This window comes from Pollachius pollachius (assembly GCF_949987615.1).
Source record: "Pollachius pollachius genome assembly, chromosome: 1".
NCBI lineage: Eukaryota > Metazoa > Chordata > Actinopteri > Gadiformes > Gadidae > Pollachius > Pollachius pollachius.
In genome coordinates, this window is record NC_136934.1 from 24,368,733 (window position 1) to 24,512,911 (window position 144,179).

Consider the following 144,179-nt stretch of genomic DNA (forward strand, 5'->3'; position numbering starts at 1 on the left):
ATCACATCTCTCGTCGCATCTCTAATCACAGCTCCCCTCACATCTTACTCATCTTTAATCACATCCACCTCATTTTTCTTATCAAATCCCTCATCACATCTCTCATTGGATCTTTCATTAAAACTCTCATAACATCCCTAATCAAATCGCTCATCACATTTCTCATTTAATTTCTCATAAAATCCCTAAACACATCCCTCATTACATCTCTCTCACCGCATCTCATCACGTCTCTCATTGAATCCCTTATAAAATCTCTCATCACATCTCTCATACCTCTCATTGGATCTCTCATTGTATCTCTCACAACATCTCTCTTCACATCGCTCATCACATCTCTTGTCACATCTTAACAAATCTACTGCCAAGTACTGCCTCATAGGTTCATTGTCAAAAATCACAGCCTGCACGTATCACCTCTGTTTCCGCTGAATTAATGCTGCAAAATTTGACTCTTGACACCATTGGTCCGTGATTTGCGTTCTCTGAGATTTTTTGCAGTACTCAGTCCTATTAGATAGAAGGGGCGTGTGATGTATCCCCTTCAACACAATCCTTACAGTATCAGATTGATGGAATGAATACTATTTTCTACGCACACACCTGTGCCTTTGTCTGGGGGGGATGTGGTGACACAGCACCTGTTCTCTATGTCTTGTTCACCAGAGTAAACAGACATCAGCCCATTAGAGGGCAACCACACCAAAACACACAACTAGGGCTGCATGTGCATGTAGCTACATACAATAACTAGTATAAATGCTTGTTTACCATCTAATTCACCTTTTTGCACCTTATTTTTAGGTTTATACCTGGCCATTAATAATGTTATGTCTAAATAGTCTTATTGATTTGAAATAGGTTTGTTTTATTTAACCAGAATTCAAATATAATGTATATATTTTTTTAATACAATCCAAGGCGAGCCTTTTTTTCATTCTCCTCAGCAAAAAATTGTTTTCCAGTTGCTGGTGTAGCGTTCTTTGCTAATACATGCATCAAGCAGCTGAGAAATGGTCCTCTGGTTTTCAGAGATACTGTTGTAAAGACGCATGGTCTCTTTGAACACAAAGCTAATAGTTGTGTTCCTCTTGGTTGTTTTTTGGTAGAGTTGGGACGATCAAGCCATCTCTAAACATTTTGAGAGAAAATGAAGTCCCACCCTGTGGCCTTTCAAGTCCTTATCTGAGATGTTATCAGGAAAAATAAATAAGAAGATTAAGTTCAGATATGGGAGCAGTTTGGCTGCTTGTGTTTTCAAATAGTCTGTAGCTTCATCCCCGCAAACCAATTCTACTTGATCCTTTTAGTTCCTATATCAGAACTAATTCATGTGAAGAAAACAACTAATTAGACCAATTAACAAAAATATAGACCACAGACCAACTAAACCTCATAGACTAACTAACCCTCAAAGACCAGACCAGCTAACCCGCCGTGTCCAATTTACCGCCTAGACCAACTAACCCTCCAAGACCAAATAACCCTCCCATACCAACTGAACCTCCTAGACCAACTAACCCTCCCTAACCAATTTAACCCCCTAAACCAACTGAGCCCTCTAGACCAACTAACTCTCCCAGACCAACTAACCATCCCAGACCAACTTAACACCCCAGAACAACTTATATGCCGAGACCAACTAAACCCCCTCAAAACAATAACTCTCCCAGACCAACAAACCCCCCTAGAACAACTGATACGCCCAGACCAACTTAATCCCCTGGTCCAACTAACCATCCAAGTCCAACTAAACACCCTAAAACTACTATCAAGCCCAGAACAACTAAAACACCACAGACCAACTTATCCTCCAGAACAATTAAACCCCCTAATTACCGTCTAAACCCCTGAGACCTACTAACCCCTTAGATCATCTAACCCTCCTAGACCCACTAATCCCCTGAGACAAACTAACCCTCCCAGATTATTTAACCCTCCCAGACCCACTAATCTCCTTGGACCAACTAACCCTCTCACACCAACTAACCCCCCACACCAACTAACCCTCCCAAAATGACTCAACCCTCACAGACCAACTTAACCCCCCAGACAAACTAAATGTCATCTACATCCTGGTAGAAGGTGGGCCTACGAGTGTTTTCTGAAGATAGTGAAGGATTGTGTGTGTGTGTGTGTGTGTGTGTGTGTGTGTGTGTGTGTGTGTGTGTGTGTGTGTGTGTTTGTGTGTGTGTGTGTGTGTGTGAGAGAGATATATATTATATATAAACGTCTCCTCCCAACTGGTAATTTAGAAACCAGTGGAATGTGGGAAGTGGCTCTAGAATGAGTCTGGTTTGCTTGGTCACTTTGGTGTCCTGAGCTTGTAGCGGAGACGTCTTTAACCACACGCTGCTATTCTCAACCCGTAATTCCTGCCTGAATTAGAACTCAGCACTGATTTCCCTCTTTCTCTACACTAGCCTAGTCTGGTTCTGTGGGTAGAACCTTTAGCCTGGTCTGGTTCAGTATGTAGAACCTCTAGCTTGTTTGGGTTCAGTGTTTAAAACACTAGCCTAGTTTGATTCGGTGTGAGAAACCTTCAGCCTTGTTTATGTCAGTGTGTAGAACGTAAGCCTGGTTTGGTTCAGTGTGTAGAACACTAGCCTGTGTTTGGTTCAGTGTGTAGAACTCTAGCATCGGTTTGGTTCAACGTGTAGAACAGTAGCTTGGTTTGGGTCAGTGTGGGGAACACTAGCTTGGTTTGGGTCAGTGTGTAGAACACTAGCTTGGTTTGGGTCAGTGTGTAGAACGCTAGCCTGGGTTCGGTTCAGTGCGGAGAACACTAGCTTGGTTTGGGTCAGTGAGTAGAACACTAGCTTGGTTTGGGTCATTGTGTAGAACACTAGCTTGGTTTGGGTCAGTGTGTAGAACACTAGCTTGGTTTGGGTCAGTGTGTAGAACACTTGCCTGTGTTTGGTTCACTGTTCTGGTTTTGGTCCAGTCTGTAGTATCAGCTACTGCTGTGGGAGGAGATGCTATCCACCAGCCAGACATTTTAAACCCAGACGGTAAAACACCTTTTGTCTGCTCTACACTCACCCGAGGGAAACTTTTCTTCTGCATTTCTTCATTTTTTAAGTTTGGTAACAGCACCATGGCTATATGTAGTACCCAACTAAAGAGGTTTTAATATAATTTCTAAAACGCCAATTGCGAAAAGCAGGATAGCATTTTTTTGATCGGTGGTGCTCTGTAATTTAAAGTGTGTGGGCTCAAGCCACTTATTTTGTGGGAATGGCTTTACTGGCAGCGTCTCAGAAAATTCCAGAGGTTAAGTTGACCGGCTCCGCCCCCTGGGGCTTAGCTGCTCACCTATTGGCTGAGCAGTGTGTCCAATAGGGTGGCACCTGTTCCTGGGTTTGTTAAATCTATGTTGACAAAAATAAACCTTGGTACGAATTTCGGTCCATATTTGTAGCACAACCGAAAAAAGAATAAAATGGAGCGCCAACATAACAATAAATCATATATCACACCAGTATAATAATGAATTCTCCCACTAAACCACCGGGCTCCAACCTTCCTCTCGCAACTGGAAATGGGAAGCTGGGAAATGATCAAAAGATGCAGTTTGAGTTTCTAATTATAGGGTGTGTCAGTCCTGGCACACGGAGAAAACCAGTTAAAGGGACAGTGGTTAGAACCATATTTTGTTGAGGCCCTACACTGAAAACACCATGCCTTTCACAGACAGACAGACACACACACACACACACACACACACACACACACACACACACACACACACACACACACACACACACACAGACACATACCTTCTCCCTCCCCAGCTGCACCTGACAATGCATTTTCAAGATGGCCCCTGAGACAGAGACGGAGAGGGGTCCATTTCTTGAAGTTCTGGTTCTCTAGTTTTGGTCTTAAACCTTCAGAGTTCATTTCTGTTGAGTGTAGAGCTGTATATTTCTTAGTAGATAGGTTTGCCATCCTTCCCTGACATGTTGCTGTTATCATGATAGGACACCCTCCTCTCGGGCCAGTGCTGGTATTACTATTCACCGATTAGTATTTCATCATCATATAACATTATGATAGTATTAATATCTTCCCTGCTTTTTTCACAGTCCATTATTTTCATAAGGGACCGAAACGCTGGCGTGCAGGAAGTCTCGGGCTATATAGACTACGCCCACAGACTGCAGACCGAGGACTTTGAAGCGTACTTCAGCGGAAAGAAGAGACTGATGCCAAGACGGTCCGACTTGAGGTGAGCCTCACCGAGCGCACTCCGCTCGGGAGCCTGTGAGTTGAGTGGGATCTGACAAGATGTGAGGGGTAAGGAAATCTGATTATCAGGATTATAGATTCAGCCTGACTTGAGAGAGCAAGGGGCTCCACAGAGACCAACAATGATCGTATCCATCGGCCAGCGATGGTTTCTACAGGCGTAGTAGGATATTTAGGATACCAAAGATACATACATATATCTGGGAAATGTGCACGAAAACCAAAGATGTTGCTCACAGTCACTTAGAATGGCACAGGTCCTGCACATAGAGCAGGCAGCAGGAGATTTAAACAAGCATATGATTGATCGGCTGAGCGTTTAGAGTCGGACCGTTGGTATTCAGTGTTGTTTAACAGATTTATGCCATTGCTCACTGAACTTTCTACAGTTTATATCACATCGGCATTAAATGCAGACACACAAGTGAATGGAACATTTAGGGGTTTGAGAGGAGTTCAGAACAGGGACAGTGGGGATTGAACCCTGAACCTTTTGGCTTTCCCCCTCCCCCAGGGGAGAAGAGCCAAAAGGGCTGATGGTGTAACATCTAGTCCCCCTGAGTGTGCAGAAAGCAGCAGTAGATAGTTGACTGCTATCCCCCCCCCCACTGCTTCCCAGTACTGTGTTCCTGCCAGGAGAACATGTTCACCTGCCACGCCGCACCACACCTGACCTGCTGAACTCCTCATCGTACACAGACAGCCAAACGTGTTCTTGCATTCCACATGCTCCTGTATAGTAACACACCCGCTACAGACCTGACCAGAGCAAACACACCTGGGAACACATCCACCTCGGCCCGTAGCCATGCACCACAGTCCCAGAGAGGCAGAGTACTTAGAGTAAATAACACCTACGTACATGACACACACAATACATGCCAAAAAAACCCCAGGGTTCATAGGACAAAGATATGTGCACCTGCCTACTCCTCCTCCCTCTGAACTTTCTTCCCATACTGCTCCTCCTTGGTCCCATCTTCACCTCGTACTTTCCTTTTCTCTGCCATCAAACATGTGGCTCCATCAGGGCTAATGATTTCGACAAATTGCAAATACATACTGCTTCTCTTTGGGCAAACGCTTTCTACTTCTTTCGCCACCCCTCTGCTCCTCCTCCTCCTCCTCCTCCTCCTCCTCCTCCACCTCCACTCTCTCAGAAACAATAACAGCCGCTGTGGTTTGGTGGCTAAGAGGGAGCAGATGGTGGGGCTGCTGCCCAATCCCTGCTCCGACGCACCAGATCCCCGGTCACCGCGAGGCCTGGAATCCTGCCCCCCAACCCACACCCCCCTCCGCCTCCAGACCACAGAAAACGCCTTCCCCCACCTCCTGCAGGGGTGGCTAAGTTTACACTCGGCCTGGCCTTAGGCTGCATGGAGGCAGTGCAGGGCAGATAAGGAGGCCAGTGTATCAGTGTATATCATGGACCTTCACATCAGCCACTAAATGCTGGAGCCACAGTGCATGGTGTAGCTCACTTCTATACATGCTCCTCACCTCTGTACTCACTGGGATCGTTGGTGGAGTCTTTATACCCCATGCCTTGTGGCTACCTCTGAGTTAGAATGACCAGATGCTAGGGCACAAGATGCTAACATCCAAGAGGCTACAAGCTTGATGCCCACATCCATCTATGTGTTTACTATGGAGATTGTAATTGAGTATAGTTAGTACTATGGAGATAAAAAACAAGGCCCAATAGCTATGGCGATAACAATACGGTATGGCCCATCGCTATGGAATGTGGGAATGGCAGATGAACGTCCGTGGTTCCACTACATCTCCTTCTCGTTCAGTGGTCTCCAGTGGTCTCCAGTTGCTCCAGTGGTCTCCAGTGGTCTCCTGTTGTCTCCAGTGGTCCATGTATCTGGAGGGATGATGGTGCCAAGGTCTTCCTAACCCAACAAACGCAACAGCTCCGGGTCCTGTCAGCATTCCCAAATCACCCGTAAACATTGAGTTTCCTTTGAGTTTGGGGTTCCTCTCTTTTTATGTTCAGTGTTCAAATGTCCTGCATGTGGCCGCTTCCTTTACGCAGAGAATAATTTATTGTTTCCTGGCATTTTGATAAAATATACAGTTAAAATGAGGTTGAACACAGTGTGGAAGACCAGATTGACATGACTTGGTGACTGAGTTAGACTCAAGCGCTGACTTGGATGTCGGAAATTAGCAACAATTAATTGTGGGTTAACTGGTGTTTATTTTTAGTCTTGTAAAGCCGGCCGAAATATCAACATTTTACCTCCGGTTTTGCCTCAGGATATTAGTCTGGGACAAACCCAACACAGGCAGCTTTTCTGCGGCCAAAATTCAGTTGGCCAATCAGTTAATCTCATTGAATGATATAGAATTTGGGAAATTTCTACATGGCTTAATTAGAAAATTAAAAATATTTATGCTGCTTTGTTATTAGCTTAATTAGCTGAATTTGAACACAATACTAACTAACTAATTAACTATTTGTTAAACAGTTAACAAATGCTGCTGTTGGTAGACCTAATGAGCAAAGAGAATATGGTGTGGCTGTGTGAAGCTAACGCCTATCGGGATCATGGAATATCACAGAGCTGACCAACCATCAGGTTGCACCTGGTTTTGACCTCTCAGCTCTTCCATCATTGGGTCCACAGGCAAAGAATCTAAAGAAAACAAAAGGATACAAAAGATAACATTGAACATGCATTCAAACACCGGGAAAATACTCCCTCTACCAAGCATCCTGCTGGCAAATGTACAGTTACAACAAAGCTGGTGAACTGAGAGCCTGACTAACCACTTGCAAGACATCAGGAACTGCTGCGTTTTCTGCTTCATAGAGTCTTTTCTAACAACTCAAATTCCATACTCTGCAGTTCGGCCCAACAGATTGAATTTGTTTTGAAATGGTCGGAAGGTTTAGATATCGGATGAGAAGAGAGGGAGGCGGGAAAGTGCCTCACGATCAACAATGTATTGTGCTCCGACTTAGAATTATAAATTATAATGATAATATATGTTCATGTTCACCATCATCACCAACCCTTCCACCTGCCTCAGGCTTTCTCCTCACAGCTGTTGACATTCCACCACAGGCTAACACCACCACGGCAGTAGATGATCTGTATTATGTTAACAACCACAAAACAACTGATCCTGATGCTGTCTTCATCGCTGCTGGAAGTTTAAATCTCAGAAACCAAAGTTCCCTCCACATGTTGCCCGCCCGCCCAGAGGTTACACACACCGGATCCCTGCCCCAACACTGTCAACAGATAATTTGTCCAAACCTTAGCTTCCTGCTTACAAACAGAAACCTAAACAATCTTAAAACTTGAAAGTGCTGGTCTGAGGAATCAGATGCTGTTCTAAATAATTTATTCAGTTATGTCGGCTGGGATTATTCGAGCACTAATACACTACATACTTCCAACCAAACGCGTCTTTACAGTTCCAAATAAAAAGTTACAGGTGAAGGATAGCGGAAAAGCCCTAATAGAGACGAGAACATTAGAGAGGCATATCAAATAGCCAGTAGAACTTTAAAAAATTGCCATCAGAGGCGCTAAAGTTCAACCCTGATCATCAACATCAACACTGCCTGCTGAGCCAGCCTATAGGAAGTAGGTATGAAGCCAGGTGTGTGGCTTCATGAGGGTGAAGACAACAACCTTTCCCTAAATATCAACAATCCAAAGGAGATGGTTGTTTATTTCATGAGGTAGCGGGGCAGACTTACCCCTAACCATACGTAGAGATGCTCAGGAGCTTCATGGTCTGGGATCCACCTCAGTAATGACCTCAAGTGGAGTACCACTACAACTGCAGTAGCAAGGAAAGCACAACAACGCCTTTCTGCTACTCATGATGAGACTGAGGATCTCCAAGGCGTACACACCTGTTCTCAACAGCCTGTACAGCTGCACCATTGACAGCCATTGACCGGTTGCTTCATGGCCGGTATGGGAACTGCTCTGCTGAGGACCAGGAGAATCTTAAGAGGGTGGTCGAGTCAGCCCTCTACATCATTGGCTAAGTTGTACCACCCATGGAGTCCATCTCAATGAAGCGGTCTGTAAGAAAGGATCTCTACATAACCATGGACCCATCTCCCCTGTTCAGCAACAATGGGGAGTTTTGATGCATCACATCGTGTTAACTGCGCCATCTTTAGCAGATTGTGGCCTCTGTTGGTGTGTTGGAGCAATGAATTCTGGGAAACATTGCCATTGTAGGTCATTGTTGGTGCATCAAGACATTCCACGGTACGTCAAACCATCGTTGATGGAGAAAACTGGAAAATATCAAATGTTTTCCAGCCTTTAATACACAGAAAAAACACTGTGTGGTAAGAATTGACGTCGCTCACAAGATGACCCCCCAAAGAAAGAACAGCAGGATCCAATCGGATGTCGTCAGTTAATTGGTCGTTTATGTTGGAACTTGACTTGCGGTGTGTTTCCAGCGACTTTATTAGTCTCAGCTTTATCTTAATGCCTGACCTTGGCAAACATGACTCTGACCCCCTGAGGCTCAGATGAGAAACAGACTGACTTCACCTCTCACTTGCCTCTAGAATTCTCTTTACCCCACGGCTTCTCCCGATTTTTCAAACATTACATTAGTGTCTTTCCACCTGCTGAACTAGATATTATGGGTGTGTTTGGCTTTAGGGTTACGAATAAAGACTATATATATATAGAATAGAATAGTTTTTCTATGTTATCAAACGGTATTATTTGGAGCTTAAGTAAGCTTTAAGCTGCTTCATTGTTTTGGTTTTGTTTCAAAGCGTTCATCAAAGCGTAATGTCATTTGTATAGCTATACTGATGTACAGTATAATTGCATTGTAGTATAGAGTTAAACCTGTCTTATATTGAAGTATATAGGTAAACCTCAATAGTTATACAAGATAAACTGATGTGTACTTCATTACGTCGAGTTATACTGAGGTATACTAGCTTAATACTGAATACTGAGGTGCAAAAGAGTATCACTGAGCTATAGTACTGGAGTATTACTGAGGGATAGAGCTACATTTAGGTATTCAAGTGTTGCACTGAAGTAATAGATTCATATTGAATACTGAGGTATAATTTAGTAATACTGAGGTGTTGTTGAGTAATACGGTGGGATATGACGTAGAGTTACACTGAGATATAATAGAGTTACACTGAGCTATAGTATAGTTATACTGAGCAATAGAGAGATAATCCGAATACTGAGGTGTAGTCTAGTAATTCTGAGGGATAAAGTTCTATTGAGGTATAGTTCAACTAAGGTATAGTAAAGTAATACTGTGGGATATAGTTATACTGATGTATAGTAGAGTTATAATAAGGCATAGAAGAGTTATACTGAGCTAAAGTAGTTATACTGAGGTAAAGTACAGTTATTCTGGGCTATAATAGACAGAGGTAAAGTAGAGTTAGACTAAGCTATTATAGACTTATACTGCGGTAAAGTAGAGTTACCCTGAGGTATAATAGAGTTCTAGCAAGAAATAGTAGAGTTATACTGAGATATAGAATAATTTATTGAAGTTCAGTACAGTTAACTGTGGTAGTATAGTAATACTGAGGGACAGTTGTACTGAGGTATATTAGTTATACTTAGTTGGACTGGAATAAACATTTGTTACATCTAACAGGCTACTGTGTTTTTTTAAAGCTTCTACAACTGGAGGACCCAAATGTCCACATCTCAAAGCAGTCCAAACTATGAAGTGATCACAGACCAGCCCTCAGGCCTGGTCTTCCAGAACAAGACGGACCGCAAGGTCCTGGAGCTCAACCCATGGGTAGGACCAATAATGAGGAATCATGATGCTGATCTACCGATAGGACTTGTAAAGGTTATCTGTGGACAGTGATGTAATTATGTGATGTTTAACTGAGGGTAGGAAGAATGATGTTTATCTGTTTGTAGGAATAATGACGATCTGTGGTGGGTAAGACTAATGATGAACTTTGTGTTTGAATAATAACGATCTGTGGTGGGTAGGACTAATGATGTAACTGTGTATATTTAATGATGTTAATCGGTGGGTAGAAGTAATGACATTGATCTGTGTTGGCTAGGACTAACTATTTTGATCTGTTGGTAGGACAAATTATGTTGCTCCTTTGGTAGGACTAAGGATGTTAATCTGTGAGCAGTACTAATTATGTTATTCTGGGGGTAGGATTTAAGATGTTGATACGGGCATAGAACAAATGACTAATGATTCTGATTTGTTGGTAGGACAAAGGATGTTGATTAGGACCAGGTTCTTTTAATCAGGTACTATGGACCAGGGTTTTCAAGACAAGTTGAAGGGTTTTTATCTTAGATGCATTATTAGCTGAGCTCTATATCTATAACAGTAATTACAGACGTTTGAGACACAATCCAAAATGAGAAACTTGGATAACACTAACAAATCAAATTTGATTAATTTTCATCTGTTATTCTCAAGTTTGAAAGTGTATTTCAAGTATGTTCTAAGTATTTTAAGTGTGTTCTATCCATGTTCTAAAGATTGAGTTATAATTCTACAATGAATAGCCACTCTGGGACGTAGTTGGTCTCCGCTCAGTTGCTTGCATGTTGATTTTGCATCATGATTTTTCATTGCGTTTCAGGAGAAGGCCATTTAAGCTACACTGGCGGCAGCTTTTGGCAGTGCGAGTCACGTAGAGGCCCGGGCAGTGATCTGATGCAGATGTTTAATTCAACCGTTGATGGGTTCTTAGGTTGTTCTACGTGTGTTTGTGTTTGTAGGCGGCGTCAGGTGACAACTGGTCCAGGAGTGAGGTGAAGAGTGATCTCTATGTCCAGGTCGTCATTTACGACCACAAAACACGGAGCATCACTCTGACCCCTTACCCCGCACAGTAACCCTACCCTAGCCTATCACCACTGTGATCAGCCACATGTGATCACAGCCGAGGTGCTTCTCTCATTGAAAACAAATAAAAGTAATTTTGGTTTAAATTTTTGCCTTCTTTTATTTGTCTGCATTCCATTTCCCAACCCAAGTAGCATTTAGGATTCATTTCAGTTGATGTGTCATGGTCTCAAGATTGAACAAGGTTTCCCCGCCCAATGAAACATTTGGGCCACTAGGTGATTAAAGTCTATTGCCCTCTATGGGAGTAAAGTCTGGGGCTCCCTCACCGACCAAGACATTGTAAAATGGGACAGACCTTAAATAGAAACTGCATGCAGAATTCGGTAGATCCATTCTCCCAACCTACATCACCAAACAACGCGTGGAGAGCACATTAAGGAGTATCCCCCCTACTAGCCAAAATCCATAAAAGAGCATTGATATTCTGAAAGATAGCGGTCCAGATATGAGAGGGTCAGAGAGGGTTAATATCCTCCTGTGCTCAAGGGTGACATTAAGTTGTCAATATACGTGACGTGTTTTTCTCTGTGGTCTGTAGGCGAAGATATATGACTGAGTGGGTGGGGGTCCTCATCATTTCCTGCTCGCTGCGGCTGAAAGGGACCCCGCACGGGTGTGTGCGTGTGGTTGTGTGTGTGTGTGTGTGTGTGTGTGTGTGTGTCCGGAGTTGCAGGAAGTGAGCGCTCAGCTCTATTGAAGTGAACTAAGTAGCGGACAGAGCGGCTAACCCCGCAGTAAGCCGCGCTATTCAGCCGCGCGGCGCAGACGCACCGCTGCGCTGTGATACATAACATGACGCACATGTCGCGCGCACGAGGAACTCCAAAAACCCGCCGCAGTCAGGTGGTCGTGTAGAGGTGTTTATTTCCTTCAGATCACACACATCTTTATCCTTCTGTTAACATCTTTATGAAGACGTCCCGGCCTCATTTGAGCATAAGTCACTGTTCTAATTAATTATATAACTAATAAACGTATACATAAATCATATTCATTTGAGATGTAATAATGAGCTATACAAATACAATTTAAAGGTCTTACCTTAATTTAATATAAACAAATACATACGAGAAAATCACTATGCTTTCGTGACTGCAAACTGTAGTTCTTCAACATTACTCTCTCTCTCTCCCCCCTCCCTCCTCACCCTCCTGTGTCTCGCCCTCTCACTCACTCCCCCCTCCTCACCCTCCCGTGTCCGTGTGTTTTCCTATAGAGGAGTAGCCGGTCTCCTCTATCACCACAACCCGCTTCTCCTTCACCGAGAGAGGAGAGGAGCAGAGCTGATTGTGAAACTATTTTTCTCATCTCATCAGTCGCGCTGAGGCCGAGTCCAGTTATTTTCTACTTGTGATATTCCAGTTTGTGAACAGTCTGTTCAAAAATATTTTTGAACACATCTACTTGAACTATTGAAGCTGCAGAAGAATGGCAGTCTCTTTTGGCCTCGCGGTCCTCTGGCTGTACGGATGGAGTTATCTTTGCGTTGGAGACTGCGCGATGCTGAAAGACCACCTCGCCTCGGAAAGACTATCGGAGTTCACACAAAAGTCGAATAAACTCCACGGCAGAGATGTGCTCTCACAACAGGACACGATGACAGAGCACATGCAGATGCTGTACGCAAAGTACAACCAGGCTGGCTTCCCGTTCAAAGACGGGAACACGGTCCGCAGCTTCAAAGCGCGCTGGGGTACGTCCGCTTCGCTGCCTTTTACGCACGCGTTTAAAATGTATTGTCGAAAAATAAGCACGTATTTTTTCCTTATAGGATACGGAATTGATTAGTTTGATCAGGTTATACGGGTTGTGTTGCTGCTAGAACTGCAGTAATACACCTGCAGTACTGCAGTACTCGTGGTGAGACGGTGGTCAAAGTAGGCTATGATCCAAACCTGCGAAGTACAGAATATCTAGATTGATTATGGCTATAGACCAAACAGTGTACATCGGCTTATGAAAGTTTTTCGTTTTACTTACGCATCCCATTCGTTGATTTAGTTCTGTTGGACCTTTCGTTTAAGTGATTGGCTGCTCATCCTCCCCATTTAAAACTTCCTCCGCTGGGAGTGTAGTGTCCCCTAGTGGCATGAAGCTGTATAGGTCTGGGTTTATCCACAATGAAGTAAGACACATCATTTCACGATTTACTTTATAAAGCCAACTGTGAGTCACATTTTAACATGTATGTAATAATCCACACAGGAACCGTGAAGCAGAAAGAGCTTCAGCTCTTCAACCTCACGTCCCTGACCAAGTCCGAGGCCGTCCTGTCAGCCACGCTGCACTACTACATTGGAGACCTCCAGGACCCTGCCCCCCAGGGAGCCCCCCAGGGCTGTGCCCGTCCCCGGAGCTGCAGCCGCCCGCGGGCCCGCACACAGAACCTCGTCCAGATGGTAGTCTGGACCTTTGCCTCGGTCAACAACCACACCAGGACACTGGGCCACTTCTTGGTCAACGTGTCAACGCTGAACCGGGACATCATCTCGTGGCAGTGGAAGGATGTGACGCGCGTGGTCAACCAGGCCAAGCACCACGACGAGCTGCTCATCGGCATCCAGGTGACCTCACGGGGCCAGGGGCCCTGGAAAACGCTCCTCCCCGAGCGGCCGCCCTACATCCTGGTGTATGCCAACGACTCGGCCATCTCGGAGCCAGAGAGCGTGGTGAGCACGCTGCAGCGGCACCATGCTGTGGTAGGCGAGGCATCACTGGCGCCCGGCTTCCACAAACTGGGATTAAACGTTCTTAATAACACCGCCTGGCAGCGGGTGGAGAGGAGACGTAGGCGCTCGGTGAACGCGCTGCTACCCCTGCAGAACAACGAGCTGCCCGGACCCGAGTACCCATTCAAGACCCCCACCTGGGACGACCCCGGCCCCTACGACCCCCTGGATGCCAAGCCGGACCGCCGGCCGCGGAAGAAGTCTCGTAAGAACCAGAGGAACAAGATGCCCTTGCTGCAGTTTGATGAGCACACCATCAAGAAGGCCCGGAAGAAGCAGTGGGTGGAGCCCAGGAACTGCGCACGCAGGTACCTGAAGGTGGACTTTGCTGACATCGGCTGGAGTGAATGGATTATTTCTCCCAAATCCTTTGATGCCTACTTCTGCTCAGGGTCATGCCAGTTCCCCATGCCCAAGGTAAATCTTGTCCTGTAGCTCCTCTAGTACAGAATGTATCCAGCTACCCATGACATGCTTGGGGTCGTATGAGAATGCTGGCAAACCTTAACGTATCTTCCCCCAGGGCCGTGTCCTGAATTTACCTTTTGAATAATCTGGACACACCACTGCCGATATCATAACTTTGAAGCAGACCTGTTCCCCTGTCAGATAGTTCTTAATACATCCTGAGGTTCTGTATTAGCAGTTATTTCATGTTCAGGTCTCTTTCTGGCCACCAGACGAAAGTCTTCTCTTGGTTTCCATTCTGGATTTTCTGATTTTCTGCAGGTCAAGGTTAGTGTCACTTACAAATACAGCTTTTGCATTGGTTGGCTGTAGTTGATGGAATATTTAAGAGGAATAGCCCCTTGCCTATTTCATTGTCATCATTTCAAAAGCAACTTTTAAAGCTTAGATGTGCAATAACACTGGTGTGTGTGTCGGCCGTAGTGGTTGATGATGTACAACTAGTGTTGTATGAGTGCATTTCTAGCATGGTTGCCTGGTAGCACTTTCAGTTTTAGGTTGGTTAGGTTTCCCATTATTCTAGGTTCAGTTCCAAATATGGTTCTATAAATATTACATATATTAAATATTAAATTAAAGATATAACAGTATATAGACAATACAGACAAACCTGTTATAGGGGGCATACCTCACCTCCTGTGATACCTGAGGAAACACCTGACCTATGATACCTGTTGTTTCATAGTGTTTCTCCTAGAATTGGTGGTTCGCACCGATAATACCCTAAACGGATGAGGAGCGCGGGATGAAGTATTGGCGCGGTTGCTTCAGTGAGATGGCGCAGCAGGCGCTCTGCAATTTTATGTTTGCTGTTAAGCCAACACGCGCTTTAGTAAAGCGTTTGATTTTACTTAAAGAGTACCATTTATTTAAAGCATTGGACTTACTAAAGCGCGTGTGCGATATCCTTAACGCGTGTGTGCAATTTACTGAAACGCACGCACACTTTACAAAAAAAAGGACTTCTGGGCTCCGTAGAATCCTTGATATATGTATCAAGGATTCTACGGATGAGTTGGTGAAGGGAAGAAGCTGGTCTTCACTAGGCTATAGGTTGAGTATTCCATCAGTTTTTGCACCGGCGCGACTACTATAGGAATATGCCACATATTCTCATTGCGGCATGTAAATAGTGTTTAACGTGCGCGTGGACTTTACTGTTCATCAGGTGTGACCTGAGGAAAGCATTTCGTTTTCACATGCGGGGAGGCCACGATTCACGCTCTCTCTCCACGGTAATTTAAAGGGACTTTTAAAATGTGTCTGTACTGGCCTGTACAATTATAGGGGAAACACCGAGGACCAGGGCCGTGCAGAGACCTTTTGCGGGGCAGGGGCTAAATCAACAATTTAACCTAAATTTACAAGTAAAAATGATACATTGGGCCTTACATCAGACTCCATCCACATGAATAAAAAATGCAACCGTTGTTCAAACAAAATGTAATTTTACATACAGTATTAATACTATAGAAAGGATCAAATTTGATCAAATTAGATTAGATAAAATCTATATATATATTAGATATATATATTATATTATATTAGATCAAATTTTACACAATGCTAAATCCACAATACTGTGCACCTTAGAATGAAATATGGAGCCTTACATCAGACTACATTCACAGAAATATGATCCATCCAAAATGCAACAATCTGACATCATACTATAAAAAGGTGTGCTAACTACTACAGCAATTAGAATGAGAATATTTTAAACTAATAATTGCATACTGATTCGCTATAATGCAAAATATCCGCAAAGAATAACCTGCAGTAAGTAACAGCCCACCATTGGCAACTTCGACTACAGCAATCAGAATGAGAAAATGTATTTCTATTGATTTGTGTTGATTTCTTTCCTGAAACAATTCCATAGTAAAGTATATGCCACCAGTCTGGGGGGTGTAATTTGTTGACGGTCCCTAAGACAGATGGCAGCCGGAACGTAGATTTAAGTGCTGTTCTCGCAGATATTGATGGCAATTTATGTCGTTGTGATTTTTGTCGATACGGTGTCCTAAACGGTCCTCAACATACTACACCCGTAATGTAGTGAATTTGTGTTGATGAATCCGATTGCAGGGTAGGCCTTAGTCAAAAACCGAATATCCGGCGAATATCAAACCTACTGCTAACTTTTACCCACTACAAAACGAGATAAATGTTAGTTAATTTTCAACATCAGCTAAATGGTTTTGGAAACAGACTGTCTGTAGTGCTCTTACCCTGCTTTTCACCGTCTCTTAAAACATCAAGATGCGCATCTTGCAGGCAAATGTGAAATGTCACGTTGATAGCCTATTACGTCACCTACAGGCGCAGGTAGACGAGGCTACCAACTTTACTTCTATATTATTAATTCTATTATTATTATTATTATTATTATTATTATTATTATTACTATTATTATTATTATTATTATTATTATTATTATTAAGACATTTTTTATTCTCGAATAATTGATTCACATGTTCATTTTTAAATGTTCATGTGTAATTTTACGAAGCATTGATAATTTAAATGACCACTCAAAAGGGCATTTTGGACATTCAGAGGCATGGGGCAGGAGCTCAGGCACCTATAGCCCCCGTGCCTGCCGAGGACCCACCTGCCCTGTCATACCTCTTACAGAAGACACACCTGACCTGTTATACCTGTTATAGAGGACACACCTGACCTGTGATACCTGCGGACCGACCTGACCTGTGATCCCAGGAAAGGATAGACCTGACCTGTGATACCTGTGGACAGGCCTGACCTGTGATACCTGTTATAGGGGACACACCTGACCTGTGATACCTGTGGACAGGCCTGACCTGTGATACCTGTTATAGAGGACACACCTGACCTGTGATACCTGTGGACAGACCTGACCTGTGATACCTGTTATAGAGGACACACCTGACCTGTGATACCTGTGGAAAGACCTGACCTGTGATACCTGTTATAGCGGACTCATCTGACCTGTGAGGCGTGTTAAAGAGGACACACCTGACCTGTGATACCTGTTATAGCGGACACACCTGACCTGTGATACCTGTTAAAGAGGACACACCTGACCTGTGATACCTGTTATAGCGAAGACACCTGACCTGTCATGCCTGTTATAGCGGACACGCCTGACCTGTGATACCTGTTATAGCGGACACACCTGACCTGTGATACCTGTTAAAGAGGACACACCTGACCTGTGATACCTGTTATAGAGGACACACCTGACCTGTGATACCTGTTATAGAGGACACACCTGACCTGTGATCTTGACTCTTGGTCTTCCCTCAGGGCCTGAAGCCGTCAAACCACGCCACCATCCAGAGCATCGTGCGGGCGGTGGGCGTGGTCCCAGGCATCCCCGAGCCCTGCTGCGTACCGGAGAAGATGTCGCCCCTCAGCATCCTCTTCTTCGACCAGGATAAGAATGTTGTGCTCAAGGTCTACCCCAACATGACCGTGGACTCCTGCGCCTGCAGATAGGACCGGCAGAACCTCTGCCCACGCAACGTACACCACAATGTCTACACACAATACCACAAAATAACACCAAATCACAAAGGTAATGTGTAGTTCACATGACTACTCAATAGCATGTGTCCTCTGACACACACACACACACACACACACACACACACACACACACACACACACACACACACACACACACGCACACACACCTAGAGACACAAATATACATAGATCCACATAGGTGGACCATGGAGGTTGACAGCTCATTATTTAACGTGTCCTTCAGCATCCTGTTCATCATCCTCTCCTTTGTCTTCCTTTTTATTCTGTGGAGAATGAGGGAAGAGGACTCTTCTTCAGGCCTTGAAGCTTATTAATCATTTATATTTCATTACAAATTAGTGTTTAGTTCACTGTAGGAAGAACACAAGGAGCACAATGTTACTGTTCTTCCTTCAGCTCTCCACAACATTCAGTCTTGAAACTGAAGACATGAATAAGAGAAGAAGGGTGTACAAATTCCACAGAGTTCAAAATCTTTTCAATGTTGATCACAGGATAGTTTTACTGTTGCTGCGGCGATGTTAGCTAGGTGGTAGACGGTTACTGATTCTGCAGCAACGCTATAAAGACGTGACAGGATATTACTGTTGCTACGGTATCGCTAGCTAGGTGACAGGATGCTTCTGTTGCTACGGTACCGCTAGCTTTGTGGCAGGATGCTACTGTTGCTACGGTATCGCTTGCTAGGTGACAGGATGTTATTGTTGCTACGGTATCGCTAGCTAGGTAGCAAAATGCTACTGTTGATACAATGATGGTAGAAAGGTGATAAAATGTGACTAGCTGTGTAACAGAATATTTTTGTTGCTAAATTGCTATGCTAACTATAGAAAGTTGAAGCTTTAGCACATTTATATTTCACATTGTACATTGACAGCATAAAAACAATAGGAAAGTATGTGGGATCAAATTCAACTTTTGTCTCAATTGTTATTGAGATACGGTTGGATCTCGTCAAACTAATAAAGTTATCTGAGAACCTCTTCAAAATATTGCTGATCTGGAATCAGCATCCCCTTGGTTATAATAACCCCTGAGTTCTGAACTATGATCATAATGATCATCTCTCTTCCTCTAGCCTTCCCACAAGGCTACGACTGTTAAAAGGACCTCTTTGGAAACAGCTTTAAGAGGGCCAAGGACTTTTCTTGCATGTTCTATGTTGACAATTAGAACGTTTAGAACCTAAGGCGTCTAGCCAACCACTTTTTCTATTGCCACGGGAAGCAGATGAGGCCAAAGTATTTATTCTGAACCGATAGATTGATATATAGAGACTAATGTTTTTTCTATAGACTTGTACATTGTTTGTATATAATGCACTATATGTCGATGATAAAGTATTCAGTAGGAAAAATCTTCTATTTTTATGCGTTGATTGGGATATATTTTATGTTCATAATGTCGAACCCAAACAATGATAAAAAAACATGTCATCTTTTCATAGAATGGTTGGTTATGCAAATTGTTTAGAATTTTATATGAAATACTTAGCTTTGTTATGTTTTAGAGACTTTGGTTTTATTTTCTATATGACTATATGTGCCTTCAAAAGACCCTGAGTTAGTGGGCTGCAGGGGCTCAGGTGTTCATTAACACTGTGTCTGCTCCTGTACATGTTTTGATGTTGCAAAAGAAGTGCTTGTACTATAAGCTTTATAAGAAAATATATTTGTATATGGAAGTGAAATAACATCTCTTTATTGTCTGTCTTTTGCATGTCTAGTTTAGTCAGGCTTTTAAATGTTACATTGAAATATAGTATATAAGTTTAGTTTACAAGGCCTTGTAAAAGGCCAATTGTATTTTACTTTAGTGTAGTTTAGAAGGGGTTTAACGTTACTTTGTTTTAAGATGTGTAACTCCGTGTTCCCATCTAGTGGCGGGGCAGTGTTACTGCTGATATTCCTAAATCCAAATATTATAAAACATTATACACGTGCCTTAACATAGTGAAACAATATAAATAAACCATTTTAAAAACATAACCGTGATAAAACATTCAATAATAAAATAGTGCATAAACATATTATAGTGAAAAAACTTGAATTTAACCATTTAAAATCGGGTCACTATATATATATAATATATATATAATTTTTTACTTATGGCATGATGAAAAAATACCAAATCTTTCAGTCAGTCTGTCTGTTGGATGACATGTTTCAGTCCATTAGATCACATGTCAGATAGATGACATGACATAAAAGTCACGTTAACATTACACTATACAACATGTTAAATATTAAAAGTGTGCAAATACTATTTGATTGTTCACTTGGCAAAGCTATGCAGATGTTAGTGGCCTTGGTTATTTCACAGTCGCAGTTTAGATTTGTTCAGAACAAATCCATTTCCTATATATCCCATCCACTAACCCCAGCAGTACTTGGGCCAGTACTTGACCTCTAACCCCAGCGGTACTTGGGCCAGTACTTGACTTGTGCGGCCCTCTGCCTGGAGGTGGTCCGGGCCGTGACCTTTGACATCGGAAGCGGTTGAGGTGTTTTGTAGGTCTTGAAGCCCCGCTCCTCGTAGGGCTGCTGGGTGGCCCTCGGCAGGAAGTGAGCGGAGACATGTTGGGTTTTGACGCGGGGGCTGGAGCCCATCTTGGCCCTCCCTCTCTTGTTGAGCGCTACGAGCCAGGGCCGGGCAGTTCGCGGGCCCCGGTGGACCACAGACGAGAAGGTGTTGTAGCCGTCCTTCTGGAAGCTCTCCTGGAACACACAGTCCTCAGAGAACCCTTCCTACAGGGGCCATGGAGAAGAATCATACTACTCGTTTTCCTACAGACCAAGGAATGGAAACAAACTAACCTTCCTTCCTAGAGACCAAGAAAGGGAAATTAACTAACCTTCTTTCCTAGAGACCAAGAAAAGGAAATTAACTAACCTTCCTTCCTAGAGACCAAGAAAAGGAAATTAACTAGCCTTCCTTCCTAGAGACCAAGAAAAGGAAATGTATACATTTCCTCTGGACTAAGGAAAGGAAACTGACTAACTTCCTAGGACCAATGGAGCGTGAATCCTTAAGACCACAAGGAAAGAAAATATTCTAATTGTGAAGGGGTTGTTTTTAAGAGGAAGGAAAATAAAAACTAAATAATAATAAATGCATTAATCCCTTTAAATGTATTTATTTGTATTTTATCATGCATTAAGACCATGTGTGTACCATGTGCACACTTGATGACTGCTACCAGCTATTTTTCATTATAAAGACACACCCATATATGGACATCAGTGTTGCAATGATCAATAATATGTAGTAACCTGGCCCTACCTGACTGGGAGGGGGGGGGGAGGGGGGGGGGGGGCAGAGTCACAGAGGTTAATGAGTGCTTTGCAATGCTGATGTTTGTTATTTATTCTTAAAGTTGTTGTATGAACACCGCCAGTCAATGCCATAATCCAGTATTCTACAGCGTTCCCAGTTTGATGGCTAATAATAGTTTTCCTTGATGGGAAAGTGCTGGTCCTTCTCCTTGTAGGCCCTCACGAGCTCTCACAGGACTTCCAGGCTGCAGAACATGGTTGAATTAGGATGTTTGGTAAACATGCCATTCAGCAGCCAGAATGCTGGGACTACAGCAAGCACATCAGCTATGCATGCTGGCCCTTTGTAACGGGACTCCCTACTGACCCAACCATACTCAACCTGCTGCCAATGATCCTTATGGAGTGAGCCACGATGCACAAACGTTCTCTGAACCTCTCTCTCTATTTCTTACAGAAAGCATAAGGAACATTGTGTTTTAAGTATAGAATATCCTGACTCTCTTTATAACAAATCACTGGCTATCAACAGTGAAGATTACACATGCATCTCTAGCCCTAACTAGCTCTAACCACCATCCACTATTACACTCAGACACCAGCTAAATCCAACCCTAACCACCTGCCGTACCTAACCCAAACCACCATTCTTAGTTACATAACTGACTGCACCTAATCCCAGGACTGTGCACACAGTGAGCCCTATGCAGGCATACATATGAAAGATGACAGACTTGAGGAGAGATGTGGCTCTGTGTGTCACCCGACACCGCCAGCTAGGCCCCGGGCCCCTGGGGGTATTCAGACCCCTAACCCACTCAGACCCATAACCTATACCACAGATGAGAGAGAGTCTATATGTCTCATACTATATGTACTATATGTCTTATGCAGTGCAGAGGGTTTATTGCAGATGGTATGTCTATAAAAGCAGAAGACCAGAGGGATGGATGAGGGCGGATTTGGACTTCCGAATGGCCATACGGAATATGACCTTTAGCTAAAGCCTCTTATCTGTCTTTTTCAGTTGTCAGTCGGTCTCAACACTCACAGTTGAGGCTAAATGTGTCAATGGGACATTGACTCGGTTATGGGATGGGCAAGGATAGGGGTAAACAGGCTTCCTTTCCTTGTAGTCCAGTTTTAAAAGTCTTCTGAGTGTCCAGACCTCAGAGAGGATGTTCGGAAGCTGGATGAATGTAACAGAGATATATTTACCAAGCATATTGACCTTCCAGGTATTAGCCACCATCCCAAAAGACACTAATCTGTCCAAATAAAGCTGCTTCTGAAGTTGTGTGTGGGAAGGGGTTGCAGAACTGACTCTGACGTTCCACCACATTGACCTAGCATTAACCATTATCCACTCAGATCCATTTGAACCATCATAAAAGCCATCGCTTGGGATCAATCAATAACCCAACTGAAGGTGTCAGCAACATTTTTAACCTTCAGCGTATGTCTGTATTACCAGCAGCACTCCCACACTCTAACTTAATATGTCCTACATGGTTGGGTTAACCCTAACCATCTCCCCACTTTTACTAAATATGTCCTACTTGACTCAGTTCTCCCTAAGCCTCTCCTGGTGGTTTACTGTTGGTCCACCTTGGGGCTGAGTACTCACAGTGGCATGGAGGCGTCCTCGATAGTTCATGGCCAGAAACCTGCGACTGGAAACTCCTCTGATGCCGACCACACCCTGGGACATGGCGAAAAGCTCCACAACACCTGGGGACAGATGTTACCATTACCTGGGGTTCAGCCCTAACCCTACCCCAGACCCGTGTTCTCTAACATAATACCAGACCAACCTTCTCCAACCTGATACATACACTTAATCATCTCAACTGCATGATGTATATAGGCCTACTTAGTGCTCAAACACTATTCAGTGTTTGAAACTTAGGCCAACATGTATTTTCATAGTGTGTTGGCTATCTACAACTATGAGAAACTTGATACCTATATTTATTACTATGGAGACCTGGTGACGTGTGACTAACATTGCATTTAAACTCTTAGTGATGTCAGTAGGTAGCCTAGTACAATCAAGTACAATGAAACACAATACAATGCAATCTAAAAACAAAGTTGCGTTTAACTCATATGCGTGACATCTTATCTCAGCTGGAGACGTTCAATAAGTCATACTTAAGTGGTTAGCTTCGTGACTCCCGTTGACTCGGCCGTCGGGATGGATTTGCAGATGGAAGCCGATGCCGACTCTGCAGTAGAGTCTGCAGGTCCTGCGTCCGGACCCGAGCCGCTCTGTCCCGGCGGCAGCAGCACGGATCAGGTGAGCCACAGTCAGAATATAGAAGGGAACACGCATCATTCCGTGATGGTGCCAGTGTTGACTTCGCTCGTCCACTCCTGCATGTTGGCAACGCGCGCACCGACGAGTAGTCTCGGCTGCAGTACTTGAGTTGTTCTGGCACGGGGTGGATATTTTTAACTCCAATGACCTCACTTCTGCTTGATGTATGACAGAGCTTTAATGGACTCTCTTTCATCCGGATTTCATTACTGAATTGCCAAGTCCGCTCAGAATAGGTACACGTGTGCGTAACGCTAAAGAAAACACGACCGACGGCGCAAGGCTCTTCCGCTGCAAGAAGGTGCCTGTGCGCGGCATTTTACGCACGGTAGTAAACATCGTTCCGATTGTCAAACAACATTCGGAAGAAAAATGAATCAACGGAAAGCTACTTCTAGTGTTTCTCATAACCTGAAGTACGAACTACCATGCTGACCCATACTGAAGTGTTTGGATACATACTGGAGTCACCAAAGATGTTCCAAATGTCTGATGAGCAGCAGTGAAATATCTTGTCACACACGCTTGCACGCAGGCACACACACACACACACACACACACACACACACACACACACACACAAACACAAACACACACACACACACACACACACACAACCACACACACACGCACACACACACACGCACATACGCATACACGCACAAACCATCATGTTGTTGTTGTGGTTATAAAACAAACAGCCAGTCCTCACCAGTGTACCACATGGAAAGCAGTGGAAATGACCCCTGTAATCCCAGCAGGCATTGTTTATCTTTCACATTAAGGATCTGATACGAGTCTGCTCTCCCCTAACCTGATTATCTTAGGAGACACTCTGAACCCTCTGAGGCTGACCACCCTGGCTCACGGTCCAGGAATGCTGTTCCTACCCTCCCGAGAGACACAGCGACCCTTGATTAGTTCATCAAAGCCTTAAGCAGCTCTTTCGAACAGAGCCCTGGGCCCATAACGCCCTCAGCTTCAGTTCAGCAGGACACCGGCTGTAGCTGATGACCTGAACATGGCTCTGGTCTATACTGCTCTTTACTGGTCTACAAATGTCTGAACTGGTGTATACTAGTCTAAAATTATCTATACTGGTCTGTAATGGTCTATATAGGTGTACAATGTTCTATACTTTTCTTTACTGATCTGTACTGTCTATCCTGGTCCTTACTGGTCTACTGATCAATACTGATCTATACAGATCTCTATCTAGACTGCAATGGTCTACACTTGTCTCTATCTGGTCTGAATTGGTCTATTTACTGATTCATTCTGATCTATACTGGTATAGACTTTACTGGTATAACTGGTCTGCACTTGTGTGTACTATCTGTACTGGATTATACTGGTCTGTATATGGTCTGAACTGATCTCTATACTGGTCTGTATTGGTCCGTACTGCACTATAGTGGTATTAACTGGTCTCTCTCTGAGGAGCAAACAGGTGCAGCCTATATACACTCTAACTCTAACTGCTCTCTTTACCACAGTGTGGACAGAGCTCACATACCAGGAGGACAACAGACAGACAGACATGGAGGCGGCCAATGAGAGCTCTTCCATCTGCCAGGGAGAGTGTAAATGTGTCCCTGTCTTCACATGGGTTGATTGAGTGCTTTATGTGTCAGGAATAGGTAATACTGCTCTTGTATATTTATAAATATAAATACTTGATGTTACTCAAGGTGATCTTGACTCTGAATGCATTAAATAGCACAACATGAGGACTTGCATGACATCAGCATTACAGTGAGATTACACTCTCACTTGTTCACTCTCTCTCTGATATTTCTAGACTGTTAGCTCTATAGCGACGTTTACATTCTGATTGAAAGTTAAATCATTGCATGCTTTGTATCTTTGTTTGATATATCAGACAAAAAATATAAACACACCGCGCACACACACACACACAAATTATATATTTGTATAATATATATTAAGCAACACATACACACGCACACACACACACACACACACACACACACACACACACACACACACACACACACACACACACACACATACACACACACACACACACACAAACACATACACACCGTGAAGTGTCCACTTAAAGTGCAAACGAAGCTGAAATTATGTAGATTGTGTAAATGGCAACATATACTAGAAAGGCACTACTGAGTAAACCGACTGACCAAACAGTGCTTCTAGGCATCGTGCACTATTGATGTACTTGCACATGTTAATCGCATGGTGGCACTGCTGTACCTTTTAGCTGTAACATGGTGGTCAGCGCATCTCATAATTCAAAATCAGTGCAAACATACAGTAAGATGCAAAATAATCGTAAATATAATCTATAACTATACAACATCTAAAACAATACATGTAGGACTATATTCAGGCCCTATATAACTTTAGATTTATCGTTATATATATAGATCTATAGGTAATAACTGGTCTTCAAGAATCGCATTATTATATTCTGCCTTTGTTAATGTCGATAAAGCAAGACGAATATTGAACATATCCATGTCATGGGTCTTTATATCGTTGTTTTGCGTCCAAGCTAATGCCTTGCGACTAGATCTTTTGCAGGCTAATTATTAGAATATAATAATATATACGTAGGCCTATTTTACACCTGATTTTCCAATTCTCAAACACCTATACAATCTGAGGACGCGGCCGCCTTGAACTATCCATAAAGCCTATGGCCTACTGGTCTACTGGTCTGCCCTATAATATAATGCTCCTGTAAGCCGATTTTTGGACACAAATCATTTATCGTTATTCTCACTGAGGCACTTGTGTGGTCGACGTTTTCCTCACATAAAGAGCAGGATTATGCCTTGTTTCTGCTGCGGTGAACTATCTCAGGGTTTGCATTCAGGAATTTCGTGGTTTATACAAGTTAAAAGCGGTGAGACTAAGTATAAGGCCTATAATTATTATTAAAACATCGGTTTTAGGAGATTATTTCCTGATGGTCAACAGACCTAACGCCTACAACTTAGGCTATAACCATTAAAACGACCTGGCTCCCATCATTAGCATATGCCTGCTAGCCTACTTATTATAATAGGCCTAATAATAATAATGATAATAAATCATAATAGGCCTATTATTAATAATAATAATAATAATAATAATAATAATAACGATAATATTGGCTATGTATTTGAACTGTTTTTGTTGTTATTATTATTTTTATATTATTAGGTATTCACGTTGTATCTGTGGATGCTTATTGTTATTAATAGTATTATTACTATTATCATTATTTTATTTAAATTATTATTATCATTATTATTAAATGTATGAATCTGCTCTTATCAATACATCTAGTGGAAAAATCATAGAATTTCCCTGTCAACGTTAAAAATGCAATAATTACCCTTGTTGAAGGTCAATGTAACAACGAAATATCCTGATCGCTATAATAAGCCCTAACATAATACTAATATATTACTAAGAATAACACATAAGAAGCGATGCTTCAGCACCTTTCCTCATCTGCTGACACAGGAGCCGCATTTGGAAAATAAAGCTATTTTATTGTCAATGCATTCAACATGATTAGATAAACTATCAAGTAATAAATTTCCGCAAAAGGAAGGACAAACTAATCCCCACTGACACAAAATATGACACTTTGTATTTCAAATAAAACGAGATATTTACACTGTGGTGAATAGATCTTAAATCTTAATATTACATGCACTCTGAAATAGCCTGACCCATTTAAACCTTATAAAATACAACTTACTGTACACGTAGGCCTACACATATTTAAGTCTTCCCTTATGTTCAAACATCAAGTGTTTCTTAAATATATTAATTTAAAGTCAAAAACGCATTTGAATACAAGGAAAACATCAGTAGAAAAGACGGAGAGAGTGGACCGTGATGAGGAGGATGAAAAGGACGCTGATAAGAGGTGATGAACGAAGGAAAATATTATTCTTTCCTATTGAAAAAGTCCAGAGCTGATTGGTTGTTCTTCCGAGCGCCACAGAGGAGTCAGTTATGCGACGTCATGTGACGCGACAGGTGATGCCGCTCGCGGAACGCCTCGTTGCAGATCGGACACCGGAGCTTCTCCTCGCGCCGCCGCCGCACCAGCGGCTCCACGGCGAACTCCTTCTTGTGGTGCGAGCGCATGTGGTACACCAGGTCCGACGTCATGCGGAAGGACGCGTTGCACTTTGCGCACCAGTTCTGCGCGGGCAGGCAGAGGGAGGTGAAGGAGGGGGGGAGCAGGGTGAGGGCCGAGGGGAGCTGGATGGGGACCGGTCCGGAGGTCTTTGGCCAGAAGGCGGTGGCGGCGGCGTAGACGAAGGGGCCCTGCTTCATGGGGGCGGGGCCTAGCTCCATTCTGGCTGAGGAGTCCAGGAGCTTTGGGGCCAGGAGGGAGGAGATCTGGGAGAAGGAGGAGGAGCGGGAGGGCTGGCTGAAGGCGCTCTTCCGCTCTGCTCTGCTGCCCGCCCCCTGCTGAGCCAGCGAGGGGAAGGGGCTGGGGGGGGGCGGGGCCTGGGTGGGCTGGGTCTCTGACAGGACCTGCCTCATGTTGAGGTGCTTGTCGGGGGTCCGGCTGCCCGGGCGCCCGCCCCCTGACTCCTGGTTCTCCAGGTTCGAGCTCTGGGTGCTCCTGGAGGACTTCAGGCCCTGCGAGGACTTCCTCACCTCGGTGAAAGCACTGCGTTTGGCCCCAGGACCCGCGTCCCCGGTGGTGGTGGGGGCCCCCACCACCGGGGAAGGGGCCCGGGGGCTGTCGTCCAGCCCGTAGGCCCCTCGGTAGTTGAGGGCGGAGGTGGCCAGCTCCTCTTTGGATTTGGGCCCCGGCAGGGCAGCCCCCGGGGGTCCCAAGGCATCGGGGTACTTCCTCTTCCCGGCGCTGTGGACCTCGGCCTCGCGGTCACTGGGCGGGCCCCGCCGGCTCCGCTCCAGGTCCCGAGCCAGGTTGTGGAAGTCCGTGGCGGGCTTGATGGCATCAGGGGGGCCGGGGAGTGGCTTGGGGCTGGACCGCCCAGGGGTCCCGCCTCCTGGGGGCCCCGAGGGGTCCACCCCCTCGCTGGGGGGCCGGGGGTCAGCGGTGGTGTCGGTGGGGGTCGTGGGGGGGGTCTGGAGACGCTTGGTGCAGCGGAACCTCAGGTGAGACAGGAAGGGGAAGTCAAACAGGAAGCGCTGGCTGCAGTCGGGGCAGGTGTGGGCGGTCGAGCCTGGAGAGACAAGACATCTTCAGTATTTACTATTTTAAATGCTTTTTCTTTTCTTTATATCTGTATTCTAATATTGTTCAAATATTGCACTTTGTATTTAACTTTTTTGTTTAACCTTTTAGTCCAATTTGTTCACTACATGTAAATGTTAATCTTCCATGACAATATACCTTGTTTGAACTGAATTGAACTTGCCAGAGAGAGCAAAAGAGAGAAAGTGATCGTGTTCATGGTTGATTTGAACACGATGTTCCTTGTTAATTTGGTTTGTGTAGAACTGAAAATCGGTTGCTATGGAAACGTGACGTCCACTTTAGTACTCTATTTACTAACGTTAACTCACTTGAAGGCGGGTGTCTGTTGAAGTTTAAAACTATTGGATCTGCCCAGTGCCACTCTGGATCTGCCATAACCAATCGCTAACGTTTGGCTGGGAATCACGTTGCGCGCAGGCTGTAAGCAAACCAAACACCGTGCGTGAAGATGTCCGTCAATGAGAGCTGATTGTAACGTCATTGTTCTCAGCCACTCCCTCTGTTCGCTGATTTGACACACAACATTTGGACGGAGAAAACCCAAGAATATACCGCAAACCCAGACGTATTACTGAAGGGAATTGAAAATTGAGCGGAAGTACTTAGGCGGGCGGAGCCACAAACGTTAACTCACTTGAAGGCGGGAGTTGGAGTTGTCTGTTGGAGTTTAAAACTATTGGATCTGCCCAGTGCCATTCTGGATCTGCCATAACCAATCGCTAATGTTTGACTACAACTCAAACTAGCGCACGACCTCAAGATCATTGTTCTCAGCCACTCCCTCTGTTCGCTGATTTGACACACAACATTTGGACGGAGAAAACCCAAGAATATACCGCAAACCCAGACGTATTACTGAAGGGAAATGAAAATTGAGCGGAAAGTACTTAGGCGGGCGGAGCCACAAACGTTAACTCACTTGAAGGCGGGAGTTGGAGTTGTCTGTTGGAGTTTAAAACTATTGGATCTGCCCAGTGCCATTCTGGATCTGCCATAACCAATCGCTAATGTTTGACTACAACTCAAACTAGCGCACGACCTCAAGATCATTGTTCTCAGTCACTCCCTCTGTTCGTTGATTGGACTTGCAAAATTTGGCCGGAGAAAACCACACAGGTTTTGAACTACACACTTTTCCCATCTAGATTCCACTTGGGTTTTGGATTGTCGGTGCCGTTAAAGTAGTTAACTATTTTGAAGAAGCATTATGCTAACGCGGATCTGCGCCGACTTAGGACGTCACGACTCTCCCAGTCAAGGTTGCATAGCAACGGCAATGTTTCATAGTTTGTCTTCACCGAAATGGCACCAGAGTCCGCCTACGGAGGAGGTGGCACCAACGCTGCTCGTCCATTCATTCATTTAGGTTGTGAATGGTTGCGAGCAACTCCCGCCTCCATAACAAGTATGACTATGAAGTCTGCGCAGATCAGAACTAGCTCCCGGTTAGCATTAATAATAGTTAGCTACTTTAACAGCCCGACAATCCAAAACCCAAGTGGATTCTAGATGGAAAAAGTGTGTAGTTCAAAACCTGAGCAACTTCTTCGCCACCTACAGAGTTTGTCCTACGATCATTCAAAACCCCCATGTTATTTTCCATATACATTTAAACATGGAACCAAGAGCCTCGGAGGCGGGACTTATTCTTCAGAGGTCTATTACTGAATGGAAATGAAAATTAAGCAGAAGTACGTAGGCAGTCAGAGCCAGGCTAACATGTTAGCGCACTGATGCCCTCTACTCAAAATTACACTTTACAAATGTAGGCCTATCGGTACTTATTATATATTATTTTAAAACCTTTCGGCATAGAAAAGTGACATAGAAAAGAAAACTGAAACATATTTTTTATATTCTTCCATATTGTGTTGTAATGCAAGCTGCATTGTATATTGCATTTTTCATAGAAAGTCATATTTGTGACAAAAGCTTTTTCTCTAATAAAATATTAGACAAGTTAATTCATCTGTTAATGTCTTTATTGATCATCACAAAAGTAGGAAGTGATTAGCAAACTGAGTAGCAAACTCAGATGTATATATATATATATATATATATATATATATATATATATATATACATTTTTTTGAAAATCATGCATGGAAATGAACCGAAAAAAATCGTTGCATCGAGACGCATCGATAATCGTTTTAGAATCGAATCGTTGACCTCATAATCAGAATCAAATAGAATCGTGAGGTGCCAAGAGATTCCCACTCCTAATATATATACCCCTAATATATAAGGGGTAATATATACCCCTTATATATAGGTTTTATATATAAGAAGAAGTATATATATATATATATATATATATATATATATATATATATATATATATATATATATATATATATATACTGTACATCCATGATACTTTATATTTCATATATAGCATATCTTAAACTTTTCCTAGTTTTATAATCTTTGTTTCACTTGATTAAATGTTTATTTTGCCAAGTAAGCTGCTTGAATTTAAACAGAGAGGGTGAGAGAGAGAGAGAGAGAGAGAGCTACTCGATTCCTTTTCTATTTATAATTTAATCTGATGTAAAACTTTGTGTTTGAATTAACTTTTATATTCCACCGACATGCAGCATGAGCACATCGGATGAGAGAACCTATAAGGCCTATATTACATGCCTATGCATTACATTCTATTAATGAATGGGTTGCATTAATCGATACCTTTATGTAATGTATGTATTGTATTTTATATTCAATATGATATAGAGGTTTTATTTAAACCTTAATCATTATGTTAATATTAGATTGTATTTGGAATGATAAAACTATACATTTAATTGTAGTTGTATATTCCATGTTAACTGCCACTTGGTCCTGCAGATCGGCTTGGATCTCTCTGAGTCGCAGGGAGAGCCGTGTCGATTGAAACACGGGACGATTGAAACACAGCGATTTCCTCGAAAACCACTTCTTTCACGTCAAATTTCGTCATTACGTTCAGCACGCAAGACTGACCAACCCCGGGAAGTATTTTGTAATGACGTCATACCGTTCAAATGTTATGGCGCGTTCACATCACTGGAAATTATGGGAAAACATTTTCGTGACGTCGGAAAGTTCACGTGAACGACACCTCATGACGCTGTTATGATTCTACTTCCGTTCGACAACTCGGGCCAAATTTTGATAACAGACTTGCCCAGTTGGTGACGTATGGTTTACTAGTGACGCGCATGAACATGGCGGAACATTACTCAATATAAAAGTGTCAACCATTATATCACATACTTTACTATTGATTGACGTTGTAACGTCTGTTGGCATGACTTTGCTTAGTTATAAACGTCGTGTACTGGTAAACCAGCTCTAGATAAGGGCATGTGTTGCCTTCCATACAGTGGCAATGCTGTATGTGCTTTTCATAAATAAAAGCCAAAGGATAGTAGGTGGTAGGCATCAAGGAAATAAAGGCATGCAAACTTGAAACTGATCCTACTAAGTTCTGTTTAGTTCTGAATGGTTTTTATTGGAAAAAATACCTGTTGTGAAGAACTTTTAGATTCCCAACCGGCTGTTTCCCAAGTGCACATGAACGGTCACTGTCGGGAACACGCGTAAGCGTGAGCGTCATCACTGGCGAGCCGTCTCGTTATCACCAGGAGAGTGAACGCGCCTTTATCCCCGCGAACCGGTTTTTGAGTGCGGTAGGCGTAAGTAAAATCTTTCGTGCGGTTTTTTAGTAATAAACTTTTTTTTTTTGTTTCATGCCATAATAATATGAGAATACAACAGATGAATTAGTACTTAAACCTGTCCTAAAGTGTGCAATGTCAGAGTTTGGAAGTTAAGAGGCAAAAAAGGTTTAAGTGCCAGTCGCTGTCGGGAAGATTGAATCACTTGTTTCAAACGTCCCGCACGTCAACATTTTGTTAAAAATAAATAACAGGATGTTCAACTGTGCATCCCTAAACATGACTTAGGACAGGGAAATAAGTAAATTAAATGAAAATGTAGTCGTCCAACTGGTATAAAAGAAGAAAGGTGAGTTTTAATCGAAATGTGCATCTTGACAATTACGCACAGGACAGAAATATTTTTTGACCTATTTATATTATGAGAAATTATGTACAATTAGTACACTAGTATGTTGAGCGACATGTTGCATAAAAACAAGAGTAAGGTCAATAGTTTCTGTTTAAAATATGCTGTTTCATTCGTCCCGCATATGTGTTTCAAACGTCCCTACTAGGCGGGGCGTTTGAAGCAAATGTCAACTTAGCCTACGTTCAAAGTAAAAAAAACAGCGCGATCATCCAACATATGTATTCAATTACACTTGTAACTAAGAGAATACACATGTGAGTTGTTGATCACATTATGAAATTATTTGTATACGTCATCTTTGAAAAAGACGTTTAACTGAAAAGTGTTTCAATCGACCCAGCTCTCCCCTATTTATATTTATATTATATCTATGATATGATATCTGATGACTGACCCTTGGCCCTGATTGGCGGGTCCGTGGTCTCGCGCAGCCCCAGCAGGTCCAGCAGCTCCCGGCCGTACCACACGAGCAGCTCCTCGTCCTTGTGCACGCGGCGCAGCGACCGGTAGAACAGCTGGCCATTCTTCACGTAGGCCTCGAGGTTCTGCTCCTCCGGGTCCCGAGCCGACTGGACCAACCGGAGCCACATCACCCCCTCCGCCGAGCTACTGGCGGCCGAGGTATCCACCTGCACACACACGCACGCACGCACGCACACACACACACACACACACACACACACACACACACACACACACACACACACACACACACACACACACACACACACACACACACACACACACACAAACACACACACACACACACACACACACACGCAGTTAGCGCTCCATTCCACTCCTCCTGAATGAATGCGCGCCGTCACTCCATTTGATTAAAATGGAGAGGATGTTTCTGTCGGTCTAAAGGGTTGTAGGGTGTCCTGTGAGTCTAAGCAACTCACCCGAAAGATGTAGGGCGCCGTCCGCTTGTCGGTGGACTTGAGGGCGATGAAAGCGATGCTGTCGTAGAGCGTTGTGTGGCTCAGCACGCACGGGCCGAACAGCGCGTTCTCCGGGACGTCACACGTGGTGAACACGCTCGTGAAGATGTCCGTTAAACATTGGACCGCCTTGGAGTCCCCCCCGGTCCAGACCCGCTCCTCACCCCCCGACTCCCCTGGGTCCATCTCTCCCTGTAGAGAGAGAGAGAGAGAGAGAGAGAGAGAGAGAGAGAGAGAGAGAGAGAGAGAGGTTTGAATGAGAAAGTCTTCCTCACCAGCTGTCAGATCAGATGTCTTTCTAATGAATTCAGAGCCCGTCGTGACGTCATCTTTAGCATATTGATACGGATTCTTCACCAAATGTATTTATGATGTTAAAGAGCTGGTCAGATAATTAGATATGATTATCTTTAATGGATGGATGGTCCCTGATTAGTATATTCATTAATGTATAGGCCTACATTGAACAACTGAATTATTATTAGTAGTAGTAGAAGTACTATTACAACTATTTTTATTATTATTTGTATCATTATTATTATGTATTTTGTATTTTTTAGTATTATTATTATTATTATTATTATTATTATTATTATTATTAGGATATGCCTAAATGAGTAGTTTATATGATTAAAAACATTGCTCGTGCTTTTAGAATTTAAAATGTATTTGTATGACACTGAACGCCAGAAATAATATCAGGGAGACACCTTTTAGTATTTAGTATTATCAGTAGCCTCATTTTCCAACGCTTTTTTTTATTTTGTCAGTGAAATTTACGGTTTATTCGTCTCTGCTTTGAACCAATCTGGCGTTTAGTAGCACAACAAAAAATGAGAATTGTGAAAGGGAAGAGAAAGAGAAACAACACAAACATCGCCAACCAATCTGTTGGAACAACAGCATGACCATGATCTACTCCCCGGGTATCTGCTGGGTTTATCAAATATGTGTTCACCCACCTCGGTCCCTCTCTGTGTCTGTTTCTCTGTGTGTGTGTCTCTCTCTCTGTCTGTCTCTCAGTCCCTGTCTGTCTCTATGTGTGTATCGCTGTGTGTCTGTCTCTCTCTGTGTCTGTCCCTCGGTCTCTCTCTTTCTTTCTGTCTGTGTCTGTCCCTCTGTGTGTCTGTCTCTCGGTCTCTATCTGTCCCTCTCTGTGTCTGTCTCTCGGTCTCTGTCTGTCTCTCTGTCTCTGTCTGTCCCTCTCTGTGTCGGTCTCTCGGTCTCGGTCCTTCTCTCCCCATCCTTTCTATGGCTGTCTACAATTGAGCGCTGCACCAGTTAAATAAATAAAAAGCGATATTTCCGGCCACCCTGTTACAAACACCTTAAACCAAGGGCCAGATACAAGATACAACCAAGGGCCAGGCACAATGCCTTAATTATATGAAGGCTGAATGACACATATCAATCAAATATGCTATTATGTTGGGCTACACCTTTTTTAGATCAAGTAGGCTATAGCTGGTAAAATGTTGATTTATCTGTCGGATTCATGATGTTGAATTGTTAGGAAATCCTCCTTTTCATTGGGATAAAGACAAGTTCATTACAATTGAACAAAATGTTCACCATTCAGAACAATACTCCACATTGGAAGTCAAAAGTTAAAAGAGGTTATTTAGTGATAGATTTAATCAATGATTTTGAACCTAGACATATATTTAGAAACATGCCAACGTAATATGAAATATGTTGTAATTGTAATTCCAAAACTAGCTGTTGTTTGGGTCCTTAACGAGGAGCGGAGAACACAAAGCTCCGCTCCATCTGTATTCCACGGAGCAGACTGAACCACCAATAGGCATTATTTTAAACCCGGGCTATAACCCGGGTCTAAACCGCGTTGTATCATCTAAATTACAGTCATTGCCCAATTGTCGTTTTGTGTCCTCGTTGAAACATCTGCGGCTGAAGGCTTTTCGCTGCGCTGCGCGTTCGTTGCGCGTCAAAGTGTCTCATTCTTATACACCGCACCGCACCGCAACGCACCCCTTAATGCACCGTAACCCACCTTAAAGAACCTCCACGTACCTTATCGTTGATAAACCACAATAATCCACAAGCTGCTCTCGACGCATGCAATCCGCACGTCGCCAAAAAAGTGCAATAAGCCGCTCCGGGACGTCCGCTGTGTCAGTACATTCCCCCCGCGAGATGGAGGCGACGGTGGCCGCAGCGAGTCTGCGCGTCGCCGGAGAGGGAGAACTATTAAAAGAGGGAGGGAGAGAGAGAGAGTGAAAGCGAGGGAGCGGGGGATGACTATTAAGAGAGCGAGAGAGAGAGGGCGAGAGAGCGGAGGGGGGAGGGGGGGGGGGGGGTACGGCTTACAGATGGGACGCGATGCTCTGGCTGACTGGCACACCGACACACACTTTTTGTTTGCGGCACATAATCTACCCAATGAGGCGTGTCGCCCCCCCCCCCCCCCCCCCCCTTAACTCTTCACTCCCCGTCCGGTTTATGGGCGCGTGACGGGGAAGCGGCCCCCTTCCCGCCACCACGACATTTAGACTGCAGACAGCGAGGAGCTTTATGAGATTGAAGAGAGCGTGTTTGTATTGGTAGTCTGTGGTTATGATGCGATATTTTTTTAGACATGCATAGCAAGACGTCTCTTAATAACAACAAGAATTTGTGCATTGTAAATATTATTCATATTTGTCTCGCCTATTAGGCTTATATTTACGATTAATTATTTATTATCATTATTATCATTATGGTTGTTATTATTGTAATCGTGGTTATTATTATGATTATGTGTCAATAGAAAGCCTATAAATTAGTGAATATGTCAAGACTGTTTAAGGTTTTTTTTATTTGTTTGTTTCCCTGCCGCCTGCCGAGGGGCACGTGGCAGGCGGCGGCCACGCGGACATCTGCCCTGGCCAGAGGAGCTTCATCCACAAACACACACACACACACACAAACACACACACGCGCGCGCACATGCACACACGCACATACACACACATACACACACACACACACACACACACACACACACACACACACACACACACACACACAAGCCCGCGCATTCTATTTCTGTGCTCGCTTGTGAAGGTTACGCACCCCGAGCCGCGCGGTGCGCCCCGATCAGCGCGCCGCGCCGCTCCCGGTGTACAGCACCTTTAGGGGGCGCCAGAGCATTGTGTGTATGGAGTATAGTATATAATGGGGGGAGTGTAGTGTAATGTACAATAGGCATAATGGATCTCTGTGGGTCTAGTAGTGTAGTATAATGATAACAGTGTAGTAGAATGTGGCTAATGAGTTACTGTGTGATATATACTGTAGTTTAGTATAATGTCTACATATAATGTGGATAATTAATAAGTGTGTATTATAGCATGTATAGTGTGTTGTAAGTATATAGGCTAGTGTAAAGGTTTGTGTACTGCATAATGTAATGTAGTGTGCATATGTGTGTGTAATGAATAGTGCAGTGCACTGTGAGTATAGTGTAATGTATGTGCAATGTGTACAGTGTAGTCTATAGTGTATAATGTGTATGTATTTTACATGTGCCATGTTGTTCATGTGTTGTCTTTTGTGTCATGTAGTGTGTTGTATAATGTGTGTAGTGTGTGAAATGCATTGGTTGAATTTGGATCCAAAGTCGCGTCTTGATTTTAATTCTCCATGCAGTCATCAATGCACAGCGTTGGTCTTTATTTATATTAAGCTGTATAGGCCTACATCTTTAAATACATGTTATGGTGGATTAACAGATATATTTTATTCACCCTCAATCAACTAAATGAACGATCGGCCACCGTAAATTACATAAGAAAATCATATTTTGGTTTTTCCAGCATCGGTAATAGGCCTATCGATATTCCATGTTACATGCATTGTGCAATTGTTCCAGCCAGAAAGCGGATTTAAATCATTGGCTTCAGTTACATTCCGGAATTCAAAGAAATATCTGAATGGAAAAGAAAATCAGTGAGTTAGCAAATGGCAATATTAGTACAGCGGTGTGTGTGTGTGTGTGTGTGTGTGTGTGTGTGTGTGTGTGTGTGTGTGTGTGTGTGTGTGTGTGTGTGTGTGTGTGTGTTTGTGTGCTTGCGTGCGTGCGTGCGTGCGTGCGTGTGTGTGCGTGTCTGCACACAACATGTTTTAAATTATCAAAATATAAAAAAATTGAAAGTCTAATGATGATGATAATACAAATAATACCTGGCTGCCCTCAGTACAAGACCTACTATAAAAATACTTCTTATGCGGTGGTGAAGACAGACAGAGACAGGTGCAGAGATAGAGAGAAAAGAGATACGACAGATAAGAGATATAGAGAGATGTTGACAAATACATTGTAGACATGATATATTCTCACAAGGATGTAATGGGATGTAAAAGTGTGATTTAATAGAATAAACAGATAAAAAAACGAATAAAATATACAAATAAATATACAATTTCAATCAATAAATATGATAGGGAGCATAATAATAATCGGAGTAATAATAATGCTAAAAATTATTATCTGAATATAATATGAAATAGATATGTGAATATGTGTGTATGTATATGTATATATATATATATATATATATATATATATATATATATATATATATATATATATAGAGAGAGAGAGAGAGAGAGAGAGAGAGAGAGAGAGAGAGAGAGAGAGAGAGTGAGAGAGATACAAGCGTGTGCGCATGTGTGTGCGTGTGTGTGAGTTTCTAGTTACTAAGTTGAATTATGGATTTTGGAATATACAGTCAGTCTGACTAGTTTTGGCTACAGTTCTACATTTGTAGAAGAAGAATGTAGAAGTCTTTTTCGATACTCACTCATCAATATTTCACAGTGAAATTGTGTTCATGAATATTATTTTGCAAACATTGCTACATTTTTTATTTTACATGTTATATATACAGGCTGGCCATTAAACAGCAGGTTGGGGTTATACAGTGAATACAGAGATAGATCATTAGGGAGAAGGTATGGGTTAGATAAAGAACACAGAGACAGGTCATTAAGGACCAGGTAGGGGTTGGACAGTGAATACAGAGACAGGTCATAAGGACCAGGTAGGGGGAGACACCACAAAGACAGGTCATTAAGTAGCAGGTAGGGGTTAGACAGTGAATACAAAGACAGGTCATTAAGGAGAAGGTAGGGGTTAGATAGTGAGTATAGAGACAGGGCATTAAGGAGCATATAAGGGTTAGGCAGTACAGAGACTGGTTATTACGGAGCAGGTAGGGGTTAGGCAGTAAATAAAGAGAGAAACTCTGTTTTATTTTAGTTCCCAGAGAGATTGTTCTAAATGTTATACAATTTGTTACATGGCACTATTCTGTTATTTAATAAAGAATACAGAAGAATGCATTGGAATACAATTATAATCTGAAAGGGAACACCCTCATTTGAGAATTTAGTGGTCTAATTATCATTATACAAATGGATTAAAAAAAGAGAAAACTATTTTGATCCTTATACCAGTCTTAGAATCAGGCTTTAACACACAATAGGTTAGTTTAAGATCCGGGAGTTTGGAGAGAATTGATTTGCAGACATGGGAAAGGTCCTGCAGAAGCAGCCATGTGAGGTGATGACAGTGTTATAGGCTTAGGAACGGTTAGGGTTGCACATTATAGATAATAAACAATGATTTTTTTATCCCCCGATATAAATAGCAAATCAATGTTGTGTCAAGGCGTTTCCGGAGGAGGGGGAGAGCCGGGTTGGGGTTTGGAGATGAATAATAATAAGTCATCATACTCCAGAGAAAACAGCCAAGAATCCTCAGCTCCACATATGGCTCTTCAACAGACATATGGACACGTTTCAACTGCAGCAGGGACGAGCGAGCAGCCAAACACACTGAGGGGGGGGGGGGAGAGAAAAATGGGAGAGAGAGAAGAGAGGGGGGAGAGAGAAAGAGAGAGGGGGGGAGCTAGAGGGAGGAGATAGAGAGAGAGGAGTTGGGGATAGAGAAAGAGGAGGGGAGTTATTTTGAGGCATTGTGATGGTGGTATATGTTTAGTTTCCCTGTTTAGTGACGACCAGGGACACCAGAATAACAAAAGAGACTGAATTCAAATGGCCCCCATTATGGCTGTGCAGCCGACATGAAGAAATTTTACATATCAACTACTAATGTCATTTGCTTATCTTAAAGCATATCAAAAGTAGTAATAAATAATACATCTTGAAAACCTAGGAGTGTAGTTGGAGTATTTTGGCGTCTCCTTTGGTAGCATGAATCCCTGCCAACCCACAGCTTGGCTCTGCGTCAGAATCATTCATCCCTTTCTCTTCATCTAGCACATTATTATATATACTACTCTTTATTATGGTCTGTGTTCTGTATGAAAGCTGAAGAACTGCTTAAGTAATATAATAAATTAACTATGTAAAAGTTGCATACATGTTGAAATCTGTGACACTTAAACCAAAGGAAAAGCCAACGTAGAAAAGAAACAACTAAAGTATTTAATTCTGTCATGAGGGGATGTGATTCCTCTTTTTACCCAGCCAGCCCCTTGAGTCTGGGATTTATGGGCTAATGGAGAGGTATAAGAAGAGGGGTAATGAGGGGTAAAAGGAGAGGGGTAATGAGAGGAATAAGGAGAGGGGTAATGAGAGGAATAAGGAGAGGGGTAATGAGAGGAATAAGGAGAGGGGTAATGAGAGGTATAAGGAGAGGAATAAGGAGAGGGGTAATGAGAGGAATAAGGAGAGGGGGAATGAGAGGTGTAAGGAGAGGGGTAATGAGAGGTATAAGGAGAGGGGAAATGAGAGGAATAAGGAAAGGGGGAATGAGAGAAATAAGGGAGGGGGAATGAGAGGTATAAGTGAGAGGGGTAATCAGAGGGGAGGGGAAAGGGAAGGGAGAGGTCTAAGGACAGGGTTAAGGGAGAGGGCTAAGGGAGTGTCTAAGGACAGGGTTAAGGCTGAGAGGGCTAAGGGAGAGGTTTAAGGACAAGGTTAAGGGAGAGGTTTAAGGACAGGGTTAAAGCTGAGAGGCAAGGGAGAGGGCTAAGGATAGGGTTAAGGGAGAGGGCTAAGGGACAGGGATAAGGGAGAGGGCTCGGGGACAAGGTTAAGGAAGAGTGGTTATAAATATCAAACATACCCCAGAGCATCATGGGAACAAGGTTCCTGTTCCTGTTCTTTATAGTTTTGTTGTTGTTGTTCAACTCCCTCCAGGCTGCCAAGGACGACCTGCCACCTGGTGATCTGAGAGACAGAGCTTTCCTCTTCATCATCTTCATCATCTTCACCCCCTCATCCCCCTCTACCCCCAAAGGCACCGGATCATTCTGCCTGGGGCACCTTCCCTCCTATAGAGGGTCACACACACACACACACACACACACACACACACACACAAACATACACACACACACACACGCACACACACACACACACACACACACACACACACAGATGGACAGGTTGGGTCCTGATATCCCAACCCCCACCCTCTCTCTCTCTCTCTCTCTCTGTCGCTCTGCTTGTTCTAGTTGATAGAGGGAGGATGGAGATGTAGATGATGATGGCGATGTTTTATCCTCCGTATCCTCTGCCCTAACGACGAGGACCTACTGGTGCAGAAACACAGTGGGCGAGCGTTGCCAAGCCGACCGTATCATCCTCAGCCGTGCCTCCATGCAGGCCGCTGCGCCCCAGCCCACCCAGAGCTGACATGCTGGGCTGGGGCAGCTCAACGTCCCGCTAAATATTGCTGAGATTGGATAGAGTTTACTGGTATCGTTTAAACACCCCCCTCCACCCAACACACACACACACACACACACGCCCAACACACGCACACCACCACCACCCTGTCCATCACTGCCACAGCCCTTCAGCATAACATTAGAGAGAGAGAGAGAGAGAGAGAGAAAGAGGGGGGGTGGGGAGGAGAGAGAGATAGGGGGAGAGAGAGGGGGAGATGGAGGGGGAGAGAGAGAGAGAGAGATAGGGGGAGAGAGAGAGGGGGAGATGGAGGGGGAGAGAGAGAGAGAGAGGGGCGATCGCCGTGAGGGACGGGTAGGAGTGCTGCTCTGTCGCTTGCCCGCAGTAATCACATTAAAAGTTTACGCTGTACGCAACGCTGCTGAGAGGACAGGAACTGCCAGGACGTCCTGCTTCCTGTGTGTGTGTGTGTGTGTGTGTGTGTGTGTGTGTGGGGGGGGATCATCAGGACCTAGCCGCAGGGTGACATGGCCCTCAGTGAAGGCACTCTGAATGTTCCTCCATCAGAAACTAACTTCACTCTCACAAATATGATGCTATATGAGTGGAATTGCTTATCCAACAAAAGTTCCAGTTGGACTGATTTTAGGTTGAGTAGCTGTAGCACACACAAAAAAATCTGAAATGATACTTAAAATTAATCCAGTTTCAGGTCTGAGAATGATTGATGTATCAATGTGACATGAGATCTTAAGTATATTGTTTACAAATGTGGTTTTACTTTATAAATATATGTACTGCTTATGCATACATACTTCTTATATTTATATTAACTGTGCATTTATATACTATAGAGTGGTAGTTTTATTCCAGAGACTGTAGTTCTATGATGTACTAGTGATGTTCTTATGATTTAGAGTGATAAGGGTATACTATAGATCGGCAGTTTTAAACTAGCATGATAGCATTATATACTTTATTTGCCAAAGAGTTTGCCAAGTAGTTTTATACTACTGTGGTAGTTTTATGCAATAGAGTGGTAGTTTTAGACTAAATGGTTGTAGTTTTATAATTTAGACTAGTTGAATCCTACTACACGAATGTTCGTTTATGCCAGAGGGTTATAGGTGGGGGGTTATTTTATACTATAGAGCAGTAGTTTTATACTAGATTGGTAATTGTATACTATAGAGTGGTAGTTTCATATGGTGGTAGTTTTATACAAGAATGTTAATTTTTATACTTTAGTGGTAGTTTTACACTGTTGCATGGTAGTTTAAAGTCAGAGCGCTAGTTTTATACTATAGAGATCTAGTTTTAGACTAGAGAGGTAGTGTTATTCTAGTTCTTTGTAGATTCAAAAGCAGAGAATTGTAAAAAAAAAAAAAAAAGTGATATATAAAGAAAGCAAAACAATGAAGACAACTGGAATGTTTTAGCCAGGACCATAGAGCTGCAGTTTGAACGTTGGAAGTTTCCAGGCAGATTAGAGAGATTAAAGGTTTCTGTCCTTAAATTGTTGTGTTAGTGTAATTGAGCATAATGAGTTGTTTATTGCAGAGGTTTGGATTGGCTACCATGTGTCTCTATACACGTTGAAATGTTCCCTTCTCTTAACAATATTCTCTAGTGTTCTCCAACAGCATGACCTCACCACACGAGATTTGTTCTCTTCCCTGTGTGTTCTGTGTAAAATAACCTCCCCCTCCCTACCTCCTCCTCCTCCCTACCTCCTCCTCCACACCATCTCATCCTTCCCACTACCTCTTCCCCATGACTCCTCCACCTCCCATCCAAAACCTCCTCTACTTCCTCCATCTCCCCACCACCACCTTCACCCTGGACCAGAGGGATAGCAGCCGGGCCTTATGGGTAGTTTCGCGGTGCTTGGCGTGGCCCGGCGTTGGGGCTGTAAAGGGTATCTGTCATGAGACGTGATGAGGAGGACGGCTGCATCCCGAATACTCCTGGTCGTCATGACAACCCCCTGGATGTGCTGGTCATCAGGTCGTCAGGCTGAATGCGGGGCGGCATGCTTGTCAAGTTGAGTGAGGGGTGACGTCTCCTTGATGCTTGGTGCTCCGCTCACTGTAGAGCTCTGCATGTGTGTGTGGGTGTGTGTGTGTGTGTTTGTGAGTGTGTGTGCGTGTATTGTGGGTGGGTGTTGGTCTTCGTTGATTCAGGATTTAAATGAAGTCTGTGGAGAATGACGGGTCATCACAACAGACAGTCGAGAGAAAACTGTTATTCTAGGGCCTGACCAACAAACCAAAATATAAAAGGGATTAGTACTGCTATAGTGCTGAGCAGTAGCTGTGCTGGAGGAGCTAGCTGCCAAGCTACTGTCATTACCCCATTGTCATTTTAGATGTTCAGAGCCTATCAGTGAGAACTTTGGGGTTCTCCAACCTGTGAGTGCCTTCTGGTGTCGTTGTCGGGCGACCAGAGCTCCTGTGAGAGAACAAGACAACATGTTCTTGAGTGTATTCTGGCAGATGTCCTGACAGATGTACATGTCATGGATGGGCTCTGCAGCTCTAAAAAACACATCTGGCGCCAACCCATCCATACTTGATGCGTGCTATTGTTTCAGGGAGCGACGGTGTGGATGAATGTTTAATGACAGCATTTACATTCCGTGTGGGTCGCGGTGGAGCTGCACGCGGCCGCCGGCCGGCTGTGAGGTCAGCACGCGACGCCAGAGGGCTGGAGGAAGTTCTCTTTCAGCGGGAGAAGTCCCCTGACAGACGCGGGAACATTTCAGAGATGAGCAGTAAACAGGGAAACTGTGGTAGTGAGGGAAGCGCCCGGGGCGGTGTGCTGCGCAGCAGAGGAGCAGTCAGGAGAGGTGGCCATGCTTGATGACCTGCCAGAGAGCTGGACGTTACTCTCCTCCCGCGGGTGTGGGGTGGGGGGGGGCGCCACGCTTGCCATAGGCCGAGACGGAGGCGTCCCTCCACTCTGCCCTGTTCTGGGCTGCTGGGTCTGAGTAACAGCGTGGAGACGCTGCATGGCAACACTCTCGCTAACCTCATACTTGCTAACTTTGCGTTCACTATCCTCCCACTCGCTAGTCTTTCACGCTCTTACCTCACCAACCTCACTCCTGCTAACTGTACAGTCATTGCTCACTTTGTTCTCACTAATCTTATGCTTGCTAAGTTTAAGCTTTCTAACTTTATGCTCAATAATTTTGCACCAATTAAACACACACTCATTAACTGTATGCTCACTAACTTAACTCTGGCTAGCTTTGTGTTTGCCAACCTTATACTCCTTAACTTTGAATTTCATATATATAAACCTTTTTAGATTTATCCCCCTTTTATTGCATTAAAAACAATCAATTATATAGTTATATATATGAACCTAATATACTTAACATTTAGATATAATAAGGTTAGTTAAAATATGTTCACATACATGACCCTATATTGTAATCCATGTGCCTGTCATCTTGTGTCGCTGTAATGAAGTAATGAAGACAGCTGAAGTGTTCCTGACCCCAATTCATCACTTCAATGTTTCACTGATTGATGCCTGACCTCTCTCTTCGCACATTCACTCTGTGTCTCTATTTCTTTCTCATCCTGTGTTTCTCTCAGTCTTTCTTGCTCCCTTTCTGTCTTTCTCTTTCTCTCTGAGACCAGGAGACTAGAGAGGAGAGGAGACCAGAGGGGAGACCAGAGAGGAGGCTAGAGAGGAGAGCAGAGAGGGGACCAGAGAGGAGACCAGAATGGAGAAGACCAGAGAGGAGACCAGTGAGGAGACCAGTGAGGAGACCAGTCAGGAGACCAGAGTGGAGACCAGAGTGGAGAAGACCAGAGAGGAGACCAGAGAGGAGAGGAGACCAGAGAGGAGACCAGTGAGGAGACCAGTCAGGAGACCAGAGTGGAGAAGACCAGAGAGGAGACCAGAGAGGAGAGGAGACCAGAGAGGGGACCAGAGAGGAGACCTAGAGAGGAGACCAGAATGGAGAAGACCAGAGAGGAGACCAGTGAGGAGACCAGTGAGGAGACCAGAGAGGAGACCAGTGAGGAGACCAGTCAGGAGACCAGAGTGGAGACCAGAGTGGAGAAGACCAGAGAGGAGACCAGAGTGGAGACCAGAGTGGAGAAGACCAGAGAGGAGACCAGAGTGGAGACCAGAGAGGAGAGGAGACCAGAGAGGAGACCAGTGAGGGGAAGACCAGAGAGGAGACCAGGGAGGAGACCAGAGTGGAGACCAGAGTGGAGAACCCAGAGAGAGACCAGAGTGGAGACCAGAGTGGAGAACCCAGAGAGAGACCAGAGAGGAGACCAGAGTGGAGAGGAGACCAGAGAGGAGACCAGTGAGGAGAACCCAGAGAGAGACCAGAGAGGAGACCAGAGAGGAGACCTAGAGAGGAGACCAGAATGGAGAAGACCAGAGAGGAGACCAGTGAGGAGACCAGTGAGGAGACCAGAGAGGAGACCAGTGAGGAGACCAGTCAGGAGACCAGAGTGGAGACCAGAGTGGAGAAGACCAGAGAGGAGACCAGAGTGGAGACCAGAGTGGAGAAGACCAGAGAGGAGACCAGAGAGGTGACCAGAGAGGAGAGGAGACCAGAGAGGAGACCAGTGAGGGGAAGACCAGAGAGGAGACCAGGGAGGAGACCAGAGTGGAGACCAGAGTGGAGAACCCAGAGAGAGACCAGAGTGGAGACCAGAGTGGAGAACCCAGAGAGAGACCAGAGAGGAGACCAGAGTGGAGAGGAGACCAGAGAGGAGACCAGTGAGGAGAACCCAGAGAGAGACCAGAGAGGAGACCAGAGTGGAGAGGAGACCAGAGAGGAGACCAGTGAGGAGAACCAAGAGAGAGACCAGAGAGGAGACCAGTGAGGGGAAGACCAGAGGAGAACGGGACCTCTTCAGCGTGAAGGATCAGAAGGGTGTGCGACATTAGAAACACCAAGATCCCGTACAGTAATTGAAGTAGAAAGAAATGAAGAGAGAATAAGACAAATGGAGAGAAAGAGAGATGAAGAAAAATGAAGGGGGATATAAAGAGATGAGGAGAGATCAAGAGGGAGTGAGAAAAAGAGTGTGGAGTTGTTTACATCATTGTGTATTACTAAACAGATCTCGTTGATTGATAGATGGTATTTTCATGCAGACAAGGTCCTCTTTTTACAAAAGAAGACCAAAGCAGTTAAAAGTGAAGTTATTACACTAATGAAGCATTATGGAGGGTGGTAGACCCCTGAACGGATGTTATTGTGACTAATATCACTTGGATGATGCTGCTTGACTTCTGATCTGACATGACCAGTCACAGGTCTCTCTTCCCCCAACTCCTTCTTCCTCCCCATCTCTCCTTTTCTCGCCTCTCTTCTTCTCTACTCTTCCCTTCCCTCTCCTCTTCTCGCTCCACTCCCCTATCTTCTCCGCGCTTGTCTCCTCCCCTCTCTCCACTTATTTTTTCTCCTCCCTTCCCTTCTTTCCTGTCCTCTTCTCATTTTCTCTCTCTTCTCTCCTCTACTCACCTATCCTCTCCGCTTCTCTCTTCACCTCTCCTCTCTCCTTTCTCTTCTCTCATATAGTTATAGATCAGGATAATAGATCAAGGTTAGGGTCAGGGTTATTGATCAGGTGATCCATTCACTCTCTAGAATCAATTCACTCTCTTAGAAAATGTCTTCTCTACTCTTCCCTCTCCTCTTCTCTCGCCTCCTCTTCTTGTTTCTCTTAGAAAACATAAACAATACCTCCCCAGTGAAAGCTATCTGATGTAGGGATATATTTAATAAATTACGAAGATATTTCAGGAGAAAGAAAGAAAGAGAGAGAGAGAGAGAGAGAGAGAGAGTAAAGGGTCACGGTGGCTACGCACTCACTCAGGTAGAAAGACGAGAATTAACATCCTAATTAAAATACCGAATACACTCTTAATTCACCAGAGAATTAAACTGCTCCTTCGGTCTGATGGTGCGTTATAGCCAATAAACTCATTAACTAAGGAACGTCAAACCACCAAATATACGGAGAGACAGAGAGAGAGAGAGATAGACAAGGGACTTACTGCATCAGAAAAAAACATCCTCCTGTGTGCAACATATATCCCACCACTAGAATCCCCATACTACAACGAGGAAAGCTTCTCTATACTAGAGGAGGAAATCAACCTCTTCCAGGCCCATGGTCATATTCTAATCTGTGGTGACCGCAACGCCAGGACGGGAGAGGGGCCTGACACCATCAGCACACAGGGAGATAAACACCTACCAGGAGACGGGACCATCGCCTCCACAAAGTGTCCTGCCAGATATAACTACGACAAAACTACAAACAAACATGGACTACAACTATTACAGCTGTGCCGCACCCAGGGACTGTACATCGTCAACGGTAGATCCCGCGGAGACCCCTAACCCCTAGAAATTGAAAGCATCCTGGGCTGTAGCCCAGAAGTTAGTCCTTTTTAAACGGGGGTTTGGGGGTTTCTCCCCCGAGAAATTTGAAAATCGGGCTGACGAACCTGCAATTGTCACGTAGTAAGTAAAGGAAAGACAAATTGTCATGTCTGACTCACGTCGGGGCAGGCCTACCGAGTAGGTTAATGTTTACGTTAAGGATAGGAAAGTGCACCACATACACCAGCAGCCAAAATGAGACATTAGAAAAGCCTGTAGCCAAATAAACACTGTCATGCGCCTACCCGATGTCAAGCGGACCGGGTTGAATTCACTGCGGGTCTCCTGAATCTGTGCAAACTAGAGCAGCACTAAACAGCAATATCGATGTGATGGGCTTTGCATAGAGAATCAATTTAAAGCATTTGTTGCAACATTTTGCAACAAATGATTCTAAATTTGCCCATAAACGTACAAGTCAGAATTTTGCCGTCTGTCAGTTGTCGAATTTGCTGAACAAAATGTTAAACTTCAACAATTGTTCATAGTCAACTTATATAGTGCATTTATTTAAGCTCTCAACAGCATAACCATACAGCTTCGCCAAATCGGCGGGAAAACACGGCACACAGCAAAGTACATCCATGGAATCAGCCGTTCAAAACCAGTCTGCATGAATCGTATGAAAACTGGATGGCAGGGGATGTGGACAAGGAATACACCGCAGGGGGGAAACTGAGAGCCCCAGCTCGCCGCATACTAGTAGCCTGGGTGCTTTAAGCGTGGAACAAGCTGGATACGGAGCGGGTGAAAAACTCCTTAAATGTGTGTGTGTGTGTGTTTGTGTGTCACTCTGTTCGAGCCTGCATGAGAGTTCAATGTTGTCATTAGCTGTTACGTCATTCTGACCAATCGCAGTTCAAGGCCGACCTGGGCTGTACCACTTCGGGAGGGGGCGCTCAGCTACTCCCCTCTAGACAAAATTGAATTGGTTGCGACGTTGACCCGGCGCCCCCCGAAACGTTAACGGCCCACAGGGAATTCTCCCAACTCCCGATTACCACTCTGCGTGTGCGTGCGTGCGCGCAGGCGTTATTCGATTGCATGGTAAACATGTAAGGTAATATTCATACTGGTTTAAATAATGGATTTGATAGTATTTCCCATCGTTGCTGAGCAAGAGTTTTGTTCGAAAGTTCAGTGATAGAAAAATAGACAAATAAAATCCCGGGCTATTGACGTTTTACCACTGTCATGCACCTACCCAATGTCAAGTTGACTCTTGACTCTCTCTTCTTATATCCATCTTACCAAAGATATTTTATTACTGTCCTTCTCAGCACTCTCTGATCTCACTAAAAGGCTAGCAGCACGAAACAGCAATATCGACGAGATGCGCTATGCATAGAGACGAAATAATACCGACGTTGAATTTGCAACATTTTGCAACAAATTATTCTAAATCTGCCCATATATGGACACGTCCGAATTTTGCGGTTTTTACTCGCTACAATGTTGCATCTGTGGCTGCTGGTAATGCAACCACAAAGAAGTAAACTCTACAGGGCTATTTTCATAATTATGTTGCTGTTTTTTTTGATGGCACAGCGATGCGGGGCTATTCCCAAAAGATCCGGGGCTATAGCCTCGAATGCCCAGGTCTAACGACGCGCCTGCCCATAACTTTTAGGATTGATGAGTATTTGATCGTGAGAAAACATTGTTTTACCGCGAGTGAGTGTTAAAAAGAATGAATGAATGCGGGCGCGCGTGTGTGTATGCTTAAAAGAATGAATGAATGCGGGCGTGCGTGTGTGAATTAAGAATTAAGCATTCAAAATGGAGATTTATGGCTAAATCACTTCTCCAATCTCTTTGGCCCCATTGTAAAGAACAAAAACATATACAAGATAAATTACACACACTAGAATCAGTTATTAAAGATTATCAGAACTCACTAGACTCTCCAATCAAATTAAAAGAACTACAGGACAAAATAAGTTATCTTAAAACTAAAAAGGGCATGTGGTGTTGATGGTATTCTAAATGAAATGATTAAATATACAGTTCTCAAATTCCAATTGGCAATTCTAAAACTGCTTAACACTGTTCTTTGCTCTGGGATCTTCCCCAATATTTGGAACCAAGGACTGATTAGCCCAATCCATAAAAGTGGAGATAAATTTGACCCTAATAACTACAGAGGGGCCTGTGTCAACAGCAACCTCGGTAAAATTCTATGTATGATTATAAATAGCAGACCCCTTAACTTCCTGACTGACAATAATGCCATAAGCAAAAACCAGATCGGCTTCTTACCAACAAAAGCAAACTATTCTCCTGCTCTGTAGACTTTAAAAAAGCCTTTGACTCAATTTGGCATGATGGTCTGTTGTTTAAATTAATAGAAAGTGGTGTTGGAGGAAAGACTTACGACATCATAAAGTCCATGTACACAAACAACAAATGTGCAGTTAAAATAGGAAAGAAACACACAGACTTCTTCCAACAAAGCCGGGGTGTGAGACAGGGATGCAGCTTGAGTCCAACCCTGTTCAACATCTACATTAGCCAACTAGCAAGGACATTAGAACAGCCTGCAGCCCCCGGCATAACACTGGTAGACACCAAAATCAAATGTCTGCTGTTTGCAGATGACCTGGTGCTGCTGTCCCCAACCAAAGAAGGCCTACAGCAGCACCTAGATCTCTTCTGCACAGCTTCTCTCAAACCTGGGCCCTAACAGTGAACCTAAAACCAAAATAATGATATTTGAAAAAAGACCCAGCCTCAACAAATACACATTCCACATAGACACTGTTACTCTAGAGCAAACAAAAAACTATCTCGGCTTTAACATGAACGCCACAGGAAATTTCAACAAAGCTGAGAGACAAGGCAAGGAGGGCATTTTATGCCATAAAAAGAAATATCAAACTAGACATCCCAATCAAGATCTGGCACAGATATTTGACGCAGTGATAGAGCCCATTGCGCTCTACAGCTGTGAAGTCTGGGGCCCACTCACCAACCAAGATTTTATAAAATGGGACAAGCATCAAATTGAAACTCTTCATTCAGAATTCTGCAAATCAATACGAAAAGTCCAAAGAAAGACACTAAATAATGCCTGTAGAGCTGAATTAGGACGATATCCAATCGTTATTAAAATTCAGAAGAGAGCCCTAAAATTGTATAACCACCTTAAGGAAAGAGACAGCAACACACTCCACAACAAGGCTCTTACCCACAGAGAATTACACCCAGAAAAGTGTCCCCTTAGCCAGCTTGTCCTGGGAATCTGTCCAACACACAACAACCAACACATCAGGCAAAAACCAAATTATAAGAAAGCAAAAGGAAAAGTATTTGTCACATTGGAAAGAGTCCACCCAAAACCAGAGTAAATTGGCATGCTATTTGTCCCTTAAAGGTCCCATGGCATGGCATTTCTAACATAAATATGAGTTCCCCTAGCCTGCCTATGGTCCCCCAGTGGCTAAAACTTGTGTTTTTGTATTTCCACCACAAGACTGTAGTTGGGGTTATCTCAGCCATTATTGAGAAGGAATTGGGCGAAAGGAACTTTGGCTTTGACTCCCTGAAGTATGAACTGTGACATGCCGCCAGTTGCCGCGAGGCACCACCGCCGCGAAGCACCACCGCCCGGCAGCGGGCAGCCGGCAGCTGGCAGCGCGCGGTTCAGTCTACTTCAGATTGATGTGGAAGTGGAAGAACAAGAGACGTCGGAGAACCCGACAAAGTCGTTTGTGATTCATAATATCGTCTGGAGGCGCACACAGCTTTTGACCATGATAATATGCATCATATGATATTGATATCTATGCATTATATGATATTATTTTGACATAGAGCTCCAGGACTGTAACACAAGTGTTGTAAACTTCCTTGTTATTTGGATAACCGTTCTGCTGTTGGTGTTATGGCGCATAACACATCGGACTCTCGTCTCTGGTATTTCCACAACGGGACTCGTAGTGGGGGTTATCTCAGCCATGGTTGAGGATGAATTGGGGGAAAATGAACTTTTGGCTTTGACTCCCTGAAGTACATGAACCACGACATGGAGGAGAAAGGGATTGTTGGCCGCAAATGTCTCCCGCTTGAGCCCCGCTTCCCACCGCCGAGGGACCACCGCCTCGGCGCTGCAGGAGGCGGTGGTGCCTAAGCGCTGACCGCTGCCGAGGCGGTGGTCACTCGGCGAGGCTCCGGCGGGAGAAAACCACGGTCAATAATCGCGGGCAACAATCCCTTTCTTCTCCATGTTGTGGTTCAGTCTACTTCAGATTGATGTGGACGTGGAAGAACCAGAGACGTCGGAGAACCCGACGCGGTCGTTTGAGATTCATAATATCGTCTGGAGGCTCACACAGCTTTTGGCCGTGATAATATGTATTATATGATATAGATATCTATGTATAATATGATATTATTTAGATATAGAGCTCCAGGACTCCCGTGTGTTCTAGAATATTTACATAACACGGCTAAAGATACACACCCACTGTAAACAGAGACCATGGTATGGTGGCTGCAAGCTGCTCAGGGCCACACCCCCACCCTCCTCCTTGACCCACCTCTCTCCTCCTTATTTGCATTAAAGCTACAGACACCTAAACGGCGCATTTGGGGAAAGCTCAATGTGCGACTTTCTCGTAGTGGCTGTAATTCTGCACCACGGCTGAATTTCGGGAACGTCTTCAAATACTGTGTTTGGGGCCTACTAATATTTATATTAAAGCATCCATAAAGTAGCATGCCATGGGACCTTTAACAGAGACTACATTGTGGCAGAATACCTGACCACCGTGACCGACCCAAAACTGAGGAAATCCTTGACCAGATACAGACACAGTGAACACAGCCTGGCCATTGAGAAGGGACGCCACAGACAAACCTGGCTTCCAAGAGAGGACAGACTGTGCTCCCACTGTACACACAACCAACTAGAGACAGAACTTCCGGACTTCTTGCCAGTCACACGAAGACATCAGGAATACACAGTTCCCACTGATTACAAAGGCATGCAAGGACTTCAAAGACACTCCAGAAGCTTACAAACTGCCATACCTGTTGGGAGAAATACAACAATGTGCGAACACAGCAGCAAGATTCGTCACCTGTTGTGATGAGAGAAGGACCTCAAACTCCCCATAGACTTATCCCCCTGGACTCACTCTGCACGCAATTATTACATTAATCCTCCGTAATGTAAATACTGTGTATTTAGAGTGTTTGTTTAATTTATCTGTTTATACGAGATACTGTAATTTTTGTAATTTTTATAATATCGCACATTTTACTTTTTAAAGTGCTTTTATAGTTTAGATATTATATATACTGTTTAAAGGTCCATACTTATTATTATAATATATACTTTACCTTTTTACTTTTTATTTTTATAACGCTGTTTATTTTATTGTTCACCTGCTTTGGCAATGCAAATGTATATTTCTCATGTCAATAAAGTCTTTTTTGAATTGAATTGAGAGAGAGAGAGAGAGAGAGAGAGAGAGAGAGAGAGCGAGAGAGACAGACAGACAGACAGACAGACAGACAGATTGGTGAATAGCTGCTCACTTCCTATAGCCACCAACAGCAGTAATGTAGTGGTTGAGTTGGGCTGGGTGTGTTGTATCCCATTATGGCTTTCATACGGGCTGAAGACAAGGGATTTTATGTAAGGTCAGACATTAGAGGACTTAATAGCCTAATAATGTTTTTGTTTTTTTACTCAGTAAAATCAAATAAGACTAAATCAATAGTTGATTCTGGTTCTTCCCGCCTTCACATTTATCGTGGTCGACTCACAGATCAAAGAGACGTTCATCCATAGGCCTACAGCCCGGAATAATATTAATGAATCAGAAAGCACAGATTTGTTCAAACTCAATTAAACAAAACGTTAGATTCGTTAAATGGCGAACAACGGCAATAATCAGATTTTGTTTTACCCATAACCTTTGAAATTAATTATACATTATTCTACATTTAGTCAATAATAAATATAAACAAAGCTGTGACCCAAACTGAACTTGAACTTCACAGCGCATGCGCACTAGAAGGACCCTGAAAGATATAAACTTTGGAAATATGTGACCGCGATGTTCACCACGGAGCAGGAAGTTATTGACGGTAGTCAACATCGACATTAACCCTCATCAATAGTTACTCAGCCCGTAGACTACGTCGTACAGTTATGGTGTAACTCCAGTAACTTCCCCGTATTTCACAAACAGTTATCAGGCGGGTTGGAGGGACTTTGTTTAGTATCTTTGTTGCATTGCGGAAGACGTGCGGTCCCGTCTTTTTCTTTTCTCCTCTCTGAGTGAGTACCTTTATATATAAGGGCAACAATCCCTTTCTTCTCCATGTTGTGGTTCAGTCTACTTCAGATTGATGTGGACGTGGAAGAACCAGAGACGTCGGAGAACCCGACGCGGTCGTTTGAGATTCATAATATCGTCTGGAGGCTCACACAGCTTTTGGCCGTGATAATATGTATTATATGATATAGATATCTATGTATAATATGATATTATTTAGATATAGAGCTCCAGGACTCCCGTGTGTTCTAGAATATTTACATAACACGGCTAAAGATACACACCCACTGTAAACAGAGACCATGGTACGGTGGCTGCAAGCTGCTCAGGGCCACACCCCCACCCTCCTCCTTGACCCACCTCTCTCCTCCTTATTTGCATTAAAGCTACAGACACCTAAACGGCGCATTTGGGGAAAGCTCAATGTGCGACTTTCTCGTAGTGGCTGTAATTCTGCACCACGGCTGTATTTCGGGAACGTCTTCAAATCCTGTGTTTGGGGCCTACTAATACTTATATTAAAGCATCCATAAAGTAGCATGCCATGGGACCTTTAACAGAGACTACACCGTGGCAGAATACCTGACCACCGTGACCGACCCAAAACTGAGGAAATCCTTGACCAGATACAGACACAGCGAACACAGCCTGGCCATTGAGAAGGGACGCCACAGACAAACCTGGCTTCCAAGAGAGGACAGACTGTGCTCCCACTGTACACACAACCAACTAGAGATCGAACTTCCGGACTTCCTGCCAGTCACACAAAGACATCAGGAATACACACTTCCCACTGGTTACAAAGGCATGCAAGGACTTCAAAGACACTCCAGAAGCTTACAAACTGCCATACCTGTTGGGAGAAATACTACAATGTGCGAACGCAGCAGCAAGATTCGTCACCTGTTGTGATGAGAGAAGGACCTCAAACTCCCCATAGACTCATCCCCCTGGACTCACTCTGCACGCAATTATTGCACTAATCCTCCGTAATGTAAATACTGTGTATTTAGAGTGTTTGTTTGATTTATCTGTTTATACGAGATACTGTAATTTTTGTAATTTTTATAATATCGCACATTTTACTTTTTAAAGTGCTTTTATAGTTTAGATATTATATATACTGTCTAAAGGTCCAGACTTATTATTATAATATATACTTTACCTTTTTACTTTTTATTTTTATAACGCTGTTATAAATTGTTGTTATTATTGTTCACCTGCTTTGGCAATGCAAATGTATATTTCTCATGTCAATAAAGTCTTTTTTGAATTGAATTGAATTGAATTGAGAGAGAGAGAGAGAGAGAGAGAGAGAGAGAGAGAGAGAGAGAGAGAGAGAGAGAGAGAGAGAGAGAGAGAGAGAGATTGGTGAATAGCTGCTCACTTCCTATAGCCACCAACAGCAGTAATGTAGTGGTTGAGTTGGGCTGGGTGTGTTGTATCCCATTATGGCTTTCATACGGGCTGAAGACAAGGGATTTTATGTAAGGTCAGACATTAGAGGACTTAATAGCCTAATAATGTTTTTGTTTTTTTACTCAGTAAAATCAAATAAGACTAAATCAATAGTTGATTCTGGTTCTTCCCGCCTTCACATTTATCGTGGTCGACTCACAGATCAAAGAGACGTTCATCCATAGGCCTACAGCCCGGAATAATATTAATGAATCAGAAAGCACAGATTTGTTCAAACTCAATTAAACAAAACGTTAGATTCGTTAAATGGCGAACAACGGCAATAATCAGATTTTGTTTTACTCATAACCTTTGAAATTAATTATACATTATTCTACATTTAGTCAGTAATAAATATAAACAAAGCTGTGACCCAAACTGAACTTGAACTTCACAGCGCATGCGCACTAGAAGGACCCTGAAAGATAAACTTTGGAAATATGCGACCGCGATGTTCACCACCGAGCAGGAAGTTATTGACGGTAGTCAACATTGACATTAACCCTCATCAATAGTTACTCAGCCCGTAGACTACGTCGTACAGTTATGGTGTAACTCCAGTAACTTCCCCGTATTTCACAAACAGTTATCAGGCGGGTTGGAGGGACTTTGTTTAGTATCTTTGTTGCATTGCGGAAGACGTGCGGTCCCGTCTTTTTCTTTTCTCCTCTCTGAGTGAGTACCTTTATAGATAAAACCCTATAACGAAGAGCATGAGAACCCTAGCTCTCTGGACTGTAGTGACCGCTGCAGTCCTCACGGTCCTCATCTCGACCACCGCCGCGGAGGAGGCGTCGTGTCATGGAGCCTACGACCTGTACTTTGTTCTGGACAAGTAAGTCAAGAAAGTGTGTGTGTGTGTGTGTGTGTGTGTGTGTGTGTGTGTGTGTGTGTGTGTGTTGACTTTGAAATTGAAAAATAATGTTTACAACATTATTGTTATTATTTCACCACACCACAAACCCTAACCCTACCCGTAGACACATTACATCCTGTTAACCAGCAGTCACCAAAAACAGCCATAGTGGTGTTGTAGCTGTGGTGTGAGCCTGGGTTATGAAGCATTGTGGTTACCAGTTGGTGTGTTGCTCAACATCCTGTCCGCTCCTCTCTCCACAGGTCTGGCAGCGTGGACAATGAGTGGGGGGAGATCTACTCCTTCGTCAAGAATTTGACGGAGCGGTTTGTCAGGTGAGTCGCATGACATCACAGGATATATATATATACCTGCGGGGCGTGTAAACACTGACATGTTCAAATTAGTTGAACCTTACTGAAGACTTGAAGGCCCGTCCCTCTGAAGAAATCCCCCATCACAGTCTTCCTGTTCTTTGTGTTTTAAAACTCGTTATTCCGGCCAAGTGGTTGGGTTCTAAATGTTTAGTTCTGTCACACATGTGAAGACTTAGCAGCTCACGCCTGCTCCGTCTGTGTGTGAATAAAAAAAAGAAATGAAGTCTTGTCGCTTCGTCTCGGTCCTGCGAGCGTCGGACTGCCAGCTCCAGCCGGTCCGAGCGCTTTGGTTGGAGAAAATAGCAGAGGCACCATGTGGCAGTGGGTGGAGCAGCAGCCGTCTCTGGGCTGGGAGAGCGGAGGGGGGGGTGGTGTTTGTCCTCCACCACTCAGCGCCGGAGCTACGCCCACAGACCACATGCATCCACCCCTAACACAACACCCATCTACCCCCAAAACACCACCACCAACCACCATGCATCTACCCCCATCCAACACCATGTATCCACCATTAACAGCGCCATCACCACCAGTATTCATCCACCCCAAACGCCTACACCTCTACACCTACCACCACTATCTCCTCAACCTCCAACACCATGCGTCCACCCCCAACACTATCCCCACCTCCACCAACAACACCAGCACAACCTCCACCACTAGACCCAACTCCACTACCACGCATCCACTCCAAACACCACCAGCAGCACCTCCACCACTACCAATACCAGCATACATCCACCTCCAACACCTCCACCACCACCACAACAATTCATCCCCAGCCTCCTCGACCACTATTATCGTCACCTACACCACTACCATGCATCCACCCCAAACACCACTCTCACCACCACCACTGTGCTTCCACCCCCAACACTGGTCGTGGTTTGGTCTTTATTAGCTCAGTCCAGAGTCCGAGCTACAGTCTTTGTCTCTCCATTAATATGAAGCTAAAGCCAATAAGCGGCTGTGATTCCTTCTGTGTGTGTCGATGTGTAGCTTTCAGCCCACATGCGACTTTGGAGGCAGGATGTAGATGTATATTCGTCTGCTGCAAGCCAAGTCTGGCCATGTGGCTTAAGGACTGTGCTATGTTAGCAGCTACGTTAGCGGCTCCGTGGGGGAGGGTTGCAGCCAGGCCATGTGTCCCGTGGGAGAGAAATATCAGCACCTCTCCTTATGCTCTGGACGCCTGTCGCATCTGAAGACCCACAATGCATCTTTCTGGCTTCCTGTCAGAGACACGCTGTACTTGGTGGGGAGTGTGTGTTCTTTTGTAGTGTTTGTATGTTTGGATGCGTGTCTTTTTTAAAGAACAATGAAACTGTTGACCAAACGGAGGGCATTCAGATTGATAATAAACAATGCTGGCTGGACATATGAACACCTGAAAGCTGTATGTACTGTAGGTTGTGGAGCAGCTGTGCTGTGACTAGAAGCTGATAAGATTAGTCTAAACTATCTTGAGTCACAGTCTATGCCAGCTCAGATCCCAGGTTGCGTGGTGGCTTTCTACCATATATATATATTATTATTTTTTTAGATACATAGATGCCGCATTGGTCTTTTGTAACCTATGTCAACATGGCGGCAATATTGCAGTGGACAAGACGGGCCTGAACGCTAGTAAACATGGTAGCTGCGTTTCTTCTGGATAAAAACAGCTTCAACCGATTAACTAGACGTTTCTATTCAACAGTTTATGATCAAGCATTTATTTTTGTTGATATTTGATATATTTCTTTACATATAATATATATATTATGTGATTTAATATGAATACAAAAAATACTCAGAAACTTCAGTGCTTTTGATTAGTAAAGCTTGGGTCTTGGCCTCTCGATATAGCGGGGACATTGATGTATGGCAGCAATGGGTCGAAGCAGTCAATGTGTCATCAATGTATATATGTTTATGGCTGTCTACACTCAGTTACGCAGCAATGGTTGGCATGTGACTCACAACCTGCTTCCTGTCAGTGTATTGAGGAGTCACTGAATGTGCTGGTAGGAAGTGTGAACATGAAGTCACATTCTAATATTAGTGGACAGGAAGGACTGAGGTGTGATATTTTATTCCTCCTGTTGGTTTTAATGCAGTAGTTAAAGTGGTTTCTGTGATGGGTGCATGAAATGCAACCGGATGAATAGATAATCACACCTCAATCGTTTATAGTGTGTAGAGTGTTGTGATGTGTGTAAACTAATGTGTGTAATAGATATGTGCATGTGTGTTTTGTCTTATGTAGTAGTTCAAGATATTTGTGCTGTAGAGTTCTTTGACCAAGATATTTTTTTCACGGTCTCAAGATTTTGATAGAATTCATCGATGGAAGTCCAATCCTATCAACTGCCAGATTTAGTAGACCCTTAGATTTAGTGGTACTCACATTTCTGTGGGGCATGTGCAACCCGAGAACCTTTCTGGACATGCCCTTGCTGAGTTCTGTGACAATGTGTTGTTCTGAGGTTGTGTTGTTCTGATGTTGATGTGTTTCTATGTTTTGTTGACAAGTGGTTGAGTTTATGTTGTGTTTCAGCCCACATACTAGGTTGTCCTTCATCGTGTTCTCCAGCAAGGCCCAGGTTCTCCTGTCTCTCACCAGTGACAGGTAGCGTATCCCTGTTCCCCAGGGAGCATTTAGCACTACTTGCATCAATTAGCACTAGCATAGTTAACTATCCACTGAGATCCTTTGACTAAGACAAATGTATGTGAAATGTATTACGAGAATGAACTCAGTGCTGCAAGACTGTTGTAGTGCAGCATAAATAGTAAGCACCAACAGTAGTAAACAGACAGCCCAAGTGAATCACTGATAGTGTGTTTGCAGGGCGAAGATTGAACAGGGGCTTCTTGATCTGAAGGCCGTAAGACCTGCAGGAGAAACATACATGCATGAAGGAATGGCAGCGGTAAGTAAAGTAGTAATAAACAGTGTCAGTATTAAAGGGGTCACATCATGCTTTTTAGTTTAGTTTTAGTGTGTTAGAGCCTTTATCATTGTATAAGGTCTGCTAAGCTACAAAGCTCCAGGCCAAAGGGAGTAACTCTCCCCCAAAAAATACCTATCTTGAACTTGCCAGAAATAGCTCGCTTGCAGTCTGCATTTCCTACCGAGTTTGATATGTTACCAAATCACAGAAGTGATTTAGAGAAGCTAGCTAGCGCGGTGTTGGAGTTTGGTTCTGTTAGCTCCATGTCAAGGAGAAGCTATTGTCTTGTGTGCAAATACAAATCCCCTTCAAATGGCCTTCCAATAGAATACAAAACAAAGAAACAGTGGTTATAAATGGTCTTACAACCTAATAAGTGACATTTGAATTAAAGAGGCTTGAGCTAAAACTGAGCCTTTCTGACCAAGGGTGAAAGCAGTTCTTCAGCAATGAACAATGAGAATAAAAAGGTGTATTTACAACATTGAAACCTGTTAAACTATTCTAGCAGTTTGCCAAAATTCAATTATGAATGGCATATGTCCACTTTTAATGCGTAACGTTAAGTAGATGGTCCTGTTTTAACTAGTACTTTACCATTATGCCAGTACTAATTTGCCCTGTTACCCTGACTCATTGATTTCAGTATTAACTTGTTATTGTGGTAACTAGCAGTGTTGTAATAACGCTGTTTAAAAGAACGGCGTTGGGTAACTGTTATTTTTTCAGTAACTGGGTAATTAACTAATTTCTGTTTCTGTCGTTACAACGCCGTTACGTTACACGTTAAATGCGATGCGTTACTATGAATTGATTGAATAAACCGCGTAATCCGAACGCACCCCTGGCTCCACACACAAAATGCTAGGGAGGAGACTGGATGGGTTAACAAGACAAGCAATTATGGTAGCCAATCTGAGCCAGTTTACACAGACACACAGAAGCAACAGAAATGGCAAATCCGGAGCAATCCGATGAAAAGTTGACATTTTCTGTAGTATTCAGCAGATGTTCCACAGCCTTTGCAACCAAGCAAATTAAAATTGAGTTGGAAGTATATCAGGGCCTTCAATGGGCATTTCAACCATTTAACACATTAAGGCCAAGTGAAAACTGCTCAGAAAAATCCAAATTCTTGTGTAAACTAGTGAAACTCAGGATACAAAATTTACTTTAAATAAAATATATATTTATAAATAAGAAAATGAATGTGTACCGGGCTAATGTAGGTAAGACTCTTGGAGCTGGTGGAGAATTAATGTAACACACGACACAGAGTGTTGGTAACCGGTTTTGTTTTCAAAATTCACTTCCAAGTTCAATTACACAATAAAATAGGCCTTCACTTAACAGATTTATAAGATTGTTCACAATTCTTAAGGTTATTCACAGTTAGTCTTAAGGACACCTTTTACCCTCCATACAAAATACACATTCCCAATTGTATTCATAAATCAATAAACCAAACTTAAATCAATGCACCCAACACATATCATGTTCTGCAGTTATTTGATTTGTTGTGTGTGCAGAATGTTCGAAGAGTTCAAATGTTTGCTTAGGTAGGGGAAATCCTACCACACCAGACATCCAGGCTTGAGGCCTGCCTTTTGAGGGAATTCTTTAGTCTTTTCAAGTTGCTCCTTTAGTTCGCCATCTTCTCTGCTCCGGCAATAGGGCCTGACCTGGCAAACAGGTAAACAAATCACAAGTCTGCTCAACTTGGGAGCAGCAGTTTAATCCAATTTTCCGTTGTGGAGGTCTCACCAGTGTTAAGTATTGAAACATTCCTCCTCAGCAGTAGCCTATCAGTTCCTCAGGGGCTGAGGAAAGGTAAGTTTGGCTTTGTATGCAGGGTTGAAAACAGAAGTTTCTCTTTCAAAAGTTGTCCTTGACTAGTTTTTGAAATAACTGTGTCCTGCTGCCCTTTGACTGACTCCTTGATTAGGTGATTTAGTTCACCTGGGGAAAGGGGTAGATGCCTGTTGGCTGCTGACTGCATCCAATTGGCTCAGGGGATTCGATTGACAGATGCTGGTGTCCAATTTCAGCAGTGTTACACTAGTTACTTATATTATAGAGTAATTCAGTTACTAACTCAGTTACTTTTTGAAACAAGTAGTGACTAACTATAAATAATTACTTTTTTAAAGTAACGTTCCCAACACTGGTAACTAGTAGCATTTCAGTAGGCCTACTTACTTGCTGTGTTAACATATCAGTGATATTCATTTGTATTTCAGTACTAGTAAAGATTGTGTAAACTAGTAGTATATTAACTAACTTGCTGTTGTAATCTGTCAGTTTGAATAGTGGTGTTACCGTGTCATTGATTACCCTAACCCTAAACAGTTGTTTTAAATATTGCTGACTACTTGTTAACCAGTACTTAATGGATGCATTTACATATGCTAACTAGCTGTATTAGCCAGTACTAACAGCTGTGGCAACAATTACTGGCTATTTTGTCAAACCACTATTAAGTTAACTAGTTGTGTTAACCAGTACTAACTAGCTGTGCTACCCTGAAGGCCTCAGCTCAGATCGGTGCACTTCCTCAGAGGTCGGCCAGCATCATTATAGCTCTGACAGACGGAGAGCTGACGCCTTATATCCTGGAACTCACAGTCAAGGAGGTAAGGATAGTATCATACATGTTATGAACACATATCATAACATGGTGCCCATTGTACCATACTATAATCATGCTATGTTTATTACATGCTATACAGTTCAACACTTATTTTTACAACATGTGCTATCATGTTATTTTTATAAAATGTTAGACCATTTTATGTCAACATGTTATACAACAGATGTTTCTAATGGGTACTACCATTCGATCTTAAAAACATGTTATACCAAGTTACGTGTAACTGGTAAGATGTTATACTGACACCTTGTTGTATTATTGGCAGTTCAACCATGTTATATTTAAATTATATGTTTCTAACATGATATGTTTTGCAGGCTGATAAAGCGCGCACGTTTGGCACCAGAGTTTACTGCGTGGGAGTCAAAGACTTTGACGAGCAACAGGTACATGTTATGATAATAGTAATATTATTATGGGTAACGCTTTATAATAATCTACTAAAATATCTATTTGGCACAAGTTAATCGTTTTTTTTCACTCACCACAGAGTGTCGCTGGTTAGGGTTAGGGTTAGGGTTGTGTGTTAGGGTTAGGGCCGTGTGTTAGGGTTAGGGCCGTGTGTTAGGGTGAGGGTTAGGGTCGTGTGTTAGGGTTGGGTTAGGGTTATGCAAACAACTAATATTTAATTAATGATGAAAAAACTCTTAACTTAGGGTTAATAAAATATTTATTAACAAATAGATATTTTAGTAGCAATTAACAAATATTAACAAAGGGTAAGGTAATAACTAGTTCGCTATTTATTATGGCACATTATTTATGTTTCTAAGGTTTGTGCAAATGCTGCTTGTTTGTGTGGTATAAATTATGTTGTTTGTGTTTTGATTGATCCTGTTTATGTTTGTGTGTCCGAGCAGCTGGCTGAGGTGGCGGACACTAAGGATCAAGTGTTTCCTGTCAAAGATGGCTTCCACGCTCTCAGGGGCATTGTAAACTCAGTAAGTGTGGCTGTGTGTGCGCTCATGTACGTGTGCGTGTGCGTTTTGGTAGGCGAGGCAGGAAGTGAATAAGTAGTCTCTGAGTCAGAAACATTATACACACCCACACACACACACGCACACACACACACACACACACCACACACACACTTCTTATCTTATCGTAGGCCCTACAGGATAACTGAGTGTCAGCCTTGGACTGTACCTTTAAAATAAACGCAAAAGCCTCAAATAAAAAGGCTGTGCACAGGGACTTCGTTCTTTTTAGTAAAATAAACGCGTTTGTCCAACCAGCTGGCCAGACTTCAGTTTTGACACCAAGTCTTACTAAGACCTCTTTATAATTATTTCTAGTCATTAAGTAGCTCTGCTGCAAGCTGTGCGAGAGTATTTTAAGTGAATCCAATCAAAATAATTTTGAACGATTAGCTATGTACTTTCCCCAAGCATTTATTCACTGAGGGGGCCGACCCAACGAGGAACGGAGCATTCTCCACTGGTTTGGGTTTGTTTAGGTTTACGTTATTTTTCAGACTTGTGAAGTATTTTGCTTTTGAAACACAACATTGAGTAAAACATATAGCCAAATCCATCAACATTTCATATTGTGATATGATAGGACAGAGCAACAGAGGATTGACCTCATGTTTCTGCCTAATTATCCTGTTGTCAAGCTGGGGCTGTCATGTAAGGTCCAACTTCCTGTAACGACTAGAAACTTCCTGTATAATTCAATATTTTAACAAATTTTAGATTTAACCAATAATTGTTACAATAGTGAGTAACTTTGATTTAATGTATTAACTCATCACCCTGAAGCTGTGGAAACCCTGAAACTTCCCCTTGGGGATGTGGTATCTTAGGTAGGGTGGTAGGGGACCTAGGTAGGGTGGTAGATGACCTAGGTAGGGTGGTAGGTGACCTAGGTAGGGTGGTAGGTGTCCTAGGTAGGGTGGTAGGTGACCTAGGTGGGGTGGTAGGTGTCCTAGGTAGGGTGGTAGGTGACCTAGGTAGGGTGGTAGGTGTCCTAGGTAGGGTGGTAGGTGTCCTAGGTAGGGTGGTAGGTGTCCTATGTAGGGTGGTAGGTGTCCTAGGTAGGGCGGTTGGTTATAGAGGCAGGTTATCTTGGTAGGCTGGTTGGTTAGAGAGGCAGGTTATCTGGGTAGGGTGGTTGGTTAGAGAGGCAGGTTATCTAGGTAGGGTGGTTGGTTAGAGAGGCAGGTTATCTGGGTAGGGTGGTTGGTTAGAGAGGCAGGTTATCTAGGTAGGGTGGTTGGTTATAGAGGCAGGTTATCTAGGTAGGGCGGTTGGTTATAGAGGCAGGTTATCTAGGTAGGGTGGTTGGTAAGAGAGGCAGGTTATCTAGGTAGGGTGGTTGGTTAGAGAGGCAGGTTATCTAGGTAGGGTGGTTGGTTATAGAGGCAGGTTATCTGGGTAGGGTGTTAGATAGAGAGTTGGGTTACAATAGCAAGGTAGGTTACCTAAGTAGGGAGTGAGTTAGGAGGCAAGTGTTCTAGGTAGTGCTAGGTTTGGTCAGAGAGGTATGTGACCAAGGTCAGCTGGTTTTTAGGACGTCGTTTTTCTAGCTGGGTTGGTAGGTTAGGGAGGTGGGTTACCTGGGTAGTGTGGTGTTAGGTTAGCAAGATGGGTTACCTAGGCAGTGGGGTGGTAGGTTAGGGATGTAGGTTAGCTAGGAGAACTGGTATGTTAGGTGCTGCTGTGATGATGAACCCAGTAATGACATGCAGACTCTACATGAGTCTGATCAAGCCTCACCCGTTGATGTTTCTACCAGTTCTAACGGTGATGTCGGGGCCGCTGCCCGTGTCTCACTGCCTATTAATAATCACCTTCAATTAATTAAACATCAATCATTGTCACCGCATCTTTGGAGGGATGGATATCACACACTCTGTGCCAGAAAAACAATGATCTCTCATTAAAAGTTCAGCACTTCTCTCATGTCTTTGGCTGTGCACATCATGTGTGTTTTCCCCAAAGGTATTTAGCTTTACATCCATTAAGACCAGCTCATGGTGGTGGTTCTCCAACATAACCATAAAGATCTCTAACTGCCCTCCTTTCTGTCTCCGTGCCCAGTGAGTAATGAGACGGGGTGGGGGGGGGAGGCTCCAGCTATCTTCCTCACCATGCCCTGTCAGCCATCCTATTTGATAAGGCCCTATCCTCCATACTTGGAAGCCGCGGCCAACGCAAAACGCAGGGTTCAAGTGTGCTGTATCGTGGTTAATGTGCTCTCTTTACTGACTGTGTCTCAGGATTTGCATAGTTTGTCCTTTGTTGATTTATTGAATCCCAGGAGATAGTGTGGCGGCTGGCCGCTGGACCTCTTTATATGATAATGTTCCTAATAGGATGGAGGAAGGGGCTTCTCTCGTATAATCCTACCATAAAGCGCCGCACATCTCCCCGCTCCCAGGTGTTGTGCTCTAATCACTAGTGATAGCCTGTCCCGACGCTATTCAATAAAACCTAAATAATCAGATCTGTAAGTTATATATTTTTCTTTTTACCGCCAGATATTGGAGCAGTCGTGTACGGAGATCGTGAGCGTGGCGCCGTCGACGGTCTGTGTGAACGGTGAGTTTACACCCGTGTTTACAACTGATCCAGGACCACTAATCCGCTCCCACTTTAACACTTCCACTAAACTGGTTTTCACCTGCTTCGGGACAATACTTTGTATCGGCAGGAATGAAATCAAATGATAAAAAATGTTGTCAGTAGCAGAATGAATTGCCGCCCTTGTCTGCTTTCTTTTAATGGATGGTTGTGTTTCTACCCACTGTTTCCAGAGACCTTCGAGCTGGTCCTGAGGGGGCGTGGCTTCCCTCGTGTCAGGGGCGTGGTCTGCAGCTTTGTGCTCAACCAGCAAACCATCCGTAAGAAGTACACCACATAAAGTCATCAAATGAAGTGAATCAAATCAACCAAATCAAATAAACCACATGAATCAAATGAACTAAATAAACCAGCTAACGTTTACTAAGTCAATCAAATACACCAATTAAACTGAATATATTAAATAAACTTAACTAACCAAATAAACCATCAAATGAATGTGGGAATAAATTATAGGCTAAATAAACAACAACAACCAATGAAAAATGAATAAAAAATATATTCATGCATGAATAATTAAATAGGACATTAAAAAAGCTTCCCTAAAGCAGCTGGGCATCGCTGTGTTTAAGGCACGTCCACAAGCACACCATTGAGTCTGTCTATTGACCGCTGGTACAGTTGAATCCCTGGTGCTCTTTGGGTCTGCCTCAGTGTGTATTCTGTGAAGCCCACACAAAAGAACACATTTCAGTCTGATCTGTACAAACCAAACGGACTGTAGTTGTCAAAGCACCCAAAGAGTTAAGACCGGTTTAGACCAGAATATAGTTGGTGCTGGTGTCCATACGGAGCTCTTCGGGGGTGTTTCCAGACGTATTGTACGGCTGAAGCAACGTTCCTCAACGGTACACATCCTCTCCCTGATTTGGTCAGTAATAGGGACAAAGCACAGAAGACACCTCTGAGAGCCTCTCCACCGCGTCCTACCAGTCCAAACGCCAGAGGAACGGATGTAGGTCACTCTGAGCGCTCAGAAAACCCTCCTCTTCTTCTGCGCTCCCCTGGGGTTTGAGAGATGGCACTGGTCTTTTCCAGGATTCTGTTGGCATAGTGATCCACGGAGTCGACTGCTGCCAGTATTGAAATCTATGGTCTTCGTTTCCTCGTCGACTTATTTCTTGACATTCAACATTTTAGTGCTGGACTAAAATAGTTCAGTGCAAATATAATATGTTTCTAGTGATGGGGACTTGAGGAAGTGGCCGCTAACAGATGTCTGCTGGGGCCTCGCTCACATCCACCCACGTGGGGCTGCCGATCTTATCTATTTCATTTTCTCTTTTCAATAATTATTTTTTATAATTATTTATCTGCTGCGTGGTGGCTAGTGTTCAGGACCTTCTAAAGATGTTCGGAGAATAAACGTCTGGAGAACAGAAGTCTGGCCACACCGGCATTTAAATATACATACTAGGGCTGCTCGATTATGGGAAAATCATAATCACGATTATTTTGGTCAATATTGTAATCACTATTATTCAAACGATTATTTTCAAAACATGCATTCTTTCAGCATTGCACTCCAAAAGCACTTTGTACTTGAAATTTGCCCATAAAAAAGTACACAATGTGCAAATATGTATCCAGCTGTTCTGCAATTTCTATAATAAATTTAATGAATAAAATAAATATACTTAAAAAAAAGAAAATCGTTTCAACTCCATTATATTAGTTTGCAGATCAGAAATCGCAATCAAAATTAGATTGATTGCACAGCCCTAATACCTACATATACACACATACCAATACATTTGTGTGTGTGTTGTTATATATGCATGTTTGTATGTTGTTTTTATAGTTCATATAATTATAATTATATTATATTACTTAGCCGTGACCTCTAATCTTAGACTATTTAAAACGTCAATAGAAGTACATTTCACCCACAACCTCTTTAATGCTTCAATTGTGCCGGGAAAGTTGTGCGTGTGCAACAGCTGGATATTCCACCGGGAGAATGAGGTGCTTAATAAGTAATACCACAATAGTGCTCGGCATTTAGAGGAAATAGCTGACAAGTTAGTCATACAATGTATTTATGTTGAGGTGAGGGATTGACTCTTTTGCGGTGTGCAGTTTGCTGTGTTATTTGTTGCTTTAAATAAATGTCCTGATTGTTAGGTGAGTGCTGCATGCAGTGCTCAACTATTGTTCTTCTTAAGTTTTATTCTTTCTTTATTCTTTATTATTCTCTACAAACTTTGGGACTTACCTCCTTCCTAAATTTTTCACCTAGAGCATCCATTGCCATTTTAAAATGTTCAGATTATCTTGGAATCGCGCGCTTCTTTTCAGATTTTTTAAATATTTTATACTTTCTAAGATATTCTACTCTAAAATATATATTTTTTACAATGGAAGTCAATGGGAGGACGGCGGAGCCATCCGCCCATTCTCTGACACTTACTACTTCAGCCTTCGTAACTTGGTCACTTTTCTATCCTTCGTTCGTTCAAAGGGTTAACAAATCAAGACACTTGTATCTTCAATAATCAATAAATAATGAAAACAGAATTTCGATTACCTTTATAATTTTTCTTAACCACAGTTTAAGTTCCATATCGGCTTCGTTTTCAGTTGGTCTCATTGATTTACGCTGAGGTAAGTGTGCGAGGACGTGCAGACAGAGTTGTCAGAATGGGCAGTTTTTACCGCTCAATTGGACTACTTTTAACAACTTTTTTATTATAATTCTTTCTACAAACATCAATCAATACCTTACCTTTCATATGGCATATTGTTTGTGCAGCTATTACCACTATAACTTCAGCTACTACTACTACTTCAGCTACTACTATAGCTTCGTTAACTACTACTACAATTATGGATTTATTTGTAGCCATGGATTATGGATTTTATTGGGATCCCCATAAGCCGATTACTACTACTACTACTACAGCTAGTACCACTACTACTACTATCTTCCAGCTTTGACAGTATTACAGTTTAGTTTCCAGCTTTTTGTAACACTTTGTTTCTTCAGATAATGCAATTCAGCTTTCGATTTCAGATTCCAGGTTTTTTAGCAGTGCACTTCAATACATTTTACCTTTCAGATTTTTTAGCAGTACAGGGCAATACATTTGACCTTTCAGATTCTTCAGTTAAATACCTTTTACATTTCTGCATTTTTAGCAATGCTTTAAGCTTTTCATTCAGCTGTCACTTTATTTGTTTTCAACCATTTACATTTTTTTAAATGGTGTGCATGTTTACAATGTTTACTCCATTAAGACTTTTGAACTCTGTTTAAATCCCTTCACTTGATTTAAGCCATTGACGTTTCATTACGTCTTAATCTATGTGGCTTTATTAAAGCATATTTTCAACCTCACTTTGTACCACAGCATTCACCGCATTTTCTGCAGGAAATGCATTTTCTAGTTTGTTTTATTACCCCTTTGTTTCATGGCAGTGGCACTATTTAATAATTTTCATTTCGAAACAGAGAACCTTGTAGACCGTAGTCTATGAGGATGCATAAGGTGGAGGCCAAGGCGCTGCGCAGCACCTCTAGAAAGCTTGGGGAGACCCTGAGAAGAAAATTGATTATTGAGGTGCTTGAACCACAGAAATGTCCCAGAATTGAGCATCATCGAGTGTAATATATATATACATCGAGTGTAACATATATCCTATATGATTGGACGATAAGTCGATGGTCTAGCCTGATGAGTCAGATTTGACTCTGTCGAGGAAACTCCGAATATTATAATTATATTTACCATATTATATTTTATAATTACTGTATATTATTAAGTATAAACGTTCGATGTGAATATATATATTCTGACCTCCAGGTACCAAGCCCAGCTCGGTTCAGAGTGACTACCTGCTGTGTCCTGCACCAGTGCTCCATGAAGCTGGACAGTAAGTACTGATTCGCTGTCTGTCGGTCTGTCTCTCTGTCCGTCTGTCTCACCACACATTTAAATAAAACACATCTCAGATGAGACACAATGCATCATGTTGTGCTGGTGGCCTGTTTGTTGGGAGACTCGGGGTGTTTTCCAGTTGTTGTGTTTTGTTTCAGTCATTGTATATTTCAGTATTCTTTCTCGGGGTGAACCTAATCTAATCAGAAGAACTAAACAGATTGAAACATTTGATTCCATCCGTGCATCTGGCGTTGGACAGGTTCCGTCGTCTAAAGAGCAGGAAAGTGCATATTCCTCGTCCCCTCGCGTAATCCCACGCAGAACAGATGATCACTGTGACAGTATAGATGGAGCCACAGATTTGAATGTCCTCTCCGATCAAATCCGATCAAAAATGTATGATTATGTCTCGGGCAGAATCCTTCCCTGTCAACATGGGGCTTTGATTTAGAGATTAAATATGGTCCTCTGATGATGTAGTAGATTGTCTGTCTGGCCTCACCTCAGGTAATCCCCCCAGCGCCCCAGGTAGCCAAGTAGGTCCTTCATGTCACTTCACTAAGCCCACCGTGACATTGTTCCCTGACAACAACATGTTTTCCACAAACTATTATACAATATATACAATTAAATCAGGCCCAGTATCCCTAAATATAATAAATATAAATAAAATATAAATATCCCCTAAATATCTAGCATTTCTAGACATACCAAAGATAAAGAGTTATCCCTGTAAACCTTTCTGTGCAGGCTTTGAGTGGTATGGATTATATGTCTGATGTGATTCATTAAAAAAATTCATCTAGTTTGAAAACAATTAGTCGATTAGACATTTAATACCTTCTCTATCTCATCACCTTCTTCTAACCTTCATATAGCCCCAACACCTCCCCATTTCTAACCTTCATATAGCCCCAACACCTCCCCATTTCTAACCTTCATATAGCCCCAACACCTCCCCCCTTTCTAACCTTCCTTTATCTCCAACACCTCCTTTATCTCCAACACCTCCTTTAGCTCCAACACCTCCTCTCTAACACCTCCTTTATCTCTGACACCTTTCTTCTAACACTTCCTGTATCTCTGACACCTCCTCTCTAACACTTCCTGTATCTCTGACACCTCCTCTCTAACACTTCCTGTATCTCTGACCCCTCCTCTAACTCTTCCTGTATCTCTGACACCTCCTCTCTAACACTTCCTGTATCTCTGACACCTCCTCTCTAACACTTCCTGTATCTCTGACCCCTCCTCTCTAACTCTTCCTGTATCTCTGACACCTCCTCTCTAACACTTCCTGTATCTCTGACCCCTCCTCTCTAACTCTTCCTTTTTCTCTGACAACTCCTCTCTAACACGTCCCTTATCTCTGACAACTCCTCTCTAACACATCTCTGACGACACCTTTCACACCTCCTTATTGTGTAGCTTCTCTTCAACACCTCCTGTACAGTATCTCCAACAGGAGGCATACATATCATTACACAGTCAGTCTTTAGAGAAGGAGTTACAATGAAGTCCTCTACGTTGGTTGTCAGGTTCATCGTTCAGATCTCAAGCCTCATCCTACCAGGCCCTGATGGGGACTATGGTAGATGGTAGACGTGTTGTGGTTCTGTGGCCAGGCCCTGATGGGGGGATATGGTAGATAGTAGACATGTGGTGGTCCTGCGGCCAGGCCCTGATGGGGACTATGGTACATGGTAGACGTGTTGTGGTTCTGTGGCCAGGCCCTTGCTATGGTCTTCCGGCGCCTGACGGATGCTCGATGTCTCTGTCTGAAGCGGCCTGCTTGATTAACTCTTGGCTGCCGACAGCGACCCTTAAGAAGTCCTCTGGTAGCCTACGAGCAGACACATCTGCTGGAGCTTTTAGCTGGATGTGTGACAGATGCATGCCTTCCTTCCTCCAGCATCCCCTGTAAATAATTCACCAGGAGCTGACAATCCCCGCACCCCGACCACCTGCCCGGAATGTTCTGGCTCCCTCCATCTGTCTGCTCCTCCTCTCCGCGGTCCCGGCTGGTTTTCCCTGAGCAGGGAATACTCCATTTCTCTCTGCCCCACATTACCTTCTCGTACCCACTCCCGTTGGAACCCTGGCACCCCCTCAGGCCGCCAATACCAGGGATGCATGTTTTAATCTCTGGCGAGGAGTGGAGGCATCCTGGGCAGGTAGACAGTGGTCACGTCACACACGGAGCTCTGCTTGATACCCTTCCTTACTCCTCGGTCCGGTCCTGTTAACCTCTCTCTCTCTCTTCTACATTAACATTTAGGGCATTTAGCAGACGCTTTTATCTAAAGCGACTTACAATAAGTACATTTGTCAGAAGATAAGAAACAATATATCGCCGTCGGTTCAGTAAGGATGTTCATAGAACCAAGTCCCATTCCCTAACAATCACTAGTTTAACCCCTTCCCTGTATACAACAAAGATAGCTTTATTTTTTTTGAGTGCCAGTACGTAAGACTTACACAAAGGGAAAGAGGGAGGCGGACAAAGACCTCCTATCAATTTAAATCATTGATGCATGCATCCCCCCCCCCCCCCCCCTCCTCTGTCAACGTTGATGGCCCTGGTGGGGTGACAGTTGGGATGGGGAGAATAAAAATAACAGAGGTCCCAACACCTGTTTTACATCTCAGGTACAGTACCGCACGTCAATTATTCACCAGCCCCTCCCCTTGGCCCCGGCTCCTCCCCCCCCCTCAGGGAGGGGGGCTGGGGTCAGGGCATGTGAGGGAGGGAGGGATGGATAGACAACATGCATGTATTCATGATGAAGATGTTGTAAACATGGAGTGTCCATGTAGAGAAGGAGGGAAGACGCTTGTGGGGGTTTCTGGGTCAAAGGTTATGGGTTCGATGGTGGGTCGATGGTGAAGAGGCAAAGAGCTGTTTGTCAGTGTTTGCCCTTTTGCTGTGAATTTAGCAATGTAACGGGGCAGCAGTATTTCAGTAGGTAGAGCGGGTTGACTTGTAACCGAAAGGGTGCTGGTTCGATCCCCAGCTCCTCCTAGTGTCGAGATGTCCCTGAGCAAGACGCCGCTCCATGACTGCTCCTGAAGAGCTGGCTGTTGCCCTGCGTGGCTGACTCCGCCGTCGTTGCGTGAATGTTTAAATAAATGGTTGTCAATCGCTTTGAATAAAAGTGTCAGCAAAATCCCCTTAATGTAAACGCAAAGGTTACTTCCTTCAGCACTATGGATCTTTTCCCAAACGCGTTGATTAGTGCCGGGCTGCCATCCTCCTCCTTCTGGCCTCTCTGCTGCTGGAGCCCTTTAGCATGGTCTCATCCTCTCTTCAGAACCCCTGTATCCAGACTGATGCTGAGCAATCCGGACGGGACCAGTCAGGTCCAGACTGATGGCTCCTGGATCCCGTATGACAGGCTCGCATGCATATGCTCCGCCTTCAATAATTCAGCCTCTCCGTTTCCGGAACTTTTGAGGGAAGTTAGGGTCCATTAGCGTCCCCGGAGCCGGCCCCTCTGGCTCACTGCAGAGAGAGACAAGCGCGCGGGGGGGGGGGTTAACTTTATATAGAGTAGAATCCTTCTGTTGTCGTGCCGATGCTATGACCCTGCTGATGCCCCAGCATCCCCACGACGATCACCTTCCTCCCAGTTACACTCCCTGACCTGTCACGGCTTGTCCGTCGTGAAAGAGTGAAGCGACAGTGATCCTTGCCCTGAATTATTCAGCCTGCTTTCTAGCTGTCCGCGGTGGCTTCTTCAACTATACATGCTGCCCTCAGTCACTTGGAGTTTGGCATTTAGTCCCAGAAACACTCGGCTCATTTTGTATGGACTATTTTACTATCTAGTCGTTCCGCTCACGCTTTTGTCCACAGTGCCAGTGATGAGTCTTTTAAAGGTTGCCTACAGGTAAGACTGAACACGTTGAAAATTTAACCCAGGCCCTGAATGTCAAACACCTTATCCACTGGACAAATTCATCATTTTATAACATAGAAGCTGCAGCATCGTCTGCTGTGTAGTCCTCAGCATTTTGTTCAGGGGAACATCAGATGTAATGTGATGATGTGACTGGTCCAGACAGTTATGGTGTGTTCTGCGCATCAGGCCAGCAGACGGAAGTGCTGTCCACTGCTTTCATCACTTCCTGATCGTCATTAACAGCCTGGCCTCCACCATGTCAGGTTACAGAGTTTTTCGTCATTACCCTGCAACGCCTTGTCTAACCTCAGACATACTAGGTGTGTGTGCGTGTGTGCGAACATTTGTGTTTTGTGGGTAAATCTAGAAAAATGAAATTGAGGAACATGTGTGATATTATAGCCTGGTCTGGCCTCTTCTGCTCATGGTCTGCTCTTGGCATACAGTCTGGTCTATGTTGGTCTGAGATATGTCTGGACGTTCTCGCCTCCGCACCTCCTCTTTCTCTCCTCTGCAAGACCTCTCCGCAGCACCACCTCTCCTCCTCGAGACTTCTCCTTAGCACCTCCTCTAGACCTAGCACTACCTCCTCCTCTAGACCTCTCCATTGTACCTCCTCTAGACTTCTCCTCAGCACCTCCTCTCCTCTAGACCTAGTACTACCTCCTCTTCTCCTCCTCTAGACCTCTCCTCAGCTCCTCCTCTCCTCCTTTAGACCTCTCCTTCTCAACTCCTCTAGAACTAGCACCACCTCCTCCTCTCCTCCTCTTCCCATGAGACAGCTCTGCCTCCTCTGCTCCCCATAGCCCTGGCTCCTCTCCTCTCCTCCTCTAGACCTAGCATCTCCTCCTCCTCTCCCAAGCAGACAGCTCCTCCTCCTCTGCTCCACATAGCCCTGGCTCCTCTCTTCTCCTTGAAGGCTCACCCCTCTCGTTCTCATTAGCTGTCTACTGATTGGTTCGGCCGTAACTGACATATGGAGATTGCAGTGCCCTTCATCATTAGTTATTTAATTGAGCTCCAGTCAGGCTCTGATCCTTTTTCCCCCTTACTCCTCCTCCTAGCTCTTTCCGCTCTTTGCTCCTCTTCCTCCTATCTCCTCTTCCTCCTAGCTCCTCCTTCTTGTTTCTCCTCCTCTTTGCTCCTCCTTCTCTAAGCTCCTCCTCCTAGCTCCTCATGCTAGCTCCGCCTCCTTCCTCCTGATGATTCTTCTTGTGCGTGTCATAGAACTTGGTCAACGAATCAATCGGTGCTATTGAAATGAAATGTAATATTATTATAAGTGCTGTCAAACGATTAAAATATTTAATCGCGATTAATCGCATTAATGTCATAGTTAAATCGCGATTAATTGTGATTAATCGCACATTTTTTTCTATTCTATTTTTCTATTTTTCATATTTTTTCTAAATATCCCTTGATTTCGTGCTGCTAGCCTTTTAGTGAGATCAGAGAGTGTTGAGAAGGACAGTTATAAAATATATTTTATAACTGTCAACCCGGTCCACTACCCGGTCCACTTGACCGGGTAGGTGCATGACAGTGGTAGGCCTACCTTAAAACTTCAATAGCCCAGGCTTTTATTTGGTTCAAGCACTGAACTTTTGAACAAAACTCTTACTTAGCGAAGATGGGAAATACTATAACATTTATTATTTAAACCAGTATCAATATTCCTACTGTATGTAGGCCTATACACATTACCAAGCTATCGAATAACGCCTACACACACACACACACACACACACACACACACACACACACACACACACACACACACACACACACACACACACACACACACGATGGCGGAGTGGTAATCGGGAGAGTCGGGAGTATTCCCGGAGGGCTGTTAACGTTTCGGGGCTGTCGGGCTGATTACTGCGGGATAACAATATTGCGTTTATAAAAGTTCCTTGCAGCAGCGTCCGGCAGCCTGAGCTGTGCGGCGGCAACCTCTTACTCACTCAACAGCCGCAACACAAACTGTCAACGTCGCAACCAAGTGGATTTTGCCTAGAGGGGAGTAACTGAGCGGCCCCTCCCGAAGTGGTACACCCCAGGGGGGCCGTTTCCCGATAACGATGGATCCACGCTCGTACGATCATTCTCACGATGGATCTTGCAATCCATCGTAAATTTCTTTGGAGCATTTCCCGAAACTCCACTTAACATGAGCGCGCGTTCACTGCACTCACGACGTTCGTAGGATTGTAACTGTCTACTGACACGGTGCTGAAATGGGCTCCGTAGGAGGGAGAGACGCAGAAATGTCGCAGGAAAATGGGGTTAAAAAGCGTTAAAATATCTCCCCATCAAGGCCAACAGCAGAGTAGCCTACGAAAAGAATAGACTGCAATAATATGAATGCTAAAGATATTAAAACACAATTGATTAGGACTAGGCCAATATCAGTCCTAATCCTGAATGCCCTGTCCGTAAAAAATTTTAAGGCATTTTCCCCCCTGAAATAATTCCATAATGCAAAAATCAAAAATAGCTTGTGTGACAACTACATTTATCTTAATGTGATGATTTCTGAAACATGCTTTACGCAGCCAAGAGAGCCGACTTTATCTGATCCCGGTTTCATTGATTGGCGCGCACTCTCTAGTCTAGAATATTTGTAGAAATTAAAAATGCAACGTTCCATTCATTCATTATCATTCAATGACAGAGGCTAGGCATTGACACACGGCTATTGCTGACCCGATTAGGAGAGCTTGGTCTAGATCCTGCCCTTATTGTTGGGCAGGATGATGTAGGCTATAGCCTAGGTCTTTTTACACTGCCAAGCCGGTTCGGTCGCAGCTTGGCACGCCGGCGATTTCACCTTCTTATCTCAAGTTTCCTGTGTAAAACCGGGGGGGTCAAATCCCCCGTTCGTCAAGGTGCAGGCTTTCTTGGTTCACTGGAGAAGGTGGGGCTGCGCACGGAGTCTAGACCTCTTTAGAATAATTTGTATCATTGCAAACTCCCGAATGTTTAAATTTTTTTATGAATGAAGACACCCGCATGCAATAATTAGTTCACGTTTGAGTGTAGACTACAAACGCTATTAACTATGGTCAGGGATGTTCGTTACTGTCTAGACACGGCCCAATAAATAGTGAACTTCATCACAGCCTCACCGAAGCGCCTACAATGCTTAATGCAAACAATTGCAACAAAAAACGCCTGCAGAAATTCTCCCGACACCCGCTGGTCTCAGCATGATTCATGTCTACAGTAGCCTATGTCTTCTGCCATTGATCAATATGAGGACATTTTAACCACGATGGTTGAATTAAAATCAGAGAGACAGCAAGTGCAGCTCGAAAGCGACCTCCCACACAAGAGCAATGGAATCATTTGATTTTATTATATGCCTTGTGACGTGGCGTTTGATCGGTACATTTTGGCTGTGCATGTATTTTTGGAATTTTAAATTGCTGCAATAAATTATGTTGTTGTTGACTTCTAACATGTCTCTATCTTTTGCTGTTTAAATCTAACACTAGTCTATGAGTAATATATCGATAGTAACCACTGTTTCTGGTTGCGAAATTGCGCCATCTGGGCATTCCGTGGTATTGGATGTGTTTTAATAAAATGCATCCAATACACGGAATGGTTACGCCACTGAGGCTATAGTAGGCTAACGATGCTCTCAGCATCCTACGAGTACCCCTGGAGTCCTCGTTAGCTACGAGCGTCTTCATAACGTTCATTACCAACGATGCTTTCGGGAAACGGTGTGAAAACTGTACGATGCTCGTACGACGCACTTCACGATCCACTTAGGCTAACGATGCTTTCGGGAAACGGGGCCCAGGCTCGAACAGAGTGACACACAAACACACACACACACACTTTTAAGGAGTTTTTTACCTGCTCCGTATCCTTGCTTGCCCCAACAAGTTTGTGCGGCGTGCTTGTTGTTTTGTTGCCGGTGTTGCTAGATCCGGTATGGTGTTGTAGTTCTTCTAACGTGACTAGTTGTTGCTAGACAGCAGGTGAGAAACTACAACGTTTGCCAAGCCAAAAGAGCGTTAATGGCGCGATAGCTTCGTTAAAATTGGTTTACGTTAACGCCGTTAATAACGCATTTAACTGACAGCACTAATTATTATCATTCTTCAGTAACTCTGGTTATGGTTAAGCCTTGAGTAATGCCTGATTAACCTAGTGAACCTGATGATGGCTTATGGCTGGCCAAAGCCTTGTTAACCTGGTTAGGTTTTGGTTAACGTATGGTTATTGCTAAGGCCTGGTTAACCTTGATATCCTGGTTATGGTTAACCTAGTAAGTTAACCCTGTTAAGGTGTTGATGATTTCATTGCAGGACCATGGATGTGTTCATCAGTCTGAACAACACCCAGGCCTTCATCTCAAACTCCTACACCATCACTTCCTCCACCTGTGTAAGTGGACCCGGAGAGGTGTGTGTGTGTGTGTGTGTGTGTGTGTGTGTGTGTGTGTGTGTGTGTGTGTGTGTGTGTGTGTGTGTGTGTGTGTGGTTTATTTCTGTTGTGTTGATTTACTATGCATACATGTTTTAACATGACATTGTATTGTTATTCTATGAAATTAGTGTTGACCAGCCTAGTTTAGAAGATCCAGGTCTGTCTGTACTACATGATACGTTATCGTATATGATGTTTTATGTGAATATTATGGACTGTATGTTCAGTCCGATGGCTTGGTGGTGGCCTTGGTCTTCCTGATCCTCTTCCTGGTCCTGGCCCTGGCCTTCATGTGGTGGTTCTGGCCGCTCTGCTGCACTCTGGTGAGTTCCCCTCTTTTCCCCCCAGTGACTCTACCCAGCCACTCACTATACCCTCCCACTGCCTCCCTTTACTCTACCCACTCCACCAGTTACAGCCTATTTATTTAACAGAAATAGGGAAAAGTGTGTTTGGGGCCATAAACCATTCCTTCCATACACTGCATAATGATAATTAATCAGTTCTTCGTGTGGTTGACCTCCTCACCTCTCATGCCTCTATTTGTGTCGCAGCACCACAGAGGAGGATTGAAAATAGGAAGTAGCTATTGGCCACATCCTGTGTATGATATTTCATATTCAGATTTGCGTCGAGTCTCAACACAACACCATATTTCTTGTTCCTAAATACAGACAGAGACTTAAGACATCTAAGCCAATGACTAAGTGGGTCAATTGGAGCTCTCCTGGGGCTATAGATATGTTACAAGACTTTTTTGACATCACTGACTGGGATGTTTTTAAACTTGAGAATCACGATGATATAGACACTTTCAGTGACTGCGTAATGTCCTACATCTGTTTCTGCGAGTCTGTGTGCATCCCCACCAAGACTGTTACCATCTACAGCAACAACAAGCCTTGGTTCAACAAGGAAGTTAAGCGCCTGTGTAAGGAGAAAAATCACACTTTCAAATGTGGGGACAAAGAGCAATACATACTTCTTAAATACAAACTCCGGAAGGCAGTTAATACAGCTAAAGTCAACTACAGATTCAAACTTGAAAACAAACTCCAAGATCACAACATTAAGGGTGTCTGGCAAGGCCTACAGGCGATCACTGACTACAAGACAAAACATCACGTTCTTGACTGTGACTCCTCCCTGCCAGAGCGACTTAATGACTTTTTCTGTTGTTTTGAGAACAATGGTGCCCAGACAAGTGCTCTGCTGCACCCGCTGTGGGATGGGCACTCTCCCTTTTCCATCCCAGAGCATGATGTCCGTAGACTGCTACGGCATCAGAACATCAACAAAGCAGCAGGGCCTGATGGTGTGACACCAGCTCCACTAAAGAGTTGTGCAGACCAGCTTGCTTCCATACTCACTTGCATCTTCACCTGGTCTCTTAACACAGCAACGGTACCTGCATGTTTTGAATCAGCTATGATCATTCCAGTGCCCAAGAAAAGTAACATAACCTGTCTTAATGATTACAGGCCTGTTGCACTTACTTCAGTTGTTTTGAAGGTTCTTGAGCGCCTAGTCTGTAGGTACTTGACGCACATTATGCTAGACCCTCACCAACTTGCCTGCAGGGCTAATAGGGGAGTGGACGATGCAGTTTCACTTGCACACATTTCATTCTGCAACATCTGAACACTAAGTCCACCTATGCCTGTGTACTGTTCATTGATTTTAGCTCGGCTTTTAATACCATCATTCCTGTCAAACTGTACAACTTTCTCCTGGCCGCAGGAGTTAATGCTCTACTTTGTCAGTGGATCTTAAACTTCCTATCCTGTAGAAAACAGTGTGTTAAAATCCAGAATATTGTGTCAAGGGTTCTGAACACTGGCGCCCCACAAGGGTGTGTCTTGTCACCTCTACTATTTTCTCTTTACACTAACAATTGTACGTCAAATTCTGCATCTGTCAAAATGCTAAAGTTTGCAGATGACCCCAATGTCATAGGCCTCATATCTGATGGGGAGGAATCTACCTACCGGAGTGAGGTTGAACAGCTGGTGCAGTGGTGTGAAGACAATAACCTAATCCTAAATACAACCAAAACCAAATAACTCATAGTTGACTATAGGAAAAAGGCAGGCCAGCACCTTCCCATCTCCATTAATGGGCAAGTTGTGGAGTGGGTCTCCTCCTTCCGTTTCTTAGGCACCACTATCCACCAGTCCCTATCATGGAACCCAAACATCAGTCTTATTATTTCCAAAGCTCATCAGAGATTATACTTCCTCCGTCAGCTGAGGAAATTTGGGTCAGTCAGCCAGGCATGACCCATTTTTATCGTGCAGCCATCGAAAACGTGCTCACCTTCTCCATCCTGCTCTGGTATGGTAGTGCTACCAGCCAGGACAAACAACAGCTTGAGAGGGTAGTACGCAGGGCCTCTATAATCATTGGCTGTAGTCTGCCTACCATAGACTCGCACAATGACACCAGAATTTCCAGGAAAGCTAGAAAGATCATCTCTGATCCCTCTCATCCAGCACACCACTTATTCACACTCTTACCATCAGGGAAGAGGTACAGAAGCATCACAAGTAAAACATCACACTTTAGGGATAGTACCTATTTACAAGCTATATGCCACCTGAACATGCACTAAGCACTTTACGGTCTTTATAGTCTACCTCACTTTGCACTTTTTGCACTACTGTACTGTACTTTACTGCTGCAGTTCTCTGCGAACCATGCATTGTGTGTTTTTTATGTGTGTTAAGTGTTGTACTCCTGTTTTTTATGTGGTGTTTTTGGCTTTTTGTCTTGTTATGTTGTGTTGTTATTGTTGCTGTGTGATACATGTGAGCATACCAAAACACATTCCTATCTATAATAAAAAAGCTATAATAAACTTGATTGATACTTGATACTTGATAACCTCAGCGAATACATTTGCAGGCAGTGTAGAACTCTTGCTGTCAGATCCTTTATTGAGCCAGAGAATGCTCTTGCAGACGATGTATAGGACTTAAATAAAACCTGACACCCCCCCCCCCCACAAAATGTTGCTGCTTATAGATTCAGGGATTTAGTTTTGATATTATTATTAAACATTTAAACCCTTTTTCTTGGCTGCTGATCACAGAAAGCCAACAAACACAAACGCATGTTCCCAACTAAAAGATTAATTAATCATTAGATTCATTAACAACATAATCATTAGTTGCAGCACTTATTCAAATCAGGGACTGAATTCAAAGCTCCTGACACATGAACAGGAACCTATTCATATGCTCTTTTCCACTGCTTTGCTGACAAACAAAAATAGCTGTTTTGGGTGTAATAGATGGTATATATGAATATCTATATCAGCTGTGAACAATATCATCCTCTAAGCTTTTATTAAATCGACACGTTGGAGAATAAGCTGAGATGATCACATCGGGGCCCGAGTGCAACGCCAGATGGCCCCCAGGTGCTGTCTGTTGCCGGGGTCCGCAGTCACGTAGGAGAGTGTGTCATCTGCTCGGGGTGGGCATGGAATGGAAGCATATTTTTGGAAAACCAACAACGCATTAGCATGTACAGCTGTAGCATGAAAGGGTGAATGGCAGGCTGAGTGTGAGGGTGAATGCCATGTATGCCAGGGTGCACTGAGGATGCATGCGAGTGGAAGATCTGCTTCTCCCAGGACATAGTACCTGTGCACGTTAATATCACAGGTATATTATAATACAACACTCACTCACTCACTCACTCACTCACTCACATTCACCTGATTCTGGGTTTAAGCATTCTGCAGTGGCTAGTGTCAGGTGGCTAAGTGCCCTTGGTGTTAGCGTCACATCTGTCCATCAGGTGGGTAGAGCGCAGCCTTTCGTGTCTTTAATGCTTTATTTACCCCACAATATGCCCCGAAATCTGCTGTGTAATTACTTTATAAAGGAGCTAATCCGCTGAGCGCGAGGTGGGCCTCTCACATGTTAATCAGCGTATGGAGAGGCTAAACACCAAGCCAGAGTGCTATTCATTAAGTCAAATTTATTATTTTCATTATTTTAATGACAACAGTAAGGGCGGTGTAATGGTATGCTTGCGCTTGACTGTCAATGAAACAGCTGCTGGGATCTATGATATGCAATCGTTAGTTTATTTTTATTTTTATGAACAACCAATTTAGGAAGTGCATAGCGGGTTAAGCCAGTACCTATCCATCTTAAAGACTAATATACTAAAGGCTCCTTGGCATGCTGACCACATCTTAGCCTGGCGCTCAAGCCTTTTATATCTGGTACTTATAGGGAGATGCTCTAAAGGAGCTAACCGGTGTATGATTGGAAGGTAAGGGGAGGTGTTTGTTGGTTTCCATGTGCCAGGGCGGCTCATGTTTCTTCCTTACCTCCTTTGAGAAAACATTTGGCTTTCTGCAGAACATTTGAATAATTTGATTTCAGCTAAGCGTGGGCTGTACTTGGTGTTTAGATCTTAACTGTCCATCGTTGAAAACAACATTTAAACTGTTGGGCTGGGAGAGGAATCAGACATGTCCATCAGGAACTGTAATATTACGTGCTACACACTGGGCACTACAACTCTGGTGACTACACACTGGTCACTTTATGCTAGTTGCTATACGTGACTATACGCTAGTACGTGTACCCCTAGGGGTACTTTGGATGACTGCATGAAGCACAGTCCCAAAAAATGAGTGAGTATTTGCACCTTTTTAATGTTCATGTTTACACTGTCAAATAGAACACAGATACATTATCTATGTTCATTTTTTTTTATTTTCATTTTCATAGCACTTTTTGTTTTGGTGAAGGGGTTGTACTTGGTACTGGTACTCATTGGTACTCATCTGAAAAGATATCTTAGAAGGGGTTCCCTAGTAGAAAAAGTTGGAGAACCACTGCTCTACAGGGACTGAGTGTTTAAATACTGGAGAACCCAGAATGCAGGTGGTTGGAACAGGTAGGGTTTTTATTTCATGAAGCCAAATTAATCCATAACAGGTAGTGGGAAAACAATTTTTAAGTGAGGTAAAAAATAAATAAATGAATGAATGAATTTGCTTAACATAAAATCATAGAAGCAGACCAACCAACAGGAACTAAACTAAAACGTGAGACATGAGAGAGACTGTTTACTAAAAGGCTTGAACTAAAGGGAAACAAACAATTGTTAATTTATCATTTATATAAATAATTGTTATAATTATTAAGGTTAGATTTATCTATTAATTATCCACGCATTTATTGTATTAATTATAACTATTGTATTAACGACTACCAATCAGTCCCCATGGACCACACCTGCATCGCAACATGACTGCTGGACAACTGGCCCTCAGAGGGCCCTGATGGGATGGAGGACCCATCCACTTATGAGTGGTGGCCACCACAGCTAGGCTGTGTGACAAGATGATTCCCTTTGTCTCCTCCATCAGCCCTCCTCCCCTCTTTGCTTCCTCTCCCCCAGACCTCGACCTGGCAGGCTCAATGCGTGCCTCCTCCCCCAGACCTCGGCCTGCCATGTTCAGCGCTGCGTTAGTGTCTCATTCTGCTGACGTCTGATGTGTTTTTATTCCAGGTCATCAAAGACCCTCCTCCACCTCCTCCCCCCAGCCGGCCTCCTCCTCCCGTAAGTACAGCGCTCAACCACAGCAATAGTTCTGGAACACCAGTTGAAACCAGATTAGTGCACGTCTTAACCACTAAACCGGTTGAAACCAGTACTGAACCAGTTTGTTGGGACGTTCCATTACTCCTGCACCTGACTCATCCAATGACAACATAGTCTCTCAAGAAAGACGAGAGAATAAACATGACCCAGCCTACAGGTCTGTACTTTAGGTAGCCACATCTCTTGTGATCGGATCTATGGTATTTCGACCAATCACGACATTGTTGTTCATCTAAACACTCCCGGAATCATTGCCAAGCCAGGTGATTGTAATGCAGAGCTTAACACAGTATTGTGATGCAACTCTCTCTCTCCCCTCATCCCCACCCCCACCACCAGGAGCCAGAGCCAGACCACAAGAAGAAGTGGCCCACGGTGGATGCCTCGTACTATGGTGGAAGAGGGGCAGGAGGCATCAAACGCATGGAGGTGTGTTTCGTTTCCCCTCATCGCCTTGTGGAATTGTGTGAACTCTGTGTTGTAGCAAAGGAGGAGTGATGGTTGGGTGGAAGTAAGATCATGGGAGCAGGTATATTGGATGACTCCTGCTCCTCCTCCTCACTCTGCTGATGATGAAGATATGTCAAACCTGATGTGTCCTCCTGGAGATGATGTGAGGACATCAGGCTCAGAAACACACCTTCACGCCCCCCATCCTCGCCTTTAATCTGCAGGGAATCGCCTCTTAAATCCTTCTCTTTGAAGACAAGATCTCCTCCCCCAGGAATCTTCATGTAGTCATCATTAGAAGAGATGATCACTCCAGATGCCTCCTTATATCACACTTCAGCTCTCCTCCTCTCAACTCTTCTTCTCTCTTCTCTTCTCCCTCTCCCTCTCCCCTCCCCACCCTTTTCTCCTTTTTTTACCGTTCCTCCCTCTTTATATATGGCGTCTGTTCCTCTCTGATCTCATCTCTTCTCTTTTCCCTCTCTAACAATAAACACTAAGTGGCCCAAACACACCTTTCAGTCCCTTCCAATAAATCAACCTCACCTTCTTCGAGACGTTGCTGCCTTCATATTCCTCTTAGCGGAGCGGGGTTGTCGCTGCCCATCTCTCTCTGATGGTGAAAAGCTGTTCTGTATTGTGAGGCTTTAGTCACCGGCTCAGGGCTACGTTGCTAATTAATCAATGAATTAATCACCACTCTATTCACAGGCTCGTCAGGCTAGCGACAGATGTGATGAATTCAATAAAAAACATTCCCAGCTTAACAGACACAAATGCTTCCACATTCCCCCAGCTGTTTGCATCCCTCCCCCTGTATCAGGGGGAGGCTGCAGCGACCCACTGCCCCTGTGCCCTCATTGGCTTAAGTGCCACTCTAGCCCAAAGAAATAATAGTTTTGTTGTAGTTGTTACTTCTGCACACTGCACACACTAACACTCAGCCTCTATGCTAAGACTTACGTTTTATGCTAACACTCAGCCTCTATCAGCCTCTACTTACCCTGTATGCTTGCGCTCACCCTGTATGATGATTTTTACCCTCTATGCTAACCCTCACCCTGTATGATAACATGCTAACATTTCCCCTGTATGTTAACTCCCAGTCCGTATGCTGTCACTCAGCCTACATGCTAAAGATCAACAGTATACTCTTTGTTCAACCCTGCCAGGTTAATAACAGTGTCTAACCCTGTTTATAACATTGGATAACTCAGTTTGACTCAGTTTACAACCGTGTTTAACAATTAACTTTGACTAAAAGTCCTCTTTAAGATAATGTTTATGATTCTGCTTTAGCTTCAGATGCAATAAAGCGGGGTCTCTGGTCGTAATCAGTCGCAAGTCTGTCCCTGACCAATAAGCATTCATTAGCAGAATGCTAGCGTGTACTGCCAACAACGGCCCAAACTGTAAGAAATCAAACGGACAAAAGTACTCATTCATTCAACTTTTGAACGATGATCTATATTGAAATTGCAGAATCTAAAATAAAATCTGCGATGTTTCAATGACAAGTAGGTGAAAGAGATACATTTAGCCGTCTAGCCCCATAGACCCATATTCAATCTGCAATCAGGTGATCACCCCCAGTGGAATTCTGATGGAACTGCAACCAAGTTCGATAAAATGGGGCTCAATAGAGAGTGCCAAGGCTCTCCGTAGACGGGCTCTGGTTTGACTCAGTTTACAACAGTGTTTACACTGTATATAACACTGTTTAACTCAGTTCATAACAGTTTTTACGCTGTATATAACAGTGTTAAACTCATTTTATAACAGTGTTTAACTCAGTTCATAACAGCCTTAACGCTGTGTATAACAGTGTTAAACTCAGTTTATAACAGCCTTTTACGCTGTATGTTAAACTCAGTTTGACTCAGTTTATAACAGTTTTACACGGTTTATAAGATTTAATCTATCCTTGTTTAACTCTTGTTAGGTGCGCTGGGGGGAGAAGGGGTCCACTGAGGAGGGAGCACGGCTTGAGATGGCGAAAAACGCTGTGATCTCAGTTCCTGAGGAGGAGGAGGAGCCTATGGTCCGGCGGCCGCCACCCAAATCCATGCCCACCAATCAGAACGCAGAGAACAAGTGGTACACGCCCATTAAGGTGAGGCCACACCCTTTTTCTTCAGTCAGATCCTAGGTCACGTAAAACATAAATTATAATATAGTTTGTTTTGGTCCCCAGGGTCCGGTCGACGCCTTGTTGGCATTGCTACGGCGACAGTATGACCGCGTCTCAGTGATGCGTCCCACCTCAGCGGAAAAGGTGAGTCTGAAACACTGAAACCTACAGATTAGTAGTGTGCGGACATTGGGGAACACACCTGGTACCTCTAGACAGAGGGATTATATCAATATAACTGGAGGGGATATGAATTAAAGAAGTATTTCTCACTCTAAATATAACAGAGCAGAGACAGTCAGGGCTTTGGAAAGCTGCTTGTGTGCCTAGAGAGAGGAGAAATTGTTGTATTGCTGTTTAAATGCAGCTGTTGGGTGTGGGACAAATACAACCTTATATGGTCGTACCCTGGCAGCCGCCCCACATCCTTACTCAGAACAACATGTTCATCAACTGGGGACCTGAGAAAGTAGAGCCACACCCATGCAGATGTTTTGACGTCAACTCTCTAATCCACAAACACACACCAGATGCTCCACACATCCCACAATATGCCTCCATATTGTGTGTGTGTGTGTGTGTGTGTGTGTGTGTGTGTGTGTGTGTGTGTGTGTGTGTGTGTGTGTGTGTGTGTGTGTGTGTGTGTGTGTGTGTGTGTGTGATTGGAATACATTCATAAATGAATAGTTTGGTATATTATTTATCTGGTTATTTTCTTTCCATCTATTCATTGGTTTCCTTAAAGGAGAATTTCCCCGGTGGAGAAATGAATCTGTATTGAAAGTGGGTCATACATTTAGTCGAATAGTAACATAAATTTCAAATTTTATGCCTTCTTGACTGGAAAAAGGCAGACGTTAAAAAAAGCGTGACTTTTTGGCGCTTGCGGATTGAAGACGACAACTCCAACAATGCCAATCAGCATTCACTCAGTGAGGGACGTAACATAACAGCCAATCAGCGTTCCCCCCATGTAGTCCTGCGTGAACAGCAGCATGGAGGAGTGATTGTTGCCGTTTGCGTACTCCCGGAGCTCTATATCTAAATAATATAATATAAGATATTTATATAGGTATCTATATAATATATAATAGGGATGTAACGGTTACCGGTGTAACGGTAAACTGCGATAAAAATGTTGCCAATAACAATTATCGTTTTCATTTAAAATAAAATTATTATCTTGGTGGATAACCGCACCCGCGGTGTGGAAACCGTATGCTTAAATCCTTCCCAGCGCTTCATCCGAGTCTCCTGAAGTTGCCGCCCAGGCGCACTGCGTAGACTACAACATAATGTTTTTAAGTTTCTTGAAGTTGGAATCATGGCGGAAGGAGGAGACGAATAATATTCTATAATCGGTCAATCAAGAACCCCCCACGCACGCACGCACACACGCACCTCGGAGTATTCGAATAATATTCGATAATCGGTCAATCAAGAACCCCCCACGCACGCACGCACACACCTCGGATACACGCACACACAATGACACAGGAAGAGGCTTTTATGATTAGTATGAAATCAATCTGTTTATTTCACCAACTGCGCCAACGACATTAAACATTACAATTATTTTAACGTGGGCTTAGGCAGATAGGCCTACATGCGCCGAAAACAGATCGCTTTTTTTTCTCTTTTTTCTGAACACAGACCGCATGACGGAGAACTAGACACGTCAAAAAAAATAACTTCACACAGTGTGTCTTTTTACAATTTATTTGTTGCCAGCATTCGTAGTGTTGATTAGCAGAGTAATGACGGCCGCCAAAGACGTTGACGTCGCTTAGCAACCAAGGACGCTGGGGTTGAAAAGTTACCGGACTTCTTGCGGAGTGATACGATTGAAAAAAAAAAGACAGGCCCATGTAAGTGAACGAAGCGTTCAGCAGCATTGAGAAGAGCCGTGTAATAAATAACGATAGTCACATTCATTATTCAATATTCTACGTGACTCAGACTATTCGACGATCGTTTCCCATCCCTACCTTCTAAGAGGACTAATTCTGAAGTATGGGCATATTTTTGGTATTTAAAAATACCGCGATAATACCGAAAACCGGGATAATTTTGGTCACACTAACTGTGAGGTTAAATTTTTGTACCGTTACATCCCTAATATATAATATCACGGCCAAAAGCTGTGTGCGCCTCCAGATGATATTATGAATTAAAGACTGCGTCGGGTTCTGGGACGTCTCTGGTACTTCCACAACAAATAAAGACTCGTAGTGGGGGTTATCTTGGCCAGAGTCCTGCATGGGTTCGGGTAGGCTACCCAACGGGTGACCCCCCCGAAAATTAAGGTACTGTGTCGGACACAGGTGCTGGTCGGGTCGGACGCCTGAACAGCACGGGTCGTTCTGAACCACAACATGGAGGAGAAAGGGATTGTTGCCCGCTGCCGCGGGGCACCACCGCCGCGGGGCAGTGGTGCCTCGGCGCTGCCCGCTGCCGAGGCAGTGGTACCTCGGTGCGGGCAGCGGGGCTCCGGCGGGAGACAATCGGGGGCAACAATCAAAAACAAGAACCAGAGACGTCGGAGAACCCAATGCCGTCGTTTGAGGTTCATTATATTGTCTGGAGGCGCACACAGCTTTTGGCCGTGATATTATATATAATATTATTATAGATGCCTATATATTATATTATATCATTTAGATATAGAGCTCCTGGTCTCCCGCCGGAGCTACCGGAGTATTCTAGAATATATTGTGCACGGCTGTGTGAGCTGTGTGCGCCGGATGATATTATGAATAAACGACTGCGTCTCTGGTACAACATCATTGCTTCTTTAGCGTTTGTGTGATCTACCCGTCACACCGGTCAGACGGTAACGTCAAAATCCATACCATAGCGAATTCACACCGGGGAACTCTCTATACCGTTTATACCATACCCCCCTAAGTCCCACCCACTGGCACTGATCTGTAAGGTCTGTAGCGTCAGTGGGTCCCAACCCCTAGCCGGGTTTGAAATTGAGGAGTGTTTGTAGTTTTTTAGAGCCCCCCCCTTACACTTTCTGCTTTAAATTACGCATTTAATGGCGTCATTTAAAGCAGGAAGTGTTAGAGGCAGATACGGATTTCTCCTATCTCAGGGGAAAATGATGGAATGATGCAAGACCATTCAAAAATATGACTGGGTTTCTAAAGATACAAAGCTTAATGCAAATGGGTGAAGTTTCCCTTTAACCTACTTGGCTTTGTAGACAGGAGTGAAAGACAATGCACCCATTAAATCAGCTTGAATGAATAGAAGGAAATCAATACACTGAAATGACCAGATTACATTGAAATGGATCTCATGGAACATCAAGTTCTGATGCTAAATGTACCCCTTGATCTCACCTTGTTCGTTTTATTTAGTTTTTTAACTGAAGTTTTAAAGCGTCCCTATTAAAAGCTCTTCAGACATCCCAGTGGGTTGACGGGGAGGAGGGAGGTGTGTGTGTATGTTTGTTTGTTTGTGTGTGTCTGCGGGGGGAAGCTGGCAGCTTAGTTTCAGCCTCCTAGCATTCACTCTCATCTCTCCTATTATGTTATTTTTTCAATTTCTTTCTTAGAGGATTCAGATACACATCCTCACCCGGAGCAGCTAGGGGTTAGGAGTCAAGGAGGCAGGCTGCAGACATTAGGGATCGACCCCAGAACCTTCTGACTGGTGGTTGAACAGAATAAACGCTGGACTAGTGCCCCCCACCCACTTGTACTCTATGAAAGTGTAAACAGTGGACTGCCCAGTTTTCCCTTTCAGAGACACAACAAACAGACGTCCCCAGTCGGCCTGGCAGACAGGCTGAGGGGAGGGGGGAGGGGCTTGTCTTTGATGGCCAATAGGAATCCCTCAGGCTCATGAATGTTTCAGAGCTCTGCTTTCATCAAGTTATTCACACAGGTGGAAAGAAACAGGTAGTCAGACATACCCTCCCCTACCTCCTCCTCTCCTCTCATCTCCTCCCCGCCTCTCCTCCCTCCCCTCCTGATGAACAGAGCAGACCCGGTGAGGCCAGGGGAAGGGAGATGTGGTGAAAGGAAGAGAAAGCGGGTGAAATCTATCTTTTTGTGCCCTCACATGGAGAGCCCCAGGGTGCTAGCGGTAGGACACAGCTGCAGCTCCTCGCTCGCCCCGGGCGCTGGGAGATGTGATGTGCTGTGACTGTCGTCAGCCAGGGAGTTACCACACAGCCAGCCTGGCCCTGCAACATCTGCCACCTCAGAGAGAGAGAGAGAGAGAGAGAGGGAGAGGGAGAGACTCCTTTATGTTAGAGTGACGAAGAGATGGCCTGGTTCGACTATGACAAATCTGGCAAGGAAATGTCCAAATAACGTTGTGCCACTGTTTTGGGTTTGATGAGAACTTCATGGTTATGGTGAGGTTGTTCTCATAGGTTTGAGTCGAGCCCCTTGGTGGCTGTGTTGAAAGAGTGAAGAATCAGAGAGTGCATTCAGCCGTTATGTGTGAAGAATCGACTGTTTGAATAGAAGGGTGTTTTTGAAGCGTGTGTGTCTCCATTTCCACGCAGCCGTGTTATAGTCCAATTTGAATAATGAGGTATTTGCTGTCGTAAACACGCTGCCTAACTCCCCGTGAAGTAAATGTAATTTTTAATTTCACGATAAAAGACTGTTAATTGAAGGTAAACAACGTGGTGAATGGCATTAAGAGAGATCAGAGAGCATAGGATTACCTAATCAACAGCTAATTAGAATTAAACCAAATCATCACAAATAGTACACCTTTTTGGAAGGAAATTTGTCCCAGCCTCTCAGACAGACACAGACAGACCGATGGGAAGGCCGGCATGCAGATAGAAAGGAACACAGACAGTCTAATAAGTGGGTTTTGTATTGTATATTTATTTATTGTCTTTTGTATTGTAAGTGTATTTACTGTGTTTTGGTGAATTTATTCTGTTTTTTTATAATTAGTGTGTTTTGTATGGTTTATGTATATAGTGTATTTGTATACTTTTGTGTGTTTGTTTGGTTGGTGTATTAGTGTGTTTTGTCTAGTTAGTGTATTTAGTGCGTTTTTTTTATTGTGGGTATGATGGTGTTTTTTGTAGAGCTAGTGAATTTACAGTGTTTTTTTTTTGTATGTAGTGTGGGGGAGCTCTCTGTTGTAGCCAGGACAAGGTTGTGTTGGAGGGGTTAACTCTAGTGCGCAGCGGACTGGACAGATTAGGGGGGCTGCACTGCTTTGTACATTTGATAATGGCCTTCATCTTCTCTGACTATCCAGATGCACACACAGACACACACACACATATATATATATATATATATATACAGTATATATATATATGTATGTATGTGTATATATATGTATATATATGTATTTGTGTGTGTGTATATATATATATACACATATGTATGTATATATATATATATATAACATTAAAGACTATTGGCCACTGGAATTTATTTATTTACAATTTTGCTTGATTTCCATTTAATATATTATTCTATTATGTTATATATTTGTTAATATTCAGCATTAAGCATTTATAGTATGTTTGATGCTGTCTCAATTAAATAATATAGTTAATCCCTCCATTGAGTTACAATGTGTTACTTATTCAATGTAAAACCTCACTCAATATTTGGTTAATATTAGTATCATGAATAATCTTATAATTGTTCATAGTTTCATGATGAATGTTAACTTAATTTGAACCCACACTGGTATAATATATATTGGATTATGTCAGAGATATATCTTAAGTATTAAAGATATTATTAAAAAATAAAATTGAACAAAGTTATTCACCCAAACTTATGTAATGCAATACAAAATAATCAAATCTAAAGTTATTATTTGACTATATGTAAATCCAAAATATTAATATAGTATTATGAATATACAATATGAATAGTTATTTGTTTTCAACAATTGTAATTTATCTAATATTTATGACACTGAAAGCAGATGCTCTGCCAAGATGCCCTGAACATGAAAACAGATTTTAATATTTTATTGCGGTCTTCTATTGCGGTCAGCTGTAATCGTTTTCCACCCTCTTCTCTTCTGGATCACACAAATAATAATATTTAGATTATTTCATTTTGACTAAGGCATTTGTATTTATGTTCAGGGAGTTGTGTCTGGTTGTCTACTGGTTCTACTGGGTGGAGGGGGCCAGTGTGTAGCTGGTACCTGCCCCCACCCCCCTCCTGCTCGGTCTGATAGGATGTGACCTGATGTCCTCGAAGTCAACCGCCACTACCCCCAACCCAGACTGGTGTGTGTGTGTGTGTGTGTGTGTGTGTGTGTGTGTGTGTGTGTGAGAGTACCATGTGTGTGTGTGTGTCCCCAGACTGGTGTGTGTGTGTGTGTGAGTGTGTGTGAGTGTGAGTACCGTGTATCCGTTAGTTCTTCATCACCTATTAGAATCAAATGCTGCTGGAGCCGACCGCCTTTAATTAAATTACATTACTGTTAACGTCAGCACAGTGGGAGGACTCGTGCTTCTCTCCTCAACCTTCCACCGCCCCTCTCCCCCCGTCGTCTGTGATGTGTGTGTAGATACTGTATGGAAGGGTGTACTGTGTGTATTTAATAATAGCCGCAGTAGTCGTAGTAGTGTTTTATTCATTATGTCTTAATATAATGATACATCATTATTTATTGTTAATGTTATTAGACAATTAATCTTAATATTAACAATAATTTTAATTAAATTCATATGTTCTATCCATGTACAAGTAGGCTGCATGCAAAAAAAATATTTATTTTTTATTTACCATAATTTGAACAATGCTCTATTTAAATCCTCACTTAGGAAGTTGTAGGAACATCAATTATGTTTCCACTCTATATTTTATCATTAATATCAACATTAACGATCACTAGCGCTGTCCTGCGGAGTTGCGTGTGTGTTAGTTGGAGGGTGTTCTTGTGAATGTGTCAGTGAGTTCCACCTCTCTGAGCAGATCAGTGAAGCGCTGCTAACAGGCTGCTAGTCTCTGGTTAGCAGCAGCATGCCCGTCGTCAGACGCCCCTCTACACCCCTGTCCTCCTGTGTGTCTCTCTCTCTGTCTCCGTCTCTCTCTGTCTCCGTCTCTCTCTCTCTCTCTCTCTCTCTCTCTCTCTCTCTCTCTGTCTCTGTCTCTGTCTCTATGAGTACTGCTAGCTCCTGAATGTTAGGAGGGGCCTCTGAATGTTAGGAGGGGGCCCTGAATGTAAGGGGGGTCCCAGTATGTTAGGAGGGTACCCTGATATGGGAATAGGCTGTTGAGCTGCTGTTTAATATAGCAATAGGGTACAATACAGCGACTGCCATGTTTGTGTGATTCGTTTATTGACGCTAGGAGCTTCCTGTTTATTGGCCTTGTAGTCCTTGCCTGAGCAATCGTACAAATGTGCATACTTCCTCAATCTCTGCGAGTCTTGCTTGGAATTAGAAATATAAATCTAGTGGGATGCTGTAGTCAATGTTTTACAGATACCAAATATTTACAGATACTAGATGCTGACGAATTCCTTCACATAGGATGTTTGACCGATAACAACCAGATGGTCATTTGGGCGTCTGGGTGAGTTTCAGTATTTAAACTGAGCGCCCCCCTTGTGTACACTACAGTAATCAAGGCCCAATGCTGTTTAGGGATTTGTTGCCAATTGGCCATTCTGACATACATACCTATCTTCTCTTCAGGATTCCCTGAGGATGCAAGGACCGGCCCCAAAATGTTAGGACCGGCCCCAAAATGTTAGAACCATCCCCAGAATGTTAGAGGTGTCCCCAGAATATGAGGATCGTCACCAGAATGCTAGGGCCGTCACCATAATGCTAGGACCGTCACCAGAATGTTAGGACCGTCCCCAGAATGTTAGGACCGTCCCCAGAATGTTAGGACAGTCCCTAGAATGTTAGAATCGTTCCCAGAATGTTAGAACCATCCCCAGAATGTTAGGACCGTCCCTAGAATGTTAGGACAATCCCCAAAATCTTAGAACCATCCCCAGAATCTTAGAACCGTCCCCAGAATCTTAGGACCGTCCCCAGAATGTTAGGACCGTCCCCAGAATGTTAGGACCGTCCCCAGAATGTTAGAACCATCCCCAGTATGCTAGGACAGTCCACAGAATGTTAGGACAGTCCCCAGAATGTTAGGACCGTCCCCAGAATGTTAGGACCATCCCCAGAATGTTAGAACCGTCCTCAGTATGCTAGGACAGTCCACAGAATGTTAGGACCGTCCCCAGAATGTTAGGACCATCCCCAGAATGTTAGAACCGTCCTCAGTATGCTAGGACAGTCCACAGAATGTTAGGACAGTCCCCAGAATGTTAGAACCATCCTCAGAATGCTAGGACCATCCACAAAATGCTAGGACAGTCCCCAGAATGCTAGGACAGTCCCCAGAATGCTAGGACAGTCCCCAGAATGTTAGGACTGTCCCCAGAATGTTAGGACTGTCCCCAGTATGCTAGGACAGTCCACAGAATGTTAGGACAGTCCCCAGAATGTTAGGACCGTCCCCAGAATGTTAGGACCATCCCCAGAATGTTAGAACCGTCCTCAGTATGCTAGGACAGTCCACAGAATGTTAGGACCGTCCCCAGAATGTTAGGACCATCCCCAGAATGTTAGAACCGTCCTCAGTATGCTAGGACAGTCCACAGAATGTTAGGACAGTCCCCAGAATGTTAGAACCATCCTCAGAATGCTAGGACCATCCACAAAATGCTAGGACAGTCCCCAGAATGCTAGGACAGTCCCCAGAATGCTAGGACAGTCCCCAGAATGTTAGGACTGTCCCCAGAATGTTAGGACTGTCCCCAGAATGTTAGGACCGTCTCAACTTTTCACAACTTTTCACCTTCATGTCGTCAAAAGCAACTTATGTTCATGTCCAGCAGTGCAAGTAAACATTGGCTTGTAGCACTGACTGCTATTTAGATTGTTGATCAGTATTGATAACAGATAGATATAATTATAGGTCTATAAATGTAGTTTACCACTATGGATGCAATAAGAGTACTGTTACTTCCGCCATGCCCTATAATGTATACATGGACCATGATGACGATGATACCTGACTGTGATTGGCTAAATTGTTCGCTGGCCTAGTAAAAGATTGACCTAGGTGCGAATAAAATTGATGCTACTTTTTCTCAAAATGGAAATGGTGTAGTATGTGTACGGTCCAATTCAGCTCTATGATTTGTAAAAATTGTATTGACGTGGGAAGAAAATCGAAACAAATAATGGCGTTAAAAGTGAAAGGATCTTTAGGATGGTCTTTAAGGGGTCTTTAGGGGGTCTTTTGGATGGTCTTTAGGGGGTGTTTAGGGGTCTTCAGAGGGACTCAAGTGGTCTCCACAGCAGGGATCAGTCCGGGGCCGGTCCCTGCTCCTGGAGGGTCGGGGTCTGCCACAGCGTGTGGAGGTCCGGGCGTCTGGGGAGTATCGCTCTTTAAGTGAATTATCCTCATACCAATCACCCTCCCAGAAGGGTCACGTTTGGACCAATCACTGGCCTCCGCTCCTTGGCAGCAACCCCCCCTCACCCCCCCCGCCTGATGCCTTCATAATCAGCTTAATTATGCAAATAAGCGTTAGCACCGATCTCTTTCATCTTAAACTGTGGGCTCAACAGCCATCCAGAGCTCTCTCTCCTCCTATCTGACACTAATTAATTGGGCCTGTTAAAGGATGAAGTGCAGCTCTCACCGAGCGCCTGACGAGAGCCTAACCGCCAGGGCGTGAGGACGCTCCACCACGACAAGGGGGCCCTCTTAAACATGTGGATGAATGCATCTAGTAAGAGCTAGTTATCTATTTGTATTCTATCTCTGTTGTCTGTAGAAGATGAGGATTCAGCCCTTTTGTTATATATGTCGTTTTATCTAGTTATATCTAGTTGTAGATACAGTCTGTAGAAGAGAAGGAGTAAGCCCTTTTGTTATAGATGTAGATATATCTAGCATGTAGTTGTAGTGTGCAGTGTCTTCAACCTGCTTTTTCTGCGTAAGTATAGTAAAACAATTATTTACTTTTGTATTGACCTGCTAAGTGTTACGTATGCATCTTATTTCCTTATAATATGTCTTGGCCAATAAAACTAAAGCGCTTATTTAATATGAGGGAGAGAGAGAATCCTATTGAGACGTTTAATCTAAGTTCTGTGTTGAGGGAAGCTTGGACAAGGTCTCGCTGTGTCCTGGAGGGAGAGAGCAGCTTGTTAGTTTAGCAGATGTCTTCTATAAAAGAGTCTGTCCCAGTGTGGCATTCAGTTCCTCAGTCACTTCACTAGAAGGGCACAAAAGACACTATTTGAATCACTTATTATACGAGCTGCACATCACTATTATACAAATTCATGCTGACATTTGTATTGTTCATTTCCTATTCAGAATTAAATTGAGCCTATTATTTTCAAGAGTTCTTTAAAAAGATATTTAAATCCTCTATTTTTGTCAAATATTGTTACAACTAACAGCTTATCTCTGCACACATATATATTTATTTATATCTATATATATAGATAGATATAAATAAATAGTTTCTTATTATGTTAGTGAATAAACAGAAAAAAAATTTGTGTGTGTGTGTGTGTGTGTGTGTGTGTGTGTGTGTGTGTGTGTGTGTGTGTGTGTGTGTGTGCCAGCAAGCTCGTTATCTCCAGGTCTTTGAGACCACAGATGCACAGAGAGTCAGAGTGTTCTGTAGTCTTAGGGCTGCTAACCCCAAGCCTGTCTCACCTCCAGCCTGTCTCATCTCCAGCCTGTCTATCCCCATCATCCCAACCCTCAGCTCTCCTCGGATTCTCTTGCAAATAAGAAGCAGATAAATAGAAACAGTCAACATATCTGAGCGTCTCTGTCGCTCTTGCTCTACAACCCATTCTATCTAAGCCCTTCCAAAGTCCAGGTCCTGGCTACACTTGTGAGTTAGTTAGAGATTTGTTGTTTTTTTATTAAGTTATTCACATTACTGTAAGATTTGAAGTGCCAGTCAAGTTGCGATGGGAAACCAAACTGAAAGGCTTATGAATAAAACATGACAGCCGTTATTTTCAAACGCCCAACTGTAGACACACTCTGTTGAAATGTAAATGAAAATGGAGTGGGGTCTTCTAATCAGCATGCATGTGGTCTGATCAGTACGAGTTGACGCAGAAGACGGTGGCCAGCGAGCATCGTATGTTGACGTTTGGTTAGCCATGTTGATGAGCTGCATGCTAATGATCACTGCGTCTCTGGGAAGAGACAAAACCACAGATATAAGCCTTTATAATTCCTTCTGCTCTACGCTGACCAATAAAGTCATGATTTAATGCCTAGTCTGAGGAATAATGGTTAGCTGGGGCTGAAAAATATAACGTCTCTTTGAAGGGGGTTTGAGGGTTGCTTTTAGGCTTTAAGGTTGGTTTAAGTTTGTCTAACGCCTTTGAAAACCATTAGTTTTTCTCAATCTGGGACAGGCCGGCTTGCTTCTCTGTAAACGCCCCGTTAATTCCCCACCAGTCCTGAATACACTGAGGACTGCTTCATCAGCAGCTACCGGGTCACCATATCAGCAGAAAGGAGGTTCTGCATGCAATAGCATGTGTTTAACCTAAAGAGGGATTTATCTACAATTTAAACCAGTGGTTTTGGTTTTGGTTCTCCTATAAGGGCAGTTTGACGTGGGTTTAAGGTGTATCTTTTCTACTCTAGGTGGGTGATGAGGTCCCATTGCGGTTACTAGATCCCGGCCCGGCTGAGACATGCTGGGTCGTTTCTGGTTGGGTTATTTACTGCTAGCGCTCATGTGCAGTTGATAACATATTCTCCTCAGTAAAACTAACAAGATGCTTTACAACCCCAGCCCTCCACTGAGCGCGTAAGTCATGTTTACACCTTGGAAACACAAATAAATTACCTCCGCCTGGTCAAGATTTAGAGCTGGGGTTTTGCTGTAAAATAGGATTTAAAATTCGAAATGAAGACAGACTTTAAAGTTAATCATGTGTAGCGTCAAGGGTGTAAATCAGTGGTCTTCCCTGTAGAATAAGTTATGCAGTACATCCCTTACATAACCTTTTTATTATTATTATTATTATTATTATTATTATTATTATTATTATTATTATTATTATTTTTATTATGGGATAGCCACATCATGAATCCCTATTTAGGCTTTCAATTACATACCCCATTATTATTTCCAGTTGCCTACCCCACCCTTTTGGTCAGTAACAGGTGTGTAGTCGCCAATTTTAAGTATTTTCTGTCTGACAATTAGACTTATGGAAGCAGTATGCAGTTTATTTACACAAACAAATAAATCAGACAATATCATGCCTAATAAAATAAATATAAACCCAACTGTAATTTCAGTTAGTTTCAGAATCCCAAAACAACACCTGCTGCAGATGTTGATGAATAGCGATGTGATTGGAGCACATAAGTAGAGTAATCATCGTCATTGTGTCTTTGATTATTCACTAGCTGCTTTACTTTTACCTTTGTTTGTTGTCAAACGCATGAAAGACCTAGTTAGCGTGTTCAGTCTAGTGATTGACTTTTTAAACTGAAATTAGCTTTCTTTCTCACTAATTGCATTTCTAAGGGTTTACTGTAGAGGCTTTGATATAAATAACACTAAAAGAAAATTAATTTTGGTGGAAACCATCCTTGCGAAAAACTAACCACAACCTCATGCCTCAACCTCTTTCCCTTCCTGTGTTTGAGCCAAGGTTTAGTTGTATTTCATTGTTATTTAGTTTGTATTTCATTGTTATTTAGTTAATATTTTATTGAACTTTGTCTCATCTCGTCTTCAGAGTCATCTTTGTCTTATCTTCAGAGTTTTATTTATCTTTAAATGTAGAGTTGTCTTTGTCTCTGAGTCCCATATTATCTATACAGAGGTACTATTATGTCATTCTGTATTATATGTATGGAGGGATGATTCCCTGGGTGGCCCAGCTGTCTGAAGAGTGGGGGTCTGTCCCCCTGTAGTACAGACAGACTCCTCTCTGTTCTCTGCTCTCTCTCCGTTATTTCATTATTTCATTTCTCTGAGCGCCGCGTCGTCGTCCAGCGTCTTCACACCACGGTTCTTTGGCGGCGTGGTCCGCGTAGCGTTGGATTCTGCTCCTCCATTAGCACCATCTGTGCCTCGCGAGCCTTCTGTGAGCCGCCAGGCTGCCCAGAACCCGGCACTGCTGCCAGGGATGTGCACTTACCATCACACCCCAGGGACAGGGGCGGTCGTACCTCAGTACAGCACCAGTGTGTCCTCAGATAGCGCCTCTATTAGTTTTATTAATTTTTATTATTGATAATAACACCATTATAATTGGATACATTTGTATCATTATTATTTATTAGCATTATTTTTTGTACTAATTATTCATTATCATTATTTAAGTCACTGTGTAGAGTGATTTGAGGACCTCAAAGCGCTAAATAAATTCAATATATTCAGAATAATGTTTTTTTGTAGTATTATTTCTGACTCTTATGAAGGTCTGAATGCGTTGGTGTTGATGCTGAGTGGATGGGGACCGCTTGGCAGACTGCGGTCCATTGCGCCCACTCAACATTCAAACTGCTGCTCATTCTCAGCCCTCGTCATATTCAATCAAAAGGTGTACTCACTAAATGAGCATTTACTAACGACCAGCAGTACAGAGTACGGCCACGACCATGCCTAACATGTGTCACCAGTTGCCATGGTGATTTGTGATGATCTGCACAATGGATTTAACCAATCGTTTGCGTTAAGAGAAGGTTTAAAATGCTTGAAGGAGAGAGGACATTGGAGAAACTGTGGTCTGGGTTCTGTGCCGGGGCCTGTCTGGTCTAGTCTCGACTGGGGTCTTGTCTGGTCTAGTCTGGTCTAGGGTCTTGTCTGGTCTAGCCTGGACTGACGTGATCTGGATCTAAGGTCTAAGGACTGAAGGCGGCCTTAGTTAGATTTAGTTTCTGGCAGTCATTATGTTTTGGGTCCCGGTGTACCGACGCCTGGCAGCCTAGTGTGGCCCTATGCAGACAACCTTATTCTTCTCAGCAGTATCTACTGCTTACCTCAACGTGGAGGCTGACCGTAACTCATTGGTAATTCCCCCTCTAAAAGAAGAGTCAATGTCGTGAAATGTCACTGCACTTGAAGAGGTTACAGTTTTATGATTATAATGTGGGAGCATGGTTTAGTTTCTTGGAGAAAACCAGAAAGATGTGTGTGTTGACTACAGACGACAGTAAGGCGACTCTGTAAACAGGTCCTGCTAGCTTACATACAGCCGCTACAGTACAGACCGCCATCCCCTAATATGGACGCAAATCACATCTATTCTTCTGATAAACTCTTTGAAAGCCGCGTAGCTTAGTGTGGCAGAGCAGCCATGTTTCTGCTGGATTAAAGCATGTAAGTCTCCAGATGGGCCAAGAGCAACTTTCTGTTCTGACTTTATACATGTAGCAAACTTTACAATTAATAAATACAGCACATAACAAACCCTACAAACATTTGCTCCGGGAAAATAATACAAGTCTCCATCAGCTGCTTGATTCCAAAAGTCTAAAATTGTCTGTGAACAAGTGTCAGAAATACATAAAAATGTCGAGCATAAATCCATGTTCTTGGAAATGAATACGAGTTGGACTTGGTCAATATCTATTCTAGAGGTATCAGTGCTGTCTGTATGTTACGTCATACTGTATGTATGGATACATTTGTGTATAAATATATTATTACCTGTCTGTCTGCTATAAGGATTATATAATTTACTATATCAAAACATAATCATTATTCTACGCTCTTATTTTAACAAATATCTGTCTTCCTCATGTCATGCACACACACGTGCACATGCACACACGTGAACACACCGTTATAGCCAACCAACAAGATGCTGTGTGAAGACTGCTCCAATAAGAGCCTCTTCAGTTCCTGTTGACAGCGTGTGTGTGTTATATCTCCATCTATTGAAGTCCTGGGGTGAATGGCTGTTTCTGAGATCTGCTCTGATCCATCCCGGAACTAATGGGCTGGGTGGGGTTGGGGTAGTGGTGAGGTTGGAGGTGGGGTGGTTGCAGTTTGAGTTGTGTGGGGCAGGGTAGTGGTGAGGTTGGAGGTGGGGTGGTTGCAGTTTGAGTTGTGTGGGGTAGGGGTAGTGGTGAGGTTGGAGGTGGGGTGGGTGCAGTTTGAGTTGGTGGGGTAGGGGTAGTGGTGAGGTTGGAGGTTGGGTGGGTGCAGTTTGAGTTGTGTGCGGTTGGGGTAGTGGTGAGGTTGGAGCTGAGCAGGGGTCGGGTGGATGTGGGCTGGATGTAGTTTGAGTTGGGTGGGGTTGTTGGATCTGGGTGGGGGGTGGGTTGGAGCGTATTGTACTGCACCTGCTCCACTCACTGTGACAGATCTCTGGGCGTTGCGTCTTCAACCCCCATTCCCCCCCCCCCCCCACACACACTCAACTCTGAAATCCACTGAACTTGGCCAAGACAGCATCTGATGTGCCTTATTTGTTGACTGTGTGAGATTAGGGAGTGTGTGTGTGTGTGTGTGTGTGTGTGTGTGTGTGTGTGGGTGTGTGTGTGTGTGGGGGGCTTATCCCCCCCCCCTTATTCCAATCTTTTGCCAATAATAACAAATGGGGATTCAGCTGCCTGAAGCCTCATAGCTCGCGGCGCACTGGGTCTTGTGTGTGTTTGTGTGTGTTGAGCTGTGTGCACGTGTACTTAGGTCTGTGCTACTACTACCAATACAATACTAGTAGTAATCAAACTAGTAATACTCATTTAAATAATCGAACCTGGTGATTGCTTTTTCATTACATAAAATAGTTAATAGTTAGTAATTTGGAGAAGAAGTGGGGAGAGGGAGAGAGCAAGAAGGAAGGGAGAGAGATTTGCTGTACTCGAGCTCCCTCTGTGTGCCACTTCTCTCTCTCTCTCTCTCTCTCTCTCTCTCTCTCTCTCTCTCTCTCTCTCTGTTAGAGAGCAGGGAGAGAGAGAGGCTGTTGCGGGCTCCCACGGCCCAATCTCAGATGTGTAACTGCGGCAACATGAAACATTCCACAACATTGCCTGGCTACCTTCACTCAAATTACTGAATGCTTCTTTACATTCATACCTTTTTGCCCAAAATATTTTTAAGAAATAACGTCATGCGAAATGTATTTGTTGCTACAAAAAATGCATAATAAATATCTTAATTATTTTTGTGATAAAACATTGATGAAAATATATTATTAAATATAAACAGATAAATTATACATTTAAATCAAATTTGCCCTCAAAATGTATATAAATTAAATGATTCATGAATAAAAGTATATTCCTAATATAAAAGTAATATACATATTTTTTAAATAGCCATACATTTAAAATGAATTAAATATATTTAGTGTAGTTAGTGAACATTTTCCTTCACATTATTTTCTAACAAAATTGATGTGCTTTGCTACATGTACAATTATTTATATTGAAACAGAAACATTGAAACAAATATTTTGAACAAATTTTGTTTGTTAAAAAAAAAAAGAAGCTAACTTGTTGTTTTGATCCTCAGGGTCGCTGCATGACGTTTAACCGGGTTCCCCATCAGTAGAGAGAACGCAGCAGAACACCTCCACTCATTTCCTCCTCTTCACCTTCACTTCAAGCTTCCTCTGACTGCAACTGCCATCAGCTATCCCTGTCATATATAAGATGGTATTGTGCTTTAACTCCGCTCCGTGTTCTCCACCGTGTTGTCGTTCTGAAGCCCACCTCCTTCCTCCTCAGACCACCTCATATTTTATTAAAACAATAACAGGAAACGAGACAGGTGCGAGAGCACCCAGCGGGTGTCACACGTCCAGCACCCTGAAGGCTCTGATGGCAGACCTGTCAACCTAGTCATACACATAGTCACACACAGTAACACATAGACACAGACACTCACGTGACCGACTGCAGTCAGGTCCCGGAGGCCTGAAGGACTTCATTAACTTTTGTACCCCCAAAGACACCTTTTCACTCCTCCTCTTCATCTTTCAAGAAGAGGCTAGTAGTGGAGTTTAAACGCGTCCCCAGAGCTCCGTGGCCCGGACCCTCACATAGGCAGTGGGGTCCGCAGCATCAGAAGACGCTCAGATCGGTCTCCACCGCCCGCCACCGTCCCCGGTGCTCCGGGAAGATCCAGAATATCAAAGTTTAATTAAAATAATTAAAGGCAACAGCGAGCAGCCGCCTGTGAAGAGAGGCTCCCTGGCGTTATGTCTTGTGACGGGGGATGACCTATTACTGTTCTATTCACGTCCAAACACAAACCCGTCGCAGCGGAGTCGACGGACGGATAAGTATTGCTCATTTCCACAAATTAGCCCCTCGCCCTGCCGCGTCCCAAAATAGGACGGCCGTCCTGCGTAGCAGACATACTGTGGTACAGTGCTGCGCCAACCCCGTCCCGAAGCCTACTTGGCCTGGTGTGTGTGGGGGGCGGGGGGGAGGGGGGCTCCAATGATCTCGTCACTTTGGATTCGGCGCTTCAGACGTGAAATGGATATTGGAGTGGAAACCTGCCAAGGCGGGCGCGTTTGACGGCGAGCGGTATGGACAACGACCAGCGTTGGGGCGGTGCCGCGTCTCGCTGGGGCCGGGACGCCTCGTCACATGACACTAAAAATAAGTTCAACCACCGTCAAGTTCCCGAGGAGCGAGAGCGGGGCCCTGGCGTCTCGACGCCGGTGCGAGGGGTGAGAGGCGCTGCGGGGCCGGGGGAGGGCCGCGGGCGCAGGGGGGGGTGGGATGGCAAGGGCAAGGATCACGCCACACTCGCCTCATTATTCTTTTGTTGGGTGGTCAGCGACCCCCGCGGACGGCGAGCAAGCTTTCTATCTTCTGATTCGAAATGCCGCAGCTCTTCCAAGAAGGTTCCCGAGACACCAAGTGGTCTTTGATCACAGCTTATAATTAGTAATGGGATAAAATTGATAATGGTTGCCCCAGACCTTATTTCCATTTGGCATCATGCTGTGCTGCTTTCGTTGTGCGTTTTAAACATGTCTAAATGTTACACAACATGTGTCCCGATACATTTCTATCATTTGCAGCTATTGCTGAGCTTTTTCCTGTGTCCCAGGTTTGTAGGAAAATTATTGAAGTACTTTTAAAAGAATTGCAAGCACTAAAAAACTATAAATAAATATATATAGTATGTAATTTTGTGTCAAAAATGTCAATCCTTTTCTTTAAATATGATAATGTTGTGGTGCTTTTTGCAACTTGTATTTTGAATTTGAATACTTGAATGATTTATTTTTTTATTTTTTTGAGTTTAGTGCTATCAAAAAAATCGAATCTGTTCAACTTCATATAAATAAATAAATAAATAAACGTGTTTCTAAGGGGGATATAATATTTCTATAGGTTGAATTTAAATCATTGTTTTTAAGGTGGCCACAAAATGTTTGGAGTTTCTGCAGCCATGTTGTGGGTTTTAGTGTCTGATATAGTGAGGACCAGTCCTTGGGTCCCAGATGTCTCTGCCGCAACTGTGGCTACTGGCTAAAGGCTAGCATGCTAAAGGCAATATTTAATTGGAGACAGACAGGAGTGGTCACATGGAGCATGTGGACAGAATGTCGTCTCTGTCCTGAGACCTGAGGCGCACACACACACACACACACACACACACACACACACACACACACACACACACACACACACACACACACACACACACACATATACATAAATATACACACACACACACATACGTACACACTCCTTCCAGATCCTGATTGGCAAAGTAAAAAACATTTTTTTAAATAATTATTTATTTATTTATACGTGTTATATGCCTGTTTACCGTTTAATCAGACTACTGAAATGTAGACTGCATATGAATCTATGATCTATATTTTGTAACTATTTTCAGTAACATATAATATGTAGGCTTCTCTATAGTGTGTATAATATAGACAGATGGATGGCTGGAATAATGGATGAATGGGAGGATGGATTCAGGGGTGGGTGGATGGATGGATGGGAGGATTGATGGATGGGAGGATGGATGGATCGCTTGGAGGATGGATGGGTTTCAGGCAGCCTTTTCCTGCAGTTTGCTGGCGGATGAGGAGTCTCTCATTGCTATGCATGTGCCAGATGATTCATAAACCTGTTCCATATGTTGCCGCAATTCACTGATGGGCCCAAGCTGTTTTAGTGGCTGAAAATCCTGGATTATACCGCTTGATCCTGACTGGAGAGAGAGGACGAGAACAGAGGAGAGAAGGGAGATGGGGAGAGGAAGGGAGAGAGGGAGGAGGGGAGAGAGGAGGTCGGGGTGAGGGAGGGAGGAGAGAGGGAAGAGTGGTAGGAGAGAGGGCAGGGAGGACAGTAGAGGTCCACTTATTTAATTGGTTAAATAGGTCAGTCACCTTCTGTTTAATCTGCCGATGGGTCTAAACCCATCCACGTTCTTCCTGGAAACAAGCAAACAAACAAACAGACCGTCAACATGTTTGTCACCTGGATTCTGTTTATTGTTCTGTCCCTCTGTCTGTCCACCTGCCTTCCTGGCTCTCTGTCAGAGACAGACAGAAACAGGCCTGTGACTCCAAACTAGTCCTGTTGTTTTCGATTCCTTTGTGTTTTGTTTGTGAAATTTAAGGGAAAATTCTGATTGCTAATTTAAAACAAGAATGAATGGCTTTATTATGACTATTTATGAAACGATTTTTGTTCACCAACAGTTTTTTTCAAGAGGATCAAATTATTTTAGGTTCAACAGTAGATTATGAAAATTGAATGATTGAATTTACAATACAACCCTAATACCGGCCTTAGGCATCAAGAAAGGTTTGTAATTGCATTTAGTTAAACATTGCTATAAATAGCTATTTATTTGACTAAATTGCCTTTCCATCACCATTTCGTATTTTCTGTGGAAATTCACCCTCAGACGTCCGCAGGAAAGGAAAACATGCAAGGCTTCTGTTCAGTAAAGGTTGTTACTGTCACATGTATAACCTGCCCAGGGTCCTATTTACTGGTTATTTTATATTTTTTGTCATAGCAGCATATAAGTGTTTGTGTCTTATTCCTGTAAATTTCACCACTTTGTGAGGATATTTGTTAACAAAGTCAACTGACAGGTAAGCATTTGATATTAAAATATGTACCTATTTAGCATTGTTTGTTATTTTAGTTCAACAATAAAAAGGTACATATATGTACTATAGCAACTCCCTTGACCTCACTTCTAGCTCTGAAGATGTTTTCAACCCCAACTTTAATTTTTGTGCATCTGCTTCCATACAAATAGTTTATAACCAATAATCATCTGCTGGTTGTATCAATGTCACGATGTACGTCATCGCATCGCTCTACCTCCCACCAAGTGATGAGAAGTAGTTTGCTTGTGGTTATGAGTCATATGGCAGTCAGATCATCTAAAACTGGCTTTCTATGAGCCTTTTTTTTTTTTTAAATGGATCATCAAATATGTATAGCTTATGTCAGCAATGTTCTGCAACCGGATATACATAACAGGGGACCCAAACAATGGGAATCACTGTATTATTGGTTTACCTATTTAACCTTGTACAATATAGTTCAGTATGTACCTATTTGACCTTGTATAATTTATGTTAGACTTCGACCAGTTCAGCCAATCTGTAAGAATACATTTTTACTAATATCTATCGTGACACTGGAGGACAGAATAACAACAACAAGGAAAGAAGCTTAATTCTTGACTAGGTTTCCTCCAGTTTATGGATTGAGAATAAATAAGATTTATATACTATAGTATTCAAATTCAAAAATATGATAGCAACATGAAGCCTCGTGCTTATCTTTTACTAGAATATATTTTAGCGCCACGTTGGTGACTCTTCCCATACTCTGGAGTCACTTTAACTAACCTCAACTGAACCTACAGCTTCGCTATCCACCATATGCTAAACACTCTCATAACCATGGATTTACAACACATGCTGTCCAATAGAGAGAGACCTTGTTAGGCCTACATTTGTCAGGCAAATTGGCTTTGAGGTACAAAAGTAAGACACAAGTTAAAAAACAAATGGAAATAAGAATTTTAGACAGTCTGTTCATTTGAGCAGTCATTCTGATTATTCTACAGTAATGATAATCCTAAACACAAGCATCAGATATGGATTATGATAAATCTGTTTTTATAAACGGATAATATGATTAATTAGGGAATGTTGTTCGTAAAAATGTACATTGATTTAAAAAATATATATATATTTGTTGACGTGTGAGCTTGTTGACAGTTGATTGTTGACTGACTGATCATCAGTGATAATTTTGACAAATGTTATTGATGTAGTATTTCATGAAGAAATGTGTCTGCTGCATCTTTCTCCGGCTGGTTCAAGTGTTTTTTATCGCATGGCATTTTTCCCTGTTTCCCTGATTTACCTTTGAGGAGTTTGCATAATGTGATGGGGAGCTGAGACCTTTCTTGTGTTAAGAAGAGGCCTTCTTGTGTGACATATTATCCAGTTATATGTTTCACCATCAAACACGTGTTTTCATTTTCACAGTCTGTTCGCAATAATCCCGGGCAGTTGGCCTTTTCACTGTAATCCTTTGCTTCTGTTACCAAACTTTACACTCCTGATTTATCGGTATTAAGATGTTGACATACTGACCTCAGTGGTTGAAATAACATAGTTATATTGCTCAGATCATATCGTTTGATTTGTTCTGCATCCCAGCGAGTCTGTATTTTAGGAACAAAGTGATTCAAGTTGTGTTTCTATCAGCCTCTCTCTTTAATGAAATACAAGCAGAGTCTACCTTGTTGACGGAGAAGGCATTCAGCAAGGTCAGTCAATCATCAATACAGTGAACAACAATAGGCGAAACCACAAATTAGGTCTTCCTAATGAAACATTTAGGTATTAAATCAACTAAAAGTATACTGTGATAAACTCAATGATTTGCTCTTAGAGGATTCATGTCTTCAGGACATTTATTTTTTGGATACTTTTTTTATTATATTCTAATAAATAGCAATAGCAATATTGTTCTAAATCGATGTCTTTATTTGCTTGTCACTTTAAATTGTGTGTGTGTGTGTGTGTGTGTGTGTATCTGTATATACTGGATTTCTCTGTTATATTACTCTCAGAGGATTCATGTCTTCACAATTATTTATTTTTTCAAGTATTTTCTACTCAGTGACAGTAACACTATCATTCTAAATCAATGCCTTTACAGTTACTTACAGTTTTTAATTATGTAGTAGTCTTGTGTGTGTACTATAGTGAATACTGTGTGTGTTAGTGTGTGTGTTTTTGTTTGTATATATAGTTGTGTGTGTGTGTGTGTGTGTGTGTGTGTGTGTGTGTGTGTGTGAGGGCAGATGTTCAGAGTGGCAGATGAAGGTAGATCTTAAATGCTAGATGGACATGACTCTGGACACATGCTGCTTAGCTCCTCTGCATTATTCATCCATATGAATTAATCAGACTAAACATAAAGGTAGCACTCCAACAGGTGGCAAACCACATGCAAGCCAGAACTTGGACAGGGTCTCAGCATCAAGCTAAAACTGACAGGTTCTAAACATCAAGTAGAACTTAGACAGGGTCTTAGCATCAAGCTAGAACTGCCAGGTTCTAAACATCAGATAGAACTCAGACAGGGTCTTATCATCAGGCTAGAACTGACAGGTTCTAAACATCAGGTAGAACTCAGACAGGGTCTTATCATCAGGCTAGAACTGACAGGTTCTAAACATCAGGTTGAACTTAGATAGGGTCTTAGCATCAGGCTAAAACTTACAGGGTCTAAACATCAGGTAATACTCTGTACCTTCGGGTAATGACCAGAGGATTTCTCTCAGACAAACAGGAACTTATCAGCACATTTTATTATAAAACAAAAATAAGTGCTAGTTGTTCAGTCTAGCTCCAGTGCTAGTGGAGTGAAGCTTAGAAATCTAGACGCACCCTAGCGGCAGCAATTGTAATTTGCAGCCAGGGTCGTCTCCGAGCTAACTCTCCGTAAGCTCGCGAGCGGAAAAAAGCAAACTCTGGTCAGGCCAATCACATCACGTATAGAGTCGGTGGGCGGGCTTAACATATCGACGACTGAGTTGCGACTTTTCCGTGTGAAGTCTGTGCGGTCCCTGCTACATGATTGATTGTAGCACTATCCTATTGCGTGCAGAGGGAATTTGAAAGACTACCGTTTATCCCACCTCTTGACCCCATTGAGCCGTGCCAATGGAGAGTTCCCAGACCCAACATCTTGATGTAGGTCTGGCTTGCCAGGCTAAGTGGACTGCTTATAGGGAATCAAAACACAAAGACCAAAAATCCAACCCTTGGGCCAGGGCTGTAGCCGTGGGACTGGTGTTTCAAGAAAGACGCCGTCATTCATGTTAATAGGTGGGAGTGGGTCGGTCTCCCAGGTAATGTCTGAGGTGGGGACAGGAGAACAATCAGTCCTCACGCTAGAGGGCAAGACACACTGGATTGGATCCAAAATGGCTGCTGTTATTGTAATGTCAGTATTCAGTACAGATGATATCATATGTCTGCATCACTTTATAAGACATGCATAATTAATCAATGTGCTCTCTCTCTCTCCCCCCTCTCTCTCTCCCCCCTTTGACAAGCTGTGATGTGTCCTCGGGTTAATTTATTAATTCCAGAGTAATGATTCAGAATACATTTGTAACTGTTGATAGGGAGGAGGAAATTGTCCTGGAGCTACGGTGAGATGAGGGGAGGAGATGGTGGTTACTGCTGGAGGAGATGGGAGGAGCTACGGTGAGATGAGGGGAGGAGATGGTGGTTACTGCTGGAGGAGATGGGAGGAGCTACGGTGAGATGAGGGGAGGAGATGGTGGTTACTGCTGGAGGAGATGGGAGGAGCTACGGTGAGATGAGGGGAGGAGATGGTGGTTACTGCTGGAGGAGATGGGAGGAGCTACGGTGAGATGAGGGGAGGAGATGGTGGTTACTGCTGGAGGAGATGGGAGGAGCTACGGTGAGATGAGGGGAGGAGATGGTGGTTACTGCTGGAGGAGATGGGAGGAGCTACGGTGAGATGAGGGGAGGAGATGGTGGTTACTGCTGGAGGAGATGGGAGGAGCTACGGTGAGATGAGGGGAGGAGATGGTGGTTACTGCTGGAGGAGATGGGAGGAGCTACGGTGAGATGAGGGGAGGAGATGGTGGTTACTGCTGGAGGAGATGGGAGGAGCTACGGTGAGATGAGGGGAGGAGATGGTGGTTACTGCTGGAGGAGATGGGAGGAGCTACGGTGAGATGAGGGGAGGAGATGGTGGTTACTGCTGGAGGAGATGGGAGGAGCTACGGTGAGATGAGGGGAGGAGATGGTGGTTACTGCTGGAGGAGATGGGAGGAGCTACGGTGAGGTGAGGGGAGGAGATGGTGGTTACTGCTGGAGGAGATGGGAGGAGCTACGGTGAGGTGAGGGGAGGAGATGGTGGATACTGCTGGAGGAGATGGGAGGAGCTACGGTGAGATGAGGGGAGGAGATGGTGGTTACTGCTGGAGGAGATGGGAGGAGCTACGGTGAGATGAGGGGAGGAGATGGTGGTTACTGCTGGAGGAGATGGGAAGAGCTACGGTGAGATGAGGGGAGGAGATGGTGGTTACTGCTGGAGGAGATGGGAGGAGCTATGGTGAGATGCTAATAGGACTTTGTAAGCCAGTCGTGAAACGTTTTTTCCTGAACCATCTATAACAAATTTTAGTTTTCTTTGTTCCGCCCCCCCCCTGTTAAAAAAACATCATATTGCATGAGAGTATGGGGGCCGTTTGTAAACTTTTGCTTTTGAAAAATTGCTTCACTTGTTCCAGGTTTAGCTCGAGCTTTGCTTCATTTTTCACAGATTTAGCAAATGTAATAAATATATAATATATGATCAATCTATATCCTTAATCTAAATACTAAATCTTATTCTTAAATCTAAATCCTATATCTATATTCTAAACACATACAACAACTAATTATCATGCATGTACTAATTAGTTCTGACTACTAATCAGTCAGAAGTGGCATCGCTTGCATTGGGCAGGTACGGAGCCCGGAGCTGAAATGGGAGTCTTTTTATTTTCTTATCTCCCAACATCTCAAACATAAACCAAAATTAAACTGGATTAAACTAAACAGGTGAGACATGTATGTTTCTATGAAATAGAGCTCTTAGGGGAAGGAGAGCTTCTCTTGTGAATTTGAGGTATCTCGTTAACTCAGAAAAACAGCAGAATTTATTTCCTCAAGTGAATGCATTACGGTTCCATCCATGGCGCTGTCTGATCAATGAAATAGCGTAGATCAAGGCAGTACCACTGTCAGCATTAGGGGTTCTATTCCCTTTAGAGCAAGGCACTAACAGTGACAGGGTTAGATATTGTAGTTGCCTCTAGAGAAAGACACTAAAACTGCCAGAGTTGGGGTTGTATTCCATGTAGAGCAAGATACTAACACAGCCGGTATGAGGGGTACTGTTCCTGTGATACCCCTAACCCCTAGCTTCTGCCTCACATTGCAGTTTGAGGGGAGGTTAATGACCCCTTGTTATGTTATTGCCTCACTTTGGCAATGATAATATTGTAGCGACCATGGGCGTGGTCGCAGTTGTCAGTGTGCCGCAAGGGATCCTGTGGGGGGTGGTCCGGACTATCGCCAGTTGGACCTTTGGCACCCTCCTAGATCCTTTGTGGCAATGAACTTATGTGGGGTGCATTGGTTTGGGTATGCCTAGGTGGTGGTGCAATTGGGAAATCCGCCACCACCACAGACATGTTAGGTTGGTTTGTTAATATGTGTTTCTTTGTGTAATGTGTGTGTGTTAATAAAAGGGAACTCTCTCTGAAGCGTAAGGGTGTAAGTGTAAGGAGCGCGAGTGTTGCAAACTTCTACACCTTAGAGTTGGTTGCACGTTTGGTTGGCTAAAGCCAGACCTTTACTTGGCCCTTGAAGGTGGCCAGAGTGGGACATTCCCTTATAGTTGGGGGTAGTGTGTTCCATAATGCACTACCTTTAATAGACGCGTTACGGCTGAAGGAGGATTTTCTAAAAGGAACCTCACAGTCCCTATTTACAATTGCTCTGGTGATCCGAGTCCGTCTGTATTTAATAAACTCTTGCAGTGGGGGTGGTGCCAGGCCATGTAGTGCTTTATAAATTAAGCATATAGAGAAAAATTTACAGAAATGATCAAAGCTCAGTAAGTTATATTTCTCTAAGATGTTGAAATGATGATAAGAGAAAGGTTTTTTATCTAGAGTCTTGAGTTCCTTTTTGTACAAAAGCTGAACAGGTTTTAGGATAGTAGAACCCGACATAGACCAGCTGGTGATGCAGTAGTTCTGATGTGAAAGTATCATTGAGTGCAGAAACATCAGAGCAGCTGCATCTGACAGGGATCCTCTGATTTGCTTAAAATTACAAAGATTGAATTACATTTTTTAGGATATCATTTTAACATGGTTTTTGAAAGAGAGTCTGGAATCTATAGTCAAGCCTAAGTATTTAAACTCATTAACAACTTCCAACTCTTCTGTGTCCAAGATCACCCCAGATTGAGAAAGCATATTAGCAGAAGGTTGCTTTGACAAGTATAACCAAACAGTTTTTTTGTGTTTAAGATAAGACATGATCTATTGAGCCATGTTTGTATGTGTGTAAGAGCTGTTGAGAGCACACGTGCTGCCTCCTCAGGATTTTTTGCTTTAGTAAAAATTACAGTATCGTCGGCGTAAAGCTGGACATCAACATGTAAACAGTATTCCGGTAAATCATTAATATATAATGAAAATAAAATGGGCCCCAGTATGGACCCTTGGGGGACTCCTACTTGACAACCTATGTAAGCAGAACTGGCCCCGCCCACCACAGTTCATTGTTCTCTGCATGACAGGTATCAGTGAAACCAATTAATAGTTTGAGCAGGAAAATTGAAACGGGACCATTTAGATAGCAGCACCTTGTGATTGACGGTGTCAAAAGCTCTTTTTAAATCTAGGAATACGGCACCAACGCATCTATTTCTATCTAGCTGACATTTGAGTTTTTCCATGAACATGGCCAATGCAGTCTCGGTTCAGTGGTGTGGCCGAAACCCAAACTGCATGGGATGTAAAGGTGTTTAGCTAATGCTGATGGTCTATAGTTATTCATGTCAGATTTGTCCCCAGCTTTAAATACTGGGGTGACTGAGGCCAATTTCCACGCCTTAGGGACAATTTAATTTTTTATAGATAATTTAACCAAGTGCATGATTGGGGGCGCTAAAGCCTCCTTATGTGATTTTATAAAGCTAGCGTAGAGTCCATAAATATCCTTGGCTTTAGAGCTGTTCAAAGCCGTAATATTATCAATAACTTCTGGTTCTGTGATTTCTTCCAGGTAAAATTTGGGATGAGCATTGTCAGATAGAGCAGGAACCTGTTGATCAGAACCCTCATAAGATGTGAATTGTTTCACCAAATCATCAATTGATTTAATGAAGAAGGAATTAAGTTCTTGTGCCAGAACAACAGGGTCTCTCACTAGCTGATTGTTAATTTTTAATTCCAAGCCTTTAGTTTCCTGCTTGGGTTGTTTCCTTGTCAATTTATTTATGTTCTTCCATATTTTCTTTCCAATAATTTGGATTAAAAAGTTTACTTTGGCCTTGCGTAATTCGGACGTCACTTTATTTCTGACTTCTGTGAAGTTGAGTCTGTCTATATTAAGTCCAGATTTAATAGATTTTCTGAGTAACTGATCCCTATGCTTCATTAGCTTTGAACAGTCAGAGTTGAGCCAGGGGAGAGAGTTTGACTTCTTTCTCCCATGGCGCCCCCTCCTAGAGAAAGAGAGGATGACCTCTTTGATTTTTGAGAGAAAAAAGTCACTGCGTCTACCAGCGTCTGCATCCTCGCATTCCATAAGGCCAATCCAGTCAATATCTTTCAGAGCTCTATCCACATTTTCTAATTGATTCTTTGGGATTGTCATATTAATAGTATGGTTGGCTGAAGTATGACATCAATTTTTGGAGCGTTTGACCTTTCTAGAGAAAAAGATTGCATTATGGTCTGAGAGACCTGTTAACAGGTTGTGGGTGTTTGTGATTCTTTCCGGTTAATTGGTGAAAATGAAGTCAATTCTGGAGTGAGTGTGGTGTGTAATTCTGGTGGGTTGTTCTATTAGCTGAGTGAGGTTAAAGTAATCTTTTATAAGCTTGAGGGTTTTTCTGTCTTTTTTGTTGTCCTAATTCATATGTTGCAGTCACGTGACTACCATGGCTACCTGGAGGGCAACAGACGCCGACAAAATGGCGACGAACAGCGGCCAGCCCGGGGAATTGCAGCCTTGCAGATTTCCAATACTTCAATCAACTATTTAGATCATAAATGTTCAAGTTAAAAGATAAACATACTCGGAACTTGTGATCCACACACAGCACCCGCTGATGTGTTCATTGCTTTGAAGTTGGCAACGTCTCAACCAGATGTGGAGTTTGGAGATATTTACATTTATCTTATAGAGAATCCGTCACCTTATACTGCACAAAAAATGAAAGCCTACAAAAGTACGGATAGCAAACTTTTTTTCAAGAGTGGGTTGATTAACAACGTTGTCAGATGGGTGGTGAAAAACAGGAATATATATTCACAATCAAACAAAGTTGAGCGAGTACTATCTAGTTATCCGCAAAACGATCAACAAATAGCTTTTTTCTGATTCAAATAACTTTTAAGTAGCTCTTTTATTGACCAAGTAATGCGGTAGCGTCTACACAAGTTACATTTTCTCAAGCATTTCTGAAGTTCCAGCGCAGCGGAGCTTTTTGCTGCCCTCTGAAATAAAACTGCTTAGGATCGTTTAGTGACGCCTCCGCCAGTGTTGCCAGATTGGGACAGATTTCCCGCCCAATCTGGCAACACAGGCTTTCCCCATGACGGCAGAGGGAGGGTTATTTTCATTTTGCAATAACCGTAATTATAATGTACAATTAAACAATATATATTACTTATGGCAAATTCTAATCTTATAGACAATAATACAGTTTTTCTCCTTTTCGGATGGGAGCCGTTAAAAACATAACCCCGGCTTCACTCCTCGGCAGTTAATACATCCAATCGCACACCAACTATCTGGCATATCGTTTTCACCTCAAAATACCAACTTTCGTTCGTATGGTAAAACTGGCAACGTCTTGGCAGATCCTTGATTAGGTTACTAAGTTGCTAGAGAACATTGTTCTTGCCCGCAAGCCAGTCGTCGTGACGTCAGGTGCAAAGTATGAATTGACGTTGAAATCGCCAAAGAGGAGGATTTCTTTTTTATGATTACATAACGTAAGGAGTGCTTTGAGCTGGTCATAAAAATCCAGATTAGCAATTGGTTTGCGATAGATGCAGATGATGTAACTGAGTAGAATCGCTATGTTGATAGTAGTACTACCGCTATAGTGTTTTACAATGAGCTGGTTACATGGTAAGATCCACAAAGCTACATGCATGCCTTGTAGGAACAAAGATACCTTGTATGGTTGAGCCCTGAGGCTGCTACTACCCCTCTTCAGAGAGACTTGCTAACGCTAGCTAGCTCTTCGGAGCAGTGTTTTTTTTTTAAAACGTGTTACTTGACTCAGACATGAGCTTGGTTACTTGTATTTGGTCTCAAGCACCAGTGACTCTGACTTGATTCGAAGCAAACGGCAGCCATTTCCACTTGTTTGTGAAGCCGATAAGTAGTTCCTCTAACGGCTTACAGATGGTTGGTTAACGGGTAGAATGTGATTTAATTCTCCTTATACTGTCACTCAGTCCACTTCGGCCACCTAGTTGGGGCCAGTCTCTCATCCTAAGTCATCCATCATCTCCCACGCTTTACACACCTGCTGGCAATCTTCATCAGCACTAAGTATTTCAACCCCCATTCTCAAGACAAGCATCGCTAAATCGTTGTTTCACACGTGACATCTGCCGACCTTCCTATCACGAACCCTCGCCTCTCCGACTACCCTCCTGTTACCGAACCATCGCCTCTCCGACTACTCTCTGGTTAAAGAACCCTCGCCTGTCTGACTACCCTCCTGTTGCCAAACCCTTGCCTGTCCGACCACCCTCCTGTTACAGAACCCTTGTCTCTCTGACTACCCTCCTGTTTCAGAACCCTCGCCTGTCCGACTAGCCGCCTGCCATTAAGGCCCTTGATCTAAGCAAATTACTGCCCTCTTGGGCCACTATAACCAGGCCCTTCAAGAGACCGCGTCCAGTTCTTGGGAATTTTCTCAAATAATTCGACAACTCCAAGCTTCACCACAAATCCCGGCTGTCCAAGCTTCACCTGATCCCCCCATTTCAGTCCAAAGTACATCTTCTCACACTCGTGAAGATGGACGAGGGCGCCCTTGGGTCCTGTCGACAATTCTCTTGCAGTGTTCATTGGTTTTCGAACAACAGACCGAGACTTATCCCACCGAAAAATCCCGGATCACTTACCTGATAACTGCATTACGAAGTGAGGCTCTCGCATTGGCTACAGATTTATGGGAGCACAGCTATGATATCTGCTCTCCCTCGGACCACAAGTTGCACCCGGGCACCTTCCTTTTGCGAAGGCTTACCCCACTGAGCGAAACTACGATGTAGGCAACCGGGAGCTACTGGCAGTGAAATTGGCTCTGGAGGACTGGTGCCAGTGGCAGGAGGGGAGCCCTTTATTGTTTGAACCGAAACCTGTCTGACATTCAGTCCGCCAAGAGGCCCAACTCCCTACAGGCCGGGTGGACCTTGTTTTTCACCACTTTAATTTCACCCTGACCTTCTGTCGTGGAAATATCAATCATAACTATAATATACAATCATATACAAATTATATTAACCTTGTTTATATAATTACTATTCACATTAAAAGGAACTGTATGCATTCTCCCTGTATCTTAAGATACATTCCTTCCTCTCTCTAACTGAGAGAGGTTAAGAAAGTTCAAATTTGCATCCCCACTGGAGCCCCTGTTGCCCCGTCCACATGGAGACGATTTTTTGGTGAAAGTCTTGTGCGTTTCGGCCGACTGTCCAGACGGAGCCGGCGGATACGGTGCCCAAAACTGCACATTTCTGAAACCATGTCCCAGGGTAGTTTCAAATATATCCAGACCTATGCGGTTTCGTGTTAGGATTCGTGTGGACACCTGAAACGCAAATGATGATGTCATAGAGCGCAACTCTGACGACTCCCACCAGCTGGGCGTCGTCAGAGTTGCGCTGAATTTTTTTATTACATTTTTTGTATTCTTTTTGTAGCTTTAAATACAGCCCCTTGATAATTGTAATTACTAACTGTGCATTAAAAAGTATTTCTGCTCAATTTAAAAATGTTGAATCTCCTCGTGACTGAATGTTTGTATATACCGTGCAGGCTGTATGCGCGCAGGCTTGATACGCTCCACTTCTTTCTGTGGGGAAACAGTGCCTTGAATATTTACTACAGCGTTCACAATGAATCCGTCTTTATGGAGGTATTCCTGAACCACATAAAACGAAACCGGATCGTTTTCGCCCGTTTCTGCTCCGTGTGGAAGGGGCCTATGTCTGATACTAAGACCAGACCAATCGCCTGACTTCTTTGTTATGTAGATTCTTTCGGCCATGCTTGCAGACTTGCAGACATGTCCACTTCTCCCATAGTGTATTGCAGTTAACTCTCCCGCCAATCCTAAACTCTCCACTATGGTCACTCCCACTTACCTGTGTATTCCCTACCCACAATGCAAACGTTTCCCATAAGAATCTTGATCACCCATTCACTGTGTATGTATCCTTGGTAATTTTGCTGCCTGTACTTTCCCATGATATTGCTCTAAAATTAAATCAAATATTTAGCTGGCCGACATGTCCTAAAAAGAAGTTTCTCTTCATCACCTTCAGACCAGGCTCCCAGATCATCAAGCCGGATGCCTTGTACCGCTTATACTCTGCAGAGGACCCATGCATGGACCTTGAGCCCATTCTGCTGTCCTCTTCTCTTATCGTCCTATTCTCTGGTGGCCCCCCATGGATGGGAAAACACGTTCGTTCATCGTGGCAAGTTCCACCTGTGCGCAAAACAAGTAGTCTACTAGGCCCAGCTTGGCTTGCTCCGCCCCCTTCCTATTCCCAGTCGACCTTGGTCTCACATCTCTTTGGACTTCGTCATCGGCATTCCCCCCTCAGAGGGGAACATCAGCATTCTCACGGTATTAGGCCGGTTCTCCAAGACCGCTCACTTCCTGGCTCTACCTAAACCTCCCTCTGCTAGGGAGACATAAGACCGGTTCTCCACGTGTTCTGCTTACACGGCATCCCTATGGACATTGTCTCAGACCGTGGTCCTCAATTTATATCACAGGTGTGCAAGCATTCCGTGCGGCACTGGGAGCCACTGGTAGACTCTCTTCTGGTTACCATCCGCAAACCAGCGGACAATCAGAGAAGGCTTACCCGGAGATGGAGGCTGCGCTCCATTATGTCACCAATGCAAACTCGTCCTCATGGAACTCCCCTTAGTTTGAATACGCCCATAACTCCCTCACCACCGTGTCAACTGGGTTGTCTCCCTTCATGTGCTGATTGGGGTACCAGCTTCCTGTCCTTCCATGGAGACGGAGATTGTGGATCCCTCCGTTCAGGCTCACATGCGTCGGTGTCGGTGTACCTGGAAACGTGCCTATACCCACTCCCATACTTAGTAAGTTAAAATACAATAAATAAATACTAAAAAAGTGCAAAGTTATTTTTGTGCATTGTAAAACCTTATAGCAGCTGGTATACAAGACTTCCTGTAACTCTCAGTTTTGCAAATTGTTGTGCAATCAGTCTCTGACTGAAGGTGCTGCTCTTGATCACCTTCAGCATGATGGGGGTAGAGTTGTTGGAGTGTTTTGCAGCAATGCAACGTCCAGGTCAGAGTTATGTAGGTCTATGGACAGAGGCAATTATGTCACAGAGGGGTAGCCAATGGGGAATTGGGGGGGGGGGGGGGGGGGGTAGACTGTCCATTTAGCAGCCTGACTGCATGGGGGTATAGACTGTTGGCCAGCCTGCTTGTTTTGGCCCTGATGGACCTCAATTTTCTCCCAGAGGGCAGTGGTTGAAAAAGGTGGTGTGCTGGGTGTAGCTGGTCCTGGAGGATGTTTTTCAGTTGGCGCATGCAGCGGGAGGTGTGCAGAGTTGCGATTTCTGGAAGGATGACCCCAAGGATCTTCCCTGCGGCTCTCACCACTCTGTGTATGGCCTCCTTCTCTGCGCTGGTGCAGCCGGCAAACCACACCAGTAACCCGTAGGTCAGCAAACTCTCCATTTAAAACTTAAAACTAGAGGCCCTCTCCACCACTTCATTTCCAATGATGAGTGTGGAGTGGCTCAGTTGTCCGGTCTTACGGAAATCCACAATAACCTCCATGGTCTTATTTGTGTTGAGGGCCAGGTTGTTTCTGCTGCACCATGTTGCCAGCAGTTGAACTTCTCGCCTATATGCAGTCTCATTATTCCCGGTGATGAGGCCGAGCACTGTTGTTTAGTCTGCAAATTTTATTATGTGGGTGGATGGGGAGGAAGAGCTGCAGTTGCATGTGAAAAGTGTGTAGAAAGGTGGGCTAAGAACACAACCCTGGGGGCCCCGGTGTTGATGGTCAAAGTGGAGGACGTGTGCTTGCCTACACTTACATATTGTGTGCGGTTTGTTAGAAAGTCCAGTATCCAGTTGCATAATGTGGTGCTGAGTCCAAGTCCATATAGTTTGTTACAGAGTTTGTTTGGCAGAATTGTGTTGAATGCTGAGCTAAAATCAACAAAGAGAAGCCTTGCATATAAGTCCCTGTGCTCTAGGTGTTCTAGAAGAGTGTGTACCACAATAGCTCTTGTTCTTCCTGAATGCAAACTGGTATTGATCTAGTGAGGGCGGTATGGCAGCTTTTATGCGTGTTATGACCAGTCTCTCAAAACATTTTGCAACAATGGGAGTGGGTGCCACTGGCCTGTAGTCATTCAGGCCTGTGACATTAGACTGCTTGGGGACTGAAACTATTGTAGCTGATTTAAAGCATGAAGGGAGCCATGAAGTCGCCAGACACAGGTTGAGGATGGTAGTGAAGACTGGTTTTAGCTCATAAAAGATGTTTAATTCCTCAGCTAAGGTGGAACAGCTGTTGACAGGGGGGGATGAAACTCCCTTGTAGTCTGTGATTGCCCTAATGCCCTCCCACATCTGCCGTGGGTTTGAGGAGTTGTAGAAGTGGGCCTCAATGCTCTTCTTGTCTGCCAGTTTGGAAGATCTGATGCCCCTCCTAAGAGCTGCCCTGGCTGCACGGTATGCCTCAGTGTCCCCTGATCTATATGCTATATCCCTGGGGTTAGTTAGTGGTTTAAGCTTTGCTTTCATGCAGGGTTTTTGGTTTGGAGTGACACGGACCTGCTTCAGTGTGACAGTATCCACACAGAAGTTGGATAAAGACCGAGACGGTGAATTCTTCCAGAGAGCTCCGAGAGCTCCTGGCCTCTGAAGACGTCCCAGTTGGTGGAGTCAAAGCAGTCCTGGAGTCTGGGGATTGCATCTCAGGCCATGTTCTGACAGACCTAACTACGGGCCTTGTGGATCTGGCCTTCGGGGTATAGCAGGGAAGAAAGGAGGAATGAAACATGGTCGGAGAGACCCAGGTGGGGGTACGCCTGAGCTCTGTATGCGTGTGCTATGTTGGTATATACCTGATCGAGTATATTGCTCCCTCTGGTTGCACATTTCACATTACGATGGAACATGTGAAGTAAGGTCTTTAAGTTGGCATGATTGAAATCCCCAGCCACAATAAAGGTACTTTTACATTTGTGTATACAGTCAAGTTTTGTTAGCGCTAGCTTAGCATTGGTGTCAGGCGGAATGTAAAAAGCGCAGATGTAAACAACACAGAAGTCACAGGGTGTGTAAAACTGTCTGCATTTAAGCAGCAGGAATTGCACATCAGGGCAGCAACGTTGTTCAACTACAGCGGTGTTTGTGCAACTAGAGTCATTAATATAAATACACAAACCTCCAACGGTCTTCTTACCTGAGTCTGCTGTCCTGTTAGCTCGGTAGTTAGTGTGGCCAGCTAGCTCGATAGCCGCCGCCGGGTTTGTGCTGTCCAACCATGTTTCTGTGAAGACCAAGCTGTTACAGTTGTCCATGTGTTTCTGGGTCGACAGTCGTAGTCGGATTTCCTCCATCTTGTTCCGGATTGAGCGGGCATTCGATAAGAAGATGGTCGGACACAGTGTTTTGAATGGATTGCCCTAAGCGACACTAAAAACCTTTGGCATGTCAGTGTTGATTTGAATGGTTACAGGTACTTCTGCTAAGAACGTTGGTGTCTGGACAGGACACCAACGTATATAGTAAACATTTCCACCGGGAAATGTTTACTATTCCAGCTGAGTTTGGGTTCACTATAAAAAAATGATGCGCTTACAGATCCCCTTCTCGGAGACATGATTGGTTGCAACAAATATGAAGTGAGAGAAAGTGAAGTGCCTGTTAAACCAGATTTGGGCTTGCTTGCTAATAGACTTTAGATTATTAATCTTAAATCAGATTTGTGAGAACTATGTGGAGCTAACTTTACTCTAGCTAGCTCCTCAGAGACACATGCTAATGTAGCTCTTACACCAGTCCTCTGAGACACATGCTAATGTGCAGCTAACATAGCTCCTGTGAGATTTGTTAATTTTGAGCTTACCCCGCTCCTTCTAGCTCCTCAGAGAGGCATGCTAATGTGGAGCTAACACTGCTCCAGCTAGCGTAGCGCCATTAGAATGTGTTGATGATTCCTAGTGACAGGCTCTGAGGCCGGGCCTCCGCTGGGAGGCTGCGGGGCCTGGACCCCCTGGAGCTCTCCTCCTCGCTTTACAAGTCCCCAGCGGCCGCCCGCCGCCTCCATCACTGATTCAGTGTAAGTGAGGTCCTGAATAATGGATCTGCCAGCGCTGTAGAACAAGATGTTCCAAGATCAAGACCAAGTCCCTAGTAAACCAGTGGAGAGGCAAGCCGTGTACACAAGTATTATTAATGTGTTGCCACTAGCTCACTGTAAACACTCTTCCTCCCATGCCTAGGCAGCAGTTTTTTGAACAATTATGGCAACATGAATAATGAAGAAGTAAAAGGAGTGTGGAAGGAAAGGGTGTAGGTGTTTGCAGTGATAATTATGTGTGTTTGTGTGTGAGTGTAATCTCTGTATCCTCTCCATCGTTGAAACGTCTTAGTGTTCACCCCTCCTGCCATATGCACTTAAAGTTTACCTGACACACTGTGGCCTACTTATATTAAAAAAATATATTTTCACGTACATACATGTATCACATGCGCATATCACAAACACACACACACACACACACACACACACACACACACACACACACACACGCACACGCACACACACATTTTCTTCCCCAGACCAAGTGACTTCCCCCTAATTCCTTCAAATAGGATGAACAAAGTGTGTGTGTGTGTGTGTGTGTGTGTGTGTGTGTGTGTGTGTGTGTGTGTGTGTGTGTGTGTGTGTGTGTGTGTGTGTGTGTGATCTGCCCCAGGGTGTCTCTGTGTTTGTATATATACATATTTATTTACTTATTCAATGTTTTATTTACAAGACCAAAAGCATGTGTCAGAAGTGGTCGAAATTATATCTTTACTACTAGTGTGTAGTAGTACCATGATGTCTTTACTACTAGTGTGTAGTACCATGATGTCTTTACTACTTGTGAGTAGTACCATGATGATGTTAATACTCATATGTAGTACCATGATGTCTTTACTTCTAGTGAGCAGTACCAGGACGTCTGGGTTTCACGTACCATGATGACTTCATGATGACTTTGCTACCAGTGACTAGTCCAATGCTGTTTTTAATACTAGTGAGTCAGACCATAGTGTCTTTACTACTCGTGGGACGTACCATGCACGGCCAATAGAGGGCTGTCTTACCTTCTGCAGATGCAGCAAAATCAACGTAAAATAATTATACTATATTGCGATATATATGCCTAGTAAAACAGCAGTACTACAGGCTGGTAGCCTGTTGTTAACCATGATGGATAGAGGTTGAAGACTCTTTAACCCCTATCCATGAAGACTTTTGTTAAATAAAAGGTGTAAAAGTCACAGTGAACTACTGGAAACATTAAACATCAAACTGATTGAACCCAACAAAGCAGAGCATCTGATGTTTGGTCCACCATCCTCCATCATCAGTATAAAATAGGCTACTTGGCTGGAACATATCCAGAGCCCTTCCTCAGTCACACCTTTGCTAACGTTTAGACCCAACCTTTTTATCTCCACAGCTCCTGAATGGGAAAATGTTGGACGTGTTAAACAATGTCAAGTTGTGGAGAAATTTGATTAATAAGAGATGACATAATCTAACGCCATCGGTGACTTCCTTCGCCACACTGAAAGCTAGGAGAGGAGGTTAGAGGAGTATTTAGCAACACAAAGACCTGAAGGCAGACGAGATGAGGAGTTGTTCTGTTCCTGCGGCCTGCGGGGGAGAAAGGCTTTATAATTGTAACCACATCCAATTAAGTTTCCAATCCCAGCTCTATTAATCACCCCACTGATCTCTAATGGTCACCTGGGAGCCAGGGTGTCACAAATCAACTCCTCCTTGTTCTTCATTACTTCCCGTCTAGCCCATCATCTCCTACTGCACTCCTCACTTTCAATGGCAGGAAACACCTCCTCCTCCTCCTCTTTCTGCTCCCAGACGAGGTTTATTACTTGTCTCTCTGTGGTTTTGAGGAGTTTTCCTTGGTTTAGTTTAAGGTAAAGGAGTGATGTCTAATGGGGTACAGACTGTAACTGTGATAAAGGATAGACTGTAACTGTAATAAAGGAAAGACTTTCTCTGATAAAGGACAGACTGTAACTGTGATAAAGAACAAACTGTAACTATGATTGAAGACAGACTATATCTATGACAAATAACAGACTGTAAACTGTGAGAAAGTACAGACTGTAGCTGTGATAAAGACCAGACTGTAAACTGTGATAAAGGATGGAGTCTAACTGATAAAGACAGTGTTTCCCCAAAATGCCTCTGGCAGTGGCTATATTACTAGTGACTGCATTCAACCATGCAAAACATGTATATATATATTCGTATTTTATAAAACAAATACGTTGGCCGCCAAAAATGCTACTTGTTTTATTTAAAAACATACAAAAATACCCTTGCACCCCCCTAATTAGTTAAATTTTAATTAGTATAATTTTGTGGATAAAATAATGATAGCAAAAAAGTGTTCTGCTACATAAAAGTAAAAACATATGTAGTGGCATATACTGTAAGTAACATTACTTCACAAATGGCTTTTGACTAAATGTAGGAAGCGCAGAGCCGATATATATAGTTGATTGAGTGGAACAGAAAGCAACAGTATTATGAAACCCAGACAGAGGGATGGCTATAAACACCAGCACCGTGCACACGCACACCAGCACTGTGCACACGCACATCAGCAACGTGTACCAGCACCGTGCACACATACGCCAGCCCTGTGCACAAGCACACACCAGCACCGTGCACACGCACATCAACACCGTGCACACGCACACATCAGCACCGTGCACACGCACACTGCTGCTAGAAAACATCTTAAGGCAAACACTGAAGAACGTAAGTATTAAGCTAAATACATTTTTATCTCTTGGGTAAGAATGATAAGAAGGTTCTGTAGCTTCGATTTTTCTAAAATGCATCCATGTAGCGTGTCACGAGATATATTATATTAAGGCATATTAATATTAATAATAAAAATAATGGATTTCTGCACCTAATCCATACGTAGTGAGAGAGCGGCGGCAGTGGTTAAATCCCAACTCTGAAAAAATAAAAATTAAAGTGGTAGGAAGCTAGGTCATGTAATCCACTGTTTATGGGTGAAAAGAAAGGTTTCATTTGGAAATGCATCAATTTGTCTTCCTCATGTGCATGTGTCTGTGTGTGTGTGAGTGCGTGTGTGTGTGTCTATGTGTGCGTGCGTGTGTTGCGTGTTAGAGCTATAAGTCTATTGTCTGATAACATGTGGAACACTGCTAAGCCTTAGGGAACAATAGTGCAGAGCATCTGACATGAGGATCAGTATCAGAATATAGGTTATAATATAGGTTATAATACAGGTTATAATATGAGCAGGCTGCTCCAAGTACCCACACACTGAGACCATGGGAACATTGCTGTTCGTTGGTTTTAAGAAATGCAAATGAATCATGATAAGTGTGTGTGTGTGTGTGTGTGTGTGTGTGTGTGTGTGTGTGTGTGTGTGTGTGTGTGTGTGTGTGTGTGTGTGTGTGTGTGTGTGTGTGTGTGTGTGTGTGTGTGTGTGCGTGAGTGAGTGTGAGTCTGTGTGTGTGGAGTGGATATTATACATTACATATGCCAATACATTCTTCTTGGGCACTGAAGGGACATTGTGTGACTAATAAACACAATATGGAACGCTTAGTATTATTATGCCTGCAGTTAGCCTCTAGGTGTTGCTAGTGTAACTAGCGCTGCTATAGTGGTAATGAATAGCCAGTGTTACTTGTGTTAGAGGGCCCCTATTATACCACTATGTGTGAGTGTGATTAGCCATTACAAGCTGTTCGAAAATTCAGAATTTTCCTGTGTGAGTGCCGACCTGCATTTGTGATGGATAGATAAGCAATATTTGCTACATTCCACATGGTAGGCTGGTTGACTGATCTATCCAGCATTCATCTAGGTGGACGCTCGCACTTGGGATGTTGGGTGGTATAGTAGGGGCCCTTTAATGTTCCTAGTGTCCCTCGTGGTGCTATGGTCCTCATGTGATAGTAATGCTCATATTGCTAGGGATGTTACTGCTAGTGTAGCTTACTACAATAAAATATATATATATATATATTTTTTTTTATTACAATAGTTATTATGTTTATTAAAAGCTAAAGGCGTCAAATTGACCAAGTAGAAGCTGTGGTATCTAAGTAGTTGTACATCATGAGTCCTTCTATGGGTACCAAGGAAGCAGTATCATGTTTAGCCCTGCGATAGCATCCGCGGCTGCGTAGCCTTTGTGTTTTATTCCCACATTAGCTTCCATGATTGGGGATAATGAGCATCGATTTATCATTCATACCATCCCTCATAAAGGATAATGAGCCTTTGTTTTGATGACACTGAAAATGCAGCAGAAAGCCATTTATATTAGTTAGCTCTCACAGGTTATTAGGCTAACACTGTTTATCAGCAGCGCCAAGCTCTCAGCTGGAGTATGATTGGGAGGAGAGAACTCATTCTCTCACTCTTTGCATCAATCTCTCAGTCGCTTCAACACACTCGCACTCTTCTCATCACACCCTACATCCTCTCTCACTACTAGGGGTGGGCGATACGGTGAAATTAGTTTAGATCCAGTGTTTCCCCCACGTTCACTTAGCAGCGGCGCGCCGCCGCTGCTGAATTTTTTCCGCCGCTGCATTAAAAATCCTTCTCCTAACTTTTTTTTTTTTTTTTACGTAGCTCCTTTTAGAAAATGTACAGCGCGTAACGTCAATTGCGCAACACGCGGCACATCGTCACGTAACCAACATCAAAGAAGAAAAATACACAGCGAGTGTGGCAGTTGTTGGCAGTAGGCTACCCTACACGGTTGCAAAGTTACATTGATTCTAGCAGTAGCGAGTGAAGCGGAAGATCGAAGAAAGAAGGAAAGAGTGAGCCAGACAGAGAGAGAGAGAGACAGACAGAGAGAGAGAGAGAGAGAGAAAGTAAGTTGCTAAAATGTGCCGCTACATGACCACCAGTGTTAAAAACCCTCTGAGCCCAATCATTTTATTGTATCTATAAACCGCAACCTCCGTGCCGTTTTTCCTCTAGTATTGTGTGTGTGTGTGTGTAGGCCTATGTGTGTGTGTGCGTGTTGTCGCTCTTTTTGGGATAGCAACCATGTTTAGTGTTTAAGCATTAGGCAAAAATCTGTAAATAAATTGTGCAAATTATATTTGCGTTGTGGCATTTTTTGTTTAAATATTACTATACAAAAATATAAAAATCTGTAAATGAAGACACAAAAGGCAAAGTTACAACACCAATAATCCCATCTACAGTAATACACAGGACTGTTTGAATAGGATTTAAGTGCATATTCTCCTCTCAAAGTGCACCAGATTCATGCATTCCAATGTAAAGGGTACAAAACAATTTTCGGCCGGGGGGGCATGCCCCGGACCCCCCTAGAGTGTTCGGGGACCACACCACCGCTGCTGAAAAAAATCCTGCGGGAAACACTGATATCCTATATCAAGTAATAAAGGACCAGAATCACCGATATCGTTCCTTTAATTATTCAAAGCAGCATGTGCATTTTCATGTAGGGGAGAGCAGTGTGTCGTGATTTATGAGGGGAATGCATCATCCAAACTCTAAATCTGAATACATTTTCATGACACCTGAATGATATGCCAAAGGTAAGCAATAATTGTAAGGTGAGTGATAGAATACAGTTTCTACCTGCCCCTCCCAACTGAAGCATGTACTGTATGTAGCAAGCAATTTGCTTCCACTGCATGCATGTTAAAACACAGGACAGCTTTTAAAGGCAAATAACAAAAATATTGTTTTTATTATTGTATATTGAATGTGCCAACATGATCAAACGTTTTTTGAATAATCAAAGTGCACAGAATTAGATGCGGAACCAACCAAATTAAATAGCACTGCACCCCTCTATGTTCCTCCCCTTCTACACAATACAACTACCACCAAACTACTACACCCTCCATGTAACTCTACACAATACAACTACCACCAAACTACTGCACCCTCCATGTAACTCTACACAATACAACTACCACCAAACTACTACATTCTTCTATGTTCCTCCCCCTCTACACAGTACAACGACCAACAAACTACTACACCTCCCTATGTACCTCCACCTCTACACAGTACAACTACCAGCAAACTACTACAGCCATATATGTAACTCCACCTCTACACAGTACAACGACCATCAAACTACTATACCCCTCCATGTACCTCCCCCTCTACACAGTACAACTACCACCAAATTACTACAGCCCTCTATGTATTTCCACCTTTACACAGTACAACTACCACCAAACTACTACACCCTCTATGTTACTCTACACAGTACAACTACCACCAAACTAGTACGCCCCTCCATGTAACTCTACACAGTACAACTACCACCAAACTACTACAGCCCTCTATGTACCTCCACCTCTACACGGTACAACTACCACCAAACTACTACAGCCCTCTATGTACCTCCACCTCTACACGGTACAACTACCACCAAACTACTACATCCTCTATGTAACTCCACCTCTACACAGCACAACTACCACCAAACTACTACATCCTCTATGTAACTCTACACAGTACAACTACCACCAAACTACTACAGCCCTCTATGTACCTCCACCTCTACACGGTACAACTACCCCCAAACTACTACAGCCCTCTATGTACCTCCACCTCTATATAGCACAACTACCTCCAAACTACTACATAGGGGCAACTGATTGAGAATATATTTTTGATTACAGTAAAAAAGCCGTCCCTGTAGGGAGTCAAGTGAGAATCACGGTTTCCTTAGAATTATGATGACGATTCTCTAAAGATTTGTTTTCAATAATTTCAAATGCAACAACAAATATGGAATCAATCCTATTGATGCTAGAATCAAAAAACGATCCATATCTGTGTGATCTATATTTTGGGAACATTCCGCCCACCAGTACTCACTACCCCCTTTAACACTCTTCCTCACTCTTTCACCAATCACCCCTTGCTATTCTAGCTGACGAAACAGGATAACATGCAGTATATAGCTTATATCTTTCATTATGTATTGTGGCATATATTGTATTGTATTTTTTTCATAATAACCTGAAGACCACATTCATAATAATTATTAATTAATAATAACTCCCCCAGAGCTGACATTGATATGGCTCTACGCAATGTTTTATGATTAGCATGATAATTAACATAGCATTCAAAAGCCCAACAGATCAAAATATTCTGCAAGGAATCCAAGGGGTGTGTGTGTTTGTGTATGTTTGTGTGTGTGTGTGGGGGGGGCCTGTGTGTGTCTGTCTGTGGTGTGTGTGTGTGTGTGTGTGTGTGTGTGTGTGTGTGTGTGTGCGTGAGCTTGTTTGCACCTGTTCCTACCTGCCCCTTCCCACACTATGATCAGACATGACTGATGGCAGTGATCAGGTCTCCCGGCAGACATTAAGTAAATTACCTGAACCATCGCGCGGATTACTCTCATTAGCACCTGATTAGCATCCAATTAACATAACGAGTGTTTGACTTGTGATGTCTTCCAGTTGTTGCAGCAGCTGGCAGGCGGGGAGGAGGGAGGGGGTAGGAGCTCTGCCCGCACCTACATGACCCCCGGCTTGGGTCAGAGGTCAGCCCAGACTCGGGATGAGGACGAAGAGCGTTGCAATGGGTGACCTGCTGGAGGTTGGTGTCACAGGACACTGGACACAGGGTTCAGGTGAAGTGAGAGACATGTGAGGGACAGGCAGGTGACAGGTAATTGACTGCTTACTAAACTTAACCATCTCTAGCCTTATACCTAAACATAACCATCCCTAACCTAATACTGCAATTAAATATCTCTAACCTAATACCTAAATTTAACCATCTCTCAGAATATGGTCAGAGATAGATTCAGATTCCTTTGATTGACAGAATATGGCTCAGTAAAAATGACAATTGAACAACTGAAATGTCCTCCTTCCCATCTGTCATCGTTTAGACACGTGCGTTGGTAGAACGTGTCGACCAGCCCGGTCTAAAGTGAGACTTCTGGGAACTGATATTAAAATGCTGAACACTGCATTATCACCGCTCTCCCTCCTCTCCCCCTCCAAGCGGCTCAACTTTAATTCAGTAGATGCATGATTAGTTACCGCTAAGTGTAGTTTAAAACTAAAAAGCTAACCTGCTGCTGGCGGATTAAAGACCATGAATGACATTGTGTTTCATCTGTGGGCGCAGTGGGGGGTCTTTCTGCACTAATGACAACAAAAGCTCTAAACACTACTACATCTCCTGTTTCATTTAATCTGGGAGGATTATCTTTCACTGCTAATGTCTTAGCGTAAAACCAGCTATGAATATTAAATACATTTCCTCTCCAGATGCTCTGATGTCAAACCTCAACACATTTGTTCTGACTTTCCTCATATGGGGTGAATTACTTGCAGAGGAGTTTCCCTGTGCCTGTCGTCCTATAGGAAGCAGCCTCCAATGGGGGTGGGGTCAGAGCGCCGAGGGGCCGGCACCGCTCAGAGGGGCTAACGTGTGTTAATGGCCTTGTGCTTCTTCCTGACCTAGGAGGGCTTAGTGGATGACATTAACCACAACATAACTATACTCCCACTACACAGGATTACAATGGGCGGTTGGACTTCAGCTCTATATATACACTCCTATACTACTATACTACCCTTACAATAACTATGGGCTATGAGAGTTTTAATGAATGTTGGATGATGAGCCAACAAGAGGGGAAGAGTTGTGAACATGATCGCTGTTAAGAATGACAGTGGCACTGTTTCTGTTGCCGTGCCAACATTGTCTTTCACTATCCGCGTTTACATGAGCACTTCTGATCTGATTAGTTTTATAATCGGAATAGATCTATTCCTATCATGCGATCCGAATGTACTGTATATGTGGCATTTACAAAAGTGGTAAGCGTACCGTATGTTCATATGTCTCTCGCGCACACCTGAAACATCTGGACCTGTGGTTTTATGTATTTGATTTTAAGGTATTATTTTCGATAATTACCGGCGAAGTTCTATACATTATCCCGCTTATTACACGGCTACTTGACAAAACGAAAAAATATCTACACAGTGTGTGTTTTTTTACAATTACCATTCGTAGTTGATCAGCAGAGAAATAGTCTGCCAAAGAGGTCGACGTCGCTTAGCAACCGGACACGCTGGGGTTGATAAGTTACCGGACTACTAGCGGAGTGATAAGAAAGGCGTGAATCAGGCCAAAAATCGACTTTCCTTGACAGCGGTCAAGTTCGGTGTGCATAAAAGTACCGCCGGACTAATTGCGAATGACTGCAGCTGCTGATGCCATCTCTTTAAGTTAAAAAGTAGCCGCACCCACCCCAAATCAATCGGAATAAGTGTATACATGTCGATTATAGCAGACTACCCACCTCTTCTATTCTGCATGGAATTCTATTCCGATCAGAGAATTGTATTCCGATTGAGGCGTATATATGATAATTTTTTATTCCGACTGAGCTGTTCTTCCACTTCTAATCGGATCAGAAGTGGCCAAGTAAATGCGACTACTGTGGGTGAGAATGAAGTGGTAAAGAGCTCCGCCGCCTGATTGCAGTTGATGAATAAAACAAGGCTGTTAGTGAGTGATCCGTCACCGTTCTAACAGATGAACTGTGTTGAACTATTAGGTTTACGCCTGGATACAAAAGGAAACCAAACTGTCCCTCTGACTGAGGCCCTGCACACTTCAGTCTGTCCTGTCTGTCTGTCCATCCACAACTTGATGATCTGTGGATGATATCTATGATATCTCAATCTGAACAGTGAACGGTTGTCAAGTGAAGACTAACCATCAGTGTTGTAGAAAATATTCCTTTTTCTCTCTACTGTGGACTCTAATTAACTTAAACCGTCCCGATGACAGTAAATAGCCAAGGGCAATAGTCGATAACTAATGTGTTGAATATTGCAATTAGTGTGGCAAAGTACTTACAGGGATCAAATTAAAAACTTCATTAAGCCGCACACTTAATTAAGAAACACTTTTGGGTTTACATGATAAATTATGACACCATTAAATCTTCCACTAGCTGCTGTAATGGCTTCTAGCTCCTGGGTATCACCAGTGTTCCTCCAAGGACCTGCGGTATTTATTAATGACTTTTATTAGAAATAATGTTTCCCTGGCAGGGAAGTCTCTGGCGCGGGGACGCCATACCTCAGCATCCTGTCCAACTTGTCACCTTAATTGAAACATGGAACGGGCCTCGCTGGGGTGGAGAAGAAACACCTTTACTTTAAACACCTTTTATAACGCCTTGTAGTCTAAAACACCTTGTACTCTCAATCACCTTCACTTTTAAAATGCCTTGTAGTCTAAAACACCTTGTACTCTTAATCACTTTCACTTTTGAAACATCATTGACTTTTAACACCAGATACTTTTGAAACCGCAGTAATTTTAAACATCTCTTACTTTAAATGGCGTATGCCACGCAAGCGCCACCCTACTGAACTAGTCTGCACTCACCACCGATTGCTAGTTGACTGCACTTTTTTCCTTTAGTTAACTCGATAGTAGCTCTCATTATTTTGTATATAAAATAATATATGCTGCATAATAATATATATTAAATAATAATGTATAAGTAGCACTTTAAAATAATAGCAACTTTGAGGCATTAATAAAGAAGTTGAAGATTCAGCATTTATGAAAGATTGGTCCTTAATTAATTCTCATTAGTAAACTATTCATATTTAGTTAGAATTGATTAATAAGATAATAAAAATATATATAATTAATATTATTTATTATTTATTAAGCATAATGATTATAAACTATTTATAAGGTGTTCATAATACTTTATAAACACAATGATGCTGCAATTCATAAGTTCAGGTAGTTCAAAATTGATTACTTGATTGATTTTGCGGGAACCGAAGTGAGGACTATTTATGCCTTACTAGTTATGACTAATAGGTATGTGGTACTTCTGCATTGATACTTGAGGCATTTCCAGCGTTTAAATGTAATTGATAAATGCTCAGTAAATTATATAGTCTTCACTTAAGCTCACACAAAACACGTAACTAATGCTTTCTAACTACCTTTACTAATCTTGAATTGCTTATTATTTGTGTGCTTGTAAAGCATTATTATCACATTGTAAATAGTTTGTAAATTATTATCTTAGGCTTTATAAATAATCTTATGAACCATCCACTAATTATGTTATCATTATTATTATTATTATTAATTATTAATGTATAACTGATCATGAATAATTTCAATGATGAGTATTAATGTATGAACAATGCTCTATAAATGAGGAATTCCCTATTTATACTGCTTTATTAAGGCTTAAAAGTTAGGGTTAGTTATCCTAAAGTGCTACCATAATGTAGTGTATACAAAAATTGGTTTCAAAGTATTAAACATGGGGAAAAAATTAACACCAGCACAGCGTTGCCTGAAGATATCTTATCCTATTGACATGTTATCTTCTTTTAAGTGTCCGTATGCCACCACTGAATTATGAACTGTTTATTTCATAATGTTGGCCACAATATGTTAATGTGTCCCCCCCTGTGGTGAGCAGATGGGAGGCTTTACTTTATTTTCCACATCAACTCTGATTATTGTCATCTGCCAGCAGCCACCTGCGGTTCCCCATCTCGTGTCAGGGTGTGTGTTGTGGACGCCCAGCATGCGCCACCAGTGATACCGCATCTTTATAAAGGAACTCACCACGCACATATTGACACCACCTTCAGAGGGACACACATCATCTCCACCAGACCAGAGGAGAGGGCCTGGCTGTGAACCAATTCCTCTAAATACGACCTCCTCACGTCCCCGTCCCACTTCCACCTCCTCCACCAGCCCAACCACCTCCTCACCCCCACCTCTACCACCACCACCTCCCCACCTCCTCAACCCCACCTCTACCACCACCACCTCCCCACCTCCTCACCCCCACCTCTACCACCACCACCTCCCCACCTCCTCACCCCCACCTCTACCACCACCACCTCCCCACCTCCTCAACCCCACCTCTACCACCACCACCTCACCCCCACCTCTACCAGCCCCCACCTCCTCCACCACCACCTCCCCACCTCCTCACCCCCACCTCTACCACCACCACCTCCCCACCTCCTCAACCCCACCTCTACCACCACCACCTCCCCACCACCTCACCCCCACCTCTACCAGCCCCCACCTCCTCCACCACCACCTCCCCACCTCCTCACCCCCACCTCCACCACCACCTCGCCACCTCCTCCACCAGGCCCACCTCCTCCTTAAGCCCCTCCACCACCTCCCCACCTCCTCCACCAGCCCCCACCTCCATCCCCACCTCCTTACCACCTCCCCATCGCCCCCTACTCCCCATCACCTCCACCACCTCCCCATCGCCCCCTACTCCCCATCACCTCCACCACCTCCCCATCGCCCCCTACTCCCCATAACCTCCACCACCTCCCCATCGCCCCCTACTCCCCATCACCTCCACCACCTCCCCATCGCCCCCTACTCCCCATAACCTCCACCACCTCCCCATCGCCCCCTACTCCCCATCACCTCCACCACCTCCCCATCGCCCCCTACTCCCCATCACCTCCACCACCTCCCCATCGCCCTCTACTCCCCATCACCTCCACCACCTCCCCATCGCCCCCTACTCCCCATCACCTCCACCACCTCCCCATCGCCCCCTACTCCCCATCACCTCCACCACCTCCCCATCGCCCCCTACTCCCCACCACCTCTCTCCACCACCAGCTGTTTTAGATATAGTGGCGGTTGAAGAGATGTGTGCTGCTCTCACGTCGCTGCCCTGGTTGGGAAGTGCGGAGATCCCGTGTCATAATCCCTCAGAGTATTCCTGATATTGGGAGCCCTCTCGCTGCGGGAATGGCTCACTATATTAATCGGCCCCTGTGTTCTAAAATATAAATTAAAGTGAAACGCTAAGCCTCGCGGGAGCCAGGCCCTTCTTAATTACTTTTCCTCATGTACGGATGTGCAGCGTGACTCGCAACGGGTTCACAAATATGTCATTGATGATGGCTCCTGCATTACAATTACACTCTCCTGCCTGGCTAAGCCCTGTGTTCCAGCCGGATCAGTGCTGCTCGTAATGCCCCACCAGGCCCCATTGTGTGCTGCCATTAGCGAGACAGATTTAAGAGGTTAGAGTCACAACCCTTATCTACCCATTTAAGAACATATACAGCTCAGACAATGCACTGACCATTAATCTATAATAGCCTTTAGGATTACAAATATGCTCTTTGAGTTTAATTACATATTGCTTTGGGGGGTTTAGAGAGGCACATTGTCTTCACTGCACAAGATGAGGGACAGAAGGACGGAAAATTAACAGAAGGATTTCTTTAATCTCAGGAAGTGAAAGTTGTGTGTTTTCTTTATATCATGGCTGTTCTGCTACAGAAACAGATAGGATTACGAAGGGAAAGCTTCTAAAATGCTTTCTTATTTCAGATACAGTTAAAAAAAATTATCATTTGATATTGTTAATATTTAAGTAACAAATACGAATACATCTATACACAATTTAAATAAATATTTCTGATGTATTTATTTACCACCAACTAACCCTACCTTTCAACCTTCACCTCCTCCCGCGATGAGACATCACCTCCTTCAACAATGAGAACATAACCCCCTCCCAAAGATGAGAACACCACGTCCTCCTAATGATGATATCATCACCTTCTCCCAACGTTGACATCATCACCTCCTTCCAGCGATGAGCCTCACCTCCTAATCACGAGGACATCACCTCATTCTAATGATGAGGTCATCAACTCCTCCCCAAGGATGACATCATCACCTCCTCCCAATGATGACATAATCACCTCCTCCAAATGATGACATCATCACCTCTGCCAAACGATGACATAATCACCTCCTAATGATGAGAACATCACCTCTTCTCAAAGATGACGACATAATTTGCTCCCGATGATGACACTATCACCTAATCTTACAGATTGACTGATATGGATAATTTACGCTAGAACCATAATCATTATTAACTTCACCCATTCTACCAACAACGTTTTCCCTTCTACCAAAAGGTTGAACAAAACTTTACAGTGTACTTTGGGTTTTTATGTTTAAGACATTTATCTTGAATTTAGATAAGAAGATACAAAACCAATTTTATTGGTTGTATTGTCTTATAATTGTTATATTTTACAATTCCAAGTTATCATTAACAACATTAGTTTAATTTGTATCAATCACTTAAACTCTAGATTTTATTCGATTGACCTTTAATCCAGACCAGTTCTTCATGAGCATAGCCTAGCCTTTTGATGCTGCTCTAAATTCCCATATTCTACTCCACTATTCATAGTAATATAACTTGTTACACAATGAACACATTGAAAGCACAATTAATCCATTCTGCTGTGTGATTCCAGTCGACGTTGCTAAGGGGGTATTTGGAAGAAAAGACTGACTACAAGTTTCTTTTCCAGGGGACACCAAAATCATAATTCAGTAGTTTAAGACAAGGACGTCCGTCTTGTACACTTCTTTGAAGATTATTGGGAGGATTATGACTTTAATTAGTATGCAAATGTATTCCTTTATGATGGGGCTTCGTCTTTCTTCATTATATTTCACATCTTTATTTGTCCTTTATCAAAGTGGAAGTTTCAATTCACTTCATCTGTGTAAAAGCGGCATAATTTATAGCTATGTAATTAATTTCAAATGCATTGCCTATTAATCAGACAGAACTGCAAGATTATGGACGCAGAATTGAGTTTCAACGTAACATACAAGTCCACTTTTTACAGTATCAAGGATACTTCATTCCAAAACTGGTCATGGAAGCACAGTTACAAAACTCTGACAATCTGGATGTCATGAATCAAGTTGGAGAGATATCTTGGAGAGACATAGAGCAACAGACAGGCATATATACATAGAGAGAGAGAGAGAGAGAGAGAGAGAGAGAGAGAGAGAGAGAGAGAGAGAGAGAGAGAGAGAGAGAGAGAGAGAAGTGATATTGTACATATTGTGGTAGTCCGACGGTTAAGTGTAGGTATTAGGCTAGAGATGGTTAGGTTAAGGTATTAGGGTTAAGTTTAGGTCCTAGTTTCGAGGTGGTTAGTGTTTGCTATTAGGGTTAAGGCTTTTGTATATTGTGTATTGTATGGTACATATCCACTCTCCCAGCACGGTTGGTTTTAATCAGGCTGTCTCACCAGGCCCGGGGGAGAACATCCCATAATTCCCTTCTGTAAACAGGATCTCCTCCCTGCGGGTCACCTGCCGTAACCTTCATTAGAACTACAAGGCCCACCTTCCACTGTGATCGCTTCAATCACACCCGCACATTTAAATATCCCTAGGGCTTCACATTAAAAGCCTCTGCAGCACATTTAAATATCCCCAGGCTTCACATTTAAAGCCCCTGCAGCAGATTTATGTGCTCATTGAGGGAATTGCATTCAGTGGCGGACCGCTCTGTGGCGTCCATTACAGTCATTATAACTTCCAAAGCTGCACTGCTCCATAAAAAAACAGACGGGGACAAATATCCACAGTTTGTCTCTCGATTGGACCATAAATTGTTGTGTCCCTTCAGCCAAGAAGCACCAGCCAGCATATTGCTCTCTCGCGCTTGCTCTCACTCTCTCGCTCTCTCTCTCTCTCTTTCTCTCTCTCTGTCTCTCTCTCCCTATCTCTCTCCCTTGCTCTCTCTCTGTCTCTCCTCAGCTCTCTCTCCCTCTCTGTCTCTCTCTCTCCCTCGCTCTCTCTCTCTTCAGCTCTCTCTCCATCTCCTCTCTCTCTCTCTCTCTCTCGCTCGCTCTCACTCTCTTTCTCTCTCTCTCTATCTCTCTCACTCTCTCCCTATCACTCTCCCTCGCTCTTTCTCTCTCTCTCTCTCTCTTGCTCTCTCGCTCTCTCTCTTCAGCTCTCTCTCTCTCCCTCGCTCTCTCTCTCTTTGTCTCTCTCGCTCCATCTCCTCTCTCTCTCTCGCTCTCTCTCTTACTCTCACCTCTACTAACATAGCAGTAGAGTGGTAGAGGAGAAGGTTTCCCATTTACATCTAGTATAGTCATCCTGGTTCTTGTCTGGACCAATCAGAAGAATGGGATTCCCTCTCCCTCTTTGCGGTGAAACATTATACAAATGTTAGCCCTTAATAACTTAGCGGCTAGGCTAACAGCTGCAATGCCGGGAACAGGTGATGTAGGGCCACTGCTCCTCCCCCTCGCGCCTCCTTCTCCTCACCAAGGAGTCTTTATAAATAATCCTCCAGCAATCTGTCTCTTTCTCTCTCACTCTCTCTCCACACTCATATTAATTACTATTACAGCCAAATCAAACATCTGTCATGCTGGAATATACAAAACAATTTTGCTGCTTCTTATCTTCCAGCAGAGGGTGTGTGTGTGTGTGGGGGGGGGGGGGGGGTAGAGACAAGATTTTTTAAATTTTCCTCAGTTTTTAATGTCAAAGAACAAACAGTAGGAAGCAGGTGGTCGACATTACCATCTTCTCTGTTGAGGAATGTCGGTTAAATTCCCTGGCCTACTAGCCGCTGTGTGCAGCACTTTTTGGCTGGCCGGCTGGCTGACTGACTGACTTTCTGGCTGACTAACTGACTGATATGCGGGCTGTTTGGCTGGCTGGCTGGCTTGTTGTCTTTCTGACAGACTGGCTAACTGACTGACTGGCTGGCTGGTTGGCTGACGGGCTGGCTGACTTGCTGACTGGCTGGCTGGTTGGCTGGCTGAATGAGATTCTGAATGACTCATTGGCTGACTGACTGACTGCCTGACTGCCTGGCTGACTGGCTGGAGGACCTGTTGAATAAAGCAATAGCCGTCTGACTGACTGGCAGGTTGGCTGGCTGACTGACTGGCTGGTTGGCTGGCTGACTGAGAGCGCAGCACTAGATATAGAGCTTCTCTAACATGGCGTTGAGGCACCAAAGCTAACCTCAGCATTGTGAGTGATTGGTGGGCGCAAAGCGACGTTGCTAGATGATGACTAACATGGCATTGCAGTGGGCCAGATGCTGCTCCAACGTGCTGCTGTCACACTCGTTAACTCTGCCCCACAGTTTACAGGGAGCTTTAATGATGCTGTTAATTGATTCACACAGGCATTCAAAGAAAAATAACCAGGATAGAGAGTGGATGGTCTCTAATCTGTCAGGTCTGTGGCGTTCCTGCAGTACATGGATATCATATACTCTGTACTCCCAGTGTAACCAGTAGAAGGTTGTGCTGTTACTTGGCAGCTCCCAGTATAACCAGTAGAAGGTTGTGGTTGTAACGGGCAGCTCCAAGTATAACCAGTAGAAGGCTGTGGTTGTAGTGGACAACACCCAGTAAGAGTATAATTAAATTAGTACAGTTTGATTTTGACATTGATTGAGTTAATTGTATAGAAAATAATAATCTTAGTTTTGTTTTTTACAAAATAATTTAAATCCTATATTGTGACTCCTAGATATTTTTGATATCATTAAGTTTGAGCTTTGCTTTGGGTCAGAGGTTCCAGATCCATGTTGAGTTGATCTGGGCCAGACAAGCTGTGCTCGTCACAAGCCTTAATGAATTCTTTAATCCACACTGTTATCAACCCTGCAGCCAACAGTCCATCTGTCAGACCGCATGGTCCTAGAGACACTCTCCCTATCTGGTAAGAGGCTATGTCACTGGAGACCTGGAGTCAAGCTATTGTTCCTTCTGTTTCCTACCCTCATGTGTGTCTAGTCTTTCTCACAAACTGCTATCTCCATCGTTCTCTTTATGTTAACGTTGAGATTTGATTCACAAATTAGGCACATTGAAATAAATCAAAATTGACTTCAACTTCTTGGAGGCTGGTGCAGAAATCTGAGAAATCATAGACCATTCAGTTTATCCCTGACCTGAGCAGTACAGAGGCAGACAACACACGTGGCTAACAGCACCAAGGCTAACAGAGCTAAGGCTAGCCGACCCAAGGCTAAGAGAGCTAAAGCTACAGAGCGTAGCAGCGCGGTTGCTGAGCTCAGCGCTACGAGGCTCGGGGGCAGAAGGCTTCCAAAGAGCTTCATGTTTTAATGTTGAAAGCTGCCAGAAAAGTGAGAGCGCTGCACATTCCTTGGCGCCGCTGGCTAGCTGCTAGCTACTACTGTCAGCCTCAGTGTCTCTGGCATGACCTTCACGAAGGTCACAGCCGGTTTGCCACTTCCTGTTAGGAGGCGAATAAGGAAGAGGAGTGAGTTTCGTCCTCACTGACCATTCCAACATATGCTGGCGATGTCATAAAGACACAGCAGCATTAGCATGCCAGTGGCGCCGTTACATACTGTACGTCAGCACTGAGAGGCTGTAACACCGGGCGGATGGACTCTTGCGTAATGTAATTTATAGTCGCAGAGTTCTATAAAGCATGTCCATTACAGGGCCTCATAAACGCCTTATTCCACTCTTTACGACTCTCAATCTGTTGTTGTTCTCTGACGTTTTGAATCCGTAAAAATATCGGTGAATATGCTAATGAGATTTCCGACGCATCAAATCTCAAAGAGTCGTTTACTGGGTGGTTCCCGGGTCACTGCTGGCGGTAAAAACGCTGTCTAGTCGAGTAAAACTGCCTCCAAGACAGAACTTTATGGCTTGAGTCTTTATGTAGGAAGTAAAGATGTTCCTCTGGCGGGGCAGTAAAGGTTAGCGTCGCAGAGGAAACACATTAACGCTCTGCACCTTCACCACTCAGAGCGTCTGGTGCCTGTGTTTGTGTGCTTCTGCGTGCGTGGTGTGTGTCTGTGTGTGTGGGTGTGTGTGTGTTTTTGAGTGTGTGTGAGTGCTTCTGTATGTGTGTGTGTGTTGGTGAGTGTGTGTGTGTGTGGGTGTATGCATGTGTGTGAGAGAATCCTGAAAACCTGGGAACATGAAAATCTTAGAAACCAATCTTCTAAAAGGCACTAAAACATCACATCCACTGTCAAGAAAAGGGTTGAATATGATATGCATGAATATATAATTGCAGCTGGTGGTATGTAGCGTGCATACTGTTGACATGGCTATAATCTGCAGGGTGTATAGATATGCACCATCTGTCAGATGTGAGATTAAGTGAAATGTAAACAAAGAATTTCTGGGCAGATAATATATCCAGCTATTACAGAATTTTTAATAATTATAACATAATTAAAATAACTGAATAACGGAGCAATAGTATGACTATTATTATAAAGTATTACATAATCATCCTGATTTATGATAGCAGGCTAGTATAATGTGTTTACTATTATAGAATATTAAAATATTAATTAAAATGATTGTAACAGGAAAGGATTAGGGAGATACAGTAAGACTATCCGTCTTCCTCTCTCTTTCCCCTACTCTCTCTTTCTGACACTCTCTTTCTTTGTCTCCCTCTCCTCTCCCTGTCTCCTCCTCTCCTCTCCCTGTCTCCTCCTCTCCTCTCCCTGTCTCCTCCTCTTCTCCCCATTTTACACAATGAACCTTAATGCAAGAGGACCCTCCCCCCCCTCTTCATACTGTTTATAAACTTCACGTAATATCAGACCTATAACATCTGTTAGACAAACCCTTTCCCAAGATACAAACACACACACACACACACACACACGCACACACACACACACACACACACAAACACACACACACACACACACACACACACACACACACACACACACACACAGAATTATCTGCAAGATTATGTTTTCTTGAGCCCTTTTTCAATATGTCTTCATATGAGCTTAGTGTATAAGATGTTGGGTTTTAGCCCTAAAACATACACACACACACACACACACACACACACACACACACACACACACACACACACACACACACACAGACACACACACACACACACACACACACACACAGCCTGACCTCACCTCTCTCTCTCCTAGGGTGAGGTCCTTCCCTGTTGTGGCTAAGCCCTACCGATTGAAAACATCGCATTCGGTCAGTCAATCAAGCATCATCCAATCACACTAAAGCTACGAGCACTAGAGGAACGGATTGTTTGATCTTGTATGGATTTATCTCTTGTTGGACCAAACCGAGAAGGGACCGCAGTTCTATCAGTGAAGACTATTATTAGATATAGTCGTGGTCCTAGTAGTAGTAACAGTAGCGGTAGTATAGAGAGGCCTAGTATGTGGCATTAGCATGTCTTGTCGGGACATTGTGCTGTTTTAGCATCATTTGGGCATGTGTTGGATTAGCATCATGAGGAAAGCATAAGCATCGTAGATACATGTGTCGTTTTGGCAATTTTCTGGACATGTGTTGTATTAGCATCATGCTAACATGTGTTGTATCAGCATCATGCTAACATGTGTTGTATTAGCATCAGTGGGACATGTGTTGTATTTGCATTGTTGGGACATGTGTTGCATTAGCATCCCTGGGACATGTTTGGACATGTGTTTTAATAGCGTCATGCTAACATGTGTTGTATTAGCATCATGGGACATGTGGGGACATGTGTTGTATTAGCGTCATTATGAGCATCATGGTGACATTAATATATCCAGCTCCGGGGCTGTGGCTGCAGTGTAGGGTTGCATTAGCAGCCTGGGAACATGAATTAAGACTGAAAACAGCAGACAGCTGCTGCTGCTGCTCAGTTTGTCAGCAAGCAGAGGAAACGGAAGTGTGTTCCATGTCATTGGTGAGTAGTGGTAGTAGTAGTGGTCAGAGTTGTAGTGGTAGTAGTAATAGTAGAAGTAGAAGTAGTGGTAGTGGTAGCAGTGGAGCAGTAGATGGAATAAGCCTACAGCCCTTTCCTCCTCTGTGTGTGTGTGTGTGCTTGTGTTGTGTGTGTGTGTGTGTGTGTGTGTGTGTGTGTGTGTGTGTGTGTGTGTGTGTGTGTGTGTGTGTGTGTGTGTGTGTGTGTCTGTGTGCAGTGCTCCAGGATGGCGAGCAGATTTCACATCTCGCTAGAGGACAGAAACAGCCCTTCCTCCTCACTAGACACACACACAGCCACAGCCCCCCTCCAGACACACACACACAAACACACACACACACACATGCAAGCACACACACAGCTGGAGGGGGTAGGCCATCAACATGCTGTTTGTGTGTCTGTGTGTGTGTGTGTGTGTGTGTGTGTGTGTGTGTGCTCCTGTGCTCCCCTGCGACGCAGGTGCTGTGTTTAGTGGAGGGAGAGGACCATCTGTCAGTCGCATCACAGCAACATGCAGGTGGGTGAGTTCACTCCCCACACACATATGTGCAAACAAAAACGTACACATGCACGCACGCATGCGTGCACAAACCGCAGTACCAGCGAGGGCAGGTCCATGGGGGGTTCTCTCTGCAAGGTGAAGGGACTCCAGCTCCGTCACGTGACCAGTAGAACCCAAGAGACCCCAGTAGAGAGACCAGTAGAAACCAGTCTGAACATCCAGTATGAACCAGTATTGACCAGGAGATTATAACGAGTAGGGAAATAGTAGAAAACATAAGAGAAAGCAGTAGAAACCGATGGAGAAACCAGTTGATAAACCAGTAGAGACCAGGCCACCAGTAGAAGCCAGGCAGTTGGACCAGATGAATAACCTGCTGTTTGTGTCTGTGTGAGATGTAATCCTGATCCAGTTATTATAGGGAATGTTCTGGACGCAGCTGCAGGTACCACCGCTCCCGGATTAATGGGAAGGTTACTGTCATATTTTAAGGTTATTGTAATATTTTCCAAAAACACAAAAGCAGATTTCATGATTAAAAGACACAAGACCATCTGGCAGATATGGACCTCCCTGGAACTGGGTCTAAACATGACTACCTTAGGGTTTATCTTCTTTATAACCATCATAATAATTATAATCATCATTATTATTATTATGATTATTAACACTATAACAGACCCTTACATTACGTCATTTGACAAAATATTGTTTATCTAAAACGACTTGTGACTTGCCAATTACATGAAACACACTACACAAAAACACACAAACACACACACATACACACAAACAAGCACACATGCACGCAT

General features: G+C 43.5%; 5 protein-coding genes across 5 annotated transcripts in view; 3 read left to right on the forward strand and 2 right to left on the reverse strand.

The window, feature by feature from the left end:
• cfap299 (cilia and flagella associated protein 299) overlaps positions 1-11,114 on the forward strand; it is a gene marked incomplete at both ends in the record, with an annotated part of 42,816 nt that extends 31,702 nt beyond the window's left edge. The window contains 3 exons of the mRNA XM_079736201.1: positions 4,089-4,231; positions 9,906-10,089; positions 10,998-11,114. Coding sequence (XP_079592327.1) covers positions 4,089-4,231; positions 9,906-10,089; positions 10,998-11,114 — 444 coding nt within the window. The remainder of the gene's footprint in view (positions 1-4,088; positions 4,232-9,905; positions 10,090-10,997) is intronic.
• A 1,316-nt stretch (positions 11,115-12,430) lies between these two features.
• bmp3 (bone morphogenetic protein 3) lies at positions 12,431-19,416 on the forward strand. Its single transcript, XM_079754681.1, has 3 exons — positions 12,431-12,820; positions 13,333-14,273; positions 17,613-19,416. The coding sequence occupies exons 1-3, from the start codon at positions 12,556-12,558 to the stop codon at positions 17,802-17,804; spliced, it is 1,398 nt and encodes a 465-aa protein (XP_079610807.1). The 5' UTR covers positions 12,431-12,555; the 3' UTR covers positions 17,805-19,416.
• An 847-nt stretch (positions 19,417-20,263) lies between these two features.
• fgf5 (fibroblast growth factor 5) lies at positions 20,264-23,465 on the reverse strand (the record flags this gene model as incomplete). The annotated part of the gene is made up of 3 exons (XM_079744680.1): positions 20,264-20,602; positions 22,758-22,861; positions 23,285-23,465. The coding sequence occupies 3 exons, from the start codon at positions 23,463-23,465 to the stop codon at positions 20,264-20,266; spliced, it is 624 nt and encodes a 207-aa protein (XP_079600806.1).
• Positions 23,466-27,443: 3,978 nt separating this feature from the next.
• On the reverse strand, positions 27,444-33,881 carry prdm8b (PR domain containing 8b; the record flags this gene model as incomplete). The annotated part of the gene is made up of 3 exons (XM_079746598.1): positions 27,444-28,642; positions 33,146-33,380; positions 33,657-33,881. 3 exons carry the CDS (start codon positions 33,879-33,881, stop codon positions 27,444-27,446), a joined length of 1,659 nt encoding a protein of 552 aa, XP_079602724.1.
• Positions 33,882-55,972: 22,091 nt separating this feature from the next.
• Positions 55,973-104,880, forward strand: antxr2a (ANTXR cell adhesion molecule 2a). Its single transcript, XM_079748601.1, has 17 exons — positions 55,973-56,367; positions 56,652-56,723; positions 59,305-59,376; positions 59,599-59,680; positions 62,230-62,334; positions 62,669-62,737; positions 63,212-63,292; positions 65,833-65,893; positions 66,109-66,195; positions 69,739-69,808; positions 78,044-78,122; positions 78,392-78,487; positions 83,703-83,753; positions 84,135-84,224; positions 86,188-86,358; positions 86,440-86,520; positions 102,886-104,880. Exons 1-17 carry the CDS (start codon positions 56,246-56,248, stop codon positions 102,922-102,924), a joined length of 1,428 nt encoding a protein of 475 aa, XP_079604727.1. The 5' UTR covers positions 55,973-56,245; the 3' UTR covers positions 102,925-104,880.
• The last annotated feature ends 39,299 nt before the right edge of the window (positions 104,881-144,179 follow it).

Excerpts from the sequence above, each read along its gene's own strand:
- bmp3 (XM_079754681.1), top strand. The coding sequence starts at position 12,556 with ATGGCAGTCTCTTTTGGCCTCGCGGTCCTCTGGCTGTACGGATGGAGT. Across the intron at positions 12,821-13,332 it reads CAGCTTCAAAGCGCGCTGGG|GAACCGTGAAGCAGAAAGAG; the intron begins GTACGTCCGCTT and ends TAATCCACACAG. Across the intron at positions 14,274-17,612 it reads GCCAGTTCCCCATGCCCAAG|GGCCTGAAGCCGTCAAACCA; the intron begins GTAAATCTTGTC and ends GTCTTCCCTCAG.
- antxr2a (XM_079748601.1), top strand. The coding sequence starts at position 56,246 with ATGAGAACCCTAGCTCTCTGGACTGTAGTGACCGCTGCAGTCCTCACG. Across the intron at positions 56,724-59,304 it reads TTGACGGAGCGGTTTGTCAG|CCCACATACTAGGTTGTCCT; the intron begins GTGAGTCGCATG and ends GTTGTGTTTCAG. Across the intron at positions 62,738-63,211 it reads AAGACTTTGACGAGCAACAG|CTGGCTGAGGTGGCGGACAC; the intron begins GTACATGTTATG and ends GTGTCCGAGCAG.